The sequence below is a fragment of the Eutrigla gurnardus genome (assembly GCF_963514095.1).
Source record: "Eutrigla gurnardus genome assembly, chromosome: 13".
NCBI classification, from domain to species: Eukaryota; Metazoa; Chordata; class Actinopteri; order Perciformes; family Triglidae; genus Eutrigla; species Eutrigla gurnardus.
The window spans coordinates 20,278,156-20,400,217 of NC_139936.1; the positions used below are offsets into that span (position 1 = coordinate 20,278,156).

At 44.1% G+C, this 122,062-nt stretch overlaps 3 protein-coding genes across 4 annotated transcripts; 1 reads left to right on the forward strand and 2 right to left on the reverse strand.

Annotated features, from left to right (window-relative positions):
- Positions 1-1,868: 1,868 nt before the first annotated feature.
- On the reverse strand, positions 1,869-63,294 carry znrf3 (zinc and ring finger 3). 2 transcript variants are annotated; one of them, XM_084024691.1, is made up of 8 exons: positions 62,714-63,294; positions 29,108-29,230; positions 12,589-12,663; positions 10,303-10,434; positions 9,330-9,437; positions 7,756-7,923; positions 5,505-5,607; positions 1,869-5,410 (listed from the first exon to the last, which is right to left on the reverse strand). In XM_084024691.1, the coding sequence occupies exons 1-8, from the start codon at positions 62,942-62,944 to the stop codon at positions 3,660-3,662; spliced, it is 2,691 nt and encodes an 896-aa protein (XP_083880817.1). In that variant the 5' UTR covers positions 62,945-63,294; the 3' UTR covers positions 1,869-3,659. The 2 variants fall into 2 exon arrangements, with proteins under 2 accessions (XP_083880817.1, XP_083880816.1); XM_084024690.1 differs by having other exon boundaries at positions 9,330-9,440.
- Positions 63,295-71,382: 8,088 nt separating this feature from the next.
- On the reverse strand, positions 71,383-120,184 carry LOC311023732 (coiled-coil domain-containing protein 60-like; the record flags this gene model as incomplete). The annotated part of the gene is made up of 14 exons (XM_084025720.1): positions 71,383-71,454; positions 72,414-72,468; positions 92,492-92,598; positions 93,765-93,954; positions 94,179-94,325; positions 94,785-94,925; positions 97,210-97,276; positions 99,146-99,350; positions 103,639-103,726; positions 105,117-105,221; positions 110,118-110,246; positions 111,078-111,248; positions 116,646-116,722; positions 119,945-120,184. 14 exons carry the CDS (start codon positions 120,182-120,184, stop codon positions 71,383-71,385), a joined length of 1,794 nt encoding a protein of 597 aa, XP_083881846.1.
- On the forward strand, positions 79,205-82,084 carry xbp1 (X-box binding protein 1). The gene is made up of 6 exons (XM_084025674.1): positions 79,205-79,567; positions 80,050-80,146; positions 80,402-80,518; positions 80,636-80,802; positions 80,874-80,877; positions 80,953-82,084. The coding sequence occupies exons 1-6, from the start codon at positions 79,332-79,334 to the stop codon at positions 81,526-81,528; spliced, it is 1,197 nt and encodes a 398-aa protein (XP_083881800.1). The 5' UTR covers positions 79,205-79,331; the 3' UTR covers positions 81,529-82,084.
- Positions 120,185-122,062: the final 1,878 nt, after the last annotated feature.

Here is a 122,062-nt window from a genome sequence, read left to right on the forward strand (position 1 = left end):
CCCAAAAAAGTCATACTATCGCATGTCGAAAATGTTTTTAAAAATCGACAAAATTCATAAAATGTTGTAAAAATTATTTAAAAGTCATAACAGTTGCTTGTATATCACGTGTCAATCAAAGTCTGAGTGTAGTGAGTACAAAACAGTCATAAAAAGGCTTAGTCATATTCCCCCCCCCAAAAAAAGTCATACTTTAGCATGTCGAAAAAAAAGTGAAAAATCAACAAAATTCATAAAATGTTGTAAAAATGATTTAAAAGTCATAACATTTGCTTGTATATCACGTATCAATCAAAGTCTGAGTGTAGTGAGTGCAAAACAGTCATAAAAAGTCTTAGACACGGCATACAGTTGGTTGAGTGGTTAGAGCGCATGCCATTTACTCATGTACGCATATCTGCAGCAGACTAAGGTTCGAATCCCGGCAGGAGGTCCTTTGCTGAATGTCACATCCCCCTCTCTCCCATGTTTCCTCTCTGTCCACTGCTAAATAGAAAAAAATGTCTATGCAAGAAAATCTCCTTTTAAAAAAAAAAAAAAAAAAGCCTTAATCATATTGTAAAAAAAAAAGTCATACTATAGCATGTCGAAAAAAAAGTGAAAAATCGACAAAATTCATCAAATGTTGTAAAAATGATTTAAAAGTCATAACATTTGCTTGTATATCACGTATCAATCAAAGTCTGAGTGTAGTGAGTGCAAAACAGTCATAAAAAGGCTTAGGCATGGCACACAGGTGGTTGAGTGGTTAAAGCGCATGCCATTTACTCATGTACGCATATCTGCAGCAGACTAAGGTTCGAATCCCGGAAGGAGGTCCTTTGCTGCATGTCACATTCCCCTCTCTCTCCCATGTTTCCTCTCTGTCCACTGCTAAATAAAAAATTGTCTATGCAAGAAAATCACCTTTTTTTAAAAAAAAAGCCTTAATCATATTGTGAAAAAAGTAATAGTATAGCATGTCAAAAAAAAAAGTGAAGAATCGACAAAATTCATCAAATGTTGTAAAAATGATTTAAAAGTCATAACATTTGCTTGTATATCACGTTTCAATCAAAGTCTGAGTGTAGTGAGTGCAAAACAGTCATAAAAAGGCTTAGTCATATTCCCCCCCCCCCAAAAAAAAGTCATACTATAGCATATCGAAAATGTTTTTAAAAATCGACAAAATTCATCAAATGTTGTAAAAATGATTTAAAAGTCATAACATTTGCTTGTATATCACGTGTCAATCAAAGTCTGAGTGTAGTGAGTGCAAAACAGTCATAAAAAGGCTTAGTCATATCCCCCCCCCCCAAAAAAGTCATACTATAGCATATCGAAAATGTTTTTAAAAATCGACAAAATTCATCAAATGTTGTAAAAAGGATTTAAAAGTCATAACATTTGCTTGTATATCACGTGTCAATCAAAGTCTGAGTGTAGTGAGTACAAAACAGTCATAAAAAGGCTTAGTCATATTCCCCCCCCCAAAAAAAAGTCATACTTTAGCATGTCGGGCATTTCCTTTGCTGGAGAAGAGTTTCGAGGACTGGTTGAATCATGGAGGATGCAGGTTTCTACTACACTAAAAAAATGCCTCTGTATCTGTGGTATCAGTGTTGTTATTATCAGGAATACAGGCAAGTGGGTTAAACAATTTAAGTGTTGTTCGTTTTTTAGCTTCTCCATTTGGGCAGCAAACAACTACCACAAAATTGTAGAAAGCACAGCGTAACAATGTCACTATGAGAGGGTCCGGGGAGAGAGGATGTCATGTATAGATTGTAAAGCCCTGTGAGGCATATTTGTCATTAGTCACTGTTGGATATATACATTGGATTGAATGTGGAATGCAGATAATAGAAAGGAGGACGCCACAACATGAGTTACTTGAATAAAACTGTATATTTTACAGATCTTTGTACACTTTAATTACAAAACTCTATTGTACTAAAGTTTTAAAATCAGTTTTTTGGTCAGAGAAGATTTAATCGTCTTGTGTGCAATTACCATGTATATACAAAGTCTCATGTTAGTGATTTTTCTCAAAATAAAAAGCAACCCAATAACTCAAACGTTCATACACTCTGAACATAAGACATGGCTTAAAGATAAATATATTAGTAAATAAATATTCAGAGAACATATTTCCATTTATGAAATGTGTTTGCTATACAGGTACAGAAATATACACGGATTGATTTCTAGCCGTTTTTAAACATTTGTAATGGTAATGACAGAAAATAATTATATTCTTAAAAAAATTAAAAAATATTAATTTTTGTACACATTTTAATCTTCTTTAAGTGCTAGAAACAATAACAAAAAAAATTAAATAGTGACTCAAGTACCCCAAAATGTTATATTTGCAGTAGGTACATATCTCTATGCAAAAGGCAAGATTAGATTCTCACTTGATTACAGCAATGGGTTAACTTATAAATAGGGTTATTTCAGAAAGTTTTCCTCTGTGTAGAGAATGTGTATATTTCATAGAAACAGTATAAAAACAGTCTGCAGGACAAACAGAAAGGCATGAATGACAAGCATTGATATCACGAGTATGTATTATGCATGGCACGATATGATTCAAACGGATACACTGTGGTATGTATAACTGCATCGTAAAAAAAAAAAAAAAAAAGTCACAGTACAATAAGGAACCCTTATGAAATATGAGTCTTTTCCAGCTACTTTCCTTTGGCCTTTTGATACATGCTAGAATCGTTTTATAGATATTTATTAGAGCATGCCTCATTGAGGAAATTGGGTAAGTGACAGCAAAAATACACGTTTTCAGGGCTTCCTAACTAGAGGTAGAGTGCTAAACTCTACTTCTGACGACATCTACTGACCCCGAGACACTGTCACTTTAGACCGAAGTTCAAATAAAAGCGGTGCAGTGTGTTTTACGATATTGCTACAAAATCTCATACAGGTAGGCCACTACTGGACAGAAGATGCACTGTATGAAACAAATTCTGTATTATATTGAATAGAGACCAGTGTCAGCCTTGCATTCACATTTCTACGTATTTTTCTGTAATATATAGCTTCTTCTCCTCAGAGAACTGTGTGGGTCACAGATGCTTTAGAAAGACCCATTTCCCTGCTTTTGAATTAAAGGAAAAAAAAAAAAAAAAAAAAAAAAAACAATCATGTCTTTCTGTTTTGGTATAGCTATGTCCGTACAACCTATTTGAGTTGGTGGTTGAAGCTTTGTAGGCAGTCAGTGTTCATGTGCGCACATATACATGTACATGCAGATGTTTGTGAATTAAGGGTGTAGCGGGGAAAAAAAAAAAAAAAAAAAAAGCTGGGAGTCTAGATATGTTGTTCTTGACAAAATCTGATAAAAATCTTACAAGAAACGGGGCCTGGATTTATTTAGCCCGACCCTTGATGGCAGCAAATAGATGCCAATACCAACCTACTTCTAGTTTCAGTTCACAACCTCCATCCATACGTGTAGACGTTTGTGGCCACAGGAATTAACTTGATACACTGTCTAGATACGACAGGCCATTTCAGTAGAAATCCACACAATCGAAGATGATAACATTCAGCGCTCGGAGAGCAAGGTTAGAACAAGGCAGCTGAGGATTTCAAATGATTGACTGACTGATTCGGTACCAAATACATACTCTTGACTGAGTCCCTTCTCTCTGGGCTCAAGTTCATATACCCAGACCCCCCTCATGTGTACTAGTACTGCTTCCCAATGTAGTGGGGCTTGCAGAGAGCTGAGGGTGAAACAGGGCCCGGGTCTCTTCCTCCTGAGGGTATGGCTGACCTCTAAACTGTCCTGAGGTGAAGTACCCCTCCCTGGGCTCGTGTCGCTCCCCTGTCCGCACCTCTGCTTCCACTGTGACACTAATGGGCAATAAACTGCTTTGGGTCTCTGCCCCTGTGCCCACTTCACAATCTGTGTCCTCAGGAATTATGGGTATTCTCTGGTTGAGTTCGCAGCAGCCTTGTCCAGAGCAGGCCTCCGAGTCTGCATGTGCATACTGCACATTAACAGCGTAGTCCTCGGTGTAGCGCCCCGTTGTGGCCCTGTGCACCTTCATCTCTTTGTAGAAGCAGCAAGGCAGCCCTTCGTAGCTCACCTGCTCTGAGGAAGGGCACATGTGCTCGGGAGCAAAGTAGTTTTTGGAGGCGCCGCTCTGAAAGTCCACCCCTCTATGAAAACGCCCCATGGCCAGAGGCGCAGCTTGGTCCGAGTCCTGCCCTTTGCACTCCACATTGGGAGGAAGCACCTCAAAGCAGCAGCTACAGGCTGCAGCTCCGAGCTCCCCCGACTCCTCCTGCGCCCCTTTCCCCCTGTCTGCTCCGGTGGCCTCTGGAGCCCCGGCTGAGGTAGTGCTAGTGTTGCTGTTCTCCCTGGGTTCCAGTGATGAGCGACTGCTGTAGCTGGGCCCCAAGCTGCAGTTGGAGAGGTGGTCCCCCGAGTTATATCCCGAAGCTCCAGGAGGGAGCTGGAGGCAGTCATGTCCCAAGGGAACAGGGGAAGAAGAGTCATCTGCAGGAACTGCGGTGCAACCGGCAGCCCCTGCTTCCCCCACTGAGCCCCTGCACGGACTCTTACTCCGGTAGATGTAAGGATCGTAGTCACTGCTCAGCGAGCTGCGGAAGGTAGAGCAACTACCGTACACCCCCTGGTTGCTGACCTCAGTACAGTCCAACATGGAGTCGCTGGAGGAACAGTGGCACTGGCCTGAACTGCTGCTGCTGCTGTCACTGCCAGGACAGTCAGCAAGGTAACCACTGCACACTGAGCGGTGGCCATGGTAACAGCCCAGGCCAGAGGTGCTGCCGTTATCACCTATCCTCGAAGAAGAGGCAGGTGCCATGTGTACCACAGTGGGGTATAACAGCCCCTGCTGAAAGGCCCTGCTGTGGTGGCCCTTGTGGGCCCCTCCTGCTCCACCAAGCTGCCCTGCCATAGCGAGTCCTTGGCCACCTTCAGGCTGCTGAGGGAAAGTCAACCCCTGAAAATAGTAGTGCTGGTACATTGTCTCGTACTGCGAGAAGCAGGCTGCTCGGGAAAAGTTGCGCCCATGGAACTTGGGTCGTTTAAAAGCAGCGTGATGCGGCTGTGCTGGGTAGGAGGGGGGTCCCCGGTGCTCTAATCCACAGTGGTGGGGGTTGAGTGAGTGGTCCAGGTGGAGGGCGGGGTGGTAGCTCCGAAGAAAGGCAGACGTCGACTGGGGTGGGTACAGACCTGCAGGATCTGGGTGCTGGTCCACAGTGAGCATGGTGATGGGGTTGCCATGGGGATCCATGCTGGTTCTGGTTGGGTAGGCTGTCACCTGGCCAGCACGGTGCACCCTGCCTGGATAATGGACTGGCAGCACCACACGCTGCCGGCCGTGGACCGGGTTGCCAGGGTCCATGCATGCTGGTCCTGGATTTCCCTTCTTTTGCTCTGCAAAAAAAAAAAAAAAAAGAAAATGAGCCTTTCTGTTGAGTATTTATCTGAACATCAAAGCTAAATCTTCAGAAGCCGTGCACCAACTCACCGATGATGTTGTGTCTACAGTGGGGACAGGTGTGATGCTGGAGCAGCCAGGGGTCCACACATTTCTTATGAAACCTGTGAGCGCAGGGGATAACTCGCAGCTCCTGTAGAGGAAAACAAGAATTAATAGTCAGACTCCACCTGTACTGTCATTTACAAAGCAAATACAGTAAGGACGAATGGAAAAGAATGTCTGGGCTACATATCAAATTACTGTGTTTTGATTTTCAGTTACATTGATGATCATTTTGGAACTTGTATTTAAAGGAGTGGAATATCCAAGTCAACTGTTGCTGGAGGAAAATTTGTGCTCATCTTACTTATTCGTTAATTTACGGATCTTTGATCTGAGAGCACCTATTAATGAAATTTCTAAAGATTTCATTTAAAATAAAAGGGAAGAAGTTGAGCCTCATTTCTTCCAAACAACAAATGCAGTGCATTAATGATGAGGTCATAAAATTAATGAAAAGGGTCTCCAAAGCGGTCTCAAAAGAGGTGTTGAATTTAAAATCAGGATTCCTGCAAAAATTGTAAATAAAAGCAACAAAAAGCTGCTGCATACATGATGCATGACAAACGAAACAGGGTTTAAGTCCTCAGACTGTGAAACTACGTGGTTGAGAGTGGCCGAATGTCCACAAGGTGGCAGCAAAGCTGCACGGAACTGTCAATTGTGTTCTTCATCTGGTTTTCACCTCTGAGGAGCCAACTTTACATCATGCCACAAACCCAAATCTTAAAGAGAGGCCACACCACAGTACAAACACTACTTTGATGCTCAATGTCACAACGTTCTGGGACAAAACAAACAAGAGGCTAAGCTTGAGGATTGATATGAAAAGAATGCAACATTTTGTATTCAAGTAGAGAATTGGCATGAAGGAATTCCAAGAGCCAACAGCAGGAGCGCTACGAGTGTGAATTATTATATTCTTCTGCTTTCAGAGCTCTTTCACTGCCATAAACACGTCGCTCTATCGCTTAATGTGACTCATCTTTGGGCTTTTTCCACCCAACCTTTTGTTGCTTGGTTCACTGCTCAAAAAGCGCTTTGATGCCATTCAGCCTTTTATATCGCCACTTCCTCTGTGCAATCCTGGCGCCGTGCTTTGTTGTGTTTTCTTCTCCTCCTTAGCGAAGAGACACACAACCACAAAAACACACATACACCAACTCTGTCCCCCTGGGAAACGGGGGTTTGTCCCTGCAGCGTCCGTGTCAAGGATGAGCAATGCTGTTCCAGTAAAGCCTCAAAGTCCAAGATTAGGACGCATATTCTTGACAGTGACTCCTTTTAAGGCTTAAAGAAGGCCACACTGCAGAAAAACAGGAAGCACAATCGCAACCCAATGCACTCTGGGTACCGTAATCTCTACAGGTGCTCTCAAAGACTGAGCTAAACATCTGAAAAGGCGCCGGAAAGAGCGTCACCAGGATCGTGGGACTGCGGTCCCCGAGCACATCAGGGGAACTTCCATTCTATTGTCCGCAGAAGTGCATTATGTTTCATGTGTGCAGCATATGTGATGAAAAGAAAACAAGCTCAGTGGGTGGATGAGCACAGCAACACTCGCAGTTTGGAGGTTTGACTCCCACACGGTTGGGATAAAAAGCTGCCAGTAGTGTTATTTCTGTGTTTGTGTCGGTTATGTGTCAGGGATGGTTACTCAAAATGTTCCCCAGTTATATCATTACTTTCTCCTATTTTGTTTTGACAATGATCATTTTTGCTTTTATTTATTAATTTATAGATTATAATAAGGAACAGCTCAAATTTCGATTGGGTTTTTATGTCCCTAAACATAAAAAAGTGCTTCCTGTTGCAGGACGATACCATTAGCAACAGTTCCCAAGGAGCAAACAGAGCAAACGATGCATGTGGCAAACGAAAACGAAGACCTGTTTTTTTTTCGTTTTAACCAATGTTCTCTTATTTGAGAGAGTCAGAATAATGTTGACATTTTCTTTTGTCTTGAAATCTCAAGAGCCTGATTGATTCAATATGGGTAAGTATAGCAAACAGACACTTGAGACGGTTTGGAAGTTTGTCTCCAACGTGAGGTATTAACAGTTAAGTGATTAAGTGATTTGCCACTTCTTTGCAATAGCTACCAATACACCCATATAGTGAAGCACAAGCACAGTTTTTGGCAGTTAATACCATTTGCATCACACCGTTTTCATTATGAAAGTCCCCAAAGCAGACAAAGTCATGAATTCAATCAAAAGGACAAGCGTCCTCTTCTTACCTCCCCGTCGATGTACTTTTCCAGACAGATGGCGCAGTCGGAGGTGGAGCTGCTGCTCAGCGAGTCCGAGGCTCCACAGCTGCTCTCGCGCTGGCCCTTCCCTTTGGCCTTGAACTTTCTCGTCTCCATCTTCTCCAAGGCCTGGATGGCCATTCTGTTCATGGAGCTCTGTGTCGGGGAGGAAGGTGGGACAGGGTCAGCCGGGGTTAATCGAGTCTTGCTGCATGTTTGAGGAGCCACATTTGACTTTAATGAAAGAACCCTTCAAAGCGCAATAGAACTGGACATGAAAGGCAACGACCACGCAGCCAAAATAGGACATAAAAAAATGACTTGTCAGAAGACTTAACTAATGGTGATGGTGTATTAAAGTAAACATCCCGTTTAATCGCTATGCATCAGGGACGGCAACTTTGGATCCATGTTCCTCTGCTGATGTTAATGAGAGAAGGCGGACGTTGCCATGATTCAGACTTCCCTCTTGTACATCATTTTACAATGTTTGACTGATGCATTAGCAACTCTCTCCGGCTCCGACTCTCCGGCCCCTTTTCTATCTCTAATCTGTTCTGTGTTGCCTGAAAAATGTTACTTATTAAAAGGATGGTGATTGATAAGTTGATACACACACACAACCAATTATTAGATTACATAAACTAAATGTGTACCAGACAAGGGGAGATATAGCAGCCACCGCCTCGACTGCATCGCTCATGTAAAAGAGTTATTTATGCCCAGGCTTTACTTGAAAAAAACAAACAAATAAACAAACAAAAAGGGTCTCTGGAGGGTGTTTCTGCCTTCATGTAGCCTCACAACTAGATAACTGAAGACTTTTTAAGGCCATGTGGACATCCTGGTCAGCAACAGAGCTTGGCATGGAAGTCATTTCTCATTGAGGAATCCTTCACTAAACCCAGAGTATTCTACTGGAGATCTACTGACATCGGAGATGCAAATATTAATACTGTGTCCATAATATTTACTCCACAAGATTCATTTTTCACATATTGGGAAAGAGAGGGTTGTTACATGTGACAAACACACACACACACACACACACACACACACACACAGGCAGGATTACACCTGTCTTAACGGATGCCGCTACAGGTTTTCTGCTCCACCGCGACGCCTCCGTGTGTTTGGCTCCGACCTCCTCTCCACGTTAATTAAATGCTAATCCCGATTCATCTGCCAAACATAAGCCTCCACTGAGAGCTTTATGTCGACCCACGGGGGCAATCAATCAACAACTCAAAAAAAAAAACGAGGCACGGTGCCACGGATTTGGGTGTGTTTTCTTTGAGAGGCACACGTCACTTTTGGGCCTGTGTGACTCAAACCGGGGTCGATGAAGTTTCTCAGGTTGTTTTTGGTCTAGTGGCGATGAGTAGACAGACACAGAGACTACGTTTTTATGGTCTAGGTCCTCTGTCTCAGACGAAGAGGATTTTATTTCAAGACCGGTCAGAAGCACAACGGCAGCGATATCACTAAATTCCTTGTGCATTTTGGTCCTGACTCGGTTTCGGGTTTTGGTGGTCTGGACTACAGCACGGGTAGACACTAACCTGGCTTCTCCTTTGCTTGAGTTTGATCTTGATGAGCAGAATGAGGCAGACCAGCGACACCACCACGAAGAAAGCCAGGAAGATGCCCATGTCAAAATATTCCGTGGGCTGCTGTGGGAAAGGAGGGCAAGAGAAACACATCTGTCAAATAATCTTCACACGCAGCTGGTTGAAGGGGCAGCTACAAACAGTTCATTTTATTGATGCAGGATGTTAGCTTGATGACGTGCCTCATTCATATATTAGAATATATATATATATATATATATATATATATATATATATATATATATACACATGGTTGTACTCAGTTAAAGTGTTATCTTCCTGAGCCGAATGGTTGATAACCCGACAGACGATCACTCCTCAAATATTTTGATAATCGATCACTTTTCAAGTAAACGTGCCCAGCATTATGTGGTTCCAGTTTCTCAAATAGGGAGGATTTTAAATTATGATGGAATTCATCAGTTGGAGCCCGACTGAAGAGTCAAGACAAGAAAAAAAAGAGCAGATTTGATGATTGTGTGGTTTCTCGAGAGCTATGTGACTTAAGTGGGTGATGATTTCCAATAAATCAACACCCAAACAAGTGATCAGAACTCTCTGAGAAATATGTCATAGGGCAGTCCGTTCTCTCGGGGTTTCATTATGTCAAGTTATTTGACCTCAAAGTGTGCTGGAGCTCTTCATCAAATATTCAGAGCAAACAAACAGCTCTTTGAATGGCTGATATTAATCTCCCACAAAAAAAAAAGTGTCCTCGACCTCGGGGCAGTGGAGGGAAGAGAAGAAAGGAAAAGGGTCAGATTTCACAGCTGGAATTTTCGTTTGTCTTCACATCTAAAAACTTCTCAGCGCCGTTTGTTGCGCGGGCCTCACAAACACGGCCTCTTCCTCATGTTCCTCACATGTGCCTTAGATTAGTCTCACGCACACGCGTGCGGTTGGGAGTTTTGGCGTGTGCGCTTACCCTCGGGGGTCTGTGTTGTATCCGAGCGCGGGCCACTTTCTGCTTGTTGACGATGTTCATCAGCTTGACGGCGTCATTGCCCTTCACGTAAACCACCGGCCGCTTCAGGGGATCCTCGCCGACCTGGTTGAGCTGAGCAGAGAGAGAAGACTTGTTAAAACAAATGCTGTTTAATGTCTTCTGAGGCATTATGGGACATGTGATGGGATGGAACCAGGGGCTCGCTGCACAGGGTGCTGATGTGGTATACGCCACGAGGCAAGTCACTCGCAACAATTCAGTTTTTCATTCCTATAAATGCTTCTTTAATGTAGTCTTCATTGAATGTGCTGATGAATTGCAGAGTGTACGGGTGAGTGTGTGTGTGTGTGATCATCTAACTTTAGAAAAAGCTGACCTCTGCAGTCTCCCGTGATTGTCTGAGGTCGTGTCTGAAATCACTCATTCAGCCTGCCTACTCACTACACAGGGAGTTCTATGCAGAGGACTGATATACTGAGTTCACTGGCAAAAAAATAATAATTCAGACACTACTCAGCAGAACAACCTAACCCAGGGGGGGATAAGCACATTTTACCAAATGAATAATTAAATACAAAAGGAGTTTGTGGCCATTTGAGGTGTGTTGCTCTGCTAACATTTAATATTATCTATTAGCGCCACAACTTTCTCTCAAAACTCACTGCTCTCTCTACCCTCTCCTTGTATGCAATGCATGATGGTATACAGTGGGATACTATTCTCACTTAACATGCAGACAGCAATACATCATGGCGAACTCACTAGATAGTGAGCAGAGAGGGAGCCTTAATGTCGTTTCACGTGTTGGCTATCATGTACGCCATGAACTCCACTTCTACCAACTCGGGGAAGAATGACCTCGAGGCTCCAGACGTGGAAACTGTGGTCGCAGTTTGCCCGAGGGAGCCGGAGGAAACCGTCAATGAAGAGTACGTTCTGGCTTTTGAGTCAGTTGACATACTCGTCTGCTAGCTGGAATCTGTAATTTGAAAAGCCCAAGGGAAATACCGAGGATATTCGCATTTCTATTTCTTCTGCTGCCGTCATGTTCTCCAGTGAAATACTGTATGTTTCTGGTTTAAAAGTATAGACTTTGAAACTTTTGATCTTTTCACTTGAATCTCGTTCCGCCTTTGAGAGATGAGTCCACCGAGACTCGAGCTTGGCCTCTAACAAACAATACACCATTAAGAAGTACACACTATAAGTCCTTTCAAGAAAAAAATCCTTACTGTTAAAGAAAGTTGATCACAAACTCAACTTTACCCCAAAACTAAAGTGTTTCAGCATTTGGCCTCACATTAAAGTATAAACTGAGACAACAAAAGGAGGTTGAGTACATGACTTTATAAAGCTTCTCTCTCCTGATTTCAGCCACGGGACCTTAATTCTCACAGAGCTCCTCCTCCCTGCCCCTCGGCCTTGTGGGTCCTGTCTCTGCTGATCGGGCCGCTCTGACTGGAAAAGCCTCTCGGGGGAATTTAACACAGCCGCCCAGCGCTGCCTTTCATGTGGGCTCCGCGCAATCCCTTTTATCTCTCAGCTACGAGCTTTACGACCCAGCGGCAGAGAAGAGGAGGCGAGGAAGGGAGGGGGGAGAAGAAGAAAAAAAAAAAAACCTGCAAGTCCAGACGTGGTGTGGCGAGGATGAATACCACAGGAGAATTCTTGCGACCAAGGTGCAACTTGTGTATTAAAACCTTTTAACAGCAAAGAAAGAGAGGAGGAGGAGGACGAAGAAGGAGGAATGTCTGGATCTGTGCGACAAGAAATACACTTTGTTCTTACTGTAGCCCATGTGCACCGACCCCCCCACGGCCCAAAATGTACACTCAAAGACAGATCCCAATAGTCTCAGGGGATGAGATAAAGTGCGCTACCTGTGCAATTATGGGCTCAACAGAGTTTGGTCACGGTCTAGTGAAAGCTGAACCTGGATATCCATTTTCAATGCTGTCAGACGTGCAGTGCAGTCCTCCAAACGCAAGTTACAGAGCTCAAGGGCCCAGAATGGTGGAATAAGTGAGGCAGATCCACATGCTTTTGAACAGAACTATAGATAGAAAGATCATTGTTTGTACAAACACACACCCACACACACACACACCCACACACACACACAGTCAGAAGGGCAGGGCATGCTGCTGAGCTTTCTTCAGCTTTCAGCAGCGCGTCTTTTTAAGACAGATTTAAGAGACGGATTGGAGCGTTTCGGTGTTGCTGCAGCGTGATCATGTGGATGTCTGGGTAATCTCAGGTACAAACCTGGTCGATGGCATCCGGATTCTCCGACACGTCGAAGATGACGGCCGTGGCTCCCCGCTGCACTGCTCTCTTCGCCTGCAAACACGGGACGAAAGCGGTCATTAGATATGTATTCGATAATAACAGTGGATGCATGGTCATTCCTGCAAGGCGCGTTTTCACAATGAAATCGGGGGCCACTAGAGGGAGTTCTCTGCCTGAGTGTAGCACCAGGTCATCTGGCATGAGCAAAGAAAAAGAGACAGAAAAAGCAACACAAGTAAACACGCTGTTGATAACATTTGGAAGGACGCACATGTGATCTATGTCTCCAGTCCTCTGAAGTCACCAGGAAGTACATCTGCACCGCATTACGCTGACGGCATGACAGAATGTAAAACAGTTGCATCCCCGTGTCAGGAAGTCATGCCCAGCCTGGCTCCGTGTGCTGCAACTCTGCAAGACGCGGAGCCGCATTCATGCACTCTCGGGAAAGTGGAATAAAGTTATCATTGATTTCCGACTGCTAAAAATGTGAAGCCTCTTTCATCTGAGAGCCGGGAAAGTCATAGCACAGAGGTCTTTTGAAGACTTCCGCTAAAGGGAAAAAGATAAAGGAAATGCTTGGCTCGGCAGAACCCAAAGTATCTCCTCGCAGAATCCAAATTGGCTTCCCAAAAAAAAAAGAAAGAAAAAAAAAAAAGTTCCTTTATCTAAACTGCTGCTTTCCCCTGCAACCCGTTCTCACCCCGCTTGATTTATGGCGCCCTATTTAGACAACGTTTTGATGTCTGCACTACATGATCTAAAATAGTGCTGCTGGGATCATATCCTGGTATTATCAAGAGCCCCTGGGTTGTTGCCAGCGCTCTTCATAACTGGAGGGAGGGGAGGGGGGGTTGTTAAGATCAAAGTGACAATGTACAGTGCTGCCGAGTGGCTAAAGAGTGTCATCGCTCCAGTCAGCAGGCACTTACAGAGGACACACAGGGAGGGAGGGAGGAGGAGGCACGACTGCTCTTTTCACAACATCAACAACAATGTTGAGCAAGTTTCCCGCATCTTTCGCCTCAGCTGATGAAAACCTGCCACTTTGATGAACCCATGATACACCACAGACTCTCAGGCACAGCCACAGGTTCCCCAACAGCCAGGAACTCCAAACGCTACATTTAAATTGCAACACGTGTCTAACTTCAGGCATTCACACACACGTTCATACACTGCTGGAAGAGGCCCACATGCAAGGTGCCACCTGCCCATCAGGATCTAACTCATTCACACACCGATTGACCTCGGGGTCAATTTGGTGTTCAGTATCTGGCCCAAGGACACTTTGACATGTGGACTGGAGGTGCCAGGGATCCAACCGCCGCTGTTCCGATTGGAGGACGACTCCCTCTACTGGACGGACGAGCAGTGTGAGCTCAAAACATTGTCAGCTCATTCTTCTGGGATCATTCAGTGATGCACATGCACTCCTCACGTGTCTCTCATTATTCAAGCCGTTTGTTATCAACTTGTCATGTCAGTTGTCTGACTTATTCAATAAACTGTTGTTTATTCCTCTCGACGTGTAATGTTCGGGTCTGTAAAATGGCCACCGTCGGTCCTGTGAGGTCAAAGTGACTGACCAACAGTCAAAAACACAATCACCTGCAGTTCAGATGATTCTAATTCCTGCTTCTTTAAATCGCATGTCAAGCTACAGACTTCCTCTCATCTAGTTGACAAATGGCATCAGATGTGATCGAAGTTTTCTCACTATTATTGCAACATAGTTACATTTCCTTTTCCACGGGGTTGTCGCATTGTTTCCCCCACTCCCTGTGTGCACCGCCAGTCTTTAGAAAGAGGTTAATGATTAAATATGTCTGTCCAAGAAGAAGCATACGCAGCTGAAGTCAACTCACAGCCTTGTATTGTTTAAGGCAGTCGACTTCTTTTTCCCTCCAAAGCTAGAGAGAGAACCAGAGGTATTTGCATTCTCCAGAATCAATAACAGAGTCAATCATTTTTTTTTTTTACTCGCCACACACACATGCATGGGTCTTCTTCACTGCAGGTAGCTTTGGTGGGACTACTGCTGCGTGGACAAGTCACAGCAGGAGGGAAATAGAAGCAAACTCACAAAAGGCTTTCGATATAAAAAAAAAAAAGGGGCCTGGTGAATGGACCACATTCAGAGAATTCAACTTTAAGTCAGCTTCAGGAAAACGTTAAGAATCATGACTCTTAACTCAAGTTAGTGAGCTGCGTCTCAATCGGATTTCCTCTTGGTTTAATCCACGGACAGAATGTGTATGAATCTGATTTTCATAGCTCATTAAAGACTAATTAACCCTGCAAACTGATTCGATCTTTCCCCCTGCAGTGTTTGAAAGCCTTGTCAAATACCAAAATGTTAGAACAGCGACACGCTATAAATACAGGCTCTTACAGCTTTCTCTCACGTCCTGCCTCCTTTACATAAACTGCCATTGCTCTTTTGTTTCTTCTTTTACTTTCCTACTTGGAAAGTTCAAAAGCGAGCAGAGTCAAATCTCGCTCGGCTTTTCCCTCTCACCCAGTTTTCTCTCAGCTCCACACTGCCAGGCTCCAGCCCCCCCCATTTAATTCAGCGCAAGTCTGCTCCTTTGATGTTAGCTCTCCCAGTAAATAATTAATAGCTCTTGGTAAGACGCTTTGAGAAGAAAGAGATCTCCCTCCTAAAGAATCTCCACTCGGGCAGGCCTGCGCTGCAGTGCAGGGACTTGCCTGACGACAACAAAAATGCAGCCACAGGCAAACTGGCTCTCTTAAAAAACATGACACATCTCCTTCCCAGCCCCATAAAAAAACGACAACCTCGGACACCAAAGACAAACTAAACATTTCAGTAAGGAAATGGGACTTTCGCAATAACCGGCGTATTGCTAATACAAGCCAACTGCATGTTCACGTTTTGTATTTTGTTTTTAAATTCTCTGCAATCGAGGGTCTATTCTTTCTTTGTTTTTGTTTCTAGTCACAATTGGAAAAATGTTTTCAAACTTTGTCATTTAAAAAGCAGCAATATACAGAATAAAAGCCTAACATTAAAGCTTATTGATGAAGCACAGAAATTAGGGTGAGTAAAATAATTTGAGAAAAAAAGGGAATAATGCTACATGTCGCACTGTTGAGCCTATAATTATCACCGCAGGAGAAATTCCTTCACGGCGATGAGGACCGACTCAAACGACACAGAGCTCCTGTGAGATATTGTGCAATCCCCTTTGAGACAGCGTTCAGTCCTCTGCTCCAAACTTAAAAAAAAGATGAGTAACACACTCGTACCTGTGTCAATGAGTTCAAACAGGAATGTTAAAAGCGCGTGTTCATGTACGCCAAGTACATTTTTCTGATGACAATTAGGTTATTTTACTTGCGTGGTACCCTAAATGCTTTTTGACATTCTTGTTGTGGTATTTTTAATTAAAAACATCTGAGTACTTCCTTCCCCACTGGGGACAAGCAGGAAGAATTTCTAGTTCCTTATCAACAGTATTTCTGTCACAGCTCTCCACACGTTGATTAGTAGTTACTCAAAAAAACAAGTCAAGGTGCAATCTTTGAGGAAAAAGTCAAAAGTATGAGACAAATAGAAGGGTGGACGTGGAGGAAGGACAGTCATCGACTGTGTCCTCTTGAGCTCCTTCAATCACTGCTGATCATTCTCTCAAAGCATGATCTCTGGCTTGATCAGTCAACGCTCAATAATCAGCAAAACTACGCAGGTACCTCTCAATACTGCCGGCTAAACAAGCTCCCCGCCGACTCCCAAGCATCAGAATTAGGGTACAATCTTCCCCGAGTGAACAAAAACCGCAGCAGAAAGTACTGAGAGGGCCCAGTCTAGACACAGAGGAAAATGAAAGCTATGTTTAGCATCCCTAAGTAAGCCTGCCAGCTTGTAACATCTGAGGGGGAGAAACTCTCACTCATCTGGAAAGAGACTTTTCTCACTGTATAGCGCTCACTTCCTGGTTCACGTGGACCGACGGCTCTCATATCAACACAGCAGCAAAGCGACGTGTAAAGATGTACACCGCTTCATCAGCAGATGCATAGGAAACAAGGGGGGGGGGTCATGTGCTCCCATGCAGACAGACGCACACCTGGATTACACCTGCAACATCTGGCCCACGCACTGGTGCGTCCATCACATCACTCCCTCTATGCTTCCTACTTTCTTCTCCTCCGCTCCCCTCCTTTCTCTTTCCTCCTCCTCTTCATGCTTTCCTTTCCCTCTCCGCACTGCTATAATTAAGGCAATTAAGTCTTCAGAAGACTCTCCACTGCTATTATGCTGTAATTTCATGTTGCCTCCTGGCTTTACGGTTTATTAAAAGATAAAGGCATACTTTCCTACCATGGATTTTCTCATATGTGGTCTCCCCCCCCCCCCTTCCCCTACACACTCTTTTTTTCTTTTCTTTTCTCCTTCCTCGCTCCCTCTCATAGCAGGCATGTGTGCCAAGACATTATTTACATTCAACTAAAATAAAATAAAAGTTTTCAATGTGGCTATGCGTCATCCGATTGGAAGCTTGTGCAGCCTGGGAAAATGAAATGAAAACTATGCTTGAAGCACCTCCTCCTGCTTTATTCTCCTGCACGTACTGTACTTTTGCACATGAAGTCATCTATGGTATCGTGCCATTCTTCATTACGCCAGGATTTAGTCACTTCACGCACACTTCTGATCTTCTACCGTTTGATGTTAACACTCCGCTGACAGACTGTTAATCTGTCATAACATTTCATTGTGCTTACAGATGCCTGGTATTGGCCGGGCGGCTTATAATCAACTGGTTTGACACCCTCGCCATGCTGGATCTGCTACCTGCTACGTCACCACAATGGTGAAATAAGGACTTTCCTGCTCCCACATAAACACTAGGCTGAAACCATATGAACTCAAATACCCCTATTTAACCCCATATTTAAGGTTTTGAATCACAGCGAGAAAATGTCACTGTTAGATTGCAGATAAAAAAAGTAATAAAAGTAATGTTTAAAATTGATTCATTGATTGAATGCTGTTAAGCCTCTGGCCGGAGCATTTTTCACATTTCCCGGGATGTCTAAGACCCCATTGCATAGAGGCTGCATAAAACCCGTTCATGAAGCACATCCACTTGTGCATCTCACCGGCAGAGGACGGGGGCCCGCAAGCCTCCTCGAGCCCCTCTCGGTTTCGGACGCCTTCGTATAAACCGACAGTTTACCGAACGTAAACACTCTCAGGGGGAAGAATCACTTGAAGCTCTCGGCGAGCTCAGTGGTTACCATTAATATCAAACCGTTTCAGGGATGAAATATGTTCAGTGAGGCGATCCGCTTTAAGGCTGAAGCACGTTCATTGATTTTTGACCATTAGTGGTGCTAGCGAACAGCTGGCCCGTTTACACGTCCAACAGAACCACAGCAACATTAGCATTCACTCTTCGTTTAGCTCAGTTTTGGTCTCCACCATCTCCTGAAAAAAAATATCTGGCTCTTTGGATGCGACAGTAGGTGTCCGTTTGCTGATGGCAGGTAGTGTACGGTGTGTTTATCAGATCTATAAAGATGTAGACCTGTAGGTATAGATATAGAGATATAGATACTGTAGAAAATACAGTAAAGCGTGGGCCGTAAACCAAAAACAATGAGCTAAGTGAGGCAGAAGAAATAACAGCCTGGATCCACAATGCAGGAGACAATATTACCACAGAAAAAAAGCTTTGTTTTCTCCAATTCAATTTCCTCCTTTCAAACCTCTTGATGCATATTCGATAAAGAGCTTAGAACAAACAACACATCAGAGAGTGATTTCCATCATCATCAGCTTCAAGTTGACGTCTCTTTAAAGATGAAAATCTCCACCATGAATTTGTGACATATCTGCCTTTTTTTTACCCTCTTCTTCACTTCGTCTTTCCCAGCCAGTAACCACCACTGACCCCCACCCCCACTTCTGTCTCCATCTCTGCCTCAGCGCACAATGTGAGGTGGCCATTCACCCACCATTGCATAACCAGAATTATACAAGAGAATTGTGCGATTGAAATGTGTGTATGTGTGTGTGTGAGGGGGCACCTCTAAGGGGGCCTACTGGAGGACCTTGGCATCGAGCCGGCCCCCATTAAAGAGTCGAGAGAGAGTGAGGTGTACTGGGGAGCACTTCCTCATCATGACGCCCATATATGGGCTGTGTTGCTATACTAACAAACCCTTCACACCAAGGACGATGTAAAAATGGAGTGCGTGGCGTGTGGATTTTGTGACTGCGATGCCCGGATGTTTGAGACATTGCGTCACGGTGGCAGGCCGTCAGGCTCACTGTTCATATGTCACCTTATTCATTTAAAAATATGTTTCAGGTGAGAAAGCAACTGATATGCAGCCAGTGAGTATTAGATTATTATAATATGCAGAACATTAGTATGCAATATACAACACAGCCGAGTCTTACTTTTCACTTTTATCCACTTTCTGTACCGGACCAAATCCTGACTTGTTTGAGCAGAAACGTTGAGATACGAGTAAACATGCCAAAGAGTGTTTCACCTAAATGAGCCTCCCTGTGATTTCAGTCCGTCCTTTACTTCTGAAAGTACTGAAATTATGTCATTGCCTATCCGAGTTTAAGGAGGGACATGAGTGAGTTATACATGCAAAAAGAAAAACCAAAACACACAATTTTTGGAGGAGGAAAACACTGTAAAACTGTGTTTGGTGGAAAGCATTCATCAGGGTTACGTAACGAAACATTTCAGAAACATTTCAACTCTCTTTCGGAGGAAACGATGCGGTTTTTATGATCTTGCAGACTGTTTTGGAACTTTCATCAAGCGAGTTGAATTTCCTCTTTTCAACCTTCCCTTGTCCGGCGCTTGTGTTTGGATGATACAACGGAACGGCGGGACTTTTCAGACGCGTGTTGTGAAGATATGATGAATAATGAACGACGGACGAGCCGAGTGCACCAAGCTCAACTAAACATCTTTCTGTCTAAATATACATGTTTGTCTTGCTTGTTGCGGCACCACATGCAGCATTTCCTGTCTCCCTCTGCCGGGTTTGATGTCTGGTGGCGTCGGGCACGCACGCTTACACCAACAACACGTATGAGTCGAGGACTGGCGCTAATGAAGAAGCCTTTCGGTCCCCTCTCCTCTCCGCTGCCCGCTGCTCTGCCCTGGTGAGACCAAACACCGGGGCCGGAGGAACGGACAACCACTAATTAAATTTCCTCCACTTTTCCTCTCCGTCCCTCCCATCTTGTTTTCTTACCGGTTTCGGGCTCGGGCCCTTTGTGATTCACAGGAAAACAAACATGCTTTCCGCTGGGGACAAGAATACTACTCTTTAAGGGCTTCATCTCCACTAGATGAAATTGACAGGAAGTCTCGGTTAGAAATGATTAGTGATAACCATTTTTTTTTTCTGGAGCAAAACATGATTAATTAATGATATTATCTGCAGTGATTAGTCCTACTGTCAGTCAAACAGCCCTTCATGTTTTCCCTCTGATTCAGTTTCAAAGAGCAGCATGCATGTCTGATATTTGATACATGAAGTAAGAGATAACTAAGACATTTGGATATAAGATTGTTTTTGTTGTTTTTGGTTACCTGAAGGTGGAAGAAATTTGTATAAATTCTAAATTACTGTACGTCTCAGGATAAGAGCTGTCAGAAGAAGAGGGGGAAGACAATAACGGCGAGGCAAGTAAAGACAGGCGGAACTAGATTTATGCATGCTGCAACTCTCCTGGCACACAGGTCAAGTTAAGTGTTTCTCTTAAAATGTCGAGGATACAGACAGTCTTGGATATGAAAACAGTAGGTCAGACGGATTTAGGAGATGTAGGGCTTTAAACAAAGGCTGTATTATTTTGCATGCAGTATGCTTTACTTTTAAAATCTTACTGGGAGTTTCTATTTTCTCCCAGTGGTTAACTTTATGTCCAGCAGCAGCATCAGTCTTTACAGATGATGCATTCAGAGGTACAAACTGGTCACGGGTGTTTTGGCAGCGATCAAACACACAAACTAGAAGAAACTTGCAAAATACGAGCCATCACACCACCTGTAAAAAAAAAAAGCAGCTACTTCCACCTCATACAGAACATAAAGGTGCACCTGCCACTGACGGATGACATCATCGACAGATCGATCAAGTTTAGCAACGTGCGTGTCGATTAGAATTACTTTGACAACAAAGTATCAGTTAAACACTGAAGAACTGGCTTTTTGACATTAACTACTACTAAATAAATCAGCAGTAGTAACGGCTCCCTTTAATCCAGGATGCTATAGTGTGAACATGCACTATAATCCAGATGTAGTCGAGCTGAGGCGTCTCACTATACGGCCACTTCCCTCCATCCCTTAATTCGTCTGCAGTCCTACGGTTTCCCTCTAATCTCTCTCTGCCTTGGAGCTGCTTTAGGAGACCATGTCCCTGCTTGTTGTTCCCTCCCTCCTAATACTCGACCCTGGTGCTGGTGGAGGGGATACGCTGTTGCCTGCTGTCTTCTTTCCCTGGGCAAACAAGGCAGAGCAGGTCAGGACTCAGCCCTAAAACCCCCATTTTGCCTCCTTTCCTCCAGTACCTCTGCCCCCCCGCTGTGCAGTCTGTCTCGCTGTGAGCCAGCAGAGGAGGCTGACATAACATTTGGTAGTTCCTTTCATTTCAGCAGATAAACACATAAAAAGAAAGTGGTGGAAAAGAAGCTGACTGGGTCCATCATTTCTTTTAAAAGGTGGATGAACTTTCCTCCACTCACTCCCCTGATGATATCCATCACTGTCAAAGCTGTATTGGGCAGCACATGTTTTGCCTTTTGATGACAGAATTAATGAGCAAAAGAAGCGTTCCAAGAAAAGATGCACAACTAAGCATCATTGTTGGACTCAAAATCTAAATGGATGCAGCAGAACCAAAGATATTGTCTTATGTTATTCCATGCATTCTTCATACATTACCCAGATCCCCATCGCCGACAGTTCAGTCGGAGATTTGGGTGAGTTATGCTAGCAGCGGATGCTAAGCTGCTAGCCTCAAGCAGAGATGAGGAGCAGGGTTACGGAGGTCTGGTAAACCTGCTTCTTTCGACCCCCAGATTTCTTTCCATTTCAAACTTGTAACTTCAGCCCAAAACAACGTTCAAGTGACATCACTTCCTCTAATTAAATAATAAGTACATAAATCCAATACACTTTTGTCACATTCAACAAATATCTCCTCCTAGTACGCCAACTTCCCTATCTGTGGGCGCTGGAAAAATGAAATGGGATGTTCCAGGTGGCTCTGTAAAGGTGAAACGAAGTGGATCGGACCGAGCCACTCGGGCTGCACCGAATATCACTATTTCCACTTTTCATGTCAACACACGAAGCATTTTGAGCTACTTTGAAAAGTAAGATTCTTTCAAAACAAACAAATCAAAATATTTCCTAATGTGGTAAAATCACCAAGGACAACTGCCATCCAGATGTCCCATCAAATTTTATTGTTATATTGGTCTCCAATAAATGTCCCTCCCGGTTCCTGCCAGGTGCATTCCCATTCTTGACCCCCTGCCCATCTCCATGTTTCTCTTTCGCTTCTTCCATTACCTCACTGTCTCAGAGCATGGGCAGCTCCAATGTCTCACTCTCTCACACACACACACACACACACACACACACACACACACACACACACACACACACACACACACACACACACACACACACACACACACACACACACACACACACACACACACACACACACACACACACACACACACACACACACACACACACACACACCTCCTCGTGCTGGGTACAACCTTGCCTCGCTGGCGGAGCATAAAAGAAAGTTCAGACCACGAGAGCAGGGTGACATTTTCACCCCCGCTAACTCTCCAGTAGAGGAATCGTCTGTAGTGGGAAGAGGCATCAGATTAGCGGTGCAGGACCAGGGGGGTTCAGTTTCCAGCTTCCGTGCCAGGCCGTGGGCCCGAGCCTTTAAGACAACATGGCCCCGACATACATGGCGGGGCGCGGGACACGGGGATTCTCATGCTCACAAGCACATTCCCCCACAAAGCAACGGGCTTAGACGGAGATGAAGAGAGACAAGACGTGGGTGGACGTCTGGTCCTATCTTTTTAAATCTAAGATTTACCGTTTCCACGGCTCATCTTTTGATCCAGCGCCTCCCCGTCTTCTCCGGGTGCAGTTTGACGGACAGGAGAGCTCTAGCTGCGGCTGGCGTCTCACTTTCAAATAACAATTGCGATTAAGGACAAAAATCAATGTCAGGGTGGGGAAAATGAAAGAAAAGAAACAACTAGCAACTTTCCTCTCATTTCCCCTCGTCTCTTCTTCTCCCTCTTTCTCCATTTTCTTCCCTCATCCTCCATCTCTCCATCTCTCTCATCGGGGTTCCTTTCTTCTCTCTTTAAATAGGGGCCTGAGCTGTGAAGTCTAATAATGGTCATTTGGCCTCCCATTGAAAACTGGGTAATTCGGCCCAGGGACGGCTCACTTTGAGCCACATGACACAAGGAGCTTCCCAGTGACCATGGAAACGAGCGCAGTGGGATCCCGGGCGCCTCCAAGCGCCATGAAACGTGGTGAAGCAGTGATTTAAGAGAGGGACTTTTTTAGATGGGGGGGGGGGGGGTGAAGTAGGAAGGTGGGTGAGGCCTCCAACACCGTCTGAGAGAGGGGGTTGAGAGAGGGAGAGAGACATAAAGAAACACAGAGAGAGAGAGAGAGAGAGAGAGAGAGAGAGAGAGAGAGAGAGAGAGAGAGAGAGAGAGAGAGAGAGAGAGAGAGAGAGAGAGAGAGAGAGAGGCCCCTGCCTGGTCACAGTGGAAACCTCTCCCGACACCCCGCCAGGAAGAGCGGCCAAGATAATATCAGCAAGTTGAGGCGTACACAAACATGAAAGAAGAGGCAGGCCCCTGAGTATCCATGCTTCACAGCACCCCCCTCCCCTTTTCTCTTCTCTCCCTGCTGCTCCTCCCCTCTTTTTTTAAATTTCTCTTTCTATCACCCCCCTCCATGCTGCGGTGTTTGAAAGTGTTTGTTCAGGGTGTTTGGGGCAAGGGGCAGGTGGAAAGGAAGCTAAAGAGTTAGCTTGTGCATTTTACACACTGCAAGGGCAGCTCCACTGCTCACTGAGTGTATGAGTGCAGTTTTCATCATGTGGAAATCCAGCTTAAAACCTTTTGAATGGATTTTGTGGTTAAAAAAATGTAAGAGGAATATTTTCTGGAACCAGCTAATTTGACAAGAAAATGTCTTTCAGTGGCGGAGAAGCAAAACCTGAAGGAAAGTAAGCCATACAAAGCATTTGAGAATAATTGCCTTGTCAATATTCTGCATCTCTATGGCCCCGCTATGAAAGGGTTTCTTTTAAAAACTCTCGAGGGCAAACAAATAAGCTTTATCTGTATCGAACAAAAGTCAGCATTGTAAAAATCAATCAGCATTGTGGCTTCACTGCCATTTGACAAAATACTCTGGAGACTGCGTGTAAAACTACAGCAATTTTCTTTCTTTCCGATATCACGGCTCTCTGCTTCAGGTCTTTGCACGGAGTGAAGGAAGCAGCGTGGAAAAGGAGTGATGAGAGAGAGATGAGTCATTCAGCCTTCTGCATCGCGACACATGCTGATCTGCCAGCCTTCTAGTTCTTCTCATCCAGACGGGCGGATGAACTAACGCGCGTACACATTGAACAAAATCAACCCACTGATCGGGCAGTCTCCCTCCGCATGAAGGCCGGCATGCTGCATCAGAAGACTGAAAACAAGGCCAAAATGCAGCCAGTTCAATCCAGCGCTGAAGCTTCTTTACAACAAGCCCTGCGGCTTGACACCCAACTGGCATTGCCGTGGCCTCGGGACGACCTCGAGCACGCACCTGAGTGTGTAGGACAGCTAACCTGGCCGCAGGCTCGGGGCCAGTCGGCCACAATATCACACTCATCTGTCTGTTGCCATTTCTTTCTTTTAAATGCAGGTCTCTCTCTTCTTCAGACGCACTCATGTACTTTCTATATCCCCGTCATCCCCCCCCACACACACACACTGCACCCTCTCTGCAGCTCTGGTTGAGATGCCAGACACGGTTAGAGTCCAAAAGCCACTTAGCACTAAGACGCAACAGCTGTTTTCTCTGGCCTGCTGTCCCGTAGTGTCAGCTTGAGGGCCACGGGAGAAAAGGACACACAGACGCACTCCTCTGCCGTCGCACATTGTTCCATGGCAACCGCGGGTTTTAGGATTGTGTTTGTATGTGTGTCAAAGACTGCGCTTTCCACACAGGATACACTTTTTTATGGTTGTGTGCCTCTGGCTAAAACTTTAAAGCGGAGAGCTTTATTTCTGGGAGGATATGTCAATAAAGACTTTTTCTTGTTGCTCTAGTTATTTTTAAGTGCTTTGTAGTGGCCGGTCTCGAGCCAGTTGCGCTCCGCTGCAGTGAAATGTTGTCTTTGGCTGGTGTTTAAGGTGGAACTGATCGCGGTTCAGAGACGAGCTGGTCAAGGGCAGCGCCAGGCTGCACACAACAAGCACATACCAGGGAGGTTTACATGCGATGCCAGCCAAGAGGCTTGCTTTACACAAGCTGCAGGGCTGTGTGGGAGGATGGGTTGCATTTTTCTGCTTATGTGCTTACAAAAGAAGAAGAAAAAAGTTGTACCAAGCGAGACACAAATCCCAGCCACCCACTTACCAAACCAGACACATTCGCCTTCGTCATCTCGTTGAGAAGCCAAACCCCCAGCCTCTCTCTCTCCCTTCCTTCTGTCATCTAACTCCCACTCCTCTCTCTCTGTCCGCCACCACTCCACTTCTCCGCCTCTCCTCCCCCGGGTTGGGGGTTGGGAGCTGATGTCATGAGAGCCTGAGGAGGATCAAAGGGGGGAAAAGCCGGCATGCTAAGGCCCCGCGAGGCCATTGGACTGACACCGCGGCACTTGAAAGAAGAGATATCTCACTGGCACAGTGACAAAGACCCGGACCAGCCTGGGCCACCACCGATGAAAGCCAGTGGCATGATTTCATGTTCCAGAGGAGCTGCCAAAAATCGCAGTGTATGTGTGTGAAAGACAGTGGAGAGAAGAAAGGGGGGGCAGCTCTGAGAAAGCCAGGCAGCAGGGAGGAAATGACAACCAAAAATATGTTATTGACTGCAATAAGTAGTTCAACTTAAAAGACTGGGCGACTTGACAAGAAGCTGGGCTACTACCGGTCTAGTAGCACCAGAGCACCTTGCGGTGTCATCCTCATATGACACCATAACTCACGCAACTTAGCCACTTCAAAGGAGCGTCTCCAACGCAGTTAGATACAGTAGGAAGCGATTTGCTCATGGTTTTCCTGCTCTTGGGGGAGGGGCTACTGCTGTGGCACACAGAAGTCAGTAACGGCCCCACAGCTCTCACAGGAACCAGACAGGAAGGGCAGGAAAAAACTGTGTACATATATGTGACACACCGGCACTTTGGTGAGATGCACACGGACTTCAGGGGCTGGCATGACCGACCTTTTTTCCTCCTCTTCCTCTTTGCTCATTTCAGAGGATCTCTTTGCAGTCAGAAATCCTAGAGCCACTACACACAGAATCATTTAGAAAACACTAAAATCACGTTATTGATGAAATACTGACAACCTCCGCATTAAAAGGGAAAAGGAATTTCTTCAAAACTCAAGTAAAAAAGTACAAAATATTGAAAAGACAAAAATCTTAAAGGCATATTAAAGCCCGCATTAACAGCGGGTTGCCCAGCATAGCCTTCTCTACCTTCTCTAGTCAATACTGTATAACAGCAGTACTGAAGTTATGTGAGAGCATGAAAATTGAACATTCAAATTCATTTCAAATCTTTCTACTGTGAAACGTCTAGTTGTTGGGAGATTGCGAGCTCATCCCTTTTTGCCCAGGAATGCTTCCTCAATCGTGTTCTGCTCTTAAAGCTATCTGGATGACCATATGCATTAGCCAATTAAGACGGGAGAATTAGAATAAGGCAAGCCCCTTCCCTGTTGTAAGCTCGGGCTAAATAGAGGAGGGAATGCCCGCTGCTACTTGTTGACCAGCTCCTAAGCACAGCTGGGGGCCTTGTGTTCCCAGACACTTTATATTTAGACGTGGATGGGCATAAACAGCATTTTTCTCTCCTACAATTTGTTTTGTGCGTTCACTGGGATCCTGTAATTGAATGGAATCTAAATTGACCAGACAAGACCCCGACACTGTTGGTGGCAAAGTGGCAGCAAAGTGGAGTGGGCTCTTGGGTTCAGTCAGGGGCCAGTCGGGTAGGGCGGGCGGGGGGCGTGGGCTGCCGAGCATGAGGCCAGACGAGGCGGGGTGAGTGTGTAAGAGTGGGCATCGTATCCGGACTGGGTCTGGGCATGGTGGCCTGGCTGGCAGGGCAGAGTAAGCAGACTGGCAGGGGGTAAACACTGCACAGTCTGGCCTGGCAAAAGCGGCGGTGCCAACGCAAAGAACCCAGCTGTGTTCAGGCCCCGGGGCGAGGGTCTGTCAAGATGCAACAATGGGCTTCCCTCCTCTAATTAAAGTCCTGGCTGAATAAACACAGAGGAAACAGAGTGGTCTAGAGGTTAGGGAGGCTGGCTGGAGGCTGGCTGGAGGCCAAAAGGTCAAGGTTCCTGCTATCCTCACTACAGCGTCCCTTAGCAAAACATCAAACCGAGAATTTATAAAAATGGCCAGCTCATTAGCGCTGCGCTTTGACCGGTTCCAATGAGCGGAAGGTGTGGGTTTCTGGTAACCGGGTGTCCTCGTGGCTCAGTTGGCTAAGGCACATGCCATGTAGCCGCCATCTCTGGGTTGACAGGTGATGTGTGATCAGACCAGATTCAATCTCTCCTATCTTTTAGACTGTCCTATAAAACACCTGAACAAAACTGAAAACCTGGTTCTCAATCAAAGCGTCCCATCAAAAGAATGTGCTTACTAGGGTTTGATATTTTATTTTTTGGGGGTCACGGTTCATTACGTTTTCAGTACAAGGGGTGACAACAAAGAAAAAAAATTACTTTATTTTTATATATTTTTTATTATTATAAACCTTCAACAGATGCTCATCTGCCTCATTCTTCCCTGACAGTTAAGACGCTCTAATAAAGACAGTGTCAATAAAACACAAATAAATAACAAAGAGAAATCACAGAAATGTCTGTTATGTAAATGAAACCGAATGCAACCCAATCTTCATCAGACATCACAAAGCTCCCTGAGGACAAAATCAATTTTTCCACATTACATCCATAGACATACTAACTGTTCCCATGACAATTATAGGAGTGGCAAAGAACACATTAAACCAGATACAGTTGCCTTGGTCTCTCTCTGAAACTGTTAACTGCTCCTCAAACATGGACGCATCACCTCAATGAAGACCATTTGCTCCATGCGAAGCCTCCAGTGACAGTCATGTATTCTTAGCTCCAGTCGACGAGGAGTTTGAGTGCTGAACATTAGGTCACTTTTCAGGTCTCAGCATAAGTATGCATCAGCTAGGTAGCAGCAGCCACCGCCGCAGAAAGTGCACCATTAGCATGTCTATACGGCACAAGGGCTCCTTAAATTATGAATGGCTGTTCTCTTTCTGTCACCGGGCATGCACAGGATAAATGAGACTATAGCCCCCCCCCCTTCCCCTCATCCTCCGGGGAATGTGGTACATTCCATTAAGAGGAACACTTAATTAAAGCATGATAAAATACCACTCTGAGACTCCAGAGGGGTCTGGGAGATCTGAAAGAGGGGGATGGGGGTGGGGGGATGAGAGACAAGGGAGGGATTCAGTTCCCCCTCATTCTCCCAGCGACGGGAAGTAAGAGACAAAAATAAAACTAAATCATCCTTCCGCGAATTGTTCCTGTGACTGCAAAAGATCAAAGATAAACTCTTTAAAAAGGGTTTAATTAAGTACGAGCGGAACACTTCCTCGAGTGAAGCAAAAGGGGGACGTCTATGTACACAAATCACCGCACGGCCTGCACGTTTCTGCTTGTCGCTCGTGGAGCCAAAACTCTCACGCCCAAACATTTAATACCCCCCTCAATAGGGTTGTTGTGTACTTTGATCTGCACCCTTTAGATTGTGTTTGGAGGCAACTAGTAATCCAATTATTAGTCTTTCAGTGTATTCATGTGAACATTGTCTGTAGATAGCAGCTGTAAAAAATGGAAACTTTTTTTTATTTTTACCCCCGGTAATTCTTCCAGCATGTTTTGAATGAAGCGGCACTAACTCTTAAATCATTAATGCCACAAACATGGTCTCAACTTAAGCAATTTGTCACATTAAGGAGTCAAAATGAGATTTCATTTCCAACTCGCCGACAGCAGCACTGTAATGGCATGCCCGCTTGTGAATGCAGTGTTAAGTGTAGAGCGTGCTGCCTTCAGTTGAAGCTGTTGCTCCATCTGTACTATGTCGTTAACCCAAGATGAATTCCAGAATATCAGTTGCAAATAGAAGTCCTTTACCTTTCCCAGCACGGTGAGGCAACTGGGGTCCAGCTCTGGTTGCTCCAGTTTCACCACTCCGACCCAGCCATACTCATATAGGTCCTCTTCATCATTATTATTACATAGTCCCAAAGGATGCATCTGGAAAGAAGACAGAAGCGATAGATAAATACCAAGTACTTACTTTGAAAAGTTGCTGCCACATTGGCAACAGGGCGTCACATTTTGTTCACCTTATATTTTCAGTAATCAAGATACTATGCAGTTATACGTGAGCTTCATAATGAAAATGTGACATGCTTTGTAAACACGGCTTGTTGTGTGGAATTCCTAATACACAAAAAAAACTAGCATTTGCAGAGTTGAGAACATGAAAAGCTGCCACACACGATGCACCAAGTTAGAGGGTCCTGGCATCAGCGGCTTAAAGATTTGCTCCCCCTCGTTTGAGGGAGTGCAACAATTTATAATCCACTTGTCACCTATTTTCCATAATGAAACATAAGAGCTTAAGAGCATTAGGCGTCTCTGAAGTATTCGCTGTGTGCGGCAAAATCATGCAGGATCTAAACATGCAGTACAGCATTCCGCCAGACCTCTCAAAGAATAGCAGCCGATAAGCAAAACTGGGATTTATGTGCATTTGTGGATTTGCTGACGTGGCAGATAGTTATTTCTGCTTAAGGAAAGGTAGGCTGAGTCCCTCTTCGACTCTTACTGCTGACATATTAATGGTGCTGCCATTTCTGCTGCATTTGGGCATACATGCACAGTGACTGGATTCATTTTATCTGCTCACATTTAAATTGCTGACGTTTCCCACCAATGCACCCACAGTCTGATTAGTGTCCATTGGACCGTCTTGAGTTGTCCTCTCATTACACTTAAGGCCACTAAATTGGCCCAGTTCTTCGTGCCAAAAAAAGCTCTGCAGAGCAAGACAATGTCTTTAGAGCAGATTAAAGCTAATGGCAGCCATCACAAACCCTAAAAACAGAAAGTCGGTAAACTCCTTAATTAAAAATGAACAGATGCATTTATCACAAAGCACAGCCGGGAAAACAGTGGAGAAGCTTGAGAGGAGGAAAGTGTCAGACTGGTTGACACAGAATGAGAATTTAAAAAGAGACAAATCTGTATTCCACATTTTGACATCAAGAGTGCTTTATTTAGTGCTTGATCTAATCATTAATCTTGTGTATGTGCTAGCATGCACTCCCAAGAGGCGTCTGTATCATGACAGAAGTTGACAGATAACACCGACATTCACAGCCATCCATCACTTAAACAGTGCAATAAGAAGAGGTGAGACACACAGACGTAGGCAGCTGTCGGCCATCTACTAGGGATGCACTACTGGTCTGATCCAACCAGGCTGGATTTAAACTGTAACCAGTGGAGTTCCAAAGTCCTGGATCCATTCCCCACCCTGGCAGCAGTGCAAAGACAAGCTCCCATATTAGCATTAGAACTGGGCCAAACTGACCTGCAGGCCACTTATCCTATTAACCCAATGACCACCGCTCCCCAATCAGCCAGCAATGTGGCGCCGAGCCCTTGGCCACTTTGGCCCCGGGGCCACTGCTGATGACCCGAGATACCCTTCTCCCTCTGGTGACCCCCGACCTTTGAACCCCACTTCATCACGTTGGGAGCAGGTTGGTCGTGCAGCAGGCCAATTGAAGAGAAATTCAGAAGGCGCCTTCAGCGCCACAAGGCAGAGGGGTCAAGCTCCTGACCTGAAGGGTTTTTGGGGAGAACTAAGCAAAGTGTAAGGGGGTCAAATGCAAATCAGGTGGACTTTGGAAGAGTCATTGGGAAGGAATGTGGACAACGTGTGCCGGTATGGAGCTCCATAGTGTAGCTGTATCTTTTCTTTCTGTCTCTGGGGATGGAATCTGATGACAGCAGACGCAGAATTGAATAAATCACAAGCTTTCAAGGTGTGTAAGAACATTTAGGACCAAGGCACATTGCAATGCTCTTGCAGACACATTTTTGACACATGGCACATGTGAAAGATTATGGTCCGCTTTTGAATCACAACCCTTGCCTTTCGAATTGGCCACTCACAACAAAGACAAAAAAGGGGAGGTCATTATAAAGCAAGGCCACTCTGACTCACAACACCCACTCACAAGTCCACAGGATGCAGTAACCTTGTCCGCCTGCATTTCACAGATTCACTGCACATTTTGTTGCTTCTTTCTCTTGTTAACATAGGTGAGCAGAGGGCCGTGTTAGCCTCGGGCAGGCAGGCGCAGCGAGGCAGTACAGGTATTCATTACATGCACATTTGGTATGATAATTTCAGAGCGCTCTCAGTGTTTGGAGTTTGCCAAAATTGGAGAAAAAGACAAAGATAAAAGAGCATAACCAAATCAGGTTTCCACTCAACCTGCATATCCCGACCTGCACCTCCCAATAACCGCAAAAAAACACTCATAACGCACATCCCAATCAACCGAGGTAACATTTTGAATTTCATGCGAGATACCCTATGAGCATGCGGTTGGGGAGGAAGCAGAGGGAGTCGGGGTAGGAGGGGATCTTAAGAGAGGATCAATCCATCGGTGTCTCAGTCAGGACCGGGACCAGGAAGTGGAGCGTTGCTTGCTGTGCGATTATGACCTCTCTCTCTCTGCTGCTTGTCGAACAGCCGGGATGGCAGCGGGGAGCCCCGCCTGCGCCCTTGGGTCCTGAACACTGGGCCATTGTGCAGGGGGCTCTTGCACTCCAAATGGGGCAGTGTTGTTGTGGTCCATGTTGTTATTTTAGAGGCTGGCCATTGCGCCATTATCTCCACCACAGGGATTTTTCTTTTTTGTCAGATGTTGACGTAGGCGTTTGACGGATGTGGGGATGGGGAGCAAAAGGAAAGAGGAGCTCGGTTTGGATGAGAGACGGTGATCTGGTGAAGTGGGTCACAGCTACTGGCCATGCACACAAAGAGTAACGAGCACATAGGCTATGTAAACGTGCCTACACACACACATATACACACACACACACACACACACGAAATGACAGAGACTGTCCCCTCTTGTGTTCCAATTGCTAGCTTTCCCTGCTAGGCCCCAAATCACACAAGCTCAGTCCACTGGAAACACCCGTTTGCTCCACTTTGCTGGGCTCCTCCGTACCTAGGTTTCTGGGTTCTGGGTATCCGGCGCCCCTGAAGTGCCACAAGGGGGCGGCTCTTGTTTTGCCCTGCCTGTCCTGCCCCTGAGGGAGGCAGCCTTTCACATGAATATCCCATTACAGGGGCCAAACTCTCAATGAAATCCTGGCGGGGATTTGAACTCCACCTGTCACTCAAGCTGGCCCCACCCCCTGCCAACCCCCACCCCTTTCTGCAAAACCACCTGTGGTGAAGGTTCATGCTCACATGGGATGCTTTTTAATGTGATATCTTCTTATATTTGTTATCATATGAGGACTGATTCTCTGACTCTGGTGAGGTTGTTTTTTTTTTTTTGTTATTTAGTGACTGTTACATTGGTTCTATTCTTCTTCTACTGTTGACATTTACATGGTGAACATCGTTTTATACACTTTCATATAAATACAAAAGGCTGTAAAAGTAAAAAAAAAAAAAAACTTGACTTGGCAGACAAAAGAAAAAATCTGTTTTCTTTTAACTCGGAGGAAAAAACACAAATCTTTATTCTATCTCTGACACTCCCTCCTTTATGGCCGTCTCCTCCACGAACAAGTGGCCTCATAGCAGTTGGTAATGGGATCAAAACAGGGCCCTCCTTTTTTAAAAACTCCCACCAACCCAGAACCCCCCCTCCCCAGTTCTCAAAGGAAATCAAAATGCAAGTCACACCATCTAACGCCATTCTTCTCCGTCCGTCTGTGACACAATTCGCTGAGCCTTTGATCATACAACAGCCACTTCTTCAGCCCAACCTCCCCTTGCCGCACCCCCTTTTCCTCTCTCTCCCTCTAAATTATTGGTGGCCCTGGTTACAGACCCCCATCACCCCCCTCATTCCTCCCACACAACCAAAACAGTCACCCTCCACTGCCCTCACCCATGCTATATAGCCCCCCTGCATGAAAGAGCTTGTCTTTTTAGTCTACACAGTTGTGTTCATGTGTGTGAGCGCACTTTGCACATTGAAGTGGAAGTGTGGATAGAATGTGTAAAGAAGTAATGGTCGACATGAAAAAGGAATTATCAGCAAGTTTTCTTCCCTGTTTTACTTAACTTTTAAAACAAATTATTCGGCGCACATTTTGAAATCTTTTACATCGTCTCCAAACATCTGTATTTGCACATGAAACATCCCCAAGGCTGAAGATTTTCTTTCAAAGCTTTCTTTGTGACACAGCAGAAATTTCAAAGATTATGCACCTCTCTTGCTTTAACACCACAGGGCAGGAAAAGCCTTGTGAACTTGAGGAAAAATCATGCTCATAGGGTATAAAATCTTGCTGAAACATGCTGGATAATGTGCTGTGCATTACAACAAGTCTTCTTTGCTACAACGCACCAGGAGCTCAAAACATCAAAAGGAAAGCAGGGGGATTGGAGAGGAGAATGATCCCCGAGCTAAACCGATCTATACGGGATGCTGATATAGACCATCCTTGAACAACAACAAAAAAAAAAGATACAAATCTCAAGCACCAATATTTAACCCAGAACTGAGTTCCAGCACATCTTCCGCCAGTATTTGGGTCACGCAGGAGATGAGTAATAATCAAAGCTGCCTCAGTGTCTGAGGCGTGTGCCAGCCAGAGACCATTTCTACAAGATGTTCTTTGTGAACTGATTAACCGGACAGATCTGTTGTTCATAGGTTTCTTTTATGCATTTTGGAAGAAGGGCTGGCACCCATTTCACATGCACACAACATCTAGAAGAAGAAAAAACCTGGGCACGGCGCCAGTCCTCGCACCCACCTGCTTCCCCGGCGCCCTGCGTGTGTTTACGTATCTCACCGTTTGAGCGCAGGCGTGTGTGGAGTTTAGTGCGTGGCCTTAAACACATCGTGGGTGACCGAGAGGTAACTCGGTGGCATCTCTCCCCACGGACCGTGCCGCTAGCCGTGAACTCATTCACCCCAGTGAAGAAGCATCCCGCCCACCTCCCCGGGCCTTTAATTCAGCCGACCCCTCCGACCTCCTCATTTGCTCCTCCCCGCCGCCGCCTCCACCAACACTTTCCCCTCCCCAGCACTGGGCTCCCTCTCTACGAGTGTGGGGGGGGGGGGGGGGGGGGATTGGAGTATTGTCAACTTCCTGGAAAAGCACACCAGTCTTGCCAACAGAGGTGGCAGGCAGTTGTGTTGAGGGCCGTGGGGATGGGGATGGCAGGGTAGGTATGTGTGATCACAGGCCACAGCGCCTCATAACAAAATCACTATGCTCACAGCTGTCTGTGAAGAGAGAGGACGGGGCAGGACGCAGGAGAGGTATGCAACAGGATGCTCAGGACGAGACATTGACAAGCACACAGACGAGACGACACCCACGGACTTAAACAACCCAGAGCCTCACAGCAGACATTCACACCATCTGGCAATGTATGTATGACGAATAAAACCCTCCAGCAAGCAGTCCACGACACAGTTTTCATCAGTATGTCAGTGTGTAATGACAGCAGTGACGTGTACACCTAAGAGCCTTTTACGAGTGTTGCAACTTCATCTGTATGCTTTCAGTCAACACGAGTTCCCTCCCAGAGATAATATAGCTAATAACATGTCTGTAACTGTCAAAGGAATGATATGACATATTCATATAGGCGAAGAAACAATTTGCAGCCGTCTTGTCGCCTGAATAATGACTGAACCTGTAGATAGTGTCAACTAGATTAGTCAATTCTTACACCTGCAACTAATGACAATTTTAATTTATAACTAATTAATCACTTAGTCCGTTAAATCCTGAATTTAAAACAACAGCTAACGTTAACAGGAGGTGCCATTTTATATTGTGATGCCTTCAGGCTCCATTTAGTAAAAATATTATTGGGCATGAACTTCTAACATTATCCTGATGTGTTCAAATGAAATCGTGTAGGATGGAGTTTTGGCAAGAAACATGAATAAATACAGTTGTTTGAAGGGGATTCACAGCAATATTAATGGATAATAGAAAGGGAATTATGAGAAGTGTAATTTATTGTGGCGGTACTGAATTTATGGTATTGTGACATCCCAAACTTAAAAACAGGTCAGGGACCTTCCAGTCCCGAACATGGGAGGACACTTTAACCAATTACGAGCCTGGTGGCGTTTAACCCGCAACCCTCTCATGTACCCTCGGAAACACATCTCCCGTGAAAATATGGAGGGTGAAACAGATGCAGTGATGGCTGCTGCATACATGAGTCACAGTTCCTGTGAGAGAAAGTGGCATCCTAATTTAAAGTATGTGAGAAAACAACTTTCGCACAGACCCCGTGATATCTCATCTTCATACCCGGTAATTTGCTCTCAATAACAGCATGCCTGCACACGGAACCTGATTAGACTTAGAACGAAAATGACACATCATGGAGGTTGTTTGTGTATCGCTGTATGTTTCCTTTCAAGAAGTATGCAGAAAGAAATGATTGACAGGCATAAGTCAAAGGTCAAATTTTCCCAAAGTGTTGTTGCCATCTGTTCACGAGGAATGCCTCTTCCAGCTTTCATCCCTGCACATCTCCATTTCATTATCACGCCTTCCCCACCGGGCCACAGACAAAACAGTCTGAACCCTGAAGAGCTCAGACTGATGTCAGAAGGCAGGAAGTCAAGAGTCTGAAACCGAGCCTTAAATCCAACAGATGACCCCCAAAAAAACCCTGAATGAAGCAGGTGAGGACGGCGAGCCTCACTCCATCTTGTGGTTTTAGTTCAGGTGCTGTGAGGTTAAGCCTCTGATGCAGATTTGGATGTGCGTGTTTAACATACAGGAGGATTTACAGCGAGCGTCCTTGGCTGCAGACTTACCGCCAGACACCTGACCAGTCTGGTCAAGATTTTCATTTGTACGTTTCTTAACAACAATCCCACCAACGCTTTACAACGGCATCAGGAAACATGATTACACAAATATCAAAATGCAATTATCATGCAAAAATAAGACACTATATGTCTGATAATCCACCTGGTTTGCAGAATTGTACTTCTTTTTCAAGGAAAGAAATATGAAGAAAAAAAATGTATGTAGTCAAATCGCTCCACGGACTTTCTGCTCTTGAAGTGTTTTTTTTTTTAATTCTTTGCACTGACAAATAGTCAATCAATATATAAATAACATGCCTTCGGGGCTTATTGAGAGGTTGCTTTATTTACTTCATATCAGAATATATCAAGCACAACTATGCATGTTCTGGGAGTTTTGTTAGCCTTGCAAAGAGGTTCAATGTCAGAAACAAGCACAGGAAAGGTGCAGGAGTTTTGGATTGCAGCCTTCTATGTACAACGCGCACAAATAGACTCACAAACTTCAACGTGTGTACCGACACACACTACAGATGCACACACCTCCCCTCCTGCTCTCACTCTCTGCCCCTCCTGGTCGCTCACTGCCCCTCTTTCCCAGCACTAGAAATAACTTCAAAGGGGGCTGGTAGCCTTGAGGAGAGAGGGAGTGGGATCCAGTTACAGTGGAGCAGCTGGGAGGGCCCTCCAGGTGGGGCCGACACTCCGCCTCCTGTAACATCATCGCTGTAAAGGGATCCCTCTGCTTCGCCTCTCAAATAATGAAGACTTCCTCCCTTTTGTCTTCTCCACCGGGACTAAAAGGAACAATTAGCCAAGTAAGCCCGGCGTCCATCCTTTATTTTGGCAGTCCGAACCGAAAATTCACAATGTGGGAGACTGACGAATGGATTCTTGTCAATACTAAGACATCAGTTGCATTTTTGTGATGCGAGGAACGTCACTTCAGCCTCCACTTCTGAACTAGTTAAGTGTGTCAAGACATTGGAGACAGAAGGATCTTAAGGGTTTTTTTTCAACAAACCTTAATAAAAGGCAGCCCTTTCTTGCCTTTCACAATAAAAGCCCTCAACATATTATATTCACAGGAGAGTATTTCACAAGTCAAGGACATGCCTTAAGGAAGCTTTGTGATGCGAGCCTCAGTGTAGTCATCATCTGTCTCTATGCCACCCCACACTACACGCTGTCCCCTCCTTAACCTTCCCTGAAAATCACCTCCACGCCATCTTCATAGCAACGGGCAAAGCAAACAAGTGTCATGGTTTCAGTGTGAGCAGGGGACGCTGGCAGAGGACACCTAATATCATGTAAATGTCCTGATATGTAGCACAAGGCTCCGGGGTTGACAGCTTTAACACTGAGCAGGACGCCGAGCTTGTGACTCTATTAACTCTCTTTGAGTGCATCCCGAAACCGTCAATGGTGTGTGTGTGTGTGTGTGTGTGTGTGTGTCCGCACACTCAAAAGTCTCTCTGGTGTCACTTTCAGCTCTTCAGTCTTTAAAACCCAGAGTGACACGAACAAAGGACAGGCCGAAAAAGTTCAGGGGTCATCATTGGGCTGGATGCCACCATTTTGGAAAGAGAAGGAGGGGAGTGGAAACAACTGTCGCCCTCCTTCCCCGAAAAGATCACAGCATCTACGTGAAAAGATAAAGTAACCACAGCAACGCAAGCGTATTGTCTCCGTGTGCGAGAGGCTGCTGTCCTCATGAGGACAATTACAAAAGTAGGTGAACACACGCATAAATTATTTGTCAGCATCAAAGTGCGGCAGAGACGTCATTAGCATGGCTAACGATGTAACAAGCAAAGGGACATTTAAAGGAGACATTAGACATAGTAAAGATACAAAGATATAGTCAAGATATAGTCGAGTAAAATCGCTCTCCCTCTGTGTGTGTTGTTATGAGCTGGAGTGCGTGCTTTAAGTGCATGTTTGTGCCTAACAAAGAAAAACTGATGACAACTCAAATTAATTCAGGTATAAAATGAGAAAGAACTTGAAGTTGCGAACATTTTGACGACACAGAATGTTATATATTACCTGCAGTAAACAAAATGATAAGATGAGAAAAGTACGAAATCTTCATACTAAGAGAAGCGTGGGTGGGAAGCCGTGGCTCAAGAAATCAAATGAAATTGATCAACAACTGTCTGCCATCGCTCAACAGGGCGTTCAGTGATCAGCACCGCCCTAAATATCGGTGGCATCCCCCTGCCCCGCTCCTCTTCAAACCCTCACCATAAAACAAAAGTCACTTCTTAATGAGCTATGATTAATGCTGCTGCACAACGGCTGCTGAGCCGGGGGGGCACATACCTGGTGCAGTCAGCCCGCTCTGTGTGTGTGTGTTACAGGGCCGAGGGGTTGGGGTTGCTAAAAGTGGACCGAGGGGAAGATTGCAGTCATCAACACCTAGGCTCTGAGTGGCCTTTGAAGTTGCGCGGCGTCTTTGATGGCCCCGGCCATGGAGGAATGCTGCTCGCCCTCCCTCCCCACCCAAAAAGCCCCGCAGTTGTGGAATGCGACGCAAGCTGCTGCTCGGCCCGCTGGAATGGGATTAGAGCATAGGCCCATATTACCCCCCCCCCCCCCATATCACTCCCACCCTGCCCTCTGGAGTGGACAACATGGCGGCAACCTTGTCCAGACCCCAACGTTTGGGGCGATCGGAAGAAGAGGAGGACATATTCCTCAAAGTTGGACTTCTCTGCCAACGATGAACCACGACAGCTCAAACAGGATTTGTACTCGTAGAATGTTGGGGCTGCAACTCACAATTATTTTCATTAATCAGTCCATCAGCAGATCATTCTCTGGATGAATCAACCACAATGTCTCGTCTGTTCCAATGAGCTGACCAAAAGACATAATAAAACAAAATAAAATAGGAAGTTAGCTATGGCTGAGCCACAATACCAATATGAACATTCATTTTATAGCAATACTTCACCCTTATAATGAGCATGTGTACATATCGATTACTCGCCGTGTGTCACCCTGAATTCCCGAAGACTTAGTCGCCAAAGTGTTTTCAGAGAGTCTAATCTCATGTGATCGCAATATGATTTTGCTAAAAGTCAATGGGAGATATTACGGAATAGTCGGCCAGCTCTTTCTTCAGATCACTTCACCTGGAAGCAACAAATAGGGCCTCCATGTGAAATATTACTGTTTAGATTTACAGTACGTGCGAGCGGCGGCAGCAGAGGGTGGCCCGTGGAGATCAAACGTGTCCGAAGGCGAGCAGCTGGCCTGTGATCAAAAGCTAAAAGCGCCACCTAAATCCCGATGCTTTGAGATATTAGATTATGGGAATGGCAAACACTTCAGATGACCAAAGTCGCTTGCCAAATACGCACGGTGGCCCTGACATATCAAAGCGGAGAGAGCCGCAATATGAAATCAAGAGTGACCGTGGACGCTCCTGCTGTGGACTCCCACGCAGATATGCATGTGTGTGTGTGTGTGTGTGTGTGTGACGGTTACAGCGGGAGATGAGTGTTGTAATCCTGCCGCTCCTCAGAGGAGAGACACACGGGGCTTTCTGCAAAGGTCAGGTTCATATTGTCCTCACGCACACTGAACAACCTGCCACACAACAACTGCACAAACAAGCTGTTTTAGGCCGTGCGTGCTGGACCAGACCAGACCAGACCAGACCAACGGTTTAAGGCGCACGCCGTTTGCTGCGGATTGTGGGTTAGTTGAGAGGAATGTCAACAGGTCTTACAGTATGAGCACATGTTAGTACGTTTAAATGAATGGTTGGTTTCCTAAAAGGAAGAGCCACCCCCTTCTCTCCTTACCTCCACTCTCCCCCCCTGGCCAAGGGGTTTAGGGAGGGAGGGAGGGAGGGAGGGAGGGAGGGAGGGAGGGAGGCGAGGTGGAGAGGCAGCCAGCATTAGCGCTGGTTTCAGATTTCGGCTGCCTCTGACTTGTTTTCTTTAGGAAACACTTACTGGGGCTCCAAATACACCAGAGGAAGTGCTCACCTACATCACTTCCAGGTCGGATGGTTAAGGTCACACTGCACCGCGGAGGAAGAGATGACGAGTGGGGGGGCACCATTAAACCACATGTGGAATGCGTTTAGCACCAGCAATTAACCTCATGATTTCATTTCAAATGTACCAACCTTTAAAGAAAACACGGGAGAAAAAGCAGTTGGGGGGGGGGGGGGGGGGGGGGGGGGATTGAGAGATTGATTCTCCGAGGAGCTAATGATATGCCATGGGAAATGAGAACGTGAATAAACAAAGTCATTTCCAGGAATATTACAATGGAGAAAGGTGGATTCGGGTGGATTGGAGGCGGTGAGAAGGGGGAGTCAACGCTTGCCTTCCTACTTATATTCCTAAAGTGAACATCTGGGATAGCGAGAAGCTATTTGAATGCTTCGAATGGCTTTTATCTCTGTTGCAGCTTTAAAAAGACGTGTGCATGTTTTGCTCATTGACACTATTCTTGCAGAAGCTTATTACAGTCCATTTAGCATGTGGGCATGGATCTTAGTATGACAGACTAAATGGTATATTTGTCAGCTCATAAGTAACAAGAAATTGCATTACAGAAAGGCAAAGAGCATTTTTAGCTTTTAAATCTCAGGCTCCGTACATATTTTGCGTAAGATTCTTCATCATTCTTCAACTCGATTGAGGAAACTAGTTAATTAAGGAAAGCTTATAAAAAATGTTATGTTCATTATGTGTTCAGTGAATCTTATATTATCAGATTTAGTTTTTACTGTTAAATATCAATATCAACCTTTAAAATCAATTATCTGTCAGGCTCTTACTATGAAAGGAAGATAGAAATTATACGTCGATTAATAGATCAATAGGAAAGTAAATTGACAGCTATTCTGCAAAATAATAAAAGTCGTTTATCAAGCCAACGGTTTTTGTTCTTTGTTGTTGTTAAGAACAACAAGAAAAAGAACGATTAACTAGACAAATCAATAAACAATACAGAGACAATAATCGTCAAATAAGCATCGAGCAAACATATCAAGACTTTGGCAACTGCAAAGTGAATCCAACTTCAACATACTGCTAAAGAGTGTTTCTTCCTACTCAAAAGCACCTTTATAGAAATGTTTCTTTATTCTGGGAGGTCTGCGCAACGAGTGATGCTAAAGGCATCAAGATGGACCAGTGGGCTGGTTTATCCCATCCGCAACTTGAAAGCAGCAACCATCTCTGCATGTGTTTTTCTCCCTGTGCTTATTCTGGCCGGCGATCAGGTTAGACAAGTCCCTCTATTCAGAGCTACACAGTAATACTGATATCCCCAAAGAGAGGGAGGAGGCGGTGAAGAAGAAGAAGGTGGTGGGGGGGGGGGGGATCCTATCAGAGAGATTAACTCACAGCACCCAACCGAGCCAGTGCCGGGTTCACTGGCTCACTCAGTCCTATCTTACCCACTAGCCTCTTGTTCTAGAGCAAAGCATGTCTTTGATACTTGACTAGAAGGAATCTGGAGGCGTTACAGGTTTCTTTTGTGCTTTTTTACGCTGCACAGAGAGTCTGTGTGTGTGTGCCAAGGCTGGGATTTCTTTTCTTTACCCTCCCTCCCTCCTCGTTTCTTTCTTTTTCTCCCTCGTCCCTTTGCCTTCATCCCCTGCTCCCCTCCCCCCACCCCAAACACTAAATCAGTGAATCATAAACCTTTTCTGTCCGTTTTCTTTTTAACCCCCCGGTTACCAACACAAACTGTTATCGTTAATCCTAAACTTTCCTGAAAAGTTTCAAACCTGCTGTGCTTGGGGATCAAAGTAGCCATATTTGGGTGGTGACCAAAGGTGGTGACTGCTTTAGGGGACTTTGAAGGGTGGGATTTTGGTCAGACAAGGAGGGGATAGGGGTGGTTGTGGGGGGGGGAGTGTGGGTAAGGTTTGACTCCCCTAGGAGATTTTCTTAAACCTATTACATCAGCTTTTTTCTGCTTCATGGGCTCCAAGTCCAGGGCTTTTGTGAGGGTAGAAAATGACCTAAATTGACATTCACAATGGTTGTGGTTGGTAAATGGTGGCCAGGCATATTTGGCATAAATAAAACAAGATTCCACAGCCTTTTGCAAATTCTGCTTCTTTGCGAGTGCGGCCTCCAATGAATGTTAAGTGGTCATGCCCCCAAACCACATCAGCTTTCTCAAATACGCCGATACCTCGCAGATCAATAAAAGGATAAGAATGATTCTTAGTAATGATAAAAAATAAAAACTACAATATCAAAGTGAGTCACCGTAATTGCTCAACTCCCACGCTGTGAATTTTTTTTTTCCACTAACCACGCAGTGCTTGAATTTCCGCTTTTCGAGTGGCTAAAACATCAGCCTGCCTCAGGTTTGATCACCACATCCGCTCGCTGTGGCTGTCTTTCACTGCATGGCACGTTTTTATATATATATATAGAAGTTGATATTTTGAAGAAAGTGGTCAACACAAGCTTTTTTTCCTCCTTCAAACAGAAAGCAGAGCAAAATCAAGAGAAGAGTGTGAAATAAGAAATGATGCAGCAGTCCTGCTAAGCTCTACCCACACATTCTAATCAAAAGGCTTCACAATGCTCGCCTTAAAAAACATAAAAGAGAAAGGGAAAAAAGGAGAAATTCAAAAAGAGACCACTTGCTGGTGCCGGGCAAACTGATCAGCAGCACATAGACTGTCAAAAGCTAGTGGGAATGTCAAAAACACCACTGATCTCTCTCTTTCTACCCTAATGTGATCAAACAGGGGTCCGTTCCCCGGAGGAGGTCAAAGAAAGACCGGGACAGAATGTGAATGGAAGCTTTGGTGCACCGTAGGAAGCCGGCCACCAGCAGCACAACCAAAGCAGCGAGCACAAAACAACGCGCCGTCTCTCAAGCTTTCTTCCAGTCCTGCGGTGAGAAGAGAAGAGTGGGCCGAGAAGGAAAGAGTGGTTGGGCAAACAGTGAGGGGTAAGGGCTCAAAGGGCCCGGTTGCCCGGGTGAGGGGGACCTGCTGCTCCAAAAATGTCCACATGAAGCGTCCGGCTACGGGCCAGGCCCAGCAGAGGTGCGCTCAGAGGTCAGTGGCATGGACAAAAGGGAATGAAACGGCCTGGCAGAGCAGCTGGGGCTCAGGGTATAGAAGCTTAAGACTCGAGAAGGTGTGTGTGTGTACAAGTGTGTGTGTACAAGTGTGTGTTTAGGGAAGGATGAAGGGCTAAATGAGAGAAAGCAAGCAGTGCACTTTTAAAATCACATCCAATACCTCTGTTCCCTGGGTTGCAAAATGAGAGGTGTTGCTGTGTGTAGCGCTGGAAGTATTTCTCCCCACCTGTAAATCCCATTCTTTTAACAAAACCCTCAACGTTCCACCACACAGAAACACTTCTTTAAGGATACTGGAGGTTTATTACGGACATCCGTTTTTGCTTACATCCACTGGAGAAAACGGAAAGACCTTGCTTGCATCCGTTTTGGTATGCCATATGGCTCAAAATACTACACTACCCATGAGCCTCAGCCCCTGTTGCTATGGAGAGGAAACCAGACAGAGATGTGTGGAACATCTCATCTTTGAAATTGGGAACAAAACAGCACACTGGAGTTTAACTGCTGAATATGAAATCAGGTCTCCACAAACTGTAATATTTAACTTGAGATAACCAGAGATAACCTCCATCAGAGATGTGTGCAACAGATGCTTGGTGAAGCTTGGTATATTAACCCCACTGCACTCTGGGAGTTGGGAATTACTTTTTTTTTGACTTCTTACTTCTTTTTCCTCTTTTTTTTTTTTAAACAAACAGGGCTTGCACCTTTGCAATTTTAATAGAAGATCCAGCACCTTTCTTACAAATTTGCTTTTGTACGGATAATTCAATCCATTAAAGGATTTGAAACGCTCCAATTCAAATTTTCTATGCAGACCTTTACTTCCAGAATATTGTATGCTCAACATAACTCCTCTCTGATATCCAGATCAGTACTTTTTAAGTAACATAACGATCCAGCCACACCTCCTTCAGGCTGCTTGAAAAACAAGACACACACACACACACACACACACGCACACACACACACACACACACACACACACATAAATAAATGGGGGGTGGGGCTGCAGTGGTGATCGGACAAACACTGTTCTTGGAACTCTGCCGAGCACGGCTATTGTGCGGGCGCGCGGTAAAGAGACGGAGCGAAAGGTCGGGGAGGGGCGGTGGTAGCGTGGAGGTCGCTTCAATGGCTGGCTCCATCAGTGGAGATAAAAGGCAGAAAGGTGCCGGGCCAAGTTGAGGCCTGGCCGAGGTGCTGGAAAAATGATTTGAGGGAAGGACTTGCAGTGGCAGGTGTTAGCAGGTGAGGCGGGGCGAGAGGAAAAGATTTGGGTGCATGTTCTGTGGAAGTTAGGGTTCTAGTTTGGATCCAGTTGGTTAAACAGGCTCACGTGATCAAATCTCTTAGTATCCTTATGTCAATGTTTGAGCGATAGTCCATAAAATATTAATCCACTCCTGATTTTTTTATTTTTTTGTTGAAAGCAAAACTTGAATACGTTAAGGGATTTGAAGGGATTCGGCTAAAATCCAGCACAAGGGCTTTAAATGGTCAGAACAACTTTCTACTGGAGATTTATTCCACTATAAAAGCAATTAAAATCAGGGAAATGGAGGTCAGCATGTCTTTAGCTTCTTTACTGTGACACATTTCACAACGAAACTGAATATTTGAGCGGTGTATTGTCAAGAGACAAATTAATAAAACCTTTTGCTAGGAAGTGGGCAGGCGTCCTGCTTCGTCTGCAAGATTAGGAGGACGACGGAGAGATTTGAGGGAAACCGCAGGGGCGGTCGGGCGCTGGCGGCATGGAGGGAAGCCGGGCGCTGCTCATCTAAATGTACTGCCTACGCTGCAGTGACACGGAGGCAAAACGTACGCACATATTGCTCTGTTAGCTAGTACTATTATCCACAGCTTTATTATGGATGTATAAAAGGGTTGTATATGACCCAGGAGTCATCTGATTGGATTGTTATTTTGTGCATCGAGTGCAGGATGAGTCAAACATTTGAAACGGTTTTACAGAAGAGAACAAACAGGCTGGGGATTTGAGGTAAAAATAATCCGATACCCTGCTGATTTTTGACAAATATTTGGCACATAAAACGAGATAAATTAACAATTAACACGGGGACATAGGATTCAAACTGGGAAAATGTCATTTTTCTTGGACTTTAACAGCTTGATGTCAATTATCCAGAGAAACACGGAAATATTGTTTCTTTAAAGACACATTCATGTGGAGTTTGGCACATTTTGAACTTTATTTAAAAAAAAAATTAACATAAGTCCCAGAGTTGTCGTGCATGTGTGTATCCTTTTACTAGTCACCTCAGGGCCACATGGACCAAAGGTATGGGTGTGGATCCATGTCACCCGGCCATTCAATCCCCCTCATCTCCATCCCCCGTCAAAGCCACACCACCGCCTGAGGACAGGGTCTGTGGATTTCATACATTCCACTGTGGGAGGGGATACTCGATTCTTCCAAGAAGATTCTCCCACTTAAGTGGTTTGGATTATCAGGATTTCAAGTCGCCTCTGAGAAAAACATGAATTCAAGAAATGTAAAATAACATACCCCAACCACCATGAAAACAAGTTATTTCGGACAGTGGGTGGGCAACGCACCCTTTAAATATGACCACAACATCAGTGGCAATTACAGGCAGAGAAAGTGGCATAAACTACACTGTCATGCATTCGTCACTTCACCCCTTGCAAAGCCTGTACCTCCCCAAAAATGCATGCTTGTGCCCTGGGCAACACAACATTTCCCTTTGGGCCGCAGGAGCAAAATAAATAGTCTACATGAGGGCAAGGGCAGAGCAAAGTAACCCTTAATTGGTGTGGAAATAATTCCATTACCATATAGCTGCCTATAAAGGGTGATTTGTTCTTTTGATCGCTCCAGAGAGTGTTTATGAAGTCACTATGTGATCAGTCCGGGCCCAGGGGCAGGGCCAGCCACCAGAATTCCTCAGAACATTTGTGTAGCAGCAGACCGAGTGCAGAGTGCAGCACAAACGCAGTATTGTTCCTGCCGTTCTTGCTGGTCGCGCTGCCAGAGGTAGGAGCTGACAGGGCTGGAGGGAGATGGGGAAGGAGACTCTTGGGTTTTAGGGTCGGGAGTAAGCAGAACCCTGGGGATAACCACCCCTCAAGGGTTAAACATCAAACCTGCTTTACACACAAGCACTTCCTGCCATCAGCGTTACCGGGGACGCTTTGAAAAGGTAATGGCCAACTTCTAAAGATCAGGTCATTTCACAGTCGAGAGGGCTGTTCCATCGCTGAGCAGTCCCCCACCCCCCCCTCCCTCCTCATTGGCCTGTGGCTTATAAATTATACAATCAAAGCCAACAAGTTCCTCTTGCATCCAAGTCTTTGTATGGGTATATTTGGAAGAGATTTATCTGCCCAAGAGTTCATGACTTTGGTGTCATAAACCCCTAGGGATTCTTGTTATTTGATTTGTTTTTTATTAGAAACAAGGAACCACTTAGCTGGCTGTAACCTCTGGGGTATTTGGCTCCACATCTAAGAGGATTGCTGTTTGTGGGCCCTTTTCTGAAAAAGGGACAGCCATGGCAAAAAACAAGCTGGAAAAACTATGCAAAGTCACCGTAATTCAGACAGGATGTCATTAAAAAACGTCAACCAGAGCTTTCTCTGGAAGCTGAACGTTGGGTGCGCAGGAATTTGCAAATTTGGCAAATCATACGACAATAAATATGAGCTATGCAGTGGAGCAGAATTCACCTTCTCTTTGAGAGCCTTATATAACAACAACAAAAAAACCTGACCTTATTTATTCTGCAGTGTGATTATGTGATTTATTTTTTATTTTATTTTATTTCTAGTGGGGCAGTTACTTTGGGTCTTCACCACCATGTTTGTATTGAACAGCGAGGCATTTGTTAGGCAAGACTATGTCTCTTTGACAGGCGATACAGACTCTTTTGAAAGTCATAATCGGCGTGATGAAAATGTTAAAAGGACAGAGGAAGATGGAGGATGAGGAAAAGTCTGTCCGTCGGTACTTTAGCCAAAATCAACATACGCTTCACCGTGACATCGTGGTGATGAATATCTAATGGATGAAGGATTGAGGATTGAATGCATATTCAAATAGCCTGGCAAGTCTGGCCTATTTTTTGCGTATGAAATTCCGTTGAATCTCAAGGTCGGGACCTCCGGGTCCTTAAGGAAAGAATGTGTGACTTGAAATGGGAGACCAAAAAGGGCTGCTCGCATCCCCTGCCCCCCAGCTGGGAGGACAACACAAGGATCAAAGAGGCTCGGTGAATCTTCAAGAGGGGCGATTGGGATAAACTTGGAGGGCATGTGAAGCGTCCGGAGAGCCTCCGCTCTTCATGCATCGCGTGTGGAAGCCCCATCCTCTCCTTGAACCATTTACAGCTTTGCCTTGTTAATAATTCAGAAAAACATGAAAAGACCACAGCTAGCCTCAGGCATTAGAGTCCCCAGGGCATGCTGCTAGCATGTTAGGGGTATGAATCACACAGTCCAGTGAGCAGTGTGTTTACCTCGCGTTTGTCTTGGCCCGGCTGCTCTGGAACGCCCTCTTGCACTTCACTAGGTGTGCATGAGACTCGCAGGCAGCATCTGCACGCTACATCTCCCCTAAAGACAAGCTAACAGTGGTCTACAGTCAGGGATCAAAGCTTTTCTTGTCGCTTGTCATAATCTCTTTATTTTATTATGAACAGATTGTTGCTTAAGTAAGTTAGCAGCTATGCAAGGAAGAAAATCCAGCAGCAGCAAATATGCAGCTAACCCTATAACCATGACAAAACATCCACAACATCCATCCAGGTAGGAGCCATAGTTGGCGGTGCAGGCCCCTGGCTGCCAGCTGAACCAGTGCGTAGAAATGTACCTGGCATGTCACAATAACATAGGCAGAGAACAGAGTGTCTTTTGTAGGAAGAACCAGGACGACCAGCATCCACTGTGTATGAGAGCGCTGGAGTCTCCCGACCTCCAGCACCTATCTGCCAGCCAGCCAGGGCCCAGCCCGGAGAAGCCTGTCATCACTACCACAGAGGCCTCTATTCATCCCTGCAAAGACAAAGCCAAAAGTGTACAGCAGCCATCCAAGGCATCCCAAGCATCCAGATATCAACCAGCGATATCATTTTAGGCTTTTGTGAGCCCGCGCTTTGGTTTACCCCGTTCTCCCCCCCTCCACCCCTGCTCTTCGTCCCCTCCACGTCGAGGATTTGTCTGTTTTAAGGTGCAAGGACCTCACATGCGTTCCACGGTGCCACACAGGCATTGCTAGCTAATTAGTGACATACATGATAATGATTTGTCTCTTTGTACGTTGTTCTTTGTAGTCATTTGGAATCTCTTCCTACTTGCACAATGATACTCAAAGGTGAGAGCCAGGGGAGCCTTAGACACTTTGGGCCCCTGTGGCCGGTAGACCAGTTCAGTCATAAATATCTGGCCCTACCAAATGCAAGTGGAACATTTCTGCCTGCAGTATTTGACAAGAAAACTGCTTCTGTCACTTTCGTGTTGTCACTTAAGAAGAGAACCCCCTAAAAAGGCAGGTGTTTAAACGGCAGTGGGGCTCACATTGTTCAGTGTTCACATTGCCAATGTCAGACCCTTCCGGTCTGGCCCTCCTCTGGCCACACTGGGCCCCTGAACTCGGTGGTGAAATCTCCACCTGCTGATAGCATCAGCTGCCCCACCGCTTCACCCCCCCCCCCCCCACCCACCCACCCACCCACCCCCTGATCCCCTTCTCTCGGGCATGTGTGGCGGCCACTGATAAAAGAACTGTATATAAGAGGAAACACACGCTGTGATGAGGAACACATTGCCGTAAGTAGAACAGAACATCAGCCCAGTGGAAAGGAACAGAGATAGAGCGTGAGAAGGAGGAGACCGGGAGAGAATCTGAAAGTGATTAAACGCTGGGTAGAAAGACATCTTGAGGCTAAAAATAAAATACAAATGGAGAGAAGAGGAGGTTCTCTCAAACAAAACAATAAACATGAATAGTCAAGAGTTGGAGGCTACACGGTATATTTCTGAACCCGACCGTCTGCTTGAGATATTTACAATGCATATGATTTGTCGGAAAAACAAACAAGAAGTTACTGCAATCATGTTCGCAGACAAGTACCCTTAAATACGCCATGAGAGGTACCATAAATGCATATACTGTGTCAAAGCTAGAAAGTTACTGTACTGTTTTGCATGCACTTTTGCAGTATTTCTTGCCGGGTTTAGCAGGAAAAAAAATGCATGGAAAAAAAAAAGTTACAACATTGTGACAACAACATTGTTTGCAACACTTGTGGATCTTGAAACTACCATCAGTCACAAACCCCCATCAACTGATGAATCAATCATTAGCCGTTTCCAGCTCAGTTCTCTGGAAAACAAGAGCGGATGTAAATAAATCGGAGCTGTTGACACAGGCCCAGAGTGGATGGGACAGGTGCCACAATGACACCAGCGACCTCCAGGGGATGTATGCATCCCATAGCGGTGTCCTCTTTCAAGATGGACACCGGAGGGGACAAACCAGTTGGTCCACACCCAGGGGTGTGAGCACAGCAGCGAGTCACCCCGCTTCAGCCGAGGAAACACCCGCAGCTTAGGCGACACTTGGCGTGCATTGTCTGGGGATATTTTGGCGTATAATCCCATTTCTGTCCCTCCCATACTTAAAACAATATTCCAGTGTCGTGTTGAAGTACAAACATCACTTCTGCTTCTATCTTAGGTTTTATTTCTCATCATTCCTTTACCTTTTTACAGATTATTCTGTGGAGAAATGTGCTCTCTCTCTCTCTCTCTCTCTTGAAATAGCTTTCTAATCCGCTGTCCTTACTGTAAGTCGCGCTGGATACTAGCAGCATTGGCATGCTTCAAATGTAAACTAATATATATAGCTCAAAAGAATCTATTAGCCTGTATTTGACCAAGAGAGCCCTGCTCCTGGCCAGGCTCCCTCCTATTGGCTCGGAGTCAGCGTAAAGTGTCCTGCTAATCCAACAGTTGTCTGGCTACGCTGAAAGTCACCTCTGAGTCCAGCTCTAGCACTCGTGTCAGGAATCCACAGGCTCTTTGCATACCGAGTGGCCGGATATCCTCTAGTTAAAGAGGGCCCTCTAAGCCAGGGCCATGTGTTGGTCAACTGGGGAGGGTGACAAAGGGTAGGGGGTGATGGCGGGGATGTGCAGGCAGCGCTTAAAGAGGCCTTTAGAGTGACATCAGCATCACTTTGAGCGGACACAAAAAACGGCAGAGGGAGAGTGCGGCGCGTTCAGGTTCCATAGAAACCGATCCGTCTTCCCTGCAGATCCCCTGAGCCGCGCCGGCTAAAAAGGTGCAGTTGCTCCGGCTCTGAGGCCGCGGATCCGCACATCTGTGAATGGCTTTTGTGTTTCTGCCGAGGCAGAACAAAGTGAGTTCAGGTTACTGCACTCCTCCCGTTATTGGCCCACATTGTCTCTAATTATTCCAGCAAACATTGACACAGCATGTGTGGTCTCACATTTATCCCCCCCTCTCTGCTAAACAGAGTGCGAAAATACAGAGAGAGAGATAGAGAGGGAGGGGAAAACAAGACAGAAAGAACTTATGAACGGGAGCGAAGGAATGATGAAACAAAGAAATGCAACTGCATTCACCGTTTTGTGCTTCATTATGATGCAATTGTACGTGGAATTGCTTTAGGCTGCACTGAGAGGCTTTGTTTGTTTTCAAGCCGGTGCGTGCCCCTAGGGGATTTCATCACCTTTCTCCCATGCCATCTCAATTCGGCAGGAAAAAAATGTGCACCATGCCAACTCGAGCTTTGAATACACGAGCAACCAAGAGCAGCAGGTAGGGGGCAGAGTGCAAAATGATGGCGTTTTTCTAGGATGCAATAACCAAAAACAGAAAAACAGCCGCAACTTTAAAGCTCAATCCCACACTCTTATTTGAATTCTGATGCTTTCCCCCGTTGCCGTGGCGCTTATGACTCCGGCTTTTGCAAAACAATAATTATGACGAATGTATGCATCAGTAGCTTACCAAATCCTCTGTCAATGAGCTTAGCTTGAGGCAACGTTGCAGAAAAGCTCACCCAAATATGCTACATGTGGTTGCCAATAGGAAATGGCTTGAAGTCGGGCATGAGGATGGTCTGGTGTAAAATCAAATCAGGAAAAATATAGAAATGGTCTGAGCAGGGTGAGCTCAGTTACTGTAAAATTGTCTCTAACCTCTTGTTAGCATTTGGTAGCAGTCCTATAGAAAACTTCAGCGGAGTGGGAAACCATTACTGTAAAATCACCATAAAAGCTTCCTGAGCGGATCCATTGCAGATTTTTACTGGAAACCATTAGAGCAAATGGACTGACTCATCTGTTAGGAAGGACTGCATTTTCAGTTTCCTCACGTGGGTTCTGATCATTGTTTTTTTGTTCGTTTTTGTTTTTAATTTTAATTTTACACCTCTCTTCCAAGATCTGATAAGATCATCATGCTTTGTCAGATTAGACTTCAATCACAGATATACAGAAGCTGTCACCAAGTTTATCAAACCGCTGTATCTTAATGGAAAAGTGTGAGGCTTGAAGCCCTGTTGCCAGACAATGCGTCTACTGAATTGCAGAACTGCAGTATGCCACTTCACTAGAAGGCATTTTGTTAAAAAGATCTGTAATGAAATGCTGTATCTTCCTAGTCCTAATTGGTGGTGCCGGTAAAGTCCTTTCCTGCAATATATGTGGATGAAGTTTAAGTATCTGCTAAGCCACAGCCTTTTTTCCTTTTATTAGTAGTGGACAGATAGGAAACATAGGAGAGAGAGGGGGTGTGTGTGCAGCAAAGGACCTCGGCCAGGATTCGAACCAGGGTCGGCTGCGTTTGCGTATGTGTGTACATGGCATGCGCTCTATCCACTCCACCACCTGCGCGCCTTAAGCCACAGTTACTATGTTCACTGAGGTAATAAATCAAAAGCAATCAAACTTCTTATTGCAACCTGACGGCCAGTAGAGAGACTGATAGTTTAAGGCACTTCAGCCTTGGCTTCACTGCTCAGAACCAGCAGTTGCCGTCAGTACATCGAGAGGGATGGGGAAAAAAGGTAAAATCCTTGTATGGGCACTAGAGTTCTCAACGGGTCGGCCCAGCCCGACAAACCCGACGGGACCCGAAGTTTCGGGCCGGGTCCGGGCCGAAAAAATACGCAAATGAGCCGGGTCGGGTCGGGCCTCGGGCTTCCTTTTTTTATAAAACACATTTCATTAAAAAATAAAAAATAAAAAATAAAAAAAAATTGTAGGTTGTAAATTATATATTGTTTGCTGTGAATCATCGCTGTTCACGTTTGGTCAATCTGGCTGCCTGCTTCATGGGGCAGAGTAAGTTTCATTTGAATTCACGTCTGCTGTCTGTCTGATCGTGATAACAAGTGTATGAGGAAAACAATGCAGGCGCGCGGGGGGTCGGGTTCGGGTCGGGTTCGGGCCGACAATTCATGCTGGTGTGTCGGGCTGCGTCGGGTTCGGGTTTAAAAACCCGCGGGCCGGGTCGGGTCGGGCTGTAATTTTCAGGCCCGTTGAGAACTCTAATGGGCACGTTTACTAGGGGAATAAAGGGAATTCTGAACAAGAATACAATAACCAGAGCTGAATCTATAAATCTACCACATACACATTTCAGATCCAACTGCATCCATTATAAGACAGAAAATTATCCTTCCAACCGACTGGAGAGGCCACTGTTCAAATCTCAGAGCCGCATCTCTGGGAAGTGTTTACTTCGAAATGCCTGCGGGATGCATTTCACCCCAGGGGTGACAATCTGATTTTGTCACATGCCTGTGGGATGCAGACGGAATAGCAAAGGGCTGTATTGGCTGGTCTTTTTCTGTCTTTCCCATCTTCTCCCACTCGATCGCTCCATTCTCTCAAAACAGCATTGTGAGAAAATAGATTTCTTGACATGTGCGAGGACAAGTTATCATTAGCGAGCCAAGTGTGTTTGGACAAACTGCCCATATGCTGCCAAGCAAAGAATAGACAAGATCTCCTTGTGCCTTTTTTATTTTAAGCTGCTAAAATTTAAAAAAGTGCAGCATTCACTGTGACATATGACAGAAGAATGGAAGAATGGATGAATAGAGGAGAAGCGCTGAGATTGAAAAAGCACAGTGACAATAATAATGATGTGCTCCATCTCACGACACACAAAAGATATAAATGGTTCCTTCTCATTTCCCCCCCTCATAAGAGTGAACTACCATGTAAGTTTGGGAAAGAAATGGATGCTGGAAAAAAATACCTGGACATTTTCTCCACCTGACAGCAGCATGCGGCAGCACTGAGCGGTGAACAGATGCATAGCAAGGGGACAGAAATGGGCACAGCTGGCTAGAAGTAATTATCCTGACCTTTTTGTAACGGGGAGGGGGGTTAGGGGGGTTGGAAGGTGTTGGTGGTTGAGGTATCAGCCAGGACTACAGGAGCATTGACGCAATTTGCATGAAGGATAAGGTCACATCCATTAACCGAAATGACCGCAGTGTTTCGAGATTTCCAGACACATCCAACTCCATTTGCACATTTACTATCACCTACAACATCTACTATACATTCACTATAAATTCTATATTGTATCGATTAAAGTGCCTTAGCGTGTTCTTTCTACAGATGGACCAAATCCAAGAACACGCATCTTCTTATAGAACGACACGGTGCAAACGTTGACGTTTGAAGCTGTGAAGAAAATCCAGTTTCTAAAAAGTCCTGCTTTAAGAAAATACATTCTTAATCACAGCTTTCCTTCAGTGGTTTTCTGTGCCATTTTGTATCCCAGAGCGCTTTGCAGAATATCTGCGGCTGGAAGGTTCAGACCGCCTTTCTTCACCCACAGCATGAATTTCAATTGCAGTTTCCCCCTTGACAGCAGCACTTTGGAGGCGCGGTGCACCTGCGAACTGACACTGAAATAGCGGCAATGTGAAACGTCAACTCGCAGCGGACCTGCCTGCTTCTTTCACTGATTAGACATGGCAGGATATGAAAACTTCATGCCACGATTATACTGGCTAAAATAATTGGGATGATGCAACATCCACTGTTGGTGAAAAACAAATAATCTAACAATTTTACTTCTCTACCATGACAGCGAACTACACAGCTTTTTCAAGTCAGTTGTGATTACCCCGACCTTGAAAGTTCACCACTATTAACTTATTGTGAGTGATTTTTATCTAGATCCGTGACAACATTCTTATATCCTCCCATCCCTGTGGTGGACACGGTTATATATGAAACTGCTGGCCTCAATTAATCCTGGTCATGACACGGTTCACACGCCGATGATGAGCTGCGTCAGGTTCCAGTGAGTGTTTGAGTCGTGTAATTGGGTGTTTTAACAGCTGGCATTATTGTAGCACATTGGGTTTGGAATAAGAATCAGAACTGCAACTTAAACTGGTGTTACAAACCGATTTCAATCAATTAACTACATAAATTATGAATTAATTAAAAAGGAAATGCCAACATACGTAATGGACATTAACTGGAACCATGAAATCATGAATCAATTAGTTATTGGCCAGAGTTAATGACTACTTGTGAATGCTGAAAGTTGCTTAATTCTTTTTGTACAAATCATAGTGAAATTTGTGAGAAACTGTGGCTGTTTGCGGTCAGACAGAAGAAGCTGTTTGAAGAATTTTCTGCCTCTTTACTGACTATTTGAAATGATCAACTGGGAAAACAGGAGTGATAAAGAAAAGAAGTGCACATTGAAGTGCCACTATGAATTGTGTTTTGTCTCCATGCATCCCTGTTCAGCGTTTAGCTGGATGGTTCATGTCATAGTCATGAATTGCTACACTCTGCATGCCAGAAACAAGGAGGTCTCCTCTTTTTACGACCAGCAACAAAGGCTTTGTGCTCCAACCCTGACTTCCGGGTCCGACCCAGGATGCGCCAGTTAAAAGGCTCGACCTCCACCTGAACTCCCATGGAAATAAAAAGGGTCAGCTGTTTACTGCTATTTTAACATCAGAGGAGACATGCAATCACAAAACAAGGGCGAGGAGGACTTCAATCGGAGGCATGCAAATAACCTTTGGCAAACCAAAGCAACAACAGTGAATTATTGCTGCACGCCATCAACAAGGGAGATACTTTCCTTCAGTGTGTGTTTGTGTGTGCCTCTCAACTGTCATGGGAGCTGTCAATGAGTTATCAGCCTGATGATCATGGGTGCATTTTGAAAGAATGTGTGGTCAGGCTTGGTTTAACATGCATTACGAGGGAAGTACGTGTACACACACTCTCTCTCTCTCTCTCTCTGACACACACACACACACACACACACAGGCCCTGTATAAACTTTACAAAGAACAGCGTCCACTCTGTTGCACCTGTTGTGTACTTTAGAAACGCCCGGTGGATTAACCTATCTGCTGAAATCAGATAAAAACTGTTTCCCGTTCCAAGTCCTCCATCAAATACGTAAACAAAACCCCTTTCGGCTGGATCCTCGCGTTAGCGGAGCGCCCGGGAGGAGAGGCGTCTCGGCCCAAACTCTCTGGCTTCAGTGCAAACGTGCAAAGTATTTCTCTCACCATCCTTGTGCAAGGGAACACCTTCACCATTATTTGTATGGGAGCGGATTTAGCTGGAAGGCCTGCAATTACATCATTCAGTTTTGCAGCGTCGCACATCAGGGTTGGCATTACTCAGAGAGGCCTTTGAAGAGTTTGGCCCGGCCCACTCTTTCACTCTCCCTCCCTCCCTCCCTCCCCCCCTCCCCCGGCCAACCCTTCGGCACTGCCTTTGATGTTAGCGCGTGGAGCTGCGCCGAGCGTCGCGGCCTCCCCGCCTCGCCTGATCCTATCTGCTCAGGCGGCACATTCATGTGGTTTACACCCGCAGCACAGCTCCTGGCAGCTACTCACCCAACCCTGCAGGCCCCTCCCTGATCAGGGTCCAGGGGCTGGAGAGGAACGAAGCATGGCCTGAGCTGCCGACGGGGGTCGAGGGGAAGGACAGGAGGAATTGTGGCGGCTTTATCAAAGCCCGAAGCGGTACTAGAGAGCTTCTTTTGGCATGGTGCGTTCATGAAAGTACTATATTTGTAGATTTGTGAAAGGAAAAGTCACACCTGATCCTTTGGGGTTTCTGGAGAAGAGTTGAAACAGGAACAGCGACTTATCTCGGCTTTGGGTGCAACCGCACAAAATGAGCCATCCTTCAAAAAATAAATATCCAACTTTGAGATAGTGAGGCACAGGGATGCCATAAAAATAAAGGCTATTCCTCATTTCAGAAATCTAGGGCGCAGCTTTAGCAGTGGGAAGAGGAGGAGGTGGGAAGATGCAGTGATATATCTTCACTGCAGAGGTGGCGGACAGGCAGCACACAGGGAGGAAAAAGAAATGTAGAGAAACCCAGCTTGTTCTCATCTGACCAAGCAAGTCCAATCCATCATACCTCCGGCCCCATTGTGTTCAGGCCTGGGTCTTCCTCATTACTGGACGGACACACACACACACACACACACACACACACACACACACATGAACGTGATGGGGTCAGGGCTTCCACCTGAAACTGATGTGTCCCCATCTGGCACCCCTGTAAATGACCTTTGCCACAGTGTTGGAATCCATTAAAAGAAAACAAAAAAAGAGGGTGGAATTAAAAATGGCAGCGTTTCTGACAGAGGGCCTGTCATGAGGAACGCTCACAATGTTAACATGATGCATTAGGCCGAGTGTGATTATGTGCACGAGACCAGTAATGGCTCCCCTGAACAATAACCGAAGGAGTTGTTAAAACGTATTAGTATGAATCAAAATGACACGAGGGCAGGATCCTCTTCCATTAAAAGCAACATCACCCTTTGTCGGCATATGAGGCTGATAATTATGAAATGATGTACACAAAAAAGGGAGAACTTTGAACCCTGCCTTCTTGAGCTTGAGCGAGTGGGACGGATCTGTGATAAGACTCTTTTCATGAAAACAAATGTGTGCAGTAAAGAGGACTGAGGGCACAAGGATCAGTATATTAAGGAGGTAGATGGCGGGTAGCGCTAGGATTGAAATGGACTCTCAGTGCGGCTACCTTCCTAGTCTATTGGCAAAAAAAGTACAACAAAAGGGGAGGCTGGCGTTGTGGCCTTCCACGGTTAGTCAGCACATTCCTGGCCGACAACAAAGCATGCCTCTGCCTGGATGAGCCACTGTGAGCATTGTCATTTCATAACCCTCGACCCCTTAGCCTTTGTTTTGCAGACCCTCTGTGTCAGTTGATAAAAATATGGGCTGAGGGGATGGACTGGGTCTTTCAGCTCAGTTTCAAACGTTGACATGCCAGGGGCGACAGAGAGAGAACAAAAACACTCAGGGCGTTTCATCTTTGACTCGTCTGACTGTTTCAAATAGAGTGAAGTCAGGCCGTGTGAAAAATGATTTTTTCACCTGTCGAAAGTATGACATTCTGTTATGATGCATTTCCCAGCACACGTCATAGAAAAAACACAGCCTCTGGGCGAGGCCGAATTAACGTTTCCTCATTATTGGTGCGTAAAGCAGGAGACAAATGCAAGGCTTTAATACAAATGAGCTCAGACACATAATCAATAGCAGATCAGGAGCAGAGTGACTTTGGGGAATAGGGTTCCCCTGGGAGAGGCTTGGATAGCGGAGAGAAGGCAGCAGCCAGCACCGGTGCCGACTGCTTATCTCTTCTGGAGTGGAACAAAGATCGACTCGGCCACTCAGACCAGTGGAAACTAACATAGCTACAGGGGTCGCCAGTACCATGCACTTGTTCCAGGTGGAGCTGAGCCAAACCTAGTGTTTGGTGTAATATTTATATATTTCAGGTAGCTAGCTAACTAGCAATTTGGAATTGTTGATTCATAGCACTCTAGGTTGCTAGCTTTTGCAAACATGCCAGCCAGCTAGCAAGCTAGGCTTTATTGATTAATTGCATGCTACGTCGCTAGCCTTTGCTGGCTAGCTAGCTAGTAAGCTAGGATTTGTTGATTCACAGCACACTAGGTATAGCATTAAAATACATGCTAGCGAGCTAGTTTCGTCGTGCTGCTGACCGTCAATCAGAAGAGAAACGGAATGATTGCTGAATTCAGCCGCCATTTCAGAATGACAAGGTGGCGGCAGGCGGCGGTCGGAAGAATGTGGCGGGGTGGAAGTGAGCCAGGGGCGGCTGAAGAGTTTAGATCAGAGTGGAGAGCAGCGGCCCTCCGGAGCAACAGTCGAGACAGCAGAACCAGGATGTTGTGGTTCACAGTCGGCGCCCTAAAACCCTGCACCACCAGGACACTCAAATACCAGTGAAGTTTTGACAATCCATGCTGGTTAGATAGACGTGATCCTCGCTATGCATGAATTACAGGATGCACGACAAAGTGCAAAAAGAGCAGCCTGGTGGGGGGTGTTAAGCAAGAGAAAGAGAAAAACAGTTTAGTCTGTTCTATTCCGAAAAGGGGAGAAACGCAGCCTCAAATTACTTTGGCTGGGACATGAAAGTGAAACAGGGTGGCGGTTAAGAGACGATAGCACTTAAAATACAGCTGCAACCGCCAAGCCAATAAATGGAAAAAAGTAGGGAGCAGCGCTTTTAACCTTTTAAACCAGCGTTTGTGTACTGCTACTGTTGCTTTGGCGCTGGGAGTGGCCCCGTCCCTGGCACCTCCCGTCTGGGCCCTGCCCATTATGGCCTCTTGGGGTTTCCAGCCTGTGGTGAGAAAGCGCGCTGGATGCTTTAAACCACTAAAGCTCTCATTATAGTCTAAATGCAGCGCGACACAACTCTTGCCAGCTCCAAGGTAGGAGCTCCAGTATTTAAGCTCATCGTTGTCTTAGCTCAAAACCGCCACTCTCTCCCCCTGCACATCCAATCAGAAGAAAAAAACAGTCACTTTCAAAGAACCACATCATGAAGCCTCCCAGCTATAGTAACTGGCACATCATGTGCATAGAGATGAAGTTCAAAGGTGAAACGGCTCATGGGTGTTGGGAAACTTTAGCCTCTTCTTCCTGATGCTGGATTCGGGGGATGTCCCGTGTCTCTGTGTCCCTTCTGAGAGGAAGTAGGCAAAAGCCACATTATACCCTCTGGTTCTGGCCGCCAACACTATGAGTTCCATCTGGTCCTCTCGGTGCCCCTGCCACGTCCCTGCCTCTGCTCCTCACTCACATGCCGACAGCACGGGCCCGCTGGAAATCAGACGCAGATGTGCGCTCGCGCAGTGCGTCGCTGCTCATCTCACTACAGGAAAGGCGATTTTGGGGTCGGGGAGACAATAGGGAATGATGAGCAGCAGATGGCGTTTTCCTTTGCATCGGACGTGTATTATTCAGAGGAGCTGTGTGGGCGCGCTCTCGACAATGATGGGAATGTGAAAAACATGGTGGCCAGCAGTGTCCTGCGTTGTTAAGGCCTTTTATGTCCACACCTGAGTGACTCGTGGTGCGGTCCAAACTGCTGCTAGTATAAAGGCAAGAGCACCACAATGTTTCATTTTGCCAGGCCATTTTCATTCTAGCAGTCTAATAAGGAAGTATTTAAATCCGGGATGAGGTGAATGCAATCAACTACCTGGCAGGATGGACAACCTGCAGCACTCTGCTTGCCAAGAACCAGAGTTAAAGGCCAGTGATGTAAATACGCTCTTAAGGTCGCCTTCGGATAATGCCTGTTGCTACGCACGCGGTCTCATGTGTTGAGAGAGTGATTTGAGGAGACATTGATTACTTTGCTATTAGGGAACTGAAACAATCAGGAAACTGGCTTGGGAAGCCTGGGGCGTTTGGCACCACGGCCATATCTGCGTTGTCATGCTCCCCCCTCCCCTTTTTGAGCAGAGTGAGAAAATGTTTTACTTCATGTATTATTTTTGGCCCCCTGGCAGCGTATGCCACTTTTCACACTCTTCAGGCCGAGCTGAGCGGTTGTTAGCTTTAGGGAATTAGCAAACGCGAGCCGAGCGCCGATCCTGGTTGGGTCTTTGCTCAGGAGCACTGCCAAGCGAGCCAGCCCCCCCAGTTTTCCCAGTATTTGAACCCATACCTGCTGAGGTCTGGCCACGACTGTACACACAAGGTAACACAAACCCCTCTGGGCTCTGTTCAAACAGCAGAAGAGAGGACCAGAAGGCCCCATAAACCTCAGGCAGACCAAATCAAGCACCCCATTCAGTGAACACAAGAAGGCTCAGACCTTGTAAGCAAAAAGAGTCGACAAGTGCAATGGTTGCAGAGGTCAGTGCGGACAACTGGGGGCACAGAAACCCAAATATTTGTGTTCAACCCAATTCCAGTGTAAAACTATATCCGTAACAACACCGCAGCAATTTCCCAACACGTTCCTGCAATGTTATTTCACAAGTATAGCATTCACAAGTGGGACATTTGATACCAGTTTTAAATTATACTGTTTGAGTTGTATGGGTTGTCATCCATTGTCAGTTTCAACTTTCATAAATCTCCGGTAGAATACATGTAAGAATTTCAAGACAGCGCGCCGTGCTGGACAAACTGCCCCTCATTATAGCCTGACAAAATATAAGCTGCCTCTAAGTGGTCAGAAGCTATGTTAGCAAAGAAAGCAAACCTAAATAGATGTGGTTGTCGATGTAAAGCTGAGGTCCGACGTTGCTGTGTGGTTACCGAGTGGCGCCAAACGGCCATCACTGTGTATAAACAAGGGGCCATTTTTGTGCTGCGTATCCCCTCCTTTCATTCCCTTTCTTTAAACATTTTTTTTTAAAAGGCAAAGAGTCCACATTTCGAGGGAAACAAAACCGTGCACGCATCTGAAAGGATGCTGCTGTGCAGTGTGGGACGCTGGCGCCGAACAGCGAGGGATGGAGGAGGCTGCTGGATGCGTCACTTCAGCAGCCAGCAGCAGCTCGTACTAATAGGAGGACAAATGTGACAATGACTTAGGGTGGCGCGCCGCAGGAACACGCATGACGCAACTTGGTGAACTTGATTAAACTCTAATGTGTGTTTGCAGCATTTAGAAAGCCCCCCCACACACTCTCTCTCCCTCTCCCCCAGACTGCTTGTAACCTCCCACCACAGACCAAAAGCACTCAACGGTTTCTTCAGTCTGAGGTCACACAATTGCACCTCCTGGCTTATAAATACAAATTAAACCAAAAAGGCATTATCTATGCCTGTTCACGCTCTCATCTCCTGGTGATCCAATATTTACCCTCCAATGATGGCGAAGCGGCGTCCGGTCAGTCACACTGGCCTTGTTGGCCCGAGTGTCTCATCACATGAACTCGACAAGCGTTGGAAGATGATCCTTCCAAACACATGGAAGATGAAAGATGCATACAAACACAGCTTTCCACTGGAGTCCAACCATGCACACAGAGCTGCTGCTGGTCCCTCCATCACCAACAACACAGCAAGGGTTGGGAAATCAAACATGACACTTTAAAAGAAATCTTTCCACACATGAACAAGACCCCCAAACTCTTACAAGCAGTGGCCAAGTAGATTAAGCAAGAATTACAAAACTCCAACAGAAACACTTGGCTCCGGAGAAAAGCTTCATATTTTAGTGACTTCCACTCGATCAAAGCTGGGTGCTCGATCCAAACATAACCAGCTCCGGCCAAGTGCACTTGTCATGTTCGGGGCCAAGAACGATGGAAACATGGGAGGCTTCTTGATTGATACTAATACTGCCTTGTACGCGTTTATTTAGAAAAACAACGTCAAAATTAGTTACAAGCGAGTTCAAAACCAAAAACAGCAACTGGAGAGGCAGCGTCGATGACGGCTACATAGTAACCGGCTCGGTGCGGCGGGACGTGCGGGCCGGTTTACACGTCGGTCCGGCCAACAAAAACAAACACGTCCCCCCTATTAAAACTAACATTTACGGGGTTTAAAAGTTACCGTTTGGGCAAAACTCCCCATTAAACCGTCACAAACTAAAGCCCCAGACAGCAGCCTCGTAGCCCGGCTGCAGCGTTTGTGAAACGCCTGCTCGTTTTTTTTTTTTTAAAGCAACCGAAAAAAAGACTTTTCACACACACTTATTATATTCTTGGAAGCGGTTGTTACTTATTTATTAATTTATTTGTATTTTTTAAGAAAGCGTGTCTGTTGGCATGAAGGCCGTTAACTGTAACGAGCGCCCATAGAGCTCCAGACATCAACAAAATAACCTGCAGAAGCATGTTTTCCCCGTGAATGAATTCCACAAGATAGGAGCCATCTTGTAACCGCAGACGCTCGCAGGCTTCAGTACCATCCTCACGCCGCCTGCACGCACATACGCGCCGGGTACAACTCGTGTCAGCCCCCGCCACACACACACACACACGCACGCACACACACACACACGCACACGCACGCACGCACACGTACGCACGCACACACACACGCACGCGCGCACATACACGCGCATACACACACCACGGCCACTATGGGGGGAAAAAAGTTTTCCCCAAGAAGGGCAGCCTGGTACGTACTACTCCCCGCGTCCCCGGCAGTGTTGCCCGGGACCGCTTCTCGCCATTCCTCCCCCTCCTCCTCCTCCTCCTCCTCCCCTCCCGTAAAGAAACAGACTTTCACACGTACTTGAACGATCTCCCCCTCCGCGCTGATAGTGGCTCCTGCTTTGGAGAAGCGTCCCTGCAAACCAGTCGTGTAAGTAGTATAATCTCCATTGGGACTGGACTCGAACAGAACCACTTCCACAAAGGCGGTATCCTTGGCGAAGACGGAACCGAGAGAAGCGGCAGCCACGAAGATCACCAGGACCACCGAGTCGGGTACGCGATCTGAGCCTCTCCGCGGTGAAATCATCATCTTGCCGGCTGGATCAGCGCCGATCGGGACATAATTTCACACGGATTAATTAATCGGCTGGAGGTGACTGAAATCAGGTCGATGCGTCAAAAGAGGCGGAATTGTGCAATAAAAGCCGAGCCTGGTCTGGAGCGTGTTTATTTCACCACTGCGAGGCTTGTCAATTACATTGCCTGCAAACGCTCGATCGCTCTCTTTCTCCCTCCCTCTCTCGCTCGCTCTCCCTCTTTCTTTCTCACCCCCCCTCCTCCTCCCACTCTACAAAGCAGATCTCCTTTGATCTCCAAACACGTGATTTTTTTGTGAGTTTTTTTTCCTCTCTCTCCCAAAAGGGTTATATCCCCACCCACCAATCTTTCTGACCCTCTCCTTTGCACTCCCCACTCTGAAGTGCCAGCACTCAGTTAAGGAGGCACCGCGGACTTCCCTGCTCTGCACCGAGTGGCGGCGGGCGGGCGAAGAGGGGACTTTTTGTTTGAAAAATGTTAAAATTGCACGTTCAAGTTCGGGTTGATTTAGTTCGTTGGGTTGCTTTCGAGACAGAGGCCACATTTGCAAACGCTGTTGCAACCCCGGGCAGCCCAGAGGCGTTTTTCCCCAGAGTTTGTCATGTTTTTGGCTGCAGTGCCACCTTAAAATAAACACTACCCTCTTCAGGACGCTTCATGATTTAACTGGGCTAATATTTGTGTGTGTATATATGTGTGTGTACATATACATATATATATGTATACAAATATTCGCCCAGTTAAATCATACATACATATATGTACATACGTATATATTTGCATGCATATACGTATGTGTGTGTGTATATATACATATATATATATGTATATATATGTATATATATATACATATATATATATATATACATATATATATGTATATATATATATATATATATATATACATGTATATATATATATACATATATATACGTATATATATGTATATATGTATATATATATATATATATATATACATATATATACGTATATATGTATATATATACCCACATACATAAATAATATTTATATATATATATATATATATATACATACAGATATAGATGTATAAACGTATTTTGTCTCAGCAATTACATCGAAGCACCTCCAATATGCTATTTAGTCATGAACTGTTGTATTGCGCATTAATTAAAAGCAAGCCATTTGCACATATAATTGTGCACCTTTAGACAGATGGTTTCCTTTGATCTTCAAAGTAATTGTTGTCAAGACCAGTCTGACAAGCTAATCATAGATAATTTGAGGCATTTTACGAACCTCTAAATGTTTAAATGTAATTTGACATCATTTCTCTCTGCACAAAGCCAAAGTAGTGACTGGATGGAAAAGTTATAATAGTGAACAACATGATTCATCATGCATTTATTGATAAACATCAATTTCATTCTCTGCTCTTTAAAACATGCAGGCACATCCTACGTATCTCTTTAAACCAAACTGTTGCTGTTATTTACTGCAGGAGAAGACAATTATTTCTCAATCAGTCTGTGCTCGGCATAAAGAGTCTATTGTGCAACTTCCATGCTGACCAGTTCCTAAGGAACATCTTCTGCCTGGTGCCTTTTCTTTCAGTGTGTCAGACTGTTCATTATGTGTCATTATGTCTGTTCATTATGTGCAAGTAAGCACACTGTGTCTCGAAAGGACACTGAAAGAATAGATGCGCACACACACGCTATCTTTGCACAATAGAAGATGTTTTGCATCTTTGTGCCACTGAACAATTCATGAAAAGAGCTCCTGGTACCAGGCAAGTGATGATGATACTGTACAATCATTGTCCTGTCTTTAGTGTAGGTTACAAAATTTAAAGGTGACGGTTATAATCTCTCGGTTTAATCTGGAAGTGGGCGGGGTTGTTTTCCACGACAATAGAATAATGCATGAAATTGAATAATACCACTCTCCTGGTTCCAGTAATTCTACCAAATTGGCTTCTTGCAAAGAAAACACCAGAAGGAAAGGGCGAGCTCTTCGCAACGATAGATGTCCAAACAAGCCCAGAAAGTGAGGTCGCATCTTGCTGTCAGCTGTGTGGCAGTGTGCTTATGAAAACCAACTGTGACGACTTTTAAGGTCAAGAATGCAGCCGCCTCTAGAAAGAAAGCGTGATGGTCGACATGTGTTCAGACTCAGAAAGACAGAAAGAAAGAAAGAAAGACAGGCTGAAAACAATTCAAAGCTGAAACTTTAGAAGTTTTTCAGTGCCTCCAGCCTGACAATAATTTACAGATCACATTGGACGTCACTCTATGAATCCTGATCCACACCACATGTCCCATATCTGTCTTGTGACAATCAACGCTATGTTTCTGGTCTTCTCACACGCGCCTGAAATACAGACGCATCATGACTCAGAGTCAATAAATACAGGAATGATGGGACTTTGAAAGCACAATGACTGCAAGCTTAATGATGACATTAAATTGGATTTGGAGCTTGCTAATGGACCACAGAAAGCATTAAGGCAACAAGTTATAGTGATCCGGTTACTCATGGAGGGTCTTCCTCCTCTTCCATTACAAGCCTGCCCTCTGCTGGTTGCTGCAAGTTTTTCAAAACGTGTGAGAGTTTTAAGGATGCAACTTCTCTTCTGTAGTTTCCTTGAGCTTCACCTGGCTCGCTTCCAAGATCATTTAAAGAGAGCATGGAGAAATATCATGCTCATTTCTAGCTTCAGACTTATATTTGGGGCTTCTACTTAAACTTGTTAACATGCTTTAATATAAAAAATAAATAAATAAATAAAAAAACCTCTTTACTTTACTCATTTTGGGTGAATATACCCGCATTCACCGTCTGTCTGAAATGCTATGTATATATAAAAATAAATATATATTTATTTTAATATATATATATTATATACATATTCCTTATGGTTCCTTCTGTGTGGAGTTTGCATGTTCTCCCCGTGTAAGCGTGGGTTCTCTCCGGGTTCTCCGGCTTCCTCCCACAGTCCAAAGACATGCAAGATGGGGATAGGTTCATTGGTGACTCTAAATTGCCCGTAGGTGTGAATGTGAGTGTGAATGGTTGTCTGTCTCTACATGTCGGCCCTGTGATAGACTGGCGTCCTGTCCAGGGTGTACCCTGCCTTCGCCCAATGATAGCTGGGATCGGCTCCAGCCCCCCCCGTGACCCTAAATACAGGATAAGCGGTAGAAAATGGATGGATGGATGGATATTTTTATATATATATATATATATACACACATTTATTTTATATCATGATGGTGGGAATGTGCTTCACCATCGGCACATGATATATTTTAGATGAGAGTGTATTTCTGTGTTTCTCCCGCTGCTGATTCGCTCACAGTTGCCATGTTGCAAAGCGTCACCTGCGTACAATGAACCTTGGGATGAGTTGGGCTGCGATCCATAAGTTGGATCCTCCAAATCTGGAAAAAGGAGGCCACACTTCTCGGCTGCACTTGAAGGAGTCTTTGGAAACGGGACAGCCTTGTCGCAGCCTCCCGCTGGATTGGAACACAGCTATTGTATTGTTGTGACATCACAAACATAAGGAAATCCTCACGGCTCGATTGTATCACACTTAGACCTGCTTTATATTAAAGAAAAAAAAAATGGAAATCTCACTTTTTACAATATGGGACCTTTAAAGTTGTTCGACATTTATATATATATATATATATATATATATATATATATATATATATATATATATATATATATATATATATATATATATATTTATATATATATGGAGAGAGAGAGAGAGAGAGAGAGAGAGAGAGAGACATTATTACAAGAATATGCCTTATTTCCTGGCTCCCCCCTCCATATATGTGGTTCTCCTTCGACAGCAGCTGTGGATCTTCTCCTGACACTCCAGTCTCTCCCTACACTCGTGTCTAAACTCAGTCCAGCCTGAGAAGAATCAGCTGTCCACTTGTTTAGGCTGAGAGAGTGCCGAGGGTGAGAATGACTTTGAGAGCTGATGGCTGGCTCTGGATGTCTGTTTTATATATGTCGTCAAACTTGTATGTCGAGTAAGATTCATTAGCTAATTTATGACATTTCCTGATCGCGATATTAAAAAAGCTGCTCCTCTGTTCTGCTCTCTTTCATCTCGCTTGTTATTGTCTGACTCGTTTGTGGGAGCCTTGATACAGCTGAAACTAATAGTCAAATTATCTATTAGTCAATCGCATAAAAAAAAACCCAACTGGAAACAATTTTGACCATTGATTTAATGTTTCAGTTTTTCAATAACAAACATTAATTATGAGAATTTGCTCTGTTTTCGTTTTAGACTATAGAAGCAATTTGAAGATGTCACCATGACCATTTCCTAACATCAATTACATTAATCGACAAAAATAATACCTAAATGAATGATTAATTACAGCACTGAACCCTTTCTTGCTCAATTTATTTACTGGAGATTTAGCCCAATTTCACAATACTTTTTTGGATAAGATGAATTAATGTTGCAGAAACAATCAGATAATCTAATTCATGAGCATGTTTCTGTTTTAAGGAGATAAAAGCATTTAAATCATAGATAGAAATGTATTATAATTCGTGCCTAAATGGCGCCCTTGTCTTGTATGTTGTTCTGTTTACTGCGCCCCGAGCCCTCACGTGTCTGTCCGGCTCACCACCACCATACTTCACTCTTTTACAGATTCCGATACATCATTATGGCACTTATTGCTTATGCAAACCTCCCTTCCGGCCTGTCATTGTGATTAAGTCCTTAATTGACTTGCCTGGATAAATGAATAAATATGAAATAAACACAAGATCATGGGTTGCTAAGAATACCCAAAGGGGAACATTTGAATGTGTTTGATTAGTCCATCAGCGCAGCACTATGTGTACCAACCGGGCTCCCAGCCTCAGTGAATTGTCCCATTGTTGGCATGGTGCTGACGTTATGCTTTAATGAAGAAAGGAGATGATGAGGAGGGGGAGCATTTACATTCATGGCTCCCAGAAGAGTGCATCGCTGCAGCATATTATTACATAAAGCAATTAGGGGGCCTCACAGCCCCCCGGATTATGGGAGATGCTTTCGCCGTGATGACACAGAACGGTGATGACTATTGACTCCAGCCGGTTCGGAGTATGTTGCATGTTTGCAATGATGTCACTGCACAAACCCCAGTGGGAAACTCTCATGAAAAGAGTTATAAGTTGAAAGCACAGTGGGGGGAAATACCAGCACCGAGGGAGGGATGGTGGAGAATTATAAAAACAAAAAAAAGGTAATTCATGGAGTCTCCTCCATAAATCGTCATGACGATGTGAAGTTAGACTCTAATCAATATGTTTTATAATAACAATGCATCAAATGTCAAGTGTGAAACCATGTGAAAGGGGTCACTTGGAGAGAATTCTCACCCATTTTTGCAGCCCGTCTCTTCAAACAAATCAAACCAAAAACAATCCTGTTGCTTTGTAACTGCTAGATGTGTGAATCAAGCAAATATTGTCTGAAAAAGTTCACCATATCAATCAAAACATGCTTCTGCAGGTTTAAAGTGAGACTATGTCACTTTTGAAATAAAAACACTTTTGATCCCAGCTGTCATTGGGCGAAGGCAGGGTACACCCTGGACAGGACGCCAGTCCATCACAGGGCCAACATGTAGAGACAAACAACCATTCACTCTCACATTCACACCTACGGGCAATTTAGAGTCATCAATTAACCTATCCCCATCCTGCATGTCTTTGGACTGTGGGAGGAAGCCGGAGAACCCGGAGAGAACCCACGCTTACACGGGGAGAACATGCAAACTCCACACAGAAGGAACCCGGGGCCGACCCGGGAACCGAACCCGGGACCCTCTTGCTGTGAGGCGAGAGTGCTACCCACTACACCACCGTGCAGCCCCTATACATAAATATGAATGTAAAATAAAAAGTTGAATTGTGAGAAATAAAGCACACCCTTGTTGCTAATTTAAATATAAACCAAAATCTGCTATTACCAGTAGCTTAGCTAATGCAAGCAAACCAGCAAGATGTTGCTGCATAAACAGTAGACAGTGTTGTTTCTGTTATATTGCATGAACCTTTATCCCATTATTGTCATTTGTGAGAGTACAAGTTAAAAAGGGTTTAAATGAGAACATTAAACAGAAAGCAAAGACTCAAAATGAATGGGGAGAAGTCCAAAATAACCACAGGGGTTAAGCAAATGGTTAAAAATGAACATTATACTCCAGCTATGCCGTGTGCACATGTTGTTTATGGTGCAAATGATCCTTTCTCTAAGTGAAAAACGGCTGTGTGCTGATGAAGACCATAAGACGCTCTGGAAAAAGCTTGTAAATAGATGATATACAGGCCAAACAATTGGATCATAACATACAGAAAACATATTTTCTTTTTATCAAAGCCATTTTATCTGACCGAAGATTTGATCGGACCGTGATAATTATGGTATCAACTTAACAGTGGACAAACTCCAATTTTCAAACAGCTCACAACTAAACGTTACAGGCTTTGAAGTGCAAACTATTCAGGGGCTGGGCCCTTTTGCTCGTCGGACCACCCCCCTCCTTCGGATCTGGCTCGAGGGTGAAAGTCGACTTTGAAGTGCAGACTAGACCAGGGGGAGGTATTTCAATAGGCCTCTCGTTCAGTCTAGGGCTAAAGTTGCAGCCTTAAGGGGGGAGGGTGAAAATGAGAGAGGGGGGGGGGGGGGGGGGGGGGGGGAGCGAGGAAGAGAAAGAGAGGAGTCTTTTGAAATGAAGCACCTGTACGTTTGAGGCTTGCAAGAACAGGTATGTTCCCAGGGGTTAGGGGCTTTGGAGAATTCAAAGTCATTTCAGTCGGCCCCAACGCTCATAATCTGTTCTGAGAAGTAGGTGGGATGGGGGGGGGGGGGCTGTTGATACACTCATACAGGCGTGAACATGTTCTCAAAGAACTGGATGGATGGAATCTGTGCTCATACTCACATGCACACACACAGCAACAAGACAACAAGGAAGACAACATAAATAAAATTTGGTCGCTTGCTTTGCTTCCATTAATGTAAATTAGAGCTGAATAGAAGAATTCTATTCTACCGAGGTGGGAGCGACACAGACACAAATATTTGTGTCAAGTTTGTTCTGGAAATAACTGGAAATATATCAAAGAGAGCGAGAGACGAAAACAGAAAGTTAGTGGCCGATGTCCTCATCAGTGATCAAAGGGGAAAAGAGCGAGGAGGGTTTGCCTCGTGGCGACATGACGGGAAAGTGGATGAGGAAACAAGACTGGAAACAGGAGATAGATGACGTTCCCTCGGGGACAGTGTGTGTGTGTGTGTGTGTGTGTGTGTGTGTGTGTGTGTGTGTGTGTGTGTGTGTGTGTGTGTAGTCACTTTTTCCACTTTACAGTCTCTGATATTTATCATAACATCCATTTGTATCATGAAGAGAAATTCCTGTTCCTGCTGCCACTGACAGGAAATATTGATGCACTAGATGGAAAAAGGAGTAGTTTGACATTTTTTGGGAACCCGTCTCTGCTACAGTTAGCTCTATATAATGTGCTGATTAAACCCCTTTTAACTACCACCCAATTACATGAAGTTTAAAAAAAACCAAAAAACATATACATGTTCATTTTGGTGGGAAAGGGCTTTAAGTAAGCTTCAGAGCTGCTGGTAGGTCTGCACATCACCCACGCTGGTCCCAAAGAAGGGATTGTTGGTTTGCGTGACAGGACGCGCTGACATAGTCCCGACACTTCACCACATGTGTGAGCGAGGGACGACTTGAGAACCGGTTCGGGGGAGAGATGTGGTTCGCTATTACTGAAAACAGATCATGTGCCCTCCTGGGTCTCTTTGATGTCTGAGACTTATTTTGTTTTCTGCTGATTTTGTGGTAATAAGCACTGACACACACACACACACACACACACACACACACACACACACACACACACACACACACACACACACACACACACACACACACACACAGCAACAACACGAAGGAGACATCAAAAGGACTGCTATTCAAATTTGAGTCGAATGTTTGCATGAAGCACCAGCTGATTGAATTAATGTTTTACTGTATTTAAATTAAATACTTCACTAGATTTTCCAACGTAGATGTCGGCCAAAACCATTAAGTACCCAAGTCTTGTTTTATTCTCACGTCCTTGAACAGCAACACAGTCACGATCAAAAGTTCACCCTTGACCTTGAAAACAGCTGTCGGAAAAGAAAAATAACCTCACCACAAATATGTCTATTCAGTGTTCGTTCTGGAGCTTTTGATCATATTGCATGATCTTCGTCAGCAGATGCAGGTGCAAATTCCTGGTGATGAGTCAACAGCAATGATCCTGTATCATTGAAAACAGCACAAACAATATCAGTTTCTTTCAAAAAGCTTCACTTATTTACAGTTTTGTCCAGAACTTGAGATGATTTTAAGTCTTCTCAAATACTATAATAACTAGAAATGACGGGGCGTGACACCAACACATGATGCCAGGGCTCATCTGAAAAAAACAGAAGAAAGTCACATATGTGTCCATGTGTTAAACTCTTAATAATTATTACAATTATTCATTTTGATCATGTTTTGTAAAACCGTGAGATATTACCAAGAATACTGAGAGGGAAACCAGCAACATCTGAACAAGAATGAACCCTCAGAGACTTTTATGGATGATTTGCTTAACTTTTATGTGAAATCTAAACATGATGTCAGTTTAGAGTCATAGCTCAACTTTCAGGCTTCTGATGTCATCTTGTCTGAAACAGCTGCGGTGGGCTCTTTCACAACAAACAGCAGCACTTAAAATCTGAAACATAGATTTCTGTTTAATACTGGGATTGTTTTTTTTTTTTGTAGGTGGACACTTATTGTAAGTCGCTTTGGACAAAAGCGTCTGCTAAATACCCTAAATGTAAATGTGGATAAAGTATTCCCACCGTTCACCACGAGGGGGCAGACATGAGCAGTTGGTCGTGTAAGGCTTGAATGCTGAATAAGGGTGTAAATATGGAGAGTGAAGTTGCACTGGGGCCCGTGTGGGGCCCCTACATGGGCCCTTCAAGAATGTGTTGAGTGAAGTTATTATGGTGACTCAGATTGTCACGTCAAAAAACAACTGTATTCAAAGGGGGAATTGAATAAAAAGAAACTATTGAATTGAATGAATAATTCCATATTTCCTGTTGTATTATATTCATATACAGATACAGTGTAATGTTGACTGCTGGGTAATATGTACGTTGATACTGGCCAAGGTCTAAGTCTATTTGATCATGTGACGAGACGATACAATGCTGTGTGTGTGTGTGTGTGAGTGTGTGTGTGCTTCATAACTGGTATAAATAGCATGCATTAAGCCCCGTTGACTGTTTGGTTTGACAGCGTAACTACGCCACTGAGCAGAATACACCAAAGGGTGAGGAAAAAGGAAAAATGTAAAAGGTTATTATAGTTACTCACAAACAAATGGATGAGATGTGAACTATCTGTAACGTCAGAGGTGAGGATGAAGATGCTGCAAAAGAAAAGATAAAACAAAGAAAGCAAACAGATCAGTGGGAGCTGAGAGGAAGTGAGGCAGACTGAAGTGACCAGCTGTGAAGGCCCGCCGGCCCGACAACCTGCAAGAGGGGGGTGGGGGACAACTACCAACTTCAAAATACGTTTGAAAAAAACACTTGTGGCCTTTGCTTCCTGTGTGTGCAGGACAGACAGACAGACAACGTTCTGTCACAAATATAGTAAACACACGTATCCACACGTATATAACATAACACACTAGCAATAACACACTTATAGCAGTTTCTGCTAGAAGTGTGTTATTAAATTGCAAACTGGGTGTAAAGCAGAGAGCTTGCATTCAGTTTGGCACACTTGGTAAAAATGCATTGGCTGCAAGAGTAAATGGTTTCAGAGAAAGCGCTTTGAGAATCCCTGTTAGTGTTGAAGCATTCAGAAAAAAAATGTATATGTAATTTGATGTTTTAAACACCAGGGGGCAGTAGTGCACATGACATCTGCACGGGCACTACATGCCAGTCTGAGTGGAAGAAGTCAAAGGTTAATATCACGCTGGTACACAGCGTTGCTGTAGGATGTGTGCAGCACACACATCGGAGTTTGACAGTGAAAAAACAGAAGAGGCAGTGATGCGTCACCATGACAGATGGAGGTTGTGATGAATGGAAGATTAAAGTGTGTTTCATCATTTCTAGGGCCGGACTTCTTCCCTCTTGCCTCGGTGTTGCATCAGATCAACGTTGCATCACCATGGAGCCAATCAGATCCATCCAAGTTAACACCAAATCATGCATGTTACTGTTAAACGAGCACATTTGACAGTTGCTAGTTTTTTTTTTTTCACTTCATCATTTGCAGTCGGTCCTATATGTGTATATGTGTACGTGCAAAAGAATCACATTACTTGGACTATTTTTAACTATTAACATCATACAGTCAAAAGTGAGCATGGCATCAGCAACCGTATAACGACGCTCCTGCACCGACTTGCCTTCCTGCGTCTGAGCTTTACAGTGTCGAAGCTGGCAAACAGTGTTGTTGTTGTTGTTGTTGTTAGTCTGCCAGTACAGTGAGAGCAGAGTAAATGTGGCCCATGGAACAAAAAGAGCGCTGTGTCAGCTCTCCGTACCAACAAAGCGCGGCTTATCTGGGTGAACAAAGTGTTTGCTGAGACCCTTAGACAATTACAACAAGCACCGTTCCACTGGCTGCATTTAGGTCAATTTATACTGAAAGATGGATTTGGCTTGATTGTTTCATTTCCCAGAAATGTCATTTGGTGCAGAAACTGAACGGTGGATGGATCCATTAAAAATGTGGCGATGCATCAAAGAGCATTTCTTTGATGCGAGAGCAGGGACGGTGACGTGCTGCTGCCTCTCTCTCTCTCTCGTCTGTTTCTTACAGAAATATGTAAACGCAAAAGAGGTGGATACCTTAACTGCAGATTAGGCTGACACATGTGCTTTCGCACCTCAGATAATGACGCAAGTGATTGTAGAGTAACTGGCGTGGAGATATCAACGTGCTGACCGAGTTACCGCGGCAACGTGCTTCCAGATGGAAGGAAACTGCAGCGCGGCAACGGGGCTGTCCACAGATTTCACAGCACGGAGATGCAAAGTGGGAATGACAAATTGGAAATGATGCAATATAAATGGGGACTTGACATGCAAAGGACCGGGGAGGGAGGAAAGGGCATATTCGATGATAAGGCATAACGGAATAAAAGCAGGCAGAGAACATGTCAGGTCGAGATGTGCAGAAATTGGCGATGGAAAATGTGGCAGAGCGAGGCACGGGGAGCAGAGGCTCAAGGCCGAACAAACACCCCGCTGGATTGTGGGTAGTGGGCGAGATGTGCGATGGGGAGGAGGTATAGGCAAACACACGACCCGCCGCCCTGCTGCAGCTGGATGCGGTCCCAGGGTGTGACCCCCCTCACCCCTATTGTCCAGCCTGGCTTTCCCCAATAACACCAGCGTTTACACCAGTACCCGCCCCGGTGAGCACACACAGGCGTTACTGTTTACCCTGCATGCCAAGCCTTCGCTGTAGAAACCAGGTCTTTCCTCGAAAAAACAAATTAAAATAACAAGACACAGTAGGGTGACTGCAGCCTCCAATTAAACACGCATGAGTATTTTTGTTCTTAATTACAACGAGAGCGCTGGAGCCGGGACACGCTGCAGTCGAATGATAATGTTTTAATGGAGCTCAGAATTAAGAAAGAATGCGGTGGAGTGAAGTGTAGGATGTACAGTTAATGTTACTGATGCCAGCTGCAGCTGCCAATAATCAGTATTCATGCCAATATGCTAATTATTCTGTGTGCCAAATAAATCAGATTGTCAGGACTCGATCCGCAGAAACTATAAACAGAACTTTCACGGATAAACTATCCATCAATTCAAGTTTCTTTTTATGATGAAATAATTCACATAAAACAGGATAATTTATCAAGCTGTTCACGTTATCCAAAAGCTGGAAACCTAAATGCATTCAATGTAATAACATCAACGCAATATCTTGAGAATGAAGAATAGTGGGCCTGGTTCTATCTCACAGCTATGTCAGCTTCTGGAAGAAATATGTGTGATTTATACACCCTGAGATGTTTTTTTTCTGCTTTTGGGATAAGTCCATTTTGAATGGTGGTTTAAAGGATCCACCCACCTTAATCACAGGCTACAACTTTACTCACAAGGGAGGGTGCCCTCCCTGCATGTGGGTGTGTGTGTGTGTGTAAGTACTGGTTGAGCCGAGTCTAGCAGTCTAGCAGAGACTATGCTTCAATTAAGCTGCGCACACAATCCGTCTCGGAGCCTCTAAGGAAGATTATCTGAATCCAGGATGTGTAACCAATGATTTAATGCCGACACAGCAAATAATGTTAGTCAGCTTGTTCAAGGTTCAATTTATCACAGAGGACTGTAAAACGAAAGTTAGTTTGTAGGCCCATTTGCTACATAAGAAAAATACACCAAGTAAAAATGACATAACCATATTATACAGTGAAGGATGGAGGATGGATTTAGGAGTCCGACTGCATGAGGAAAGCTTTTTAAGAATTACTCATAAACTTCAACTCAACATAACTATTATAGCTTTCACAGTGGTGACAGCAAATGAGCCCAACAGGGGCCCCTCCGCCTCACTCCCCACTGCTAGGAGACGTCTTTGGAATTGATCAAAACTTCAGATGCATTACATATTTAGCATATTTAAAGATGTAGCAGATACTCATTTTGACATTTTGGGAATCACACTTATTCACTTTATGGCAGAGTGGGATGAGAAGATGGAGAATTTCATGTGTTTGTTAAATATGAAGATGGCCAGTTAGCTTAGCTTAGCATGAAGACTGTAAACAGGGTAAAACAGTTATCTTACCGTTCTATCCTTATAATAACCACATATTAAAACATTAAATAACATTTCACTGATGTCTACAGGTTCTGGTCGGTTGATTTTGTTGCCAATGGAAACGGCCACAGTAGCCGTTTTCACCTTTTCCCCCCCAGTCTTTGTGCTAAGCTACGCTAGCTGTCTGCCAACTGTAGCTTCTTTAAGGGACATAACAAATAACAAAATAGAGTGATTCTACTGAGTTTCTGCGTATGTCGTCATTTAGTGCGATATCTCGGATTTGGACTGGTGGTTTTTAACGTAGACGCACCAGAGATGTCCTCGAGGTAAAACCTTTTTTTGCTGCATGTGCTACTCAATGTCGAGCTCGAGTATTCTCCACGTACACTTCACATTCTTTCTGACCAGTCAGGCAGCAAACACCTTTAAAGTGGAACAGCGTGTTGAGTCCCCTCGTCTTGTGCTTACGTTGTGTTACACCCATGTAGGCACATCATGTATTTAGAGGATTTTCATTAAGTACTTACAGAGTGGGCTGCTAGTGTGTGGTTACAATGCTGGATGTGATGCAATGTTAGTAAGTACATAGAGGACTGTACTGTAGTACAATTTGTACTTTACTTGAGTATTTCTATGCTATTTTATACGTCCACTTATACTTCCACTATACAATTCAGAAGCAACTATTGTACTTTTTACCGCAGTATTTAACAGCTTTTACTTTTCAGATCAAGGTCAGTATGGGGCTGCACTGTCACCTCACAGCAAGAGGGTCCCGGGTTGGATTCCCAGGTTGGGTTCTGGTTTCTTTCTGTTTGGAGTTTGCATGTTCTCCCCGTGTAAGCGTGGGTTCTCTCCAGGTTCTCCAGCTTCTTCCCACAGTCCAAAGACATGCAGGATGGGGATAGGTTCATTGATGACTCTAAATTGCCTGTAGATGTGAATGTGAGTGTAAATGGTTGTCTGTCTCTACATGTTGACCAGGTGTACCCTGCGCCCTGACCCTGAATACAGGATAAGCGGTAGACGATGGATGGATCAAGGTCAGTATATAAACTATGACGGTGTGTTGTCTACCACTGTAGACAAAGCATTTAAAATGAGCTCCACCTCAACCAGCTGTGGCATTAAACCATTTGAATGCATCCAAGATACAACACTGGCTGCTGATGAAACAGTTGTCTTTTACCGTTTTACTGAAATTTGTATTTCCAATGTGCATTTGCACAACGAAAGCAGCAAAAGAACATTTGCTCATGGTTGGATGACAGTTGCCTGTTGGCTGTGTACAGAAGGGAAAATGCCTCTGGTGATTTCTCAGAAAGGTTTAAATTCTCGCCCGTTGCCACACCTCTATCCCACTCAGGGGTTAATAGAACTTCTGGGGGGTCACTTCATTGATGGAAAATGTGCCCGACAGGGGATCCCCAACCCGACTTCCCTGGTCACAAATGACTAACTGCGTTTAGAGGGTGGTGATTAATATTACTACCTTCGTCTGTTAACTCTTCTGAGTGACAAAAAGAAACTTGGGAAATGTTCATGAGGAAGTTTACAGGCACACCTAATGACTTATTTACTTTAAGGCTTGTGGCAAGTTAGTGTAAACTTTCATCCATGTGAGATTTACCTATCGCTGTTAATAGAGGACATCCTATTCAAATCCTGTTTCTTTTTTTTATACTACATTACATGATGACACACAGTCACACACACACACACACACACACACACACACACACACACACACACACACACACACACACACACACACACACACACACACACACACACACACACACACACACACACCGTCATAAACACCTCTGACAACCCTCAGATGTTGATTCTGCCAGTGTTTAAGCCTGTCTCTCCTCCTGTAGTTTTTCCTGCTGAGGTGAGAGACGACCAGGGCAAAGGGCGTAAAGCCGTAAACGACAACGGTAGCCGGATCTTGCAAAAATGGAAATTCCTGTTTGAGGACAAATAGGAGTTCGGTCAGAAGAGCACACTTGTGAACTTGCTCGATGTGTACTTTTTAACAGTTTCTGACTGAGTTCTGTTTACTTTGGGGAGGGGAATTCTTTTTATCAACGGCTGCTTGTTGACAAAAAAGCTTAAAGTCACCTGAGTTTTATTGTGGTGGCATGAATGGCTTCACACAGTTAGGCAGCCTTGTTATCAAAGTTATAAACTATGATCCATATCGATTTATATCTTTCAACACAAGGCTCACCATTTACATAACCGAACAATTTACCTCTCGTTGTGTTCAGTTGTTGTCACCACATCTGGTTTTTGTTGTGGGTCAAGAAAACCACATTCGTGAATGGATAATCCACAGTGAGAAAAAACTAAAAAGAGGAAACAATCGACATGATTCCTGTTGCTTGAATTGTTTTAAATTATTTTTAAATTATAGGATGCTGATATCATAATAATGCTACTGAATTCTTAAAATGGGAAAACATGCTTCAGGGGAGGAAACAATAAAAAGGAATTGAACTTGAAACCGGAGTAGACCTTTACAGGAGATTAAAATAGCACTTCGGGGAAAGTATCAGAGTGGTAAAACTTGTTTTATGTGTTTAATTAGACTGTTTCAAAGAAAGGAATGAGGAAATTATAACGTACATCTTATAACAATAAAGACCGTGGAGCACAAGACACATCAAAGAGGCCAATTAACGAAACCGGTTGTTAAACTGATGATTAAACAAAACTAAACTGAAAATCAAAAATACCACCCATACAAAAAAAAATGTATTGTATTGTTCTCAACTTCACCTGATATCAAATCTAAAATCTAAATGTGACCTTTTTCTTTTGAGCCAACATTAAACACTCAGTGCTGTTTGTTTTTCCTGGACAGAGAGGTTGTAAATACCTCACTTGAATGGAATAGGAACAACGTTAACTTGTGAATCCAGGAAACTCCAAGTCCATGTCACAGCTCCTTGATCAATACAGTGAAAGTACCACAGGTTTTTGGTGTACTGATGTGAACTGTGGACTGAGTAAGTATGTGTGGATAAAATCTGATGCAATTCCTGGTAAGGAGGACCTGAGTATACCCTGAAAGTCCACTTCAGACTGTCTGGCTCACAGGTCCCATGCTGATAGAATAGAATACATTAGAATATAATCTAAAATGCTAAAATGACACTTTGTAGACGTGAAACAGAAATTTATTGGAAATTACACTTACAAAAAGAAGGGACGTGGGGTTATTTTGAGTGAAACTTCAAATGCAAATTTCATCAGAAAAGGCGACCAATCACGGGCCGTAAACAAATTGCGTCAGAGCCAACGGGAACCTATCGGCTTTCACCACGATAGTAGAAAAAGAACGCAGGCGCAGCCCTTCTTGTTCAACAGTTGAGAATTGCCGGCGAACGGGTAACCAGGGAAACCTTAAGGTTTCTGCTGAATTCAATAAGGATACCCCAATATTTCTAATTTCACACACCTCCAGTAGGATATATCAACATGGTGGTGGTAGCAACGGGGACCGCGGGGCACCACAAAGTGCTCCTGATATCCGGGAAACAGACTGGGTCCTCCAGCGGCTCACAGACGGGCTACAACCGGCCCATCTCCGTCGTTTTACCGTCCCCGGCCAGCCCGGAGTCGTCGGATTCAGACTCGAACTCATCTGCGGGGCCGCCCATACGAAAAAGACAGAGACTCACACACTTGAGTCCGGAGGAAAAAGCACTTCGCAGGTTAGTCTCTACAAACTATCTTCTTATTTGTGGTTGTAAAACGTATTGTTTTTGATAGCCTGGCTATTGTGAAAGAAATTGGCACAGGGGCACGCCCAAAGATATCGACCCCTTTTTGAATTGACGTTTAAATCGCAGCACAGATAAATGGGGTCAGCGTTGCATCTTCTAATGTCATAAGTGGGTCACCTGGACTGTCGGAAATGCACTCACGGATGATTTAATTAAACTTAGACGTCGTTAGTGTATCGACTTTGGACTTTGGACTAGCTTGTCAAACTGCTATCTAAGTGATTTGACCGAGCGCGGACCCGCCCGGCTCTGCCGTTACAGAGCAGGACACTGATATCCTGGTATGCCTGCGTGGCAGGAACATGGCCGGGGATTGCGCAGTACTGTGAACCCGAGTCATGTCAGCGGCTTTAATCAGCATCACGGAAAGAATGTGTGTTAAAGTCTTGTTTTTTCCTCCCCTCTCCTAGGAAACTAAAGAACAGAGTCGCAGCACAGACAGCCAGAGACAGGAAAAAGGCCAAGATGGGGGAGCTGGAACAGCAAGTCCTAGATTTGGAGCTGGAGGTAATTATTTTTTCCATCTTAAGACAGCAAGCCATGAATGCAGCCCCCCTTCCTTTACCCACTTTACTCTTGCTCCAACGTCATCCATATGTCATCTGAACTCTTGAGACATCACTGGATTTGTAATTTGCCCCCCCCACCACACACACACACACACACACACACAAAAGGGCAGTTTCATTTCCAGTTCCTTGCATCGCTTCCCAATAAACGGCTGCAAGTTTCAAGTAAAAACGTTTGTTTTTCGTCACACAGAATCAGAAACTTTACATCGAGAACAGGCTACTTCGGGAAAAATCGAGTGGCCTTCTGACAGAAAATGAGGAACTGAGACAGAGACTTGGGTTGGACACCCTTGACTCAAAAGAGAAGGTACGATTGTAATGCAGACTGTAAAGGGGAAGCCCGGAGTCTCTCGGCTGGACGTTTATGTCAATCTTTTGATGGCGCAACCTTTATTTACACCTTTTGCTTGTTTTTTTGTCACAGGTACAGGATGTTTTGTCCACCGGGAATGACGCAGGTTTAGGGATCGGGTCTTCTGAGTCCGCAGCACTCAGGCTATGTGTGCCTCCGCAGCAGGTGCAGGCCCAGCAGTCCTTAAATCTGAAGATTTCTCAATGGATACAGATGGTCCTGACTCTACAGACAATGAGGTAAGTCTTGAATAAAGATGGCTCCTTTTTATAAAAATATATGCCTTGATATTTAAATCCTATTTCCAAAGCTCCGTAAGAACCACGAGTCGGGTCATGGGTTACTAGGCTAATCCCCTGTTCTCTCCCATTCTCTCTCCCCCTCACTAGTCTGATTTGCTCCTGGGCATTCTGGACATCCTTGACCCAGAGCTGTTCCTCAAGTCTTGTGAACAGGAGTGCGAGGAGCCGCAGATGCTGCTGGTCGGAGGGGGGGACCCAGTACCTGCCACCGCACCTGCGACTCTGGGGGCCCCATCAGTTAAGCTGGAGGCCCTTAATGAACTGATCCACTTTGACCACATCTACACGAAGCCCGTGGAGGAGGTGAGCATCGGGCAGTGCAACGACTCGGAGAGCGACACAGAGGAGAAGATCGATGAGGCTGCCTTACCCGTCACCGACGAGGTGGTGGTGGTCGAGGAGGAGACGGTCTGCATCAAAGACGAGCCGGAGGAGGTGGTCATCCCCAGCTGTGACAGTCACAGTGAGGTGGATGAGTTTTTCTCTGGAGCCTCCACCCCTGCCCTCAGTGGCCTGGATAAGGAAGCCTGCCTTGCGGACACCTACAGCGACTCTGGATACGAAGGGTCCCCATCCCCTTTCAGCGACATGTCCTCTCCCCTGTGCTCGGAGGGCACTTGGGACGACATGTTTGCTAATGAACTCTTCCCCCAGCTTATCTAAAAGCTTAAATCAACCATCTAGCCCAATAATTAAAAAGTGTATATGTGTCTGTGTGTTTGACAAACATACAGACACACACACACACACACTTTATATATATATATATATATAGCTTAACGTGTAGTGTTCAATAATTACAGACAAGCACACGATGCTTCATAGTTACAGAACACCACTGAATCAGCTTGTGTATATAGGCTAAAGTTAAGCACATAATCTCCTTTTTATTACAGCGGGTCTGTACCACTGGTAATGTTGCATTGACTTGTGGGAGATTGGAGTTCATGATTGCTTATTTTGGCAACATTTAATTACCGCAGAGGATTTAAGATTGATTACAAATCTTTCACTCACTGTTCACAATGACGTGGGTGGAACCCAGTATTTCTGTAAATGAATAGGGGGATGGGGCCGATCATTTAAATACAACCTTTTTATTTATTTGTGTATTCTGCTTCAGAGTCCTTGTATGTCCACATGTAAAGACGCTTTCTTCTAATTTGTTGACGCTCTCCATGTAGTCTAATTACTGCATTAAAAAACTTTTTGCATTGCATCTTGTCTCTTCGTTTCAGTCATTGCAAATGCTTATGATGGGAGAAATGAACGTCTTTTGTTCAGCAATAACTGCAACGTTCAATCATTTACTGTTAACATAATGCAGGTAATGTTGAACAATAAGACAGTATGTATCTATCATTAGTTCTGCTTTTTACTCCTGAAATAAGAACTTGATCAATCGGGTGACAAATCATTGGCTGTTTTTGAGGTATTTTAACGAGAAAAATTGCACTTGTTGCTTCCAGCTTCTCAAATGGTCTTTTACATTCTGAACAAAATATCTCTATTTTCACTGACTGAAGAACCAGCAAGTTACACAAGATCAAATTTACTTTGTCTGATATTTCAGAAAGACATAGCTTGGCTGTTGCACTCCTAAAGGCTAAAGGATAGCCGCGGACACAACATCTCTGTTCATACTGTACACTCCGCACATGCACAGTAGACCGCTAAACAAATTAGCACAAATTCCACATGTGCAAGAAGTACAACTTCAGCTCAAGGCCATAGCTTGACATTTAAAGGGGACACGAGCCAAAAAACGCTGCAACCTACTGGACAAAGCAATTAATTATACAAAGTAATTGAAAGACTCAACACTGAAAATAACTGCGGCGTTCAAACCACAAAGACGTCCTTGTGCTCTTTATTAAAAAAAAGCTTGCATTGTCTATAATTTAAATCACATCACCAATGGAATCGGCTTCAGGCCAGCCTCACGGGAGATCGTGAAATGGTCCTGAAATCTATTGGTTTGGAGCAAAGGGACATTTTGTCGCTCAGCACAAAAACATCACTGGAAAGTGTCTAAATGTACCAGCATAGTTATTTTAAGCCCAACCATGATGCTTTTCCTCAACTTAAGTGGCTTTGTTGCCTCAAACTAAATATAGTTTTACAGTATCTGTGCGATGGACAACGCAAGTCTCTCAGCCCAAAACCAATAGATGACATTATGTGAGACTGCGTAGTTCACACTCAGGTGCCGTAGAGATATCGGCTTTCTTTAACTCCCTAATATGCGTAATCATATATACGTAACTCAATTGTACAAAGCGCAGTCCTTTCACACGTTATCTGTCCGACTCGCCCGGCCTTCCGCACGTGTTCAAATGCAGTGTTTATGTTCCTTATCCTGTGTCTTTTCTGAGAAGCGGAACTGCTTCTATTACATAACACTCCTAATGTAACTGGGAGTCGAACCTGAGACAGTTTTGGTCTTTACTTCCCATTGGAAATAGGTCAGTGGAAGCATTGTTGGTGTTTTGGCCCGGTGCGAGGAGAAAAGGCAGAGTGTGAGACACACCTTTCCCTCCAGGCCGTCGTCGTGATCACAATGAGGTTTCATTCTGTATGTTAGAGGAGACAGTTGCCCCCTTTAAGTTCCTGAGGCCGTGGCTGGTGTGACCCACCCATTGAACCAACGCCCCCCTGCTCCCAGAGTCCCTGATGTTGTTTGAGCTGATTAAATCTGCTTTTCCGATGCAACACTGATTGGTTTTAACTGTAGAGTCGGGCTGCCTGTCTCCCTTAGCTTGAGCTCACCGATTACAAAGCTTTGCATAAGTGATGTCATCCATCGCGTTACACGGCAGCTACCCTCGTACGTGATGGCAAATTATCTGGAAGAGGCTGAAGAGGAACAAACTAAAAATTCGCAACTGAGCAATTTCATTGTAATTTGACCTCCATCTTTTGTACTTGCGGTGGCTTCGAAGGGAAACCACAACACACTGACATCGATGCGCCGCGGCTACCTGAAAGAGCGTGGTGAGAAACAGAGTATTTCCTCGTATGTAAAAACCACAGCAAAGATGAAATCATTCTCACAGCTGCGAAGGTGAAACTGAAAAATATCTGCTGAAGCAGGTCTTTTGATTTCAGGCTGCTTTAATGTTCTCTCTTTCTACTCAGTGTGTGTGTGTGTGTGTGTGTGTGTGTGTGTGTGTGTGTGTGTGTGTGTGTGTGTGTGTGAGAGAGAGAACCACTTAGGTTTTCTTTCAGATGAAATAAGTTTTGGCAAACATGGATGATCAGTCTCCTAGGTTTCGGACCTTTCTCCATTAGATAGTAAAACTGAGTCCTTATAGTTACTTATTGTTCTTCCCCCTCCCCTTCTAGTAAATTCCACTCAAACAAATTCCTGCTAATCTGTGATGATTCCTGCCACAAAAAAAACAAAAAAAAAAAAACAACACATCTTGTCCGATGCTGAGATAAAGCACATCTTTATTATCACTGGAGATTTTGATGATGAATTTGCCTCAACCACCCAAACGTCTTCCTTGCAGCCGTTTTGAAACCTGACACAGAAACTGACATTCAAATCATCAACAGTAAACTGCAGTTTTGGGGGCTTGAAGGTGCTGCTGGGTGAAACCAAAACCGAGATGAGAAATTTAATATAACATTCTTCAAAATCGCTAAATGACTTATTAAAAAGCAGAAAACACATCAAATAGCTTCAATTGGATCTTGGCTCCTGATTGTTTGACCGACAAAAAGAATGTGATCAGGACAACCTCTTGCCTTATATAATGCTATATAATAACCATGCAGATCTTATTAACTCTAAACCCAAGTCTTTCAATACAAGGAAACAGCAGTTTCTTTTATTCAGGATGTTGCGATGTGACTGCAACGCTTTGTCCCAAAGACGGGGTGAAAAATGTAACATTAAGCAGCAAATACCTGACAAACTGAAACAATAAACCGCTGAGTGATATATGCCATCAGAGAGACTCAGTAGAAATGACTCAGGGTTGAAGGTCATTTAAAAAGCTTCTGAGAAAACACGAAGGAGGCCCGCCCACCAGTCTGCCCACGATGAAGACAGACTCCTGGTCAGAGTGTTCATTGAAACCAGTATGAAACCAACCTGGTGCTGGATGTCAAAGTTCACACTTAAATTAGAACCGGATTTGACGCGCTAATATGACACTGTCGTCACCTATGCACGGATTTGGATAAACCTTACTGCAGGCCTCAAATTACTGCACTCAGCAGTCTTATAAAGAGGATTGCTAAACCTACACTGGCAGCTGCCACTTCATTGTAAATACGGCTTTTACAGTTGGAACTTCCTTCACTTTAAATGGTTGCTGTAAAAATGTCGATTTAAAACAGAGCAACGGGCTAAATCTGCTCTGACACAATGACAGAAACACTTTACGACGAGGATTGTGGGCAATAAGTGGCACAAGTGGCACCTGATCAAACAGGATTCAAAGACAAAGCGAGTCAGGTGGAAAGCAAACAAGTATGTCAGTTGTCTCATGTTAACAGTGTTGCTGGGTGGGGGTTCAGCTGGGGTCACGCTCCCTAGAGTCGCAGAGCCTCGAGGGCCGAGCCACTTCAGCCACATGACCCAAATGGGGAATGTATATCAACGACCCCCCTTTGGTGCTCTTTATTAAAAGGCTAACGAGCGGCTGATCACAAGCTGGGATGGGCAACGCTTTGGTATTTAGGCCACTTTATAGATGGTAGTTGCGGAAAAGTGAGTCACCGACCACGTCATTTCCAACAAACGTCTCCGTTCGCGGTCGCAGAAGAACGAGATTCACCGGAATGTTTAAATGGCACCTGCTAATATCACAAGAGACAAGGCCACGCAATCCTGCGTCCTCTCAAAAGGTGTGTTTCCATTCTTGTCATCCATTTATGTGCTGCTTGTTTTACCGGATTTCAGTTGGGTGGAACATTCCAAATGATCAGTTCACAGTAAATCCTTACAAACCCTCCGTCGTCAGTCTTTCACCTGCATCACCCCGTCCGAGCTCCAACAAAGCATCAAAACAACCAGTGTGACAGCCAATCAATTAATCACTCAACCAACCGTGTCTTCGGACGTGTGCACAAACAGGAAAGCGGCGGATCAATGACGCACACATGCAGACGCACACTTCACACTTGTTGCTCAGTCAAGGCGGTTTGCTCCTAAGCTACATGAGAGATCGCTATCCTCAGTTGCCACCGGCAACAAAGGACGGCCGACGGAGTGTGTTCAGGCGTGTCTGATCCACGGCACTGTGCCAAAGCTCACCGAGAGAACAGTCGGCTCTGTACGGGAGTCAGGTGTGTCCCTGAAAGTCAAAAACACACAGTTGTAAAACTGTGTTTAAATACCAAGAATACCAGTTGTTTTACCACATGTTCTCATCATAACATCTACTCTTCCTCCCTTCTTGAATAATCCAGAACAGACAGCTTTTTTATTTAAAAAATGTCACGCTAAAGTCCATTCCCAGTGTGCACAGGAGGTTTCACGTTTCTATGACGTTTCCTTTCGGATCACAGTTAGTTAAAAACGAGTCTTTAACTCAAGGTGAGCACAGAGAATATTTCACATATGTGAAAATGCACACACGTCACTCTGTACAGAGCAGCGCGAGAAAGCAAGTGAAGCAACAAGAAGCAAAGCACATTTCTGAGTGGAGGGGGGCTCGAAGTATTAGGAAAGCTCACATTCCTGGGAGATTAAATTAAAAGGTAATCTCATTACTATATAATCTTATCACTCCAACTCAAGAAAAGCCACACAAAAGCAAGTTACTAAATCAATCGAGAAACAATCTTTTATCTTAAAGAGAGATATCACTTAATTTCCTTTTAAGTCAACGTATTCTTTTGAGGTCGAAGTCATGGAACAAAGGACACGACGAGACATTTTGTCCAATGAATGACAGCAGGCATCCTGAGGCTTCCAGGAGTGATATTTAATAGGCACAAGCTAGTGCAAGCTGCGGGGAGGACTGGCGTCACGGGTTACACAAGGGCTCCATCGCCATGGTTTCAACTTCCTGTATATGTGGCAGGTCTGCATGAGGCAGCCCGTCTGCTGGAAGAAAACATGAATCACTCGGATTCCTCCTACGCAGTGCGGCACATTCTCCCTTTGAAGCTCTCTCAAAGGCAGCGAACCCACGTAACAAAGATTCAGAGCGGATCAAGGGGATTTAAACTGCACATCGTGAATATCTTTTCATATCATAACCTTGACACAGCTTTGCATTTTACTCGATCCGCAATTTAAAGGTCCTGACTTTCTCTCTCGCACAGCGTTTGGGGTGGCCTTTCCCCGGCTCGCTAGGAGCACGGAGGCTCCTGAGGTTAAAGGTTCTTACCTCAGCCTGTGTCTGCCAGCAATTACAGAGGACGCTCAGACATGATCACAAAGCACAGACCGACAGGCACGCACACCCAGACGCGAGCTAAGGACTATAATTCCCATTTGGAATTCCATCTTTCATGTGTTTTCATCAGGACCACCTACGCTATCTGAGACAATAAACATTGAACACTCCCACAGGGAGCAGCTGGACGTGGATCAATTGTGTTCGTGTAGGTAAAACAATTGTAATGTGTGCACGTCCGCATTTTGGAACGAGTCATGTTATGATATATACTGTGTACGTACGTACATACATACGTACATACATGCGTACATACGTACATACATACATACATACATACATACATACATACATACATACATACATACATATATATATATATATATATATATATATATACATATATACATATAAATATATATATAATTACACACAAATTGTTATACTGGCAATGCTAACAGCTCTGTGGTGCTCTACTTAGTCGCAGTGGAGCTAAATGCTAACATCGGCATGCTAACACGCTAACAAAGACAACGCTACCGAGTCGGTATTAAGCAGCTGTATTCACGATCTTACTTTAGCGTGCTAGCATGCAAACTTCTGCAATGTACAGCTGAAGCTGATGAGAATGTTAGGGATGAAATAAGGTATTTCTTTGTAAAGTAAAGTATCGGAGAAATAGAACATTTGACCAGATGTTTGGCGCTGAATAAAAAGTCAGGGGATTACCAAAGTTATTAGTATGTATTGTCTGACCCTGACAAATGTTTTTATGTTATCCATCCAACAGATGTCTCTCAGTCTGAGAGACAATGACAGAGGGCCACACCACTAGCTTGGCTGAAAAAACCCTAAAAATACATTTTGAAGATTTAGTCAAAGAACGTTCTCAGCCAATGGATAATTGTATAATTGATCAAAATGGGAGTGACAGGGTTTTGGCAGTGCAACAGCTAAAAGTATCTTCCTGATTTGCCCGAGTCATAAAATGTAAAACTGATGAAGCTAAACGTGCTTCCTATTCCAAGAAAGATAACGATCAATACAAAGATACAACCTCTAGCTGCTATGCTCAACAGTCATGTAAATGCTTTCATGTAAATGCTTTCACCACTGTACACACACAGCAGATGGTTTTACCCTCCGCTGCCTCCGTTCTGACAAGTGTCACACGTGTGAACTTTAAGCTAACGCTATGCGGCTATTTCGGGCCGCCTTTAGCCTAGCTGGTGTGACAAGTTACTCTGAAAATGGGCTTCATGACATTGGTCACAGTGACACAGTAACAAGTCCAACGAATCACACGTTTTTAAATGGACCTCTGGACGCAGTGTTTGGGGGGAAAATGTGAGTGTTGGCGTGACTTTAAGAACAGCACGGGCACCGCTAACTGTTTGTGGAGCGATAAGAGAGCAGGTCTACATGTGCAAAGTGCCAGCTGCGGGGGTTTTTATCAGGAGGACAAAGGGCTGACCAAGGGAACATGCAGGGAGACACAATAAAAACAACAGATAAAAATGTGCCATGTGGCCATTACAGCTTTTACGTTTGTTATTTTAGGAAGTCTGCGATCACTCAACTTAAACAACAAACTAACGTCCTCTTTTATCTCAGTCTCTCGTGTCTCGGTTTGAAGTTGATCTCACTACAACTGCAGTCATTTCGAGAGGCAGCTTTTGGTTGCACAACGTTTAACCACTGAGCAAACACTCCTCTGCAGCCAAATTCACTTTCATAACTACGCGAGCACGGAGGGGCTGCCGCTGGTAAACTGGGAGAGTAAATATTGAACTTTCCTGGAGGCGGCTCGGTCGTTGTGCTTTTGACATGATGTTGTGGAAAAGGACACAAAGTTTTTAAGATTAGGACACCTACACGAAGCAGAAAACAGTGTTGTTACATTTGCCCACAATCCTCCTTAAAAGGCAATTATTAAATATAATCCCATTCTTTTCATTTATTCTCCTATCAAATTTAAAGGTACAGTACTTTCTTGTGCTTCTCAAAGTGGCAATATACAAGTTTGTTTTGGTTTAAAGGAGCCATGTGTATCATTTAGGAGGATCTATTGGCAGGAATGGAGTATGATATGAATAAGTATGCTCTTTAGTGTGTAATCACCCTAAAGTAAGAATCGGAGTGTTTTTGGCTACCTCAGAATGAGCCGTTTATATGTGTTTACAGAGCGGGTCCTCTTCCCAGCCATTTGTGCTTTTGTGATCTTGCGACATGCCTCTATTTGCAGCAGCTTGTTCATGTTCAGGCAACTGAAGCCCCATCCCCACTGGACAAAAACCCCCACGAGCATCTGCTAACATCTGGTTAGTCCTGCTGGGACAAATGACTCAGTAGTCACAGGTATTTTTCAGCTCAGTGATGGACGATTATGCTCTCCTCAAAGCCCCAAACTCCAGTCAGACACTTTATCTCGCTGACCATCGAAACACTTCCAAACTTGACAGAAACAAAATAAAACTCATCAAAAGAGACACTGATATATTTATGATGGCATCACCTTCAAGAAAAATGGGGAAAATATGATTTTGTGTTATTGCAGTTGTAAAATTGTTACTTACGTTGCTGTAATATTGAGGCCGCGTTACATAAATAGTTTGTGTGCCAGAACGGCTAAATGCCAACAAATAGGGATTTGTTTATTTGCTATCTTCCACTTTATTTGGACGAGACTTTGTGCCCTGAGGCATGAGCTCTAAAACCTGAGGGAAAACATCAAATGAAAGAATGCTTGTTCCCCCCCGGTTTCCCCCTGCCGCCCCGCACCCACCATGCTCCTGCCCAGGGCGAAGCTCCGGGTGTGGGGGTGGGATGAGCTCAGCTCCCAGACTGTGTGGCATTCCTGAAATGAGTGCTAGCTTGCTGGTGCCCCCCCCCCCCCCCCCCCCTTTCCCGCCCCTCCTCTTCCAGGCAAGACACTTTCCCCTTTCAATCTATGCTGCTCAGCTACACACAAACACACACACACACACACACACACATACAGACACACACACACACAGACACATACAGACACACACACACACACACACACGCAGACACACACAGAGACACACACAAACACACACACACACAATCATGAATGGACAAGGAGGACTAGAAGTCTCTATAAGCATATTACAAAAGGTCTGCATCTGTATCATGTTAAAATAATATTTTCCTAAAGACATCTCAGCTTCAGTCGGTCCAAACGTGCACTCACACGAGACATGATTTCAGTCACATTCACTTTTTTCAGAATGCTGATGGAGGCATTAAAAAGAGAGTTCATTAATCGTATCTAACTGAAGTTGAACTTCAGCCTTTTTTTATTCACGAGCCCATCAGTGGGCGAGGCGGGGTTAAAGGTCACTCTGCAGGTTTGGCTGGGTTCAACAGCCCAACTAAGTGTCGGTGTGTTAGATTGTTCATCCAATCATCCCATTGCATTGTCCGTGTCCACTTGGGCCTGTTATATTTCTCACGTTGTCGGTTCTAAAGCTCCCTACGGACAGTTAACACTGGTTGTGACGGTGATTCAACCTCTCTAGTTCTGAACCGCTTTCATAGAACATCGCTGCTCGGTAAAACCACTGAATCAAGTACGTCTTCGCCGGAAAAATGTTCTTGCAAAACAGGAAGGGGTGAGTTTTGTCACATTTGGCAACGTCTGCAGCGGTTTGTCTAGAATAATAAAAGAAGAAGTGTAGCGCTGGCTGCCAAGACAGAACAGACAGTGAAGATACCAAAGACAGTAAAAAGGAGATGCAAGTAAAGAGATTCACCGGGACATTTACTGCTTATCAACAACAAGCACAAAAATGTTTGACACATAGCACTAAAGAACGATTCCACGAAATTATGAAACTTGATCTTGTGAGCAATTCCTGGAAACTTTCAGGGAAGGAAGCAAGAAAAACAACAAGCAGGTATCCAGGAAGGCGTCTGCTTGCTCTTTGTAAACTTTGACTGCAGACTGATAGGTATGCACCGGTCCTACTTCCTGCTTCCTCGCATATTTTGTGTGCCTGTATCTGTGTTTTTAAGCCCTAAAAGTAGGATAATAACATTAATGTGTCAGAAATAGAAATCGAAAAACTAGACGACAGTATATAGTTTATGGAGGTTTATTGAATTTGAATTACTGAAATATTCCTGAGAACATTAGCTAACATAACTCATCGTAGCTACCAAGCGAAGTGTACGCTCCCCATCTAACAAACAAACAAATAGGTATTGGACATTGTGATAATGGACATTGTTGTGGGATAAAACGTAAATAACTGATCAAAAAAGTAAACGCGCCCATATATTCCAGCCGAGATCAATTTAATGCCATCCATCCTCATCAAAAAATACATTTAAGACGTTTAAAGACTTTTTACAGATCTGCAGGGACCCTGATTGTAGCTTTAACCGATTTTCATTTAACTGTGAATTAATACTAATCATGTCTTTAAACTTACAGTTGCTGAGTTTCTTTTTGAGTTATTGGTTAGTCTGCTGAGAGATTTGCAGACGATGCTACCATCATTGGTCACAAACAATGATGAGACTTCATATAGGGAGGAACTCAACAAGCTGTCATCACACATTTCCATCAGAAAAAAAAAAGCTCATGAAGAGCTCTGTTATTTAAGTTAAGACAGCAGAGAGACAGCATTCCTGAGAGGAGAGCAATAGAAAGCTTCCTGCTAGGAAACATTATAAACTATGTGATGATGTGCACGGCCCAGGATAGGACGGCTCTACAGCTGGTGATTAAAACGGCCCAGAACATCATTGGTACCCACTGAGAATCAGTGATATTGGTGACAAGAGGTGCCTGTGGAGAGCCCAAAGGATATTAAAAAAAAAAAACCCACCCAGACACAGCCTGTTCACCCTGCTGCCTTCTGGCAAGTGTAACAGAAGTATCAGCTGCCGTATCACCAGACATCACAGCAGCTTCTTTCCTCAGGCAGTGAGACTCCTCAACACATCCTCCACCCTCCTCCAGCTAATGTATAGTTGTGTTTGTTTGAATACATGTGATTTTCTTACGTAGCATATAGGACTAAATTTCCTTTTGCAAATTGTACAATAAATTAAATTGAATTGAACTTTTGTTGACGCAGTGATTTGTCTTAATTTGGCATGACAGTGCAGGTGGAAATGGAACACAGCTACTCATACTCGTCACCTTTTGAGACTAATTCTATTCCAGCCTTGAGCCTTGATTTAACTCGGCTGTGCTTCCTTCATCTATTTGTCCATGCCTGAGTGTGGTTCACCTGCTGTTTGGGGGGTCGTGTTGGTACTGTGGGGGCAGAGTGACCCTCGAACGGAGCCAGGAATCGTACTCCTCCATGGGCATCTGGACCACATGCTGTGTGGCGATCTGCCAGAGACGAAGAGATATGGAGGAGGGATCGTTTAAACAGAGACAGAAAGAAAGAGACTTTGGATTCAAATGTATGTTGAAACCTCAAATAGTCAAAAGTAAGAACTAAAATCTGACAATGGAGCCATTGATGTAAGTGATACTGGACAAAATCGGTCATAAAAAAAACACTGTTGGCAAGCAAACTTAATTATAAGTCGCCCTAAACCTTAACACAATTTTCCAGCCCACCCTGGTGTTCTCCCGCTGAGCCAGAAATGGAAACCAGTCGTCTGAGGTCAGATTGATTCAGAGCTTCAGAGAGTGACACTGCCACATTCTGTCTGGAAAAGGAACATGATGCCCGACCCTCCAAATCAGTGAGCCATCTGTACTGTCCTCGGGCATCATTGATCATTCGCCTTCCTGTCATTACACCTTCAGCCATCGACTCGGGAGCCTGGGAACGATCTATTGCCCCTCATTTCTGACTGGTAGGGGCGTGCCCACTGCGTCTGGAGTCAGTTAGTTTTGGGAGTGGGGCTCGACCCTAATTGATGGTTTAGGTGGAAGGGACCGAGTTTACTGTCAGGCTTAAAGGTTGTGGGGAGGAGGAGTCGAACTAAATCACACAATGAAATCTCTTTTATTCCACATGGATTTTGTGGAAATACTGAAAATAAATCGTCTACCCAACTGCAATAAGAATTTGGCAACAATTGCTCCGTTCGGGTTTATATTGTCACACAGCTCAGAACACGGGATCAGATTCATATTTGCCCAGATTCCAGTAGTAAAGATCAATAATATGACATTAATTGTCAGAATTTCAGCTTGTCTTTGCATTTAAATCACTAAAACAGACAAGTACCAACTAGGAAGAGACTGGCAAAGAAACATAGGGTGCACAGACACCAAGTAACAGTCTTGCTCCTATGCTGGAGAGATGGTGGTCTGTATCCATGTGCCTATTGTCACACAATGCTAGCATTTCTTGGCAAACTACTTTTTACCACATGATGTTGGCCAAACTGTTGGTTGATTTTGTGATTTCAGAGCTAAAAATAATACATTACTTCTCCCGTATGTATTCTATAGTAAAGTCCTGTTTGTCCATTTTCTCAGAGTGAGTTGTGGCAGATAACCTATCGTGTGTTGCATGAATTGTGTTGTGTTTCATGTACCTGGATGGCCACACACAGCTCGGGCAGACAGAGCTCCCACGGTTCCAGACCCCCCAGCACCTTCAGGAAGAGCTGAGGTTGAACCCTGAGGGTCTGCTGCTCTGCAAAAGTGCTCAGCTTCTCCAGCACCCGGCTCACCGCTCGCTCCCTGCACACCTCCTCAGGCAGGCTGCCCAACAGAGTGGAAAGCCTGGAAGAAAATGGCAGAACAAAGCGGTACGAGTGTCAGATCCACTGACAACTTCATGCTATAGAACATGATGCTTATTAGCTGTAACGTGCATGTTAAAAACACATATGCATACCACATGCTGCAAATGCAAATGTGACCTCACCTCAACCCCAGTAAACCTCTCATCCCTCCCTCCCGTCTCCACATTCCACCCTACACAATGTCTTCAACAGCTTGCATACCACATATTGTTGCTGTGCTTGGCTTTGCCGTTGTTGTTTGGAGCCTCCGTCCCTCGGGACATGCGGGTCACATGCTGAGGAAGGCCATGGGACTCGGTCACGTGACACAGCGCTCGATACCTCCGGAGACTGCCGTTTCGCCTCTCCCTGCATGGAGGAACGAGCAAACGAAGGACTAGAACGAGCACCTCGCGGTCGCATGCCTCAGCCAACCAGTCAGGGTGTCTGTCCAGAATGTCACTTCACCATTCCATCCTTTAAGTTTTTGTATTACAAGCTTTCTGAAATGTTATGTTTAAATATGCAAATGAGGCATTATCTGAATTTAGGTTCTTATTATTAAGGAGATGTTATGAGGCAAAACGGCCAAAACTCTCATAATTGACGAGTGTGTGAAAAAAAGCACGCCTGTAGTGTCTCACCTTAAATATGTATTAAACACACCGACTGATGGAAGAGAACAACATGAGTCGTAGTACGGGTCTAAGAGATGTTCAGGACGTTTACCCTCAGACTAAGTAAAGCAAAGGGAGTCCGTCAGGGTGCGATAGTTTGGGAAAACCAATAAGATGGACTACGTTTGTTTGGACTGGATGCGTGCCACACCTGGCTTTGAGCTCCAGGACGTCGACGTAGCTCTGCGACATCTCCTCAACTCTATCATCAAAGGCAGCTTTCAGCTCCCGCAGCATGGCGGCCCTGTTGTTGATGAGATGGCTGATGGGTAACGGTGGCTTGGCAGGACAGCTGGAAGGAGGAAGCATGAAGACAAACAACATTTACAGTCGAGTTTACAGATGTTGTGATTAAGCTGTATAGTGTGTCTCTGACAAAAAAGTTGTTTCTGACAAAAAAAAAAAAAAACGGTTTGCTCCTGCAGCTATTTTATTACAAGTACGAGGTTAAAGTGCTTACTCTACACGGCGTGCATTATAATGTCTTTCATCTGTCTAATTTTGGCAGACGAAATATTATACTATATCAAATATTTGGTGACAAATTCTTTGGACTCACTGACTTTTCACTGAGACACTTGAAGCTCTGTTCGACCTGTACTGCACCTCTTATTTCGGGGGATTCCTGCCTCCGGTCTGGTCTACACCATTCTCAGTTGAGCGGGAGGTCAGGTGACAGTCTGACTTCGCCAGTCAAGAACATTGCTCTGTTTGTACAGCACACAAAATCTCACTGGTTGCTTTGTATGTAGGATTAGTGTCCTGCTGCACTGCTGCAAGACTGGGGGACTACTTATAAAGTATAGGCTGTGCCTCTGACAGTGTTCAACCAACATGGATGTGAGCAAGTTCAAGCTGAGACTCAGAACTTTAACCTAATAGTTAATTAAAGTGATATATCTTGAACAAAACATTCATATGAAGATAGGTATAATATTGAGACAGAGACAACAAAGCAGGTCCCACACTGAAACTTGGATAAGCAATTGAGGTAGGGGTGTGAATCTTTGGCGATTCGATTAACGATGAGGAAGTTGGCGATTCGATTCAAGGACAACTTCTTTTTTTTTGGAACGATTTGATTCAGTAACTTTTAACCAAAATTCTATATCCATGAAATAAACATGCAATGATGCGAGTGAGACTATCTGTATTCTTCTGAAAGGTGAAAAAATAAACGGTCAACAGAATTACTTATTAAACTGCATATGAATCATGGGTGCACCTTTTAGGCCAAAAACTCTTTGCGGTCTTCGAGCCGGTTTGGTCCCTTGTCCTGGATGACGAAGGCTCTCTTTTGGACTCGGGTGTTGTCAAACTGGCACAGAGGACGGTTACAAGTAAGACTTGTTTATTGAAGAGACTGTTAAAAAAGGGATAGGTCATTGCGGTAAAAATCTAAGTGAAACTGAGACTTGATATTACAGCAGAGGCCTAAGATAGTTCTCCCCGGTACAGAATAAACTCTGGGCCTCTTTTCCAAGAGCAGCTGGAGTCTAAAACAGTCTTTGTCCCATTGTATTTAGGAAGACTGGTTTTAATGCAGCCACACTTTGACATGTGTTCTCATGATCAAGCTTTCTTTTGACACGTTTGTTTGCACCCCATGCATTTACTGTGTTGTTTATTATCTCCAACAGGTTTGCTAGCTTTGGACGCGTGTTTTGCAGCTAACAGAACTACTAGTACACACAGCTTGGCGAGTTTCATTTTATTTTTGGGAAAATTGTATGAAGGGTATTATAATAAGATACATCGCTGCTTGTTTTCAGTTTGAATGCAGAGTGTTTTACGACGGCGTACACCTCCTTCTAACTGGACCCGAGTAAACTTGAGGGTTGAATTCATTCAATTACACAAATCAGCAGTGGTTGTTGCAGGCAGGTGTGTTATTTGCCGCCATGTTTTTCTGAATGTTTATTTCCTGCTTTTATTTGTCTGTATTCGCCTGAATGAAAAAATAACAAAGTTGTACGCAAATTAAATGAATGTAGCACCTACATGTTTTGAATGGTTCAAATTTTGCACCTCAACAATTCAACGCATAAATGTGGACGCAGACCTTGTTGGCACAAACCCTTAATTATTGAAGAGGTGGCTGAGTGAAAATAGTCACCTGGAACATGTAATCAGCCATCAGATGGTGGCAATCGTGTGCAACAAAAGGCAAATGTCAGGTAGAAAGCACCAATGAAATGGCCCTGATAACGTTTTACAACATGCCCTTTTGTCCCCTCACTCACCACTACAATTTCACCGACGCTTTTACAGCAAATTCCTAACATAGCCTTTCAGATCGCTTCCTTTAACTGGGCCACAGCAGGAATGGAGATGAAGGGGACTAAAAATAGAAAGACAAATTGAAGGGCTGTCACCGCAGAGCGAGGGGGAAGAGAATAAGTTGAGGTGCAGCTTTCGTTTCGGTTTTACTGTCCAGTAGCCCTGACGGACAACAGCAGTCAGGGGCACAATTTTAGGACTTAGTCGTAATCAGTGATACTACATTTATATTTCCAGCTGCTGTAATACAAGTCATATGGCGGAGGTTCAGATCAAATGTAGATCCTTGCACTTACCTGCTGATGTGTGGAGGTTGGCTCTCCTTCTTGACTTTGTGATGGACATCTGACAGTGTGCGAAGACCTGGACATGAAAAAACCAAAACAAACCCGCCTCTTAATTCATATTTTATAAAAAGATTATTTTTCATGTGATGTGGGGTTGGAGGAAAGCAGGGTTTCCTACAACCATGACAAGGTCAAGTAGACGTTGCTTCATTTTTAAGGAATCAAAAGCAGCAAAGGTAGCGAATTTGTACCCGTATGTTTGCGGGTCACTATCTGTTACATGTGTTCCTGCACCTTCATCAGACCTGGAGTTTAAGTGATTTTAAGTCTGATAAGAATCTAAAAATATGTTTAGATAAGAGGCTGTTGAAAGAAACAATGAGAATAATAATACGAAGAAATGGACGAATAAGTAGGCCCAACTGTGCAAAACAAACCAGGCTTGATCTTGTGCAATATTACTGTCATGCCACATAGTGAAACAAAGCTGCAATGTCTCATTTTATGTGATGCGTTTTCATGTATGATCTCACAGCTCCCCCTGGTGCTCACATGCCATCACTGCACCATGCAATTGACTGATTCATGTATCCTGTATCCCACTGAAGGATCAGCTCTGAATTCATACTTAGATGTCACACATAGCGATGACACAATAAATCTTCATGAAGCTTCCAGAGAGCATAAAGCATTCATTAGAATGTTAAATACCAGCCTAAATGATTCAACTTCTCTATGAGCTGTGACAAAATTAATCACAGTGTGGCCAATCGGGCAGATGAGGCGCTTATTAAAATGTATAGCATGATTTCTCACAAGAAATAGCTAGGAAAACCTGGAGCCAAAACTGTAATAGCCAATAACTTTTGCAAATTGTCTGGCTTTAGATTGAATAAATAGAGTTCTTATTTTAATTATAGCAAATGAACACGGCGGATTAACTATCTGTGCTACTGAAAAAAATGGGGGACGCACTGGAATGCAAAATAAACCTAATTATTCAAAGTTTGACAATTCCTTTTTTCATCAAAGAGTTTGAACCCCCCCCCCCCCCAAAGTATAGAACTCTTTCAAATTCATTTACTAGGCAAAACAATGTAATGTGGGCAGAGCCACCCATCTCCAGTGGCCAATTTCTGGATTTGAGACATAACTCGGGGGATTAGTATGAACAGCAGTTAATTGCTTTAAACCAATGGAGCTGAATTAATCCTTTGATTTTTGGACTCCTTTTATGATTAGAGCCCGAGCGCAGGAGGACGGGAGGAGAGGAAAAAATGTGAGAAACGGAGAGTAATGGAGACGAAAAAGAAGAAACAACAGGCTGACAATGACTCAGGCAGCGGCGGCGAGCTGAATAGTCTTTCATCAGGAGGTAATGATATGAAACCTGCAATCTACAGGAGGCAGGGGTGGTGGGGGAGATCAGATGACTAATTATACTTTGCTGCGAAAGCCTGAAGCAGTGCACTCTGGGTATCGGTGCAGGCACGGCACAGGAGGGCCGAGACCTGGCAGAGAGCCTCTGATCACCCAGCTGAGTGGTGTACCGAACAGACCCAGCTCTTATTTTGGTTTCCATTTCAGACTCAGCAGGTGGTGTGTGACTGTCTGTGTGTGTGTGTGTGTGTGTGTGTGTGTGTGTGTGTGTGTGTGTGTGTGTGTGTGTGTGTGTGTGTGTGTGTGTTTTCTCTGTACAGTTGTCTCCAGGAATAAAGGCACTTTTTAAGGCTTTGTATTTATAAGTTCTTGTCAAACAGTTCTTCTTTCCTTTCCGTGAACAAACTTTGAGATTGATAATCGTTTACTACTCCGCATTTACGCCACATGCTTTTGCAACCTCGTTGAATATTAAGTACATTACTGAACATTGGCTACTTCTTTTTAGGAGCTTGACTGTGTTATTTATATATATATATATATATATATATATATAAAAACTTACTCTCTGAGGGGGGCTGGTCTGTCTCCTCTGCTGCTCCTGGAGACTCTGTGTCCTCCTCAGGACCCGGGAGCAGGGAGGACACACTGCTGCTGCCCCCGGTGGTGGAGGTGAGGGCAGAGAGGGAGGCCACGCTCATGTAGGACATCCTGTGGGTGTGGAGGCGAGCGGAGGAGCTGCAAGGACGCCTGGGATGAGCTCTGTGAGGCTTCAGAAGGGGGAAAGGAGAAAGGAGATGAAAGCTAACCCATTATTTGTTGTGGTGCGGCAGACTTTCAACCCATAGGGGTCAGCACAACAGAACAGTAGTTCAGAGGAGTAGCTCTGGTGGAGCTTCGTCTTTATGAATATAAAAAAGGTGATTGTTTGAGGACTAAATACCAGATGCAATGCTTATTAAGAATCTTATGTACGGTTTTGAGTGAAAGCAGCAAGCTTGTGACGATTCTCAACCTAGAAAAAGTAGGAAACAATTAACTCAATAAAATAACAAAAAAACACAGCAAATTAATTATATAATATGATATATAATCATCAAAATATTATTCAAGGGTGTATTTATCTTTAATTCAAGAGGAGAATTAAAGAGGAAACTACATACTGTTTCACATGTGTGAGGACTTATGTCAGGATACAAATAATACAATTATTATATTTATATTTGGCCTATATACCTATATAACCTACCTATATGACATATAAAACTAAAACTTGAAAACACAGTGTAGTTCAGCAGATTAATTGCAAATTTCAAGAGAATCGTTCACTTTGATATTAAAAGCATGACATTTGGCACAGATACTCTCTAAGGGTCACTTTTTGGGTAAAAGTCGTTGGCCACCCAAAAATTTGAAATGGCGGCCATTTTTTCAAGATGGCCGCTATTTCTGTAAAATGCTCATTATGTCGATCGTTCAAACTGTGATGTAGACATAACATTTTGTGAAAATACTCTCTTCCTGAAAAAAATCAAGATGACAACAATTTTTTCAAGATGGCCGCCATTTCTCTTAAATCCTTGCATCACTTTATCAAATGGTGATGCTATCATCAAGACTGGTACAAATGTTCTTAAAGGAACATTCTCATGGAAAAAGGTGTGTGCCACTCAAATATTCAAGATGGCCACCATTTCTAGCAGAGCTCAATGTAATGTGTTAGGGAAGGTTTTGTTTAATAGAGTAAACGTCATTACACAACCAGGGCACACTGGTGACTTCACTGCTGTGGAACTCAGCATGGGGTTCAGTGTCAGTGATCTAGTTTTACTTAGACTGTAGTTCTTGACTAGTACTAATAGTAAAGCTAAGTTTAGTGTCCCAACAGCCCCTCATCAATTAGCAAGTCATTTATGTAGTTAGATAGCTGCACCTGAATTTACAGGTTGTGCCAGCGTGGGAGAGCCGAGCCAAGGGTAAGCGGGGTAATACATGACTTGTTCATGTATGCTTAAGGTGTACAGATCACACGGGACTTAAATGGCACTGAATGAATGATCGGGCTAGGTGTAGGTTACCCGAACCTAGTTGTATCCCTTACATAAATGTGTACTATGTCTATGATCAGGTGGTAAAAGGATAACCCCTTGGCCTTAATCATACATCAAACCCCCAAAATGTTAAATTAAAGTCCCATGTCAAGGAACCCCTCCAATCACCATCTACCCATCATGTTTCTCAACATGATGGCTATAAAATGATTGCCACCAACATTCCACACTTTCACAAGATCAACAAAATGCCAATGACCATGGACCTGGAACAACTGGATGAAGGTGGTGGTATAGAAGCTACTTTGAGAAGGAATCAAGCAAAGTATCACTACAAGTGTCGACTTCGGTTCAACAACACAAAGTTACTTTGTGCCCAGAAGCAACAATCCGATGCTCAATGTAGTGAGACAGATGAAGACCAAACAAAGCGTCGCCGAACCATGATGCAGAGAAGTCTGCAGGTTTGCTTTCTTTGTGAAAACATATCTCCTGAATCTGATCTACATCAGGTAATGACAATGCACATGAATGACAGACTACATGAATGTGCACAAACACTGAATGATGGTAAATTATTGGCTCAACTTAGTGGTGCTGATGCCATTGCACAGGAGCTGAAATACCATTGTTTATACCAATACCAACAGAGTACACTATTAAAGCAACACCCACGTTGAAAAATGAATCTTGAATGAGTATTTTTTCTAACAGGTACGTGTGTATCAGTGTACATACTACCGAAATGAGGGCCATCTTGAAAAAAGGCTCCACCTTGAATTTTTTATTGGCCATTTTCCAAAAAGTGGCCTTAACAGAGTTCTTGTGGCATATTTTCTGTATCACTATTTGGAAACAGTGGCAATGAACATAGGACTGAATTTTTACTGGCCACTTCCTCTTTCTAACAGTGGCCCTTCCTCTCTGTGGACTGCACCTTGCCGTGGTGGAGAGGCTTGTGTACTCTAATGAACCTGAGAGCTATGCCGGCGGAGATTTTATATCCCTTGCAAGTTTAACTAAGCCGGACAGGTCAAAGGAGAGGAGGCAGACAAAGCAGACATTATGACTATTTGACAGAAATGGTGACCATCTTGAAAATGGTCGCCATCCTGAATTTTTGAGTGGCACATACATTTCCAAAAGAGACTTCCTTTAAGAGTATTTCTGCCTAATTTTATGCTTGCATCACCATTTCCGAAAATTGAAATAATGAACATTCTATATTCTATTCCATCTTTAAAAATGGCAGCCATCTTGAATTTGGGACAAACATCTTTTCCCATTATCATGTCTTTTAGAGAGTATTAATATCGAATGTTATGCTTGTTCATAGGATCACTGTTTGAGTAATTTATATAATAACCATTGAATAGCATCTTGAAAACTGGCCATATTATATTTTTGAGTGGCCAACATCTTTTTTCCAAAAATAGTGGCACTTAGACAGTATCTGTGCCAAATTTCATGCTTTTATACCAAAGTGAACGATTGTCTCACTAATCTGCTGCACTAGTGCGGCGAGCTGCACTGACACGTGCCACTGTTGGCTATCACACTCACTCAAAACACAACACCTCCAATGGCTTTCATCGTCATCTATGGAGGCGACTGTCAGCAGAGAATCTATAATCGCCTCTTTATAACCGTTGCTCTTGGTGCACAATGGAGGCTCTTGGTATCAGTTCTGAGGGACTGAACAAAAACCTGGCAGCCACTACTGAGGATTTAGATCTTTCAATGTGTGGTTTTTGCATCGAGCTCTATATTCTCCATGCTAGAAATATCTCAGTCTGATGTCTAGCCATCTGTTTGGCCGGTTATTCATGAGAAAAAGTAAATCAGACCAACAAACAAAGAAAAGCCCATGATGGCAAAATGTTCCAATAATCACGGCGTTCTGTTTTAAATTCCGCTTTCCTCATAGCCTCCAGCAAATGCTTCCATATATATCATATCCTTGTGGAGACATCTGATCACTGCAGAAATATGTACACACACACACACACACACACACACACACACACACACACACACACACACACACACACACACACACACACACACACACACACACACACACACACACACACACACACACACACACACGGCAGCTTGGCACACACCCAGGTAGATCCATCTCTCAACTGAAGACAGCATATGAGCAACAGAATGGAGCCAGACATGTCCCTCCCCATTTCTCCCCCCTACGCCCTTCCCTCTCTCCTCCCCGTCTGTCAGAGGAGACCAGGGCCTTAAGTGTGTGTGACGCTCCCATCAGCCTAATTATCAGGGTGGAAGGAAGCACAACACTTCAGCAACAGCTCTCCGAATGTCCTCTACTGCCACACAATTCCATCCCCGAAGGACTAAGTGTCTGTGTGTGTGTGTGTGTGTGTGTGTGTGTGTGTGTGTGTGTGTGTGTGTGTGTGTGTGTGTGTACCTGTGAATGTGGGTGTCACAGTGCAGGATGTCTCCCCTTCTGCAAAGCAGGACAGGTAGAGGACTTTGACGGATAAATTCTGACCTTCTAAACAGTTTGTCCAGAACTCAGGAGACAGACCACAGACTGTATGTAAGAAGTGGGCGTGTCTTCACTGATTGGTTTTTGGACTACAGTTTTCAATCCTCAAGTTAAATCCAAAAGGACAAAGCTGGCAATATTCAATGTTTTTGTTATTGTGAAAGAAACCCCATGAAAAGACTAGCTAACACTGCGGGTTGGGCAACTAATGGAGGCCTTTGGCACACGGGAAGACGATTTATAACACTTTGGCTAAACAGTGAGTTGTTTGTCGACAATTATTGCTAGTTTTGGTCTTTTCATTGGATTTATTGACAGTAAAGAAAATAAAAGTCACCAGGCTCATCTTTAACTTGAAACCAGAAAATCTAGTACACAGAAGTATGCTTGTCCACATACCTTTGGCTACAATGTAATAATGTGCAGATAAAACAATTCTAAACATTCTAAAAATAAAACAGAGGAAATAAGAATGAGGGATACCTTGGTTGAAACAAACTGCTCCCATTTCTTCTCGATAGCTCTCTCTTTTTTCACCGTCTTTATCGTGGTCCTGCCTCGGCCAGGGTCTCTGCCAATGGGAAATAATTGCTGTTATGATGCATTCATCAGGCCGGTGACCTTCTGTGACTCACCACTAGTCGGAAGCAACCGTTGAGGCAGAGACAGCTCGGGAGTCGCTCCGGCCATTATCAAAATCATAATTCATCTCATCCTAAAAGCTGTGCAGTGCTTTAGATTGATGGCCGACATCAGAGCGGCCCGCCTGGTGGAAAGCCCAGCAGTGCCGTAACCTTGCGATAATGTTTCATTTCATCCTCTCCTTGTCTTCCTGTACAGTAATACCTCAGCTGTATCATTTGGCCCATAAAGCTTAAGACTTTCTGGGAAATTGGATTTGAAGCTGAGTGAAGGCCCCGGAGGCTGTAACATAACGATGTTTGGGCAGGAAAAAAAAAACCCTCTTTGTAGCTCTTTTCCTTCCTTCCATTCTTTCCTTTTTCCTTTTTCTATAAATTATTCAAGGCTTAGAGTGGTGTGCAATAATACTCCTGTACTACACACGACAAGGAGCCATTGTGACGGTCGCCTTCAAACTTTGTCCCAGTCCAGGTCTCCTCTGACACCATAACGACCATCAGAGCTCAATATCAAGGCAAGAAAAAACAAAGAAACTCAAAAGCAGATGCAAAGCAATCCTGTGGGTCAAACATATATGCATTCAGGCAGCACACAGCTGCTGCATCTGCACTTTCTCTCCATTTCTTGACTCTCGACACCCCGTGGTGGGTCAATATCATGGGAGCTGAAACCTGGAGGGGATGGGGGGGCGAAGATGGAAGAATGCAATCTCCTCGATAAGCCTGGACCCCCTCCGGAGCTTTGGACCATATATTTCATCCAGCACTGTCAGCTCGCGGTTGCACCTCATGATCACCACCGCCTTTCATCACCGGCCCTCTATGGTACAGATGCAGCGTCTCTTCAGGCGACTCGCTTGGAAACAGTGCGGCTTTGGGTTTTTTTTGGGGGGATTTGGAAGAGATGTTACTCATCGGTCATCATGCTGCTGTGTTTGAGCCTCCGTTATCCTATGAAATGTGAGCTTTCTCTAAATGAATTGAAGGATTATTTCTTCATTAGCATTCTGCAGGTGATTTTTTAACAAAAAAGAAACACAGGAAACGCACCATTGAAGCCTTAAGCTTCAGTACCAAGAAATAATTCAACTTTATGCTTCTAAACTCTTTCACAGCAGGTGCATTGAAAACATTTTCCACCAGAAACAATGCCAAAAAAAATTATAATTTTCTTCAGGCTGCTAGAGCAAAGCAGGGCAAGTTGATTAGATGTCTTGCCTCAGGCAGCTTGAGAAGGCAACTTCTCATTCACACTTTAACTTACCACTGGTATTAATTGCGTGTGGGTGGTTCGAACCTCTGACCTCCAGAATAACTTACTTGGGGTCCCAGCAGGAGGTGAGCGGGCCGACTCTGCCGGAGCGATCCAGAGTCAAGGCCTCCAGCAGCCAATTGAGACAGCAGAGCTGGCGGTAGATGACCTTCCTGCAACAGCACACAAACACATGCATTTTAACATCTACTCAGAGGTGCGTTTGTTTGTCCAAAATACTTTTATTGCATAATTCAACAAGACACAGAGAGCAAAACCTCTCATTCTTCATGACAATTGATACCGATAAAAATAAGGCTATAAGACCAATAAAGTTGACAGCTGCAGGTGGATTTAAGAGCGATACCCAAGGAGTGACGCCGCCCCCTGGTGGTGTTTTGCATTCAAAGCCGAGAGAGCAGATACTAATTATTAATTAGGTTACTGTTTCAGTGTACATAACACTTTGCGTGACACATTATAAAAATCAATCTCCACGTTATTATATCCGAGTGGCAAAAGAAAAGTCATGGAAATGTGTTTTTTTATGTTTACTTTACTAGTTTGTAACCATATCTACTCAAAAATGTTCTTCATGCAGTTAATTCGTTTTTCAGTAGGAACCTTTTATAAATGGTGTTTTCATTTTTTTCTTAAAGGAGTCATCACCAGGAAATCGCAATTTCTCTTGTTAAAACATGCATATCTGTGTTTGACCTCAGTTGAAACTTGCCTGAAAGGCTGGAGTTTGAAAGTGGCGCCGTTTTTTCGCTTCTGCTCTTTTTCCGAACAGGAATAGCACACAAGGGTGTGCATTCCTAAAGCACGAGATTTTGATTCTGCGCCTTCGGTGACGTCACCGTGGCGGCTACTTGCATAAGCCCACCCCTCTTTCACCACCCAACCCCGCCCCGTCCGCTACCTGAAATCGCCGAAGCGCCGCCATTATGTTTTGGAGTCTGCATGCAGGCAAGCCCCCCCGGCTCTGTCCTTCCTGCGGCGAATCAACGCGCGCCTCATTACATATTATACAATGCACATCCGGACCAGTCAAAACCTCGCGCGTAATCTCGCGTGATAAAATCGCGGTACGAAAAAGGGTCAGAACAAGCTCAATGTTTGATTAAATTTTTTTTTTTTTTTTCTAATAAGTTTTACGAATTGATCCAAAGCGATCCAAGGGGGGCTGGATACGTATAAAACCAGGTTATGACTCCTTTAAACATTTCTTTTTTTTAATTTTGCATTATCGTATTAACCTTGAAAGACACAAGCCCTCCAACTCATACGACCAAATAGGTCGTGTGTCACGTCCTCAAATACGACCTCTGGGAGCGTATTGCGGAGATTCTTCCGCAACGATAGTAGTGGTTAAGGTTAGGGTTAGGTCGACGTGTGGGGGGGGGTCTCTGCCGATGATTGACGGGGGGCGATCGTCTGAGACACCGGAGTGTCGATATTTACTTGACCGCTAGAGGGCGCGCTATTTTGAAACGTAACATATGGTCGTAATTCGGTGCTTGACACACGACCTATGTGGTCGTTTTCTCGAGGAGGACAGTCTGTGAAAGACGCATGGCAACATGGGGGTCAGACCCATTGTATGAGAGGAGTCCCACCCACATTTTAAAATCATTACTTTGGAACCCCCACCTTTACCATGTCAAAAGTCAACACATATGTCTATCCACTCACTGCTATTTTAGACAGCGGCCAGTCAAATCCATTTGCTCATTGAGAGTATGCTTAAATCAATAAAATGCTACATCCCAAGCTAGCCATTCCACCTTTTCATTTGGGAGAATGACCAAATCAATGAAGCTCCCCACCTGGTTTTTACTGCTACCTTTCGATCCCATGCAGTCAGATCTCTGAGCAGCCACACAGACCGCCACTAACGACGCCTGGTCGTTGCTGAGCTGGGTGGGTCACATGCGGTCACCACGAACTTGGTATTTATCTAAATGTTGGTCATTTGTTGGCCTGTTACTCGTAGCCTTGATTTTGACACCGAGCCCTTTTTGGAGAAGACTGGAAACCCCTGGTGTAAAAACAGCCACCAAGATAACTGGCTAACAACATAATCTAGCTTTGAGACTCTTAGATCCTGGTGATTTTTGTAGTAGTACAAATGATTGGAAGATGTAGCAACAGAAATTAGTTTAACTGAAATTGCATAAATAATTCCTCTGAATGAGTCATGGAATCCAATTCGGTACTTAACCATTTCAAAATGTACCCATATTTCTTTCTCATAGCCATAAAAGTAGAAAAACCACACGTTAAAATGTATCAGAATATAGGAAATGAGAAAAAAAACTTCAAGGATGAGAATTTGATATTCATTTCATCACAGCAGTCAACCACAGTACTACATTTTATATTATATTTTATTCATTTATCATTTTACTTTACTGCACTTATTTTATTTCTTAGATTTTCATTTTTACTTGCGTAATTTTCTTGCCATACATATTGTATGAGCACTAATAAAGGGAGCCAGAGAGCCAAACATTTGTCGTTTTTCTTTAACTCTGTCTTCTTGACTTTGATTGTGCATATTCCCGACATGAAAAGATAAATATCACTGCATTTATTAATGGTGTACTACCCCCCTCAAATGGCAAACAAAATAAAAAATAAAGAAATTGCCATTGCAAAACCAATCATATTGAACACCCTTTAGTTCAGGTCAAATCTGCAGGTTAAATATGTGGATGAAAACATTGACAGAAGAGGTCCAACCATCGAGTACAAAAGCTGCTGCAGTCGCAACAAATGCAAAACATGCCATCTCTCAACGCGTGGTTACAGTGTAACCCTCAGTCAAGCAGTGGCGTCCGTCACCCCGAACCTTTCACGCTTCAAGGCTTTATGACCACATCCATTACCGTGATCTCTCCCAACGCATCAAACACAATATAAATTCTGCCTCCTCCCCCACCCTGCACACACAAACACTGGTGTCCTGGGTCGCTCCGAGCGCTTTTCATTATCGACCGGGCCGTTTGTCTGCCAGGCAGATCGTCTGCTCGATTAGGATCTGTCAGATGTCAGGTAACAGCCTTCCAACAGGGCTGTTATTTTCCAGAGGTCTCACCAGAATACAGCCTTGTTTTCTGGTATTAATACAGTGCAGGAGGAAATGCATGCTGAGCTGCAGGATGGGATGTAGATGTTTCCCCGTGGAACGGTGCACCAACAGATGTGAAACATCCACGTGTCTGCGATGACTATAGGCTCTCTAGGAAACTTTAGGAAACTTCTGGTACAAGGTTTATATCTCTTTGTGTAAAAGGTGAAAACGTTCCTGCTGTGCCATTTACTTCAGAAGCACCAACTGTGCAAATCTGCTCTCATGCTCAAATATACTAATATATATATATATATATATATATATATATATATATATATATATATATATATATACTCTCATTATACTTCATGATAAATTGGAGGCGTGGAACTGATCATTTATTTTTATTAGTAAAGCCCCCTTAACATTTTATAGAGATGTTCCCACGAGGTGTTCCCCATGGGAGTTAATTTTGGAAAAAATATGTATGGCAATCGACGCCAAAATTTAAATTTGTGGATCCCATTTGATTTCTACCATCATCATTACACATATGATGTTTGGCAATTCAAAAGATCATTTTTGCAAGTGAGTTGCGGTGTGTGTCACAAATATGCAGAATGCAAGCTAAACAATAACAAAACATTGGTGAATCTGGGAAATCAGTTTGTGCATATGGACAAAAATAAAGAGGAACTGTGTTCACATATCGCTTCCTGCATGAGGCCCGATGTGTATTTCCCTTCTGTTCAAAAGCCATGTACTCGTGGGTTGTCATCACCCTCCATACAAGATCAAAGCGGGGCAGAAAGCACTAAATGTTGCTGTTGTGAACCAGAGTTCTGTGTGCGTTTACTGTCGGCCAACACCTGAGCACGAAGCACATTTGTCAGAGTAAACTTTTTCTGACGCGTTTCTCGCAAAAGGTCAGCTCCGGTTCTCGCGGCATCAAAGTGAGTCGGCCGTACGAAAGATACACAAAATGAAAGCATCACGAATGTCTGTCGATATCAGATGATTTTGCATTAAAAATTCAGCAATCCGCCTGTTTGTTTTCCTCCGTTTGATGTTTGCTGAGGTGTAGTAACACACCTGTTTGACAAGAATCAAAATGAAAACTGGCAGACACAAGAGGGAGGAATAACTGCAGTTACGAGGAAGGACTCTCGCGCCTCGAGGTCTGAATCAAGACTATGAGATCAAACATTTTCTCTAACAATCTTCTTTTTTCTTCTTCTAACAAAGTAAAACACTATTTGTGATCGTAGGTGATGTCATTTCTGAGATATGTTCTGATATTGTTTGATTTGGGATGATGAAAATAACGTGGTTAATATTTGAAAGTATAACATTTGTACAGCCTTTTGTACTTTATTGTGTTGACTGTTCATGGATGTTTTCATCACGCTGTATAATCCTGGTTACAAGCAGCTTTATAACACTTTAATACAATATTCATATCACATTATAAAGTATTTTTATAGACTTGTGCTTGTACTCACTAACTCATTTTTTTTTTTGCAAGGATCAAAATGTATAATTAATACAGTTGTAAAACATTATAATCTTTTTTTATAATTTTAGAAAAAATGCATGATAATATGATTGGTTTAAGTGAAAAGATATCATTCAATCCATGCAAGAACAACACAAAATGCTGTGAAATCACTTTTTCACTCTGGACTACAGCAAGTCTACCTACATGCTGTGTGCAGCCCAGCATTGTGTGAGCACTATATATCTGAGGGTTATTTACCGAAAGTGACAGGCTGAAGGACGAAGCAAAAGCAGCGGCGCTTCACACGTCTCTTTCACTGCTCGTAAAGAATGCGCCGCTGTCTAGCTGCTCGGGTGGAGCAAAAACACAGGAGGCAGCTCTTTGGCGGCTTCTAACCTTGAGTACCGTCAAACACTTGAGCATATATGTGGCTCGCTGGAGAGGAATATTGAATGTCGTTGAAGGAACAGGCTGTGCAGTATGTGGAAGCCTTACCTCGGCGCTTCACTCAGCAGAGGGGAGGTCAGAGAGTGGTGGACGGGGGTGAACGGCCGCGCTGACTGGCTCTTCTTCCTGCGTGCTCGGTTCGGAGCCGACCGGCTGGTTCCTGCAGGCGGAGGCCACCTGAACGCAGCCGAGGTACAGCGCTGTTAGCTTTCAATAACATCAGAGCATATGGACTGATGTGATGAGCAGTTATTTCAAACTAAGAAGGACCTCAATAAACTTTGACTGATTGTGCTGTGTATCTTAGCTCGCATCGATCTCCGCACAGAACTTCTGTCGTATTGCGTGCAGATGACTTGCCAAGTGACTGTTGATATTGATACTCATCACCAACATTCCAATTAGTATTTATTCATATTCCTTCAAATGCTTGGTTCGGACTTAAAAACAGAAAAGGTGAGAATCGCCGGGCAGAGGAACGGAAACAGGATCATTCTTCTGGGACAGCAATGAGTTCAAGAGAGTAGACAGAAGTAGCAGCAGGAGAAAGAGACATTACATTTTTTGATATAACACTGATAAAGATACTGATATCATATGTAGCATTTAGGCAACATTAGAATCTATGTGTTTCTGGCCACCTGATGAAAGAGAATCTCCTTTTAGCTTTGGTTTGGTCTCCACCATTTCTTGAGGGAAATATCTGGCTCTGTAGTCATTAAATGCTCCGCTATGTTCACCAGCTAGTTGCTAATTTTCTGCTAAACAGGGTTTAATGAGAGCTGTGAGGGGGAACCAGAACAGTCAAATGATGCGCTGTGAAACCAAAGTGCTCTGTAGAACTGAGGGGAACAACAGAGTAGGCGGATAATTGTTTGTGTTTGTCGATTGACAAATACAAATGGTGATTAATGCAGTTTTAAGCAGTGGGAAAATGGATAAAGTGATAAACGGCACCAGAGAAGGAGTCTGCAAGGGGAAAGGAGATGAAATGAGCTGATGCCTCACCGGCCTGAATCGCTGTCGGAGTCCGAGGAGAAAGTGGGAGGTCGTGGCTCTGTTCTCAGCTGCTCCTCTCTCCTCATCCGCTGCCTCTCCTCCTCCTCCAGCTCCTGCTGCTCCTCTTTCTGCAGGAGGTGGAAGTAGCTCTGGCCCCGCTTAATTGCTGATGCCAAACGCCTGCAAAGCAGAGAGACGCGTGCGAGAGGCATAACTATGGATCACCGGCATGCTTTAATAATGCGTGTTCACTTCATAACAATCCAAATAATCACAAATGCCAAGCCTACGCATTAATCTCCTGTCTTTGTTGGACATACAGAAACCATTTAAGCAGATGAGTTACGGTTAAAAGTGCCTTCCCAATAACACACACATACACACACACACACACACACACACACACACACACAAATGAGACACGTGTTACGTCTGGCCAGATTAATGACTTAATTATGGTGGTTTAGCTTCCGACCATAACCTTTCCTCAAATACAGTTTGCTTGTTTTTCTCATACTGCACGCGCAATTACCTTTGCATTAATGCAGCAGTGGAAAATTAAAAAGACGTCGCTTTGAGGCAACCGCGAGGTGACTTTGCCAGTAGAGCGGAGGTGACGCACCTCAGCGTTTCTTAATCATTCTACATGATCAGTTTGCCTTCTCGAGTGAAGGAGGCAGAGAAAAGCAGGTCAAAGCTGCTATGAAGTATGAAGATGCATATTATTCTTTGCTGTTGAGACCAAGTGGGATTCAAAAAAGGAATATTGCAGGGCTGTATGTACTTTCAAATGAAATAAAGGCCAAGGCTCAGCTCATGTTGGAGGATGCAGTCATCAGGAAATCCAATAAGTCTGTGACTGTGATAAAAGCAGTTACATCAAATCACAAAGGTAATATCTGGAGCATAATATATATGAGGGTTCTGCAATCATTTAATATTATTGTTTGTATACTTTCTGTGAAATTGTATGTAGAAGACATGCCATGAACACAGTGTTTGATTTTACCAGATACTGCGCTGTCTAAATGAATGGTTTCAAGCCAACTGTAATTAGAAAACTAACATTATGAGTCATTTAAAAGGTACCAAGATTCTCAGCATGCGGCTTTCAGGTGAATTTTCAGGATGAACCTAAAATGCACTATAACCTTTACAGGTGAATTTCATTTGACCTTCTTTAAACTTTTGAATGCACATGTCCAACTGTTCAATGTTTCAGTACTTCAACATTTACAACAGGTGTTTGATCCTTAAATCGATCAATCAATCATTCCTATTTTATTTTGTATTTTATTTTATTGTTGTTTCTTGTTTCTTTGTGTATGTACCTCTGTGCGGTGTCCTTGAGTGCCAAGAAAGGCGCCTTCAAAATAAAATGTATTATTATTATTATTAATGTTCTGGTTCAATTAGAATTGGTATTTAACAGTCTATCATGCTGTTCATATTTTGACATCATGAGACCAAGACGACACATCACCTCACCATTTCGAGGCTTCAAACAGGAAGTTGTCAGAGGGAAGTGGCCACTGAGCATAGAGAGTCACAGAGTGTCATCAGCAGGTTGCAGCAGAGACACGGAGAGACTGGAAGAGTCCCAGAAAAGCAGAGAAGTGGACATCCTTTGGCCACATGGCAAGTTATTGAGACATTGACATGTTTTGTTGTGGTATACGGTACCCTCCTGTTGGAGGGCACTATCATCATTTCTCATAGACTTCCATACTTCTTTTTGTGACCAGGAGTTGCCCCCTAATGGCCAGTAGAGAGAATGCACTTCAGCTCTGGCTTCACTTTTCAGAACCAGAGGTTGCCACCTGGTATAAACACAACAAGAAAACCAAGGAGTAGAAGATAGAGGCCAGAGCCACAGTGACTTTACAATATTCTCATGACCTTTCCTTTGCAGGCGAACTCAACTTTTTTTGCAGGGGTGAAACCAGACAAGCAAAAGGCACAACAAACGCCTGCATATGCTTCCACCCTCTGCTGCTCCAGGTCTTATTTGTTATGTAGCGAGCAGCTGGCTGGTAATATCTCGCCCACAAGTAGAGCCAAGCACTTCAGCCTAGGAGGGGGCATAGAGCACTTGTGTTCCAGCATGCTAATTTGGCTCCGCTCCGTGATACACAGAATGCACCGGTTTAGCTCAGAGGCATGTCTGTTCCATTTGCATACCACCACGCCCCTGATATTACTTATTAATCTTCAGATGTGACATCTAAGTCCAAAAATGCAGCAGTCTTAATTAAAGCGTGGTTCCATCAGCATCGCTAATGACGCGTAGCTTCAAATCTGCACAAAGTTTTCCCCTGGAGTGGCTGCCGGCTGCCAAGAGTGTGGGAGGTGGCTCAGTGACCTTGCCTCAGACGTGAATAATTTTATTAGCTCTTTGTGCTTAAGCGACTCATTTCATTTCTGTTCATTTGATGCTTCCTTTTAATTGATTCTTATTTATCTAACGGACGAGCAAGTGGGTGTCTCACTGCTGGTGCTGTTTGATGCGCCGCATGCACAAGTGTTTGTGACAACAGCACCGGTTATGTCTGAATGTAACATGAAAGCTGAACAATAATTTGCCGAAGGGGAAAGGCTGAGAAAGAAGCAGACAGAAGAAAGCTGCCGAGTCAATGACAGGCTGTATTCGCTGACAAGAACATTTTTTTCTTCTTCAAAAAGCAGCGATAGGAAGCAGTGCATCATCAATACGTAAAACACCCAATGAAACTTTTGTGTTTGAGTGGAGAGGAGCTCTGAAGTGAAACCCTTTTACGCCTGTTCTCGCCGCCGCCTGTCCTTCCAGTCGATAGCAAGTCATTGTTCTTTGTGAGAGTGAATCATGACCACAAATCGGAGCCCGGTTTGAAAAGCTCATTAAAGATGACAATGCTTGGAAGGGAGGCTTGATGGGTGATGCAAAACATTTAGCCAGTTGTGCGTTGGGGGCGAGGGTGGTGGTGGAGGGCGACGGTTTTCAACAGATCAGATCATAGGAGCCCTTGGGTAGCAGCTTGTTGCCAGGCAACAAAAGAGATAGGGTTTTTGGGGTACGTGAGGTACCGTGATTAGTCCAACTTTCATGTTGTGGCTCTATTCTGGATTTACTCATCTGCTCGAATCGTCATCATGAATTCCCATAGGTGAATCTTTTTATGCACAAGTTAGGATTAAAACCTTTCGCATTGGTGCATTTTGTTGGGTATGATACAAGCGACTGCAACATGATGTAAAAAAATGAAATCCTGATTATATATCTAACAGAAGAATGCTGCTCGGGACTATTATCTGTCGGCTGATGGGAAACAGGATTTGTGTTGAAAAGACAGCGTGGGATGTGTCATGTCAACATCGACAAATGGCAGACCACGACAAAACAAGCTGGCGCGGTCATAAATGACAGAGGGCCATAGGCGAGGTGCTCAAAATGCTGATTAGGCTCCGCAGTGACTGCTGAGACAAAACAGGAGAGAAATTGTGAGAAACACAACACCAAACCAGACTCTTGTATCTGTTTTCACGGAGCATCACAGGTTCATCCCCTGCATGGTACGTACGGATTGACAAAAACCCATGAAAGACAGCATCTAAACACATGACGGTTGTAGTGCAGGAAGCCATCAAATTCAGGCGAATACCTTGAAATGCGTGTCCTAATTCCCACCTCATCTTTAAATGGAGACAATTATTGCAGCGGTGTCTGTGTGTTTGGGATATACCTAAATTAAGAGACAAATCCCCGTTCTACAGGAGGAGGATTAGGGACATTTGAAATGCATTATGTGACATTATGTAACATTGTCGTCTAATTTTTTTATGATTTTTTGCGCTTTTATTTGGGAATTATCTTTTTTTTTCTAAATTCAATCAAAGAGCTTCAAATTTGTAGTTTTTTTTCCTCCACACTACTCTTCCATACTCCTCTTGACCTCCTGCCAAATGTTATTTATCACTTGTCAGGAAACATTATTTTCTATATCTGAATGTCCTAAATGTGTTATTGTATTCACATTGACTACCTCTCAGAAAAAGGGTCACTTTTTGTGTTCAAATCATTCAGTTTGCAACATTTTTAAGTCAGTTTAACATCATAGTTATGTAAGCAATACAATGGTTTGCAAGAGTTATATATATCTTGTAACTGATGGTTGAGCTGTCGACCGTAATATATTTGAGCGATGTCTCACAGCCAATAAACAATTATATTTTCTGCCTAATGCCGTTAGCCAACAGCCCAGCTTTAATAATTTTAATAGAGCAGAGTGAATCATTTCAGAGAATCATTTGGATCCTTTGCATAGAGTTCATAGTGTGAACTGTATGGCGAGTATGGTACGTTTATCCAAACAGAAGTGAATGGAATTTGACAAATGATGTGAATAATAAGTGTGACTGTGCTGCTCAAAACATGGACAAAGAAGCATACGGAAAATAATGACCTGGCTACTCTGGATAATTCAGCAGACCTCATTATCAACACTTGTCAACACCATTTTTCATTAGAAAGTACTCTGACAAGTGAAACAGTAGAGTTACCTTTAAACAGACCAAACCTAAGTGTCACAGGAAGGAGGAATGTTGACCGAGGTTCGCCGGGTTCCAAGCTTGCTCAACTGTTCAGAGCACAAAGTGAACAGGGGCGGGCCATGGGAAGGGTACGTTATCGTACCTTATCCTAAAACCTGGAGCAGGGGAGAGCTAGCCCTGCTTGCTAAAAGTTAAAAAAAGACCAGCGCCTCCAAAGCCGACTAATTAGAAGTTGTATCTCCCAGGCTAGATAGCACTAGAGGGAAGTGACACAATATGTTTGATTTGAGTGAACTGACCTTTTGATGGGATTACCGCGACAAGGGGAAATAATAGTGATAATCAGCTGTTTCATATTTCCATTAAGACACCCATTATGAAATATGGAATTGCTGGAAAAACAGGCTGCTGCGCGTCAAACATTTCCACCTAAGTGCCCGAGATGAGAAACCAAACGGGGTTTCAGAGGGTTTGCTCCGGCCGGAGAAGCAGCGAAGCGGTGTATGAGGTTTTAATATGTGAGCCGATGGAGAATGGGCTGCAACTTGGCTTAAAAAGGCATCACAGCCCCCAAATCATCGCCACATCACTCCCGGGAATAAACAGTCACGATTCATCTGGGGGTTAGTTCTGTGAAAATGGCAACCTTTCCCCATAACACCTGTATGAATAATTCAACACTCTGGCCTCTATCAGAGGCTGTCAGAAATGTCAGCTGGTTGCAAGTACCCTTGACTGCCACCAGAGGATGTTGAGTCTACATCCAGCGGTGGGGTTAGAGGGTCACACACACACATGCACACAAACACACAAAGACCAAATGCCACAGCTTTTTCAGTGCCAGCACTCCGCTGCCTGCGGGGCAGAAAAGCACTGAAAGCCGGGCATACCTGCAGCGAGCAAACTGTTGCAGACTTCCTTTTGTGATTTTTTCCATAAATAGCCCTCATCTATTTCAGAGGGGAAATCAGTGAGACACCACACGTTTCTTTCAGCAGAAGTGATTCATTTGTTTCCTATTTGCTAAACATCCACAGACGTAACCCTCACCTGGTGTGGCTCAGATGCTTCCTCAGGGAGACGATATCGGCTCTTTTTCCAGCCTGCACACGGAATATTGGCAAACTCTGAAAGGAAAGTGCATAAAAACAAATGCATCAAAACCAAAAGGACAAGCAGTCATTATCTATGTGTCTTCTGAGTGGCTCTGGAGCTCAGAGCACTTTTTCACTCATGAAAGACTCTGCCGCATCCCCATGTGACCTCTGCAGAGGCAAATTGGGCAGCAAGCCAAGTGTAAAGATTATGTCTCTAATATGACATTGCATATATGATAAAGACAGATAATCAGGCAATTAATCTCTACATAATTAAATGCAATGAGTAAAAAAAACACAACCTCCCCGTGGAAGATGAAGTGATGTTTTCGGCTATATAAATAAGACACGGTGTGAGAGGAGTATAAATGTGGGCCTAATGATTAACAGTCACACCTTACTTCCTCCTGTGGAATCTGGAGGGCTGCCGTTAATGGATTGGTTGACTATCTTTGGTGGGTCATCTGTATGCACCAATGAATCAACAGAGACGAGGCAAAGGGGTATTACCATCGGACTGGATATTCATGAGGATTTTCTAGCTTCAGGTTTTTCATTTGACTTATTTCGGCAGCTACAAAACACATTAAATCCAAGGGATTACAAGTGTTAAAGTGAGTCAACCCTTATTCGCAACATGCCTTTAAAAACATCTTGACATTAAATTGAACAATACAAACCCTTAAAACCTAAAACATTAATGGATGGATGGATCTTGCATTCGAGGAAGCTTAGACTCCACCAACACTACATTTGCCTAACACATCAATTAGTCCTCATCTTAAAAGCCTTTCATCTTTTCTCTCATGGAAATATACAGCTTATGAACATGATGTTGATCGCTGTGAAGTCAAGAACTCATTGTTTCAAAAATTATTATTTCAGAGCGGTATATCCGCAGCAGCTTCGGTTGTGAACATAATGGAAAGCATGAGAGGTGGCAGCAGTAATCAGGGGGGACGGATCAGATGTCTTGTTTTTTTAACACAAATTGCTTTGGAAAAACATTTTAATAATTATAATGGTGCAGCCAGAACAACGTGAGGTCTTGGGTTTGATATCCTCAATAAAGAGTTGGAACAAACCGACACAGAATTGTTGGTGGTTAATGTGTTTAAAACTGATAATCTCCTAAATGTCATGACTTTAGATTTATGGAAACGCTGCAGATGAACTGGACCAAGGACCAAGCTGAGCACAGGTCTTCAAGCTGCGACATCCAAAGGACAAAAGAAGGTGCCAGAGAGCACAGAAATGCCATGGCCGTCATATATCACTGCGAAGGCTTCCATCGGAGCGGTCCTGTCTCCACTCGGCCCCTGCTCCGCCCCACTGTCTCTCTTCATCTTCCTCCTCACCCTCCTTCTCCTCATCATCCCCTTGTCCCCCACACGCTTCTGCTGATGGATGAGCTCATTTGCTGCAGATCTCTTTCGAGTCAAACCGGGACACTGTTGTTGCGTCTCTGCTACTTCAGTGGACACCGAGAATAGAGATCGCAGCACATGAATACTGTATTCACAGAGAAAATGCATGTTCCAATACATACGTGTGGTGGGAATCAATAACTCTTTTAGTGATTCTCCGTGAAGTTGCCTTAGCCTAAGTATTTTCCATCTACACCCAGGAGTAACACACACACACACACACACACACACACACACACACACACACACACACACACACACACACACACACACACACACACACACACACACACTCACACACACACACACACACACCTAACAATGCTGTTAGTATTGCATTTGTCTTAACAGCCCCACAGAGAGCTACATCAAAAGCATTGTAAATGCAATAACACAGAGCAGGAAAGTGCAGAAGATGAGATTGCCTTGTTTTCCCTGCTTGGTGATTTACAGTGTATACAGGGCAATTCTTGTTCACGGTAGTCATAGAGACAATGGATTGGCAACAGGCGTGGCAAAACCATTTCAGCAAATTAATTCCCTTCTCCGAACAGTACCGTTTTATGTCGGATCGGAGGTTCAAGCATCACTCCGTATCATTTCTGACTCCTCGCTGGCTGCAATAACTTGTAAAACGGCTTTCGAAAAATATATTTCCATAGATAAGCCACTAGATTTTGATGTGTCAGTTTTGATATGGACTCTCTCTATTTGCCAGCCAGCCTCGGCGACTGAGCCAGCTTAACAATAACTATGATGAATGCAGTGTCCACGGGAACAAACCAGCCATTTGACACTTCATCCCCCTTGATGCATTAGCTTGCTAATATCCCGTGGATCGGTAGCGGGCTGTTTGAAGCCTCATGAGTCACTGCAACGGGCGTCTGCTCAGCCTTCCCCCCCGGGCATAGGTGACTGTAATCATCGTACAATTGGAAATGTCTTACTTCAAATGCATTTGTTAGCGGGAACAGGCTTTGGGATCAAACGTAGCATCTGTGTTGCTGATTATGAAAACTGACTCTGCAGAGCCCGCCGGGGGTTCAAAAGCAGCTCTGAGATGCTCTTCAACTCAAATCACAGACTGAAGATGGTGAAAGTAAACTGGGTCATGTGTGTGTTTCCCTTTGACTGCAAGGGCCGAAATGTGTTTTCATCTGGGCTAAAAAATGTTTGTTTTGCAACACACTTGTTGTGCTTGAGGGCGGTCAGTGTCCATTTAAATGTGACTGGTATTGGATGGGACTGCTGTGTGTAGCCTGGGGGTGGGGGTGGGGGGGGGGGGGGGGGGGAGACATAAGCCCTGCAATGAAATGCAAGGGATCACACACATATTCAGAAAGATGTGAAAATATCAGTGTGAGTGGGATTAGCAGTTCAAGTGAAGGAAACAGAAGTGTAATGGGACCATGAATCTTTCTGATCTTTGGCAGCTGCCAGATGGGATGAGATGGGATCAATCAGAAATTGTAAGAAAGAAAAAAATAAAGAAGAAAAGATAGCTCTGAGAGAGAGAGAGAGAGAGAGAGAGAGAGAGAGAGAGAGAGAGAGAGAGAGAGAGAGTGTGTGTGTGTGTGTTTGGGCTCCTTTACATGTGCCATTTTTTATTTGAATAAACTGCCAGACATCTTTGAAGTGAATCCTGATTCAAGGCATCAAAAATGACTTTGGTGATGATGTGTTTAAAGTGGATTAGAGAAGTCACAAGAGAGATGATATTATCGAGTCTCTCTTTCCCCTTTAGACACGCAAATGCAAACGGGACAAACTGTATTGACTATGACTACAGTGCAGTTTTATTAAGGATAATAACAGCTGAGAATACCTTGTCCAGGACCACTGGTTTAGTTTCCGGATGTGAGGGAAGTCCGGGTGCCTCATTCGGTCTCCGGGCCGCTTCCGGGCAGCCCCGCCGGCTCAGCTGCTGCGGTTGGTGCTTCTGATTTTCCCGGGAGTCCCGCGGCTCCTCCCGACCCGGAGTGCTGCTCGGAGCACGAGGTTTCCGGGCACAAAAAAGGACAGGCTTCACTGTACGTAACGCTTCCGGCGCACACTTTCGATCCATCATTATAAAAGTATGTACAATAAGAAGTTACTTAAGTCGTACAGAAACAACGACAAACATTTCTAGAAGCGCCGAAGCCGCGCGTTAACTACTCTGCGAACGTCCGTTTCCCATGGCAACGGCAAATGAAGCCCAGCCCCCAAGGAAGTGAGCAAAAGTACATGTGGACACTCCAAAGTCCTAAATAAGCAGAGATGTTGAAACCCAAATAAGCCCTTGTTTGGTTTATAATACAGAAAGGTGGTCGCTACTTGACAGTTAACTGTGATTTAAACCACTTTAGTATGAAGTATTCTAGCAGGTGGATGAAAGTCTGACTAGTTAGTGTGACATACAGAGGCGTAGTTAGCATCATGACATATAAAAGGATGTTTTATTTTAGGCTGGTAATTAACAGTGAGAGTCATGAACTAGCTAGCTATCTTAAGATGGCATAGGGGACAGACATCCTCACTTAACAGGAGTTTTTTTTATTATGCATTGTCATTGGATTAAGCTGCTGCTAAATTTAGTTATGCTGATAACTGTATTAACTACATTTCAGTTCACTGAATATTTTTAAGTTACAAACTAGGGGGGAAAATCAATAAGTAAATTAAGATTTAGCTATGGCCAGCTGTAACTATGTCAGCTGCTAGCTTGCATTTGAGTGTTAGCCCATCCTAGATTTTATTTATTTTTATTTATATATTTATTTATATATAATATTTATTGATTTATATACATCTGTGCTTTTTGTTATTCAAAATATCTGCCATAAAAGAGGCCTGCTGTCCTCTAATTGCTGTGTTGTTCTCAAAAATATTCTTAAAATCCTGTGTTAAACTGACTATTTAGTGTCATGAACAGGGAATAGCTCTGCTTGGCTACATTAACTCTCAGTAAGCTTACTCATTCAGATTTATATCTCTCACCAGAAAGATTATAGATGTTATTAGATCATCAGTCATGCTGAAAATATTCTGACTTTATTGGTATTGGCGAAGGTGTGGTGCCAAAGCTTTTTTTCTTCTTCATCAAAATCACAGCTGTGTGTGAGACTGCAAGCAATCAATCCAAATTGATACATCCAGATAATGTTTCAGTGAGTCATTAATCTACCCTCGCATGCTCCATCTCTTCGGTATACCATTTCAGTCCATGCAGCTCTGAGATCAACCTGGAAATCTCTCAACCTGCTCATTGGGAAAATTGCACTCTAATAACATTTTGTGTAATTATTGAGAAAAGGGACATTGTTTACTGTGTAGAATTGTGAAACAAGGAAGACATTCTGGGTTGAAGTATAAAAAAAATCTTGCCATTTAGAAAATCGGTTAAAACTGTAGTCTTATTTAAAGGTTGTCTGTTCAACATTCAGTGCATTGATATACCAGCAAATAACAATTTGTAATGTGGAGATAGTGGAGTAATGAGCAGAGAATGAAGTCACTCTCCCTCTGTGTGTGTTGTTATCCAAGCTTCTCTCTGTTTTGTTTATGTAGCCGGATGGCTGCTGGTTAGTACTGCTGCACTGCTGCACTCCTCTCATACAATCGTTGCAGCTAATATCATCGTCCGGTCCGAAGGGGTCTCAGTGGATAATATTATTGGTTCAAATTGGTTGGTACTAGCTGATAAAATCATGCGTCATATTTTGTTTTCCAGGAAGGAAAAGATGTTGGATTTTGATATAAAGATACCAATGAATGAATTTTTGAGAATATATTAGGTGCACAATATAAGCAGGGATGTGATCTAAAAAGGTTAATATGCATTATTAATTTCAGCTTGAGAGGGTGGAGATGGGTGAAGCTCATACATATCTGAGAATAATTTGTCCATTTTACAATGGTAACACTGACAAACAACAATGGTACAATAATCTCACCCTTAAAG

What these genes read in the sequence shown, in the direction of transcription:
- znrf3 (XM_084024690.1), bottom strand. Translation starts at nt 62,944, where the DNA reads ATGATGATTTCACCGCGGAGAGGCTCAGATCGCGTACCCGACTCGGTG. An exon ending in ATCCGGATGCCATCGACCAG is followed by an intron (nt 10,435 to 12,588) that starts GTTTGTACCTGA and finishes CTCTCTGCTCAG; the next exon opens with CTCAACCAGGTCGGCGAGGA. An exon ending in TACAACACAGACCCCCGAGG is followed by an intron (nt 9,441 to 10,302) that starts GTAAGCGCACAC and finishes CCTTTCCCACAG; the next exon opens with CAGCCCACGGAATATTTTGA.
- xbp1 (XM_084025674.1), top strand. Translation starts at nt 79,332, where the DNA reads ATGGTGGTGGTAGCAACGGGGACCGCGGGGCACCACAAAGTGCTCCTG. An exon ending in GAGGAAAAAGCACTTCGCAG is followed by an intron (nt 79,568 to 80,049) that starts GTTAGTCTCTAC and finishes CCCCTCTCCTAG; the next exon opens with GAAACTAAAGAACAGAGTCG. An exon ending in CCCTTGACTCAAAAGAGAAG is followed by an intron (nt 80,519 to 80,635) that starts GTACGATTGTAA and finishes TTTTTGTCACAG; the next exon opens with GTACAGGATGTTTTGTCCAC.